The following is a 133,437-nucleotide window of genomic DNA, read 5'->3' on the forward strand; positions in this document are numbered from 1 at the left end:
GAGAAGGGTGGTGGGGAAAGACAGAAGCCGCTCGGTGACCTTGTGACCTCTTGCCGAGGACCCAGGAGCTGGGAGCGTGTGAACTCTGCATCCTTCCCCGGGATGGGACCCGGGGCCGGCCGGGCCCCTGTGCCTTAGACCCGCCCCTGCCGCCACCCAGCCCGGTGCAGGCCGCCATAATCGGGTTAGCTGGGTCGGAATTACATTACCTTCCCCGGCCCGCCCCGGACCCCGGGGTTGGGGGGGCTGGTTCCTGGCGCCTCTGAGCCGGTGAGACTGGGCGCCTGGAGGGGGATGTTCTTACCATCCCTCAGAGGGTGGGCACGATGAGTAGCTTGGCCTGCCTCGGCACGTGGTGGCCAAAGTACCCCACCCCACTGTGCCAGCTCTAGCCCCTCCGCTGCAGCCCACTCTGGTGCTTCCCTACAGGCTGCCAGTTACCCGTGTGAGCCGAAATGCCTTCTAAGTCTAGTAGATGGGTCTCCCTGGGAGCACGGATCTTCCAGTTGATTCTCCAGGATCTCCTGGGGAAAACTCTGCCCCTCCTTTCTCCCTAGCAGATGGGCTGGCAGCCTGGCGCTTAGGGCACGGTAAGGGGTCTTTTCTCTCCAGGGAACCAGGAATGATATTTGGGCATCTGGGCAGGAAGATAAGGAAGAGAAAGAAGGGAGTAGGCTTTCTCGTCACACAAAGCCACCAGCCCCTCAGTGTTCTCAGAAAACCTCAATCTGAAGGGGGTGAATGATGGGGGAGGGAGGCAGTGGGCATCAATAATAGGTGACATCCTCCCCCAGTCTTGTCCACCTCCATCATCCAATTCTCCAGCTATTCCCCCACCCTGCCAACAATCCCTTCTGAAAGGGTTGCTGGGGCTGAGGGCGCGGCGGGGGGGTGGGGGGGGTGGGGCAGGTACTGCTACTGTGGCAGCTGTTTTTGTCTTGGTGAAGGAAACATATCACCACCTCCCCTTAGCCTTCACAGAACTCCAAGCATCTTTTCTCAGCAGTAGAGGGGTTGGGGCTACTAGAGAGCATGAAACCTCTACTGTTCAGGCAAACCCTTGAGAGATAGCAATGGGCTGGATTTCCCTGGATGAGAACAGAGAGCCTAGGGAGACAGTAAAGTAAATAAAGTCTCTCAAGGGGACTGGCCTGCAGGTTAGGAGTTTGTCAGTCCCCTTTCCCACTCCAGGGGTGGGCCTCAGGAGACAGTGAGCACTAGTGTGTCTCCAATCAAGCGGAATAAATCCTTCTTGAATGAATCAATGAGTGAATCAATGCAGGTGAAAAAGGTAGCATTGTGCAGACCTGTATACCTGCTTACTCTACATCCTGCCTTTTTTTTTTTACAACCTGCCTTTTGAGGTCAGCACAGATGGCACGGCCACCCAGAGATTACCCAACTGATCCTTGGAGGAGAATGGTCACAAACCTGGTAGTATATACACATCTTCTGGGGATTAAAAAAAAAAAAATTCTGTCAACCACAGTCCTAGGAATTTCTCGGCTTGCCTCTACCTTGCTAGTTCCCTGATTCTCTAGCAAGATGGTTCCTGCTAGTTTCTGTTCAGGCCTTCAAACCTGCAGCTTCAAAGGGAGAGGCCACATTCCCAGCCCATCCTCCTGAATCTTGTCTTCCGTCCTGCTGTTGGTGCCATGTCCCCACTCCTGTATCATCATTTTTCTTATCAATTTAGTCCTTCCTACCCCCAACTGTCTTAAGTCTCTACTATCTGGACAAAGTCTTCGCCCAACTTCTCAAGAGAAATTATGTGTTTCCTTTTCCCTTTTACTGCCCATACCCATTGCCTCCATTTCCCCATTATTTATTCTTTTAACCCACCGCAAGCTGGCTTCACTACATGGACCCTTTCTCAGAGAGCTCCCGTGTCCAGTGTCTGTTATCCAGGACTCCTCTGACATGTTTTACTTTGCTGACCATCAACTTTTTTTTGAAATGTCCATTCTTTTGGCTTCCATAATATCATATTATTCTACATCTTTGGACATTCACAGTCACTGCTTATGTTTTTCCTCCACCGACTTCTCTTCTTCCACCAAAGACTGTGAGCATTCTTCAGAGCTCAGACTTCAGCTTTACCCATCTCTACCTCTGCTCAGGTTTCATCCATTCCAATAGTTCCATCTATTACAGCTACCCAGAAAACTCTAAGACCTCAGTCCCTGGTTCTGACACTTGCTGTGTTCCACCCCACCATTCTAGTTTTCTAGCAAGCTCCACCTGCTTTCACTCTAGCCACCTTAAGTCCAACAGGCTGGAGGAAATTCTTCCCCTCAAGCTCCTTATTCACTTCCTCCTATTATTCTTTTCTTTGAAATGTTTCATACACAGTCCTTCCTTTCCATTTCCACAGATGAAAGCCTAGTCTAGGCCATCATCACCACCACGAAATATAGTTGTAAATACAACAAAAATTCCTGCCATTGAGCACCTTACATTCTAGTGGGGGAGGCAGGTGAAAAGGAAATATATACAATAAACTTAATAATAACAATGCTAAGAAGAAAACTAAAGCAAGGAAGGAGGAAGAAGAAGTGTAAGAGTGGGGGATTATGATTTATCTAGATTGATCACAGAAGACCTCATGGAGTAAAGACCTGAAGGAAAAAAAGGGCCATTTGGATATCTGAGCATTTCAAGTTGGGGACACGAGTATATCCTGGTGTATCTGTGGAACAAATGGTGAGGGGGTTCAGTGTGTCTTGAGAGACTGAGGGACTGCGAAAGACCATGCAAGGCCTTGAAGGCCATTGTAAGACTTGGACTTTTATTCTAATTGAAAAGAGAAGCTATTGGAAGGTTTTAAACAGAAAAGTAAGAAACCTCATTTTTAAATTTTATTTTAAGCAACTTTCTTAAGGCAAAACTGACATACAATAAAATGTACATATTTAAAGTGTACAATTTGATACACTGACATGTATACACACATGAAACCATCAACACAATCAAGATAATAAACATCCATCAACTCAAAAAAACTTTCCACGTATCCTTCCCCCCCACACACCCGCCCCCGGTACGCAGGCCTCTCACTGCCGTTGCCTCTCCCGTTGCGGAGCACAGCCTCCGGACGCGCAGGCTCAGCGGCCATGGCCCACGGGCCTAGCCGCCCCGCAGCATGTGGGATCCTCCCGGACCAGGGCACGAACCCGTGTCCCCTGCATCGGCAGGCGGACCCTCAACCACCGCGCCACCAGGGAAGCCCCCACGTATCCTTTTTTTATTCATGTTTTACCGGAATCACTGTGAGCTACTATGTTTAGAATAGGCTAAAGAGGGGTAAAGGTACAAGCAAGGAAAGCAGGCAAAAAGCCACTGCAATCATCCAGAGAAGAGATAATGCCGTCTTCGAACAGAGAGGTAAGCAGTGGCTGTAGCGAGAAGTAGTTGATTAAAATATCACCAATCTCATAACTCCTTACCACTAATTCACTCTGAAGATAAATGAACAAATATGTTTCTTTCATAGGATAATTCACCCTCTTCCAAAACGTCTTTTAGCTCCCTATTGCCCTCAGGCTAAAGTCCCAACTCCACAAGGCTCTGCTTCTTCTATCACTACGCTCAGATCTACGCCTGGGCCTCAGTCCAGTCCCTCTCCGTTCACTCCGTTCCCCCCACTTTGCCTTTCTTTTCTATTTCCACCACACTCCTTTCCCCACCCCCACCCCCAATCTCTAAATTGTGCCCACACAAAGACCCAATTCCTCCAGAAAGTCTTTCGGGGTCTCCACTGGTATCTCTCCCTTCTTGAGTCTCCAATTGCACCTGATGTTAATACTCCACAGTAATTTTATCTTTATTTTGTTTTTGTTTTTTTTAATCCCACTTTTTAAAAAGTAACTATGGGGCTTCCCTGGTGGCGCAGTGGTTGAGAGTCTGCCTGCCGATGCAGGGGACGCGGGTTCGTGCCTTGGCCTGGGAAGATCCCACATGCCGCGGAGCGGCTGGGCTCGTGAGCCATGGCCACTGAGCCTGCGCGTCCGGAGGCTGTGCTCCGCAGCGGGAGAGGCCACAACAGTGAGAGGCCCGCGTACCGCAAAAAAAAAAAGAAAAGAAAAAGTAACTATGGACGTCGGTGTACCAGCTCTAGGGCCCCTGCGTCCTCCCCAAGTACGGGACTGGGCCTATGCTACCGCAGGAGTTCGCTGCCCCAGCGTGTCCATGTGTGGTAGTGTCCTAGCCGTCCTCCCCTCCTTCTTGGGCATCTGCTCTGCATTAGTCTGTCCCAGGCCTCCGCAGGCGCCGATGATTGAATCATCATCATTAACCAGGGCCTGCTCCCCCATCCTCGGCGGCAGGGGAGAGTGTGGGGGCGGGGGTACGATCACTACCAAGTCCCTGGGGGTCCCTCCTTCCCCTCCACCCTCTACGAGATTCCGCAAAGCTCCGAGAAATCCCCGCTGTGAAGCCGGGACCAGGCCCACCATCGGGATGAAGCTCCGTAATGCGGACGCGTCAGCCGCGGAGGGCGACACAAATAGAGGGCCCTGGAGGGGCTTCTTTAGCAGGGACATCATCACAGGAGATCGACGACCCTGAGCGGTGGCGGGAGGAGACCGCCGGGCCTTTGGGAGTTGAAGGCGGCCGTCTTTTGCAGGCTCCAAAAGTTAGTCCCGAGGTCATGTCGGGTCTATTATGATGATTACTACAGGAGCTCAAAGAGATAGGACCCCTTCCCAGGCACCCCCCGACTCCCTAATTACAGATTGAGGAGGGGGAGGGGCCAGTGGGGCTCAGGTGAGCACACGGCGAGAAAGGGACATGGGCGGGGCCTTACAGAGGGTCAGCGAATCCGAAAAGACCTAAGCCTTCGTTGCGAGGCGACAAGTCCCGCCCCGCAGGCGGCACCGGAAGTGGCCGGCGGGGATCAGCCTTTAAGATGGCGTCTCCTCAGGGGGGCCAGATTGCGATCGCGATGAGGCTTCGGAACCAGCTCCAGTCAGTGTACAAGATGGACCCGCTACGGAACGAGGTGCAGGGGCGGCAAGGTTACCACTGTGGTCGGCTAGCGGTGCGAACTGCGGCCGGCTACAGGACGGGCGGTGGCTGGCCGGGCGCCAGTGCGCCTGCGCAGAGACAGGGTGCCCAATGCGCCTGCGCGATTGCGGTCGGGTTGCCAAACTCCAGGCTAGGACGCCTGCGCATTGTGCCGCTCACTCTTTGTAGTCTCCCCTGGGAAAGGAAGGTGGGGCGAGTTGGCTTGGAGGGAGACCCCGCTGTGCGCGGAGCCCTCTGCTGGGCGGAGGGGGAGTGTCAATCCCCGGGAGCTAATCGGCTGACGGCGCAGGGTGCGGTGTTGGCCGTGGGGTCTGATGAGAGGCGACTTCCAAGTTGTGAAGGCGCACGGGTTGGGGTTGGGAGAGTGATCGTTGACGGAGGGTGTGTCCGCAGGAGGAGGTCCGAGTAAAGATCAAAGACTTGAATGAGCACATCGTCTGTTGCCTGTGCGCAGGGTACTTCGTGGATGCCACCACCATAACAGAGTGTCTTCATACGTGTGAGTGCCCAGGACCCTGGCTGTTTCTTCCAGGCCCCACTTCCCACTAAGCCGGCTGCCAGCCTCTAGGCTGCTTGCCCCAACCACCCAGGCGACCCACCCAGCCCATGAGCCCGACTTCCAGAGGGCCTGAGAGTTTGCTTTTCTCTTCTTGCAGTCTGCAAGAGTTGTATTGTGAAGTACCTCCAAACCAGCAAGTACTGCCCCATGTGCAACATCAAGATCCACGAGACACAGCCACTGCTCAACCTCAAACTGGACCGGGTCATGCAGGACATCGTGTACAAGCTAGTGCCAGGCTTGCAAGACAGTGAGTAACCAACCTGACTTTGAGGGGCCTCTAGAGGACTGATGCTCGGTGACAGCTTGAGATGACAAGGGCTTTGGTAAAGAGGTTGACAGCTAGAGGGACAAAGAATGAGGGAGGGCTTATATTTTACTTCCTGTACTCCACTCCCTTCTAGGTGAAGAGAAACGGATCCGAGAATTCTACCAGTCCCGAGGCTTGGACCGGGTCACCCAGCCCAGTGGGGAAGGTATGTCTCTTGGTAACAGGAGGGTAAGGTAAAACCCCCAGAGCATTCCTCCTGCCCAGTTTTGCTCCCCGGGGAAAAAGGCATATGGAACATGTGCCACTCTCCTCATTACTCTGTCTTTCTCAGAGCCAGCCCTGAGCAACCTTGGCCTCCCCTTCAGCAGCTTCGACCACTCAAAAGCCCACTACTATCGCTATGATGAGCAGCTGAGCCTATGCCTGGAGCGGCTGAGGTGAAGGACAGGTCATGGGCTATCTGAAGTGACAGTGACAATGACCCAGAGGCAGGGAGGGGCTCAGGGAGAGGGCGAGCAGTAAGGGAGTGTCTGTTCACTTGAAGAGAGTATATCATGGTCTGGGCAAGGGACAGGGGAAAGATAGAGCTCCCTAACCTGTGTCTGTTTCCCACCCCCCCAGTTCTGGCAAAGACAAGAATAAAAGCATCCTGCAGGTGAGAGGGGCTGAGGGGAGGGCCTCTTTAAGGAGACTCACCTCCCCATGGCCCTTCCCTCACACACCTGTTCTCTTCCTTTCCCTCCCCACCCCCAGAACAAATATGTCCGATGTTCTGTTAGAGCTGAAGTTCGCCATCTCCGGAGGGTGCTCTGTCACCGCTTGATGCTAAATCCCCAACATGTGAGTATCCCATAGTAAGTTTTTTGGGGAGGGCGGCTAAGAAAGGAGGAACAGAGTATAGGGTAGACCAGGGTAGTTCTTGACCTGTGCAAGAGGATACTTCTTGAAACTGTGCCCCTGTCTCCCTTCTAGGTGCAGCTCCTTTTTGACAATGAAGTTCTCCCTGATCACATGACCATGAAGCAGATATGGCTCTCCCGCTGGTTCGGCAAGGTGAGCCAGTGCCAAGGCAGTCTCCAGGGCAGGGGCAGACTGAGGGGGCCTCTTGGGTAAGAATGTTCCCACTGACTGCTTCTTCCCTTTATTCTCTCCTTAGCCATCCCCTTTGCTTTTACAATACAGTGTGAAAGAGAAGAGGAGGTAGGGGCCAAGCCCCCACCTATCCCTCTGCCCTTCCCTCCCCAGATATTTATGTGAAATTAACCTTGGCTTTATTTTTTGAAATAAAAATTTTAAAAAAAGCAAATTTTTCCTTTTTTTCCTGCCACACACTCATGCTTTGTCTTGTGTCCTGCTTCCCTCTTGAGTTTCATCAAGAAGGAGGGCCTTTCTATGTTGGTGTCCCCTCAGTGAATTGCCAAAGGAAAGCAGTAGAGGACCCTACATATGTAAAACTCTGAAGGTGACCTAAGTGAAACCAGGTCATTCATACCAGCTCTTTTTGGTGAAGGGAAGGGGAGCTCTCACCGTCCTTGAATGTTGCCACATATAATGAAGGCCTGAGTTGGAGGTATCCTAATTCAATAGTGGTGAGAATGGGGCTAGGGTTTGACAGTGGCCACTGCAGGACTGAAGAAGAGTGATATTTGAAAGAAAATACAAAGAATTGCACTATGGGAGGAGCCTTAAAAAAAGTGGGATGCAAGAACACATGGGGATAGTCACAGCTGGAAACCTCGCTGTCCATATGAGATTCAGTGGGCCTTCAGGGACCTGGGCTAGGTGAAGCCAGGGTGTGGAGAGGGTAGTTGAAAAGAGGGAACTGGTGCTCAGGAGAGGCACTTTTTAGGAACAAGAGGGAAGCAACAAGGCGAGAACTCCACTGAGTAATTCAGCAAGCATTCCTTGTCTGTTTGAGCCAGACAGTAACAGAGGAGGGGACTGGAGGCCAAAGCAAGGAGCTCCTGAAGGAAGCTAATGGGCTGCTGTGGAATCTGGGACAAACTGGATGGCATAGGCAGCATAAATGTTAAACCTTATTTTAAAGCCTAAATCTGGCGCTGGCCAAAGTCTGACTCATGAATTCAAGGGGCTCATTGGGTATAGCTTGTGAGGGCTGAAGGTGCCTGAGCTTCCCCAGATGGAGATTGGGTGGCAGAGGGCTCAGGGGAGGGCCATAGTGAAGGTGGCCTGAACTGGCTAAAAGAGCCAGAGACTCAGGGGCAAAAACCTGAGCTCTCTCCCAGGGCACAGTAGGCGTGGGCTTCCCTCCCCATGGATGAAGCTTGTAGGCCAAGAGAAAGGCACATGTGGAGAGACTGCAGACAGCAAGGCAGAACCCCTGGTGACCTCTGGGCAGGCAGCAGGGACCAGGGTAGGGACACTGCAGGGCCACTGGCCCAGGCCCAGTTCCTTCCTGGCACCATCTCCAAGATTCCCGAGCCTCACATGTTTCAGGCCTCAGGCCTGGAACGCGCCAACCCCCACCCCCCACCCCCACCAGCTGTCCTTGAAAGCCTAAGTGTCACCTCCTACAGAAAACCTTCCCTCAGCCAGAATCAGGGCTTTTTTCAGTGTCTTTGGCCTGCCTCTATACCAGCATGTATCTGGAGGTTTTTGATGAATTATATCTATCCCAGGGTTCCCCATTCTCTTCTCCCTGAATTTAAGCTTGGGTACTCCCAGGCCCACTCAAGCACGCAGCACTTAGACTGTTCTCAAGGCATTTGTGTGTGAAAGGGCATTTCCGGGGGCGGGGCGGGGAGCGGTAGTGGAGGTAAGGAGAATGGAAACGCCCCTACAGAGGAGTCCAGTAGGGGCTTGGCGGCAGCTTGACATCTAGCAGGCCCAGTCAGAAGATAAGGCTGCTGGAGACGGGAGACCTGAGAACCAAGCCTTGGGATGAGGCCTTTGATGACACATGGCTAGCGGCCAAGAAGCAGCAGAAGGCGCTCAGGCCTGGATCTGGGTTGGCGCGGCTCCCCTCCTCGTCCCCAGCTCAGTGGGGCCTTTTTTGTTGTCTGTCAGCCGGGGTGGCAGTGGTGGCGGTAGCTGCCGCTGCCGTGCGTCTCCCGAAGTGGCTGATGCAGACCCGCTGCGGGCAACCGCGCCGTTCTCCCTCCATCTGTGGGTCCATTACTTCCCTCCCCGGCCTGCCCCACGCAGATCCCGACCCTCGGGGTCACTCGGGTCTCGATCTGCGCCACAGGGGGCAAATCAAGCCCACGGTTCTCTTGGGCTTGGTGACCTAGAACGCCGGCGCCGTGCTCAGAGAAGCGGCCGCAGGGCCTTCCCAGCACGCAGCCCGCCCTCAGGCGCCCGGGACCTCGCGGGGCGCCCGGGTGGAGGCGTCGGTCCTCACCTGCAGGGCCAAGCTCGCCGTTGCCCCTCATGCCCTTTCTCACCAAACCCCTTTCGTGGTCCACACTCACCTGAGGGAGGGGGCACCAAGATTTGCTCTGGCCTTTGGCACAGAGGAGGACCCGTCTCTCTCAGCCTGGCCAGTCTCTCCCAGGACTTGGGGGTGGGCGGGGGTGAGGAGGTAGGGAAAAGGGACTTCCCTGGAACAATGGGTCCCAAGGGGTACACCAGTGTAGGGGTGTGGGGGAGTGTCTGAGCATCCCGCCGCTCCCGCACCCCAGCCTGCACACTCCCAGCTTGGTGGCAATTGCACAGAGCTTTTTGTGAGCCAGCGTAAAGGCCTAAAAGAACTCACAGACCTGAGGCCCTAGAAGTGAGAAAACTAAAATTTATGTCTGAATCGGTTATATCTGCATTAACGTTTTCTGAAAGAGAAAACCATCCCAGAAGTGTGTGAGATGTATGGACTCCCCACCCCAGCTCCTCTGCCTGGAGTTTCTTCTCTAAAATGCCCACTTCCCTCTCACTCTGGTTAAGGGATTTCCCCTGGGGGGGGGGAGGACAAGCACATCTCTTGGGACTGTCCTCGGCCGTCCACCAACCCAAGGAGGTTATTCTGGGGATTCCGCCCCCCTTTACACTCACAGAATTCAGAGAAATGCGTGGGGTGGGAAATCCAGGGGACTGAAGGTCATTTGTTGAGCAGATATGGATGCCAAGAAGAGGGGGTACACCTGGGGCAGGCCTGGGTAGAGGAATATGCAAGCTGAGAGGCTGAGGAGGGCAAGGTGGGCCAGAGGTACAGTGTCAGGGAATGTGAAATAAGATGGGGGTGATGAGGAAAGGGAATTCTGAAAGAGGGTGTTGGGGGTGGGTGAGAAGGCACCCTTAAGTGGGAATGGAGGTGCCTTCTGGAGGGAAAGTGAGAAAGAGGGGATCTCTGCTAGAGGAGGGAGCAGAGGACCCCCAAATGTCTGAAGGGACAATGGGGAGAGTCTGTTGCAGAAGGGGGGGTGGCAGGCAGCAATGTATGCTCACGTCTTTGGATGGCTCTGGGGAGGACCCAAGTCAGAGAGGGCTGGACCATGGGGGTGGGAGGTATGGTGGGAAGAGGTGCACTGGAAAGCAGCAGCACTACCAAGCTGGGGTTGGGGGAAGCCTATGAGACAGCTAAGCGCCCTGCTCCTCAGCCCAGGACCCAGGTTTAATCTCTTAATCTCCCTCATTAATCATTCCCTTCCTCCTACCCCCCTCGGAGGATCTGGTTTCTCCCCAGCTCAGGTTCCAGGGGCTTTGCTGGGAAAAGTCCCCTCCTGTGGCCCCACAATTGTCTGGACAAGTCCCTGGCTGCTGAGATGACCTTAGCTGGGCTCTGCTGTAAGTGGCCTCTTGCCTTTACTAGTCTCTCCTTCCCTCTCCTCCCCCAAACCCACATCTGGGGACTGCCCAACCCCATTGTCCAACCCCATTCCTAAGCCCGGTTGCAAGGGGGAAAATGTTGGAGAGACAGAAGGGGAGGAAAGCAAAGGCCCTTCAGGAGAGCCCCACACTGACACACAGGAGTAATTGAGAGCAGAAGAGATGACATAAAAGCTACATAAGAAGATGCATGAGTGAAGGCTGGAGTGTCTGTTTGGTGACAGGCCTGGGACATAGGCTAGGCAGTTCCTGCAGCCTCCTGAGACCTTCTTTAATTGCAGATTAAGGGAAACCCCCAGGATGGTTCAGAGGGCTGAGGCCTCCAGCTAAGAGGATCTCTCCTGGCCCTCCTCCACCTGCCACCATTAATAACCAATTAACAAGGTCCTGGCATCTCAGCTTTCCACCGTCTGCTCTCTGATCCAACAGTGGCCCACTGGGCTGAGTTTATTGCTTAGGCTGCCATGAAGGTACTATGTGAGTGTCTGTGTGAGTCTTAGGGGATGGGGGGTGACTTGGGAGGGAGCCCTTTACCAAGAATACCCTTTGTTGGGTGTGGGCTATGTCACTGCCTCAGGTTACATGAGGTTCCCTGACCCCCATTATCAAAGTGTTTTCCTGTCCTTGTCAAGGAGTCTTTGACCCAGGTGTCTTGGATCTCCCAAGCTCTGTTCAGGGCACCCCAACTGCAGGCTCCACTTGCTCCAGAGAATAGACAGGTGGACTCAGAGTATCACTGCACAAACGGTCGGAGGTACAGAAGTCTACAGAGAAGGTGACATAATGCACAATCCAGGAGGGACTTGTCCACTTCTTCATGGCACTGTTTGAAAAAAACAGAAGAGATCATAGCAGCGAGTTCCTTAGGAGTGGTGAGTTCCTCAGGAGTGGTGGGGCTTCTCTGCCTCTGGGATGTGAGCCGTGAACAAAACCCTTGCCCTGTTGGGCCTCCACTGGTGAGCAGTGCTATCCCAGAGTTGTCTTCTTCCTACAAAGGAGGGCTGTGGTATAAGCCCAGGACTAGCTGTGGGAGAGAAGTGAGAAAGACAGAACCCAGATAAGACAGGAATGAATATCCCAGGTCTTAGAATTTGCCCCTGGGTTGGTAGGGGTTCTGTCCCAGGATCTGGTTGGGTATATGAAGTCTGCCCTTCAAGTCACTCTTCTATAGCGAGTGACCCTGACGCTCCTGGGCAGTGACCAGTGGCCGCCTCCACTGTTGTAGATGCTGGGTGGTTTCTGGGCCTCTCCAGGCTGAAGGACCTCTACTCCAACTACAGGAGCTTAATAAGAAAACAAAGACAGATCGACTGATAGATGGAAAGAGTAACCGGGAAGCCCAGGCTTCACTGGCAAAGACCCCTCCTGGGCAGTAACACTAGCTCTGGTTTGCTGTGTCCTCTCTCCTGAGGCCCAGGTCTCCGGCCCCTTCTCCATGTGTTTTGACTTCCTCAGGGCCTCTGAGCCCTAGCGGGACAGCCTTGGGTCCAGCCAGAGAGCCGGCAGAGTCCACTCACCTGCACTTGCTTCCCCATGGCATCCCCAGTATTCCCGGTTACAATCGCTCTGCCTGGCCAGGTCCTTCCAAGTTGCAAGTCCCCCAGCCCCCAGCACCGCGCTAATAACTTCCAGCCGCCCGACCTCTTTAAGAGCGTTCCGCAGGGATGGGGCGGAACGAGGGGGCCAGGTCAGGAGACAGAGGTCCTTACTAGGTGAGACTGGGTATCCTACCACTGCCAGTTCTGCTCTCCCTTTTCGGAATTTTGCAACTCCCCAGCCGTTGGGGCCAGGGAAAGCAATTTTATTGCCGACGAGTTTATGAGCCAGAGCTGCGGCTAGGCGGGGAGTCTGTGGTATACAGAATCTGGGGGCCGCCCAGGAAGGGTCCAGCCCGAGTGTGCACTGCGCCGCGTCCGGCAGCGCAGAGCAGCCCTGCGGCCCGGCCTGGCGGGTTGTTCCTCCGGTTTCTCTCCACACCTCCCCACCCTGTAGAAATACCGCTGCCGGAACGTCTACCAGCTCCAGACCCACCGCGGACCCGGCCGGGTTGGGGGGTGGGGGCGCAGGAGGAGGGGCACTCGAGGCTCGGGCCCAGCGCGGGGGGCGGGTCCGAGGCTGGGGGCCCAGATCGGGAGCCGCGCTGGGGCCCAGGCAGCTGCGGAGCCGAGCGCGGCGGGCGGCGGGACCGCCACAGCCCGGCTGGCCATGAGCTCGGGATCCGAGCCCCGGACACCCCGGACACCCTTCAGCATCGCAGACATCCTAGGCCCGCACATGGTTCCCCGAGGACCCTCTGCGTCGCAGCTTCCAGAGTCGAACCAAGGTCCCACGTCGCCGCTGTGCGCGCTGGAGGAGCTGACTAGTAAAACTTTCCGCGTACTTGACGGGCACGCTCCGCAGCCCTCTGAAGGTATAGCGCCGGCGAGGTCGCTCACTGTGACTTGGCCTTCTCCCCATTTCTTTCCTCCAGGTTCCCGGTCTCGAACCTTCGTTCACCCTGGCCGCCACCCTAATCCGCACCCTGCCCTCAGCCCACGTGCTGGGGCTTGCCTCTCCCTCTTCTCCCCTCCCCTCCGTTAGTTCCCAGGCTCCGCGCCCGCTCCTGGAGACCGCCAGCGCCGAGGGGAAGGGCCAGTCTGTCGAGAACTGTGCGGGGCAATCGCGACAGAGAAAGGCCAGAGAGGAGACAAAAGGCCTGGCCCGGAGGCTGTAAATGAGTGAGCTAGGGCAAGGGCGGCGCAGAAAGTGCAGGGAGGCGAGGCTCGGGCCTCTCCGGGTGACCGAGCCCCGCTCCAAGCCGCTCTCCTCTCGAGAGGGCGCAAGGAGCAGAAGTTCCTTGGAGCCTCAAGGGCCGCGGGACTCTGGACTCCGCCTTTCCTCGCCCTTTGTACCCCCACTCTCTCCCTTTTGGGCTCGAGGAGGGGGCGCCCGTGTCACCCAAAAAGAATAAGCCGAGAGTGCCCAACACCCACGAGTTTAAAGAAGGGCACGGTGCAGGTTCTCTTGCACTCACCATTCAGCTGAATGCCCCTACTCTGACCATGGTCGGCCCCTGCCTCTGGTGCTGGCCCAGACCTGCAAGCCCGCTCCACCAGGGGCTCCGGAAGGCCTCAAAGGCCCCGCCCTAGACCGCCTGACCGTGCACCAGTTCTCTGGCTTGTCCCGCCCTCCTCCCACTCCCCGGTCCCCGCAAGATACCCTCAGCCTCCTGCCTCCAGTACCCCAGTGGCCGGTTCCACTTTGTGCCCCACTCCCGGGCTGAAATACCACCCTCCCCCCTCGCAAAGTTCGGGAAGGGGCGGCGGTTCTGGCTCCCGTCCATCTTTTCGCTCCGCACCAACGCCCCCCTCGCTGGCTTGACCCCACCCCCGCTTTTCCTCCCGGACCGAAGCCTGATTCCCGCAAGCTAGAAGAAGGCTGACCCCCGCCCTGTCCCCGCAGGCCGCGCGGCCCCAGGCGCGCTGGGCCCTGGCCGGGCCGGCCGCAGACGGCGGAAGTCACGCACGGCGTTCACCGCGCAGCAGGTGCTGGAGCTGGAGCGGCGCTTTGTCTTCCAGAAGTACCTGGCACCGTCCGAGCGAGACGGGCTGGCGGCGAGGCTCGGCTTGGCTAACGCGCAGGTCGTCACGTGGTTCCAGAACCGGCGAGCCAAGCTCAAGCGCGACGTGGAGGAGATGCGCGCCGACCTGGCCTCGCTGCGCTCGCTGTCCCCCGAAATCCAGTGCCGCCTCCCGCTGCCTGACGGCGCCCCAGGCCTCTGCCCGGGCCCCGCCCGGCCTGACTCTGGGCCCCGATTGTCAGACGAGGAGATACAGGTGGAAGATTGAAGGCAAAGCTACCTCTAGGGCTCTGGGGCCCTGGACTCCGCGCCTCCGCGTCCTGTCTGGGTTCCGGGGTAAAGGGAGGGTGTCGACCCGGGCCCCTTCCGGCTCACAGTCCAGACGCCCACCTTTCCCAATTGTTGAGAATAAAGTTGAGACTCCGCCGCAGCACGCCTCAATCCTGACGCTCCCCGCAGTAAGAGCAAAATCTGCTGATTATTGCGAAGATTCCGTGCTTGGCACCGTGCTGAGCGCTTTAAATCCGATGTTTCCTCTAACCCTCAAGCAACCCTATAAGGTAGGTGATATAATTATGCCCATTTTACAAAAGAACAACCCCTAGGTCAGGATGTGGACCCAGGCATCCAACCAGCCTTCAGAGCTGGTGCTGGTCAGCTCTATGCTCTGGAGACTGCGGGATGAGGGGAAGGGCATGGGACTCTGGTAGCTGCGGGCGCGTACTCCTCCTCTACTGGCCGCCTTAGTTCCAGGTCTCCACCCGGCGTTTGATCAGCTGACACCTGGGAGACCTTGCACCTAACTAATAGACTGGCCCCAGAGTGACAGCGTCCTGCCTGACTCTCCTTTTTCCCCACCCTGAGGTCATTTGTTAATAGAGTCCTGACCCTTCTCCTCGCCCCCACAGAGAGAATCCTACACTGAGACACAGGCAAAGTGATGAGCTCTGGGAGAGGGGACATACCCCTGCTTCTGGGACCTCCATCCCACCCCGCACTTGGGCGGAAAATGTCACCACCAGGATGATGGTGGTGGCGGGAGGGTGGGAAGGATTGGTCCTACTTGCTGAGGCAGAGCTTAGAGTAGCTGCTTGCAGGGTAGAGAGCCCAGCCCACCTCCTCCAACAGATATTTCTGAGATTAATTTCTAACGCTGGTAATGAATCATCCTCCTGCATGTGATGGGGAGGGAAAAGGAACACTCCCCGTGATGCAAGTCTTCCCCCATGCCTGGTCATCCCTGTTCATCTTTAGGAGTCCCTCCTCATCAGTCCTTCCTCCCTCCCCAGACCTTCCCATGCTCAGGTGCCACAATCCCACCCTCAGGATGCTCTGGGAATAATCCACCCAGCGCTGGGGGTGGGGGAGGGGTATGTGTCAGCTAGGGCCTCAGCTGCAGGTAGAAGTCCCAGAAAAGGATATTTCAGGGAAGTGAATGAGGCTGGAAGGCAGAAAGGAACCTGGCATTTTCAGACACAGTTCCAAATGCTTTGCATGGATTAATCTTTACAATAAATCCCATGAGATGAGACTTTAATTTCATTGTAAGGATAAGGAGAATGAAATCACAGAAGCCCATGATCATGTTGTGAAGCTTGTAAGTGGGGGCTGGGACTACTAACCGAAAGAAGTGTTCACAGAGCAGAGAGAGGGAAGAGCCAAAGGTAGGAATTTAGGCATTGTACTGTAGACAGAGCAGGTCATGGTTCTTGGAGGTTTTAGGGAGGAGAGGTATAAGAGCAATGTTTAGGGCAGGCGCATCTGGCTGCATGTGCAGGGTGACTGGCGCAGACCTGATGAAGGAGTGTAGCTCTGGCCACTGCAAAAAGTAAGAGCAGAGAGAATTCAGGGCCAGACTTGGAGTCGGGAGGAAGGTTGTTATGAAACAGGAATCAGTGTAATTTCTCCAGTGACCAAAGATTGGAGGAGTCAAAGACAACCTTGAAACCCTGGGCCACTGGAAGGAAAATGACATCATTGACAGGAACAGATAATGACTACTAGTACAGAGCTAAGAATCTGTCACCTATTATATACAAAAAGTATTCTTTGCACCTGTGTTGCCTCTACAGTACACATATACAACACACACATACCTCCCCTGGTTCCTGTTCAGGGCTCCATCTGTATTCCCTTCATCCCCTTCTAAAGACTGCCTCTCTGGAACCTTTAGATTGGGGTGACTAATTCATTCCTGTTTGCCCAGAGCTTTCCCAGTTTTACCACTGAAAGCTCCACAGCCTTGGAAATCCCTCAGTCCCAGGAAAACCAGGATGTTTGGTTATTCTGCTTTCCAGCCTTGGGGACTCAGACCTCAGGCTGCTGGGTCAGAACCCTACCAGTCAGCAGTGTGAGTGTGGGACAAAGTGGAGGCAAGGTGTCAGGAGTCCTATGGCTCTTGGGAAAGATTCGAGTCCAGGACAGTCTAAGAGGTACTGGGGCGGGGACATTTCTTTGAGGGGCTGGAAGAGCAAAGAGCAGCTCAGCCTGAAAGCAAAGATGCCATACAGTAGTGGTGGGTGGCCCTTCTTTGAGGGGCCAGGAGCCCTAGTGGAGTCCCCAAAGCATGTAAGTCCCACCTTCCTAGCCCCAGTCCAGGACAAGAGGGCCACATGAGCAGGCCTGGTATGGAGGCACTGTGATATAATCACCCCTTAAACAAACACAACTACCTCTCCCGAACCCCACCCCCCGGCCAGCCGGGCATAAGCAAAGCACTCCCAGGGCAAATAATTTTAGTCAGGAAGGTAGGGTTCAGTCAAGTTAACTGGCTCTGAGCCATAACCCTCTGCTACTTAGGGCTTCCTAAATTCTAGCCCAGTGCTACCACCTCTTATGATCAAGGCTTGGATAAACAAAACTCAAACCTGTCCCACCAAAATGGCCTCCTGGATGGGTGTCTCCTCTGCTAGGTCCTAGAGCAGAGCTTCCCAAACGTCAGCTGCCTCAGGATCACCGGGAGGGCTTATTGAAACACAAACTGTTGGGCCCACTCTTTCAGCTTCTGATTTAGAAGGTCTAGAGGGGGCCTGAGAATTTGTATTTGTAAAAAATTCCCAGGTGACACTGATGCTGGTGGCCCAGGGACCACACTTTGAGAACCACAGTCCCACAAACTCTGTATTTTGTGAAATAAGCAGCAATTCACTCATACTCCTCTTCCCAGTGTTGGAATCATGAATATGTAGGACAATTGCAGATAAAAATCAGTTTATTTAACACCCATTAGGTACCAGGCTTTCGGTAGGTAGGTTCTCACACTTTCTCTTTCAGCCCTCACAACAGACCTGTGAGGTAGGGATTGCCCACATTTTACAGATGAGGAAACTGAAGCACAGGTGTTAAGAAATCTGCCGAAGGTGACCCAACTGGTAATGGCAGACTTCAATCTGTCATACAGTATTTAAGCGTCCTGAAACCATAAACAATAAAAGAATTTGGGACAGCCTTAAATAAAGAGGTGCTTCAGCATCTCCTATCTCTAGGTGCAAATGGTGTTGAATAAGACCCATAGGGCAGCAAGAGTCATTCATCCTGATAAATGGTTCCTCTAGGAAAGGCATTCTGGAGGCCTAAAAGTCCCCTGCAGATCCATATTTAAATGAGCTGAGAGTCCCAGGCAGAGCTAGGGAGGAACCAGCCAGGAGCAGCTGCCAGGATCTTAGAGGAGAAACCAGAAGGAGGTCATGATTCTTATACAGAAAGTAGAGGATTTTAGCCTTCTTTAGGGGCAGTGACCCTGGGTGGAAAAAAGTATGTAAATTCACATGGGGCAAAGGCTGGTTACAATGCCCAGTGCTGGAGTGGAGAAAGACCATGACCAAAGTAGCAGAAGCCTGGGTTCCTGCTAAGGCCCCACCAGTGGGGGAGCCAGCAGTGCAGGTACGTGGAGATGTATGGGCTCTGCCAGCTCCAGGCAGAAGCTGGTAAGCTGGTAAATACAAACCCTTGGTGAATCTTCTAGCAGTGGGAGGAGGTGAGCATCAGACCACTGGGCAAAGGAGAGGTCAGAATATGCATGGAAGTGTGGACAGGAAACAGGGCATGAGGAGCTCAGGCTTGAGAAAACCGGGCAAGAACTGGGACTAGGAAGAAGTGAGCATCTGTCAATCTGAAGGGCAAGACTTGGGCCTTATTCATTACTGTGACCCCATCCTGAGCAGATATCTGGCCGGTGAGTGAGTCCCCCAGGGCCAAGAAGCAGGGCAAGCCTCAAATGCCCCCACTGCCAGGTCTGTTATAGTCTGAAAACCTGAACTTTTGTACAGATCCCTTCTTGAGCCTTGGGAGATTTTATTTTTCCTTACTGCTCCCAGAAGAAGCCATCTGCTTAAGAACCAAAGAAAGCCTATTTCAGTGGATGTAGGGCTCCTTTCTCTCATCAGAAGGTCTCTGTGGCAAGAGGCATGACTCCCAGGGATGTTCCCAACCGTGGTATTAGAGTACAGGTCTCAAAATGTGCAGTGAACTGCTACCACACAGTGTCCTTCATCCCTGTGGGATGCACACATGGCCTTGCCTTATTAGGGACAGGTCCTCCTTCATCTGGTGTGAGGTAGGTGCTGGGGCCCAAGTCCCAGGATGCCCCAGCCCTTTGAGGAGTCCTGGAAATGGAGAGGACAGGGTCTTCTGCTCTGAGTATGGGGGAGGGACCAGCTGGAGGGGCTCAGGTGATGTGGGGGATAATGCAAGGGTGGAGACAGAAGGCCAGGGGCCCTCGGAGCAGTGCTTCCAGGGCAACTGAGGGAAAGGAGACCTGAAGGCCCCAGCTCAACATGGGGAAATGCATAGGGGAATCCAGTTGACAGAGGAGGCCCAGGGCTTCCTCCTCGCTGGTCCTGCTGAGAGAGAAGAGGGAGGGGCACCTGATACTCCTTCCAGCAGTGCTGCCTGTGCCCCCCTCATCCCATGCATTCCTGCCCATCCCCCTTATTTGCCTGAGGCAGAAAGCAGCAGCATTTGGTGTTGCAATCCCGGCCAGTTCTCTCTGTTTCCCCCTCAGCATGAGAGTGGGTCTGGTCCCTTTACCAGAGCGAGTTGTAGAAGGCAGGAGTGGAGCTCCCAGACTGCGTCAGGCTAGGATCCGCCTCTCAGAGTCTCCTGGAACACAGCAGCTGCCTCTTCGAAACGCTTCGGTCCCAGAGGAACGAGAAAGAGGAAAGTTTAGGCGTCAGTGGGGTAAGGGAACTTAAAACTGCCCCCTTTCCCAAACTGGCTCCAGTTCCGAGTACCACTAACATTGTGACATTGTGGTAGTAGCTTAACTAGAAAATGTCAATGTAGACCTGATCCCCACCCGATCCCACTCAAATTCTTCTTCAGCTTCCAACCTCAGACCCATTACCTGCAGTCCCATCAAGCCTTTGCCCAGGTGAAAGAGGCCCCAGGGCCAGCCAGGCTACAAAGTAAGGGCTACCTGGGCATCAGCCAGGGCCCACACCAGCTGACCCGGCCGTTCATGGCAGAATGAGTGATTTCCAAATAACCTGATAAAGACAAAGTGGCCAAAAGTCCAGGTCCTCCCTCGGCACCCGGCCTTGCCCTGACATCCCAGCATAGAGGCCAACCCCCCCACCTACCGGTGGTCCCAGGGGTTGAGCTTCGAGGCCTGGGTGAAGAGGACCACGGCCTTGTAGTGGAAACCATTTTGGGCAAAGCTGGTACCAAACTCTGGGGAGGAGAGAGGGTAGGAAGGTTCAGATGGGGCTATCGCAGGGAGGGATGGGTGAGGAAGGAGAGAGAAAGAATCTCACTCCTGGCTCTGTTGTAAGGCAGCTGCCAGCAGTTCTAGAGATGCCTAGGAATGGGAAGCAAAGTCAAGCAGGACTCAAGGCCTCAGCCTTCCCAAATCCTTCTCCTTTGTTTAAACAGTTTGTGTCAGGCAACTCATGTAATCCTCGTGACAGGTCTGCAAGATGGCATCAGCCCTACTTTCTTGCAGAGGAAACTACCCTGGGTCAGGGTGACAGTGATGGAGCTGGATCCCAGGTCTCTTAATCCTAGGGCCAGAGAACTCCTTCTACTGATGACTGCCCTCTACCCTTAGATTGCATAACTTCCCAGAGCCCTCTGGCACCCCTTCCACTGGTTCCAGCTGAGGTTCTTCTGCCCTCCTCATCTCTGCCTTATGACTCTGCCTGGAGCTCTCTTCTTTTGCAGTGCTTCCTTCCTCCTAACTCATCTTCTCTTGGGGACCCAAGCTCCTGCCTTGGGGCTCCTGACTCAGTCCCTTTTCTCTGCAGGCACTGGGGGGCCAATCCACAACCTTGCACAAAGCCAGAGACACAAAGGTACTAGATAGATCCAGTGAGTCCTGTGAGCAGAAAGGAAAGTTAAGGAGGGGCAGGGATGAGGTATGTCCTAGAGTAGTGGGAGGAGAGGGTGGGCAGAGACCGTAAAGGGAAGGAAGGGGGCTCTTACCCCTTCCTCGCAACACTGTCCCTGAGCTGGGTTCCCAGAGCTGGACGGGGGGCTCTCATCCCCATCTGCAATGCCTCAGCCTGGAAGGTGAGGCAGGAAGGTGAATAGGTGCAGTGTTGGGATTGCTTGCTTTTCCAGCCCCCCCTCCTGGTACCTGGTGCTCTTGGTACCTGCCTGTAGACATTCACGTTGGACTCCCCGCCATCCTGCTCCAAACGCTCCCTTCGCTTCCGATCCTTTTGTCATGACGCTGTAATGATAATGACGAGGAAGAGGAAGATGTATTTTGAGCACTATACTTAAACACCCGCACACACACACACACACACACACACACACAAGTTGTATCCTGAGACCAGTTCTTCATGTGGACAATATATATGGTACCGTACTAAGAGCTTTGCATACACTATCTCATTTAATCCTTGCAGCTCTATGAGGTAGGTTTTGTTGTCATCCTCATTTTACAGGTGAAAAAGCAGGTAAGACGGTCATCAGGCAGAGGGCTCATAGTAAGGAGGCAGATTCCAGCCCAGACAGCATAGTGTGACTCTAGAACCACGGCACCAAATGGCCTCCAGGAGACCCTCCAGTCCCTGAGCCCCGTGGGGGCCCCTGGCCATCTAGAGTTCTCTCTTCTTCCCTCCCCCAAGTCCCTCTGGGCCCCTACTCCTTCTGCCCTCCAGCTCCCTTCTTTTTGAGTCGTTTCTTCTCTGCTTTCCGTTTCATGCGCTCCTGCTTGGACACCAGCTCCTCAGCCAGGCGGTTGGCTTCCTGGAAGAGGAAGGGCAGGTGGCAGGAAAAGAGAAAGTGAAAGGGAGGTAAGCAGTATGAACGAATCTTGAAAGCTCCAGATTAGGAGAGAATATAGACATGGGAATCTGGAGACTGGGAGAACTAGAGTCTCACCTCTTCAGTCAGCAGGAGCCTCTGCAGCATGGCCACCTGAAGCAGGTTGTCTGAGTCACTGAGGCAGGATGCTGAGGCAGAAGGGCTTTGAGGGCAGGGCTTAGACCCTCGTGGAGGGTATAGGAAGGACTTTTGGAGACCACAGGAGGTGCCCAGTCTCTCAGCCTCCTTGGCCTTGTCATTCTGTCCAGTAGTTTCCCCCTCATAACAGAAATGGTCCGGAGGGAGTCTGTCAGGAGGGAGAAAGAGAAGGGAAAGGAAGAACGTGAGAGAGAGGAGCATCTGAAAGCCAGCCCCCCCCCACCCCCAACCAGGGTACCAGCCTTAATCCCTGGGCCCGGCCCCTGCACTCCCCACCACGGTGCCACAGCTGCAGCCGCCTGCCGCTCCCACCCACACGGATCCGACGCAGGCCCTGGGGATCATTCTCCACAAGCCGTCGAAAAAAATCCACTATGTCTTGGGAGGGGGTGGGGAGGGGACATTAGGTTGGTGTTGTGGGGAACTCTGGGAGACAGCAAGGAGCTTGGCTGGGTTGACTGCTCCACCGCGGCAACCAGTAACCAGCCACCCAGCCTGGAAAACCTTACTGGCCGACCTCTCCCTGCTCAGCACCTCAAAACATGCTGCTCCTGACTTTCACATGTATCACCTGCCTTCCCAAGAGCTGAGGGTGGCATTCAGTCCAGGCTTCTCTGACATCCTGCCATTAGGTCAGCCACACTGATGCCCCTGAAATGGAGCCCTCTTACCTGCTCTTCCAGCGGTGTCCCCTGCTATATCCTTGAATATGAACACCCCCATATAGTCCACCCTGGAGCTACCTCAACGCCTAAATGAGTGCCACAGTTCCTGGCTGGCCTCTCCCCGGCACTTTATCTGTTTCTCCCCCAAACCAAGCTCTCAGCAATTACGCCCCTCCTCAGAATTTTCCAGTAATCTCCCACTGCCAGGGCCACAGGCAGGATTGAGTCTAGCCTGGGATTTGGAGCCTTCCAAAAAGCTCCCTGGTTGACCTTTCCAGTTTTCCCTTGCAATCCTCTCCTACTTAGCCGCTGTCCTCCCTCTGCCACCAGGCTTCTTTCAGCCTTGGGGTCTTCCCCCAGCTGTCCTCAAATCCCTCCTGGCTCTGAGCTTCTTTCTCACAACTTGCCTCACCTTCAAGAGTTCAAATTCCATCTCCCCACAAAGCCTTCCCAGACCCTTTCGTTTCCAGTTATCTCTGCCCTCACTCAACCAAGCTGCATTAACATAGCCTATGTTATATAATTTAAAACCTTATTATTCATTGCTTTTTATTGCTCTCTTAATTAGCCAGGTAGCATAGAACCGGAGAGAACACTGTCCTGGAGCACAGCTGCTTGCATCTTAGTTCTGGCTCTGCCACTACTGGGCTGTTTGATTTTGGACAAGTCATTTAACCTCTCTGGACCTCAGCTTCCTCATTCACAAAATGAGGCAAGACTCTTCAAGGCTTGGCCTGTACATTCTGTGGTTCTAATGAGGATTGTTTCCTTAGTTAGTGTAAGCCATCTTTAAAAACAAACAAAAAGGGCTTCCCTGGTGGCGCAGTGGTTGAGAGTCTGCCTGCCGATGAAGGGCACATGGGTTTGTGCCCCGATCCGGGAAGATCCCACATGCTGCGGAGCGGCTGGGCCCGTGAGCCATGGCCGCTGAGCCTGCGCGTCTGGAGCCTGTGCTCCGCAACGGGAGAGGCCACAACACTGAGAGGACCGCGTACCGCAAAAAAAACAAAACAAAACAAAACAAAAAAAGGACTGCCTTGACCTTCTATCTCTCCCCAAAACACGGTCTATACTACTCTCTTAATTCACTACCTGGCCACACATGATCTGACCACCAAATCTCTTCATGAAATCATCTCCTACCCTCTTGCCCTCCTCCAACTGCAGTGGTCTCCTTTGAAGTTCCTACAATACACCAAGTGTGCTCCCATTTCAGGGCTTTTGTGTTTGTTATTTCATCTGCTTGGAATGCTCTTTCCGCAGTGAATGGCTCACTCCTTCATCCCCTTCAGATCCCTGCTTAAATCTTCTGAGGGAGGACTTCTCTGACCACTCCCTTTAAAAAGCAAAACCTCTCAGTTCCATTCAGTGTTCCCTATCCTCCTTCTTGCTTTACTTTTCTTTGCACTTCTCATATTTGACATACTATATCATTTATTTGTTGAGTGGCTGCCCCCACTAGACACTGCTAATTCACTGACCATAGGAATTTTTGTCTGTTTGGTTTACTGCTTTCTTCCCAGTGCCTAAAACAGTGTTCAGTACATAGTTGGTGCTCAGTAAGGTGTGTGCTGAATGAGCAAAGGCAGACAGATGGGTGAGGAGGCTATTGTAATAGAGATGCAGCCAGGAGCTGTGCCTGAAGAACACTGTGTGATCCAGTGAGTTTGCACTTTGTCCTGTTGGTGGTGGAAGTGGATCTAATCTGGGAAGCGAAATGCTCAAATGAAATTGTACTGGGGAAAGAGATGAGTCTAGGGGTGAAATGTTTAGTTAGCAGGTCATTAGAACTGTTCAGGCCAGAAAGATTGAGTTCTTGAACTAAGGTAGTGGCAGCAGAAGTAGGAATGGAAATAATGGATTTGATAGAAGAGACACTTCAGAAGTAGATTTTGTGACTGACTACACAGGTGAGGTAAAGAAAAGGGGAAGAATATGTAGAATGATTCTCAGATTTCTGAATTAAGCAACTGGATGGAAGTTTGTGTTATTAACCAAGATTAAGATGAGAGAAAACGCAACAAATTTGCAAAGATGATGAATTAACTTCTGGACTTGTTGAGTTTGGTTTTAGAGATAACCAGGTAGCAGTTGGAAGTATAGCTTTCCAGTGCTCCCAAATCTGATCCTCTCCCTCCCTCTATAACCCTACCACCTCCTTCAGGACATCCAAATCCATGTGCCAGACCAGGACGTTCAAACCACTTGCTGCCCTCTTGCTCGCCTCTTCTCTCAAACCCATAACTAAGGTCTCACTTCAGTGACGTACTCTTAACGTTTCCTTGCTTTAGTGTCTTTGCTCACACTGTTCCCTCTGTTCATAATATCTTTCCCCAAGCAACTCCTACCCACTCCCCAATCCTCAACTAAGAGACCCTCGTCTGCCCGATCCTGCCCACTTCAAGCATTTATCACCGTTGAGTCGTCCCCGCCCCCTCCACTTGCGTTGTGTTTCTTGGCAGTAGGGCCCACAGTTACGCCTCTTCCAAAGCCCTGGTGCAGCCCCGCGCGGCGCCGGGCCGGGACGGGCAGGGCTCAACACGGAAGATTGAAAAGAGGCGTGACCGTAAAGGGAACGGGCCGAAGAGCGGCTAAGAGTTATGTTTTTTGTTTTTTTGGCCGCGCCGCGAGGCTTGCGGAATCTTAGTTCCCAGACCAGGTACTGATCCCTACCCTCGGCAGTGAAAGCGCGGAGTCCTAACCCCTGGATCTCCAAGAGACCGAATTCCTTGCAGAGTTTGGGGACAGCAGCGACCCCCCCAGCGGGCAGCCGGGCCGCAGAGGACAGACTATAGGAAAGGAAGGCGGCGGCGCGTCTGGGGGCCTCGGGGTAGGTGAGCTGGAGCCCTCTGCCCATCACGTGAAGCACAAAATCCTACTGAAAACAGATCTAATTGGGGCTGCCCCAGTCTTCCTGGACCCCCTCCGGTCTTGTCTCACCTGCTTACCTAGCTTGACCAGCCCCACAGTCTTCGGAATCGGTGCCATCCCCGTCAACAGTGACCCGAAAGTGAAAGTGTCATTCGACACCGGCCGAAGGGCAGAGTAGGACAGAGTAGGCAGCCATCTTTGTTGGGGGCAGAAGCCTCCGCTTACGGAGCGCGAGAGAGTGCATGACGGTCCCGGCGGCTCCCGGGCCGGAGACGACGGCTCCGGGGATGGGGCGGAGCCCCGGCTACGGCAGGCGTTGGGCAGTACGGGGAGGTGGGAATCGTTAGCTTCGTTCCGGACAAGCTGTCCCATGGCCCAAGCGTCTCGCTCTGGTGGCCTTCTGCCTCCGCTGGCTACCGTGCCGCCGTTACGGGCGCAGGCCGGGGGCGCTGAGGAGGAGCAGTGGCAGAGAAAGCGGGCAGGCGCTCTCCGCCGGGACGTTCGTGGCTGGCTGCGGCTGCCGGTTGCCCGAAGCATCCCCTGCCTGGACCCACGGCCCGGCGGAGCTCCGAGAGGGCAGCCGTGGTGTGCGGTGCCGGCGGACGCAGGAGAGCACCGTGAGGCTGGCGCTGTGGACTGGGGGCGGGAGCCGGCAGCTGGCGGCCCGACCCCTCCAGCGCTGCAGCGTCTCCGGGCGGTGTTGCTTCGGCTGCACCACGAGCGGCAGGAGCTTCTCCACGCACAGGACTGCGCTCGCCACCTACAGGCGACCGTGCGCCTCCTGAGGATCCTGAGTCCCGGCGCTCCATCCCCCAGCCACTTGCCTCAGCTGTGCAGCGACCTGTTGGGGCACTCTTCCGGAGGCGCGGTCGTGCGAAACGGCCTTCAGGAGACACCCGAGCCGCTACTCCTGGCACGATCCGTCGGACTAGCCGCCCAGCGCCTGGATGCTACTATCGAGATGCAGCTTCGGGCTCTGGGCCAGGCGCCCGCCAGCCCGGGCCTATCGTCCCAAATCGCCGACCTGCTGCTGGCACTTCCCGCCTACCACCAGCTGCAGGGAAAAGCCTTGAGCTACGTTCCAGGGGCAGCGCGCCCTTATCCCCCGGCCCGTGTGCTCCGCCTCCTGACGGGGGAGCGGGGTTGCCAGGTGGCAGGTTGGCTGGATGAGGCGCTCAGGGGATCTGACTTGAGGGACCAGCTCCGCAGGCGGTGCCAAGAGGAGCGGGAGCTGCTGCCAGGGCTACTGGGCCTGATGGGGGGCGTGACGGGTTCAGCCAGCAGTGGACTGGGGCTTGGAGGGGCTGGGGCCCTGTGGAGCCAGTACTGGACCATGCTGTGGGCAGCCTGTGCTCAGAGTCTGGACCTAAGTCTAGGACCCTGGAGGGACCCCAGGGCAGCGGCACAACAGCTGAGTCAGGCACTGGGTCAGGGTGAGTGATGGGCCTGGGTGGGTGTTTGGGAAGGCTGGGATCTCTTCTGTATTCACCTCACTCACTTGCCACCTGACTACAAAAACAGGCTCTTTAGAATGAACATACCCCACCCCACCCCACCCCACCCCACCCCCGGGGATTCAGGCTATAGCTTCTGGGCTTTCAAGGCAAAGTCTTGCTTTCCATGCCAGCCTTGAGTCTTGGGGGAAGCCTCCCCTCTTCCCCCATCATTGAGTGGGGGCAGTGTTGGGCAAAGAGGGACCCTGTTTTCAGGCTCCAGTCATTTCTCCCACTAGCATCACTGCCTCAGGAGTGTGAGAAGGAGCTGGCTTCTTTGTGTCACAACCTAATTCATCAGTCTCTTATCTGGAGCTGGGATCAAGGTGAGAAGGAAGGGGCAATGGCAGTGACACAAGCCCCAGACTGCTCCTTCCTTATCAAACCATACCCCCTCATCTTCAGGCTTCTGCCAGGCCTTGGCATCTGCTAGTGGAAATCAGAGCAGCCTTCCCTCATCCTCTCATACCACTGAACTTTTGCAACAGCTCTTCCCTCCTCTCTTGGATGCCCTTCGAGAACCCAGGTCAGGACTGCTCCTCTGCCGGCCTCCAGGTGAGACAAGGTATTGGGGATGGGGGGATAAGAGAACAGCTGGACATCTCCTTATTCCTTAATCTGTTCTGAAGCCTGCCTCCTCCCAAAGGTGTTCTGTGGCCCTTCAGATACTCTGTCCCTCCTCTCCCCAGGTCCTGCCCCCCTTGCCCTGGGGCTCTGTACCCTGCAGACCATCTTGCTCTGGTTTTGGGGCAGAACTCAGCAGCATCTGGCAGCGTGGGCCCCAGGTTCCTTCCTGCTCCTGATCCAGAAGGATTTACCTGTGAGTAGCTAGGGAATGGGGAGGGGAGCATCCCGGGCTGGGCTCGGATCTCACTCCCTGTTTCTGCCAAAGCCTTTATTATATGAGGCAGAAGCTTTGTCTAGCCTGGCCTCAGAGGAAAGCTTGGCCCTGGAGGTGGAGCAGCAGCTGGGCCTGGAGATCCAGAAGCTGACTGCACAGATCCAGGTAAGGAGAGCAGGAGACCTGACAGGGGCCAGCTTTGGGGTTGGTGGGGAGGTTGTGGTGGTGGTAGAACAACTCAGTGCTTGGAATCGCCACTAAGTTTATCTTTTCTTGCTCTTCACTTCTTGTCCTCTCTTTATTATAGAAAATTTCAAAAAAATACAAAAGTAGAGAGAAGAGTATAATGGACCCCCATATTCCTACCACTGAGGCTTTAATACTCGTCAACTCATGGTCAATTTTACTTCACTTATATATCCCACCCCCAGCTCCCATGTCAGGCTCTCATTTTGTGATGTTAACAGCCACTGATGATTGATGATCATTGTCTATATCCGTTATTTCATTAGAGGGTGCAAGGTGGTGACATTCCAATTCTATCATTCCTTCTTCATTATTAGTTGGATTACTCTTATAAAGTGAAACTTGCCCTCATATATTACTTGGTTACTTTGAGGTATAATTTGTAGAGAAACAGCAAGATAAATGATTGACTTTTCCTTTTATTTACTAGTTTTTGATATGTTTCTCCTGTTTTCTAAAAGCGTAATTTGTACTTTTATTAAAACTGAAATAAAGTATTATTTTAGAAGGCTTCTAATGAAAAAACAGCACTTTAATTGCCCCTCCCCAACTTCGATTTCTGATCCTTGTTCCACACTGGTAACTTCCATCCACTCTTGGCTGTTTCTTCTAATATTTTCTTCTAAATTTATGAATTAAACTATTATACGTCTAGCTTTTCCCCATTTTACACAGTATCTGTTCCTACTATGGATGATGTCTCTCTGCTTTTTGTTCTCTTCCTGCCCAAATGTCTACTCGTTGCTCTCAATAGGGGCATGGCTGTAGAGTTCAGTCCCTGTCCCGCTCCTTCTTTTCTCTCTGCATTCCACAGTGCCTTGGTGCTGTAGACCACCCCACCCCCCCGCCCCCAGTTTAGCCCTAATCCACCATCTGCATCTGCCCGTTGGGCATTTATACCTCAATTTACTGCTGCCTCTTTCAACTCAACATGTCCCAGAACAGGCTTTTCATGAGTAGGGTGGACAGTGACGGTTGTGGGAGCTCTGGGAAGGGAAGGCCTTGGTGGACACATGGTAACAGAAGTTCCGTACAGGGTCTATGGCTCAAGCTGGTGGCTGGGCAGCCTCAGAGGAGCAGCAGGGGTTACTGGATGTGGGTAGTTCATAGTTCCTTGGGGGAGTACTGGCGAGATGGTCTGACCAAAGCAGAAGCTCCTGTGTGTGTGTGTGTGTGTGTGTGTGTGTGTGTGTGTGTGTGTGTGTGTGTGTGTGTGTGTGTGTGTGTGTGTACATAAGCATACACTTGCCCTCGCATGTGCATCTCAAGGGTGGGGGTGGAGAATTATGAAGGAGTAGGTTGTCATCAATTTGTGGAGGGCACTGAACACCAGCTCACAGATTTTGGACTGTATCTCATAAGTGATAGGGAGCCATTGTAAGAGCAGGAGGGGAACAGTGAAGACAGTGATAGAGTTTGATCCAGCTATAGTGGTCAGGATAGAAGGGAGGTTGGGAGACATAATATGAGAAGGGTCCAGCTCTTGGTAGTTGCAGTGAGAACAGAGCAAAAGGGGCAGGAACAGTGTGCTCATCATGTGAACCAAACACTGTCCAAAGCAGTTTCATGCCTTGCTTCTCTGCCTGATGACTGCACTATTGGGCATCCGCTCTGGGCATTCTACCACATACAGCACTGGGACGAAAAAGAAGAATCAGATGTGAGTTTTCTCCTCAGCAGGACTGTAATGTCCCACAGAAAAAACTGTCCCATAGTGTGACCTTGTATTTTCTGAGTGTTGAGTGCAGAATTTCCTAACAAATGTCAGTTGACGAAAGGGTAATTTCTTTGTTATATATAAGGAAGAAGGGGGTTCTGGTGTTTGGGATAAGGGAAGAAGAGTTTAGATTTAGACTTGGTGGGAGAGAGCCCATGTATCAGGAGCCACGTGGGCTCTCTCCCACCAAGTCTGGCCCCTGCCAGGTCCTTTCCTCTCTTCAGGTTCTCAGGCATACAGTCACCTTTTCCTTAGACCTGCCACTACACACCCCTCTTATTGAGTTCTTCTCTTAGATGGGCTGTAGAGACCCCTCCTTTTTGCTGTCTTCTCCCCCTCCAAAAACAAAACCTATCAAACCAAAGAAACCAAACCAGCACATGGGCCTTTTCTTGCTTTGTGGGTTACAATGCTCTGGAGAAATGGAAGTGGCTATAAAGAATATTCAGTGTGAGGACATTCCAAAGGTTCCTGAATCTTAGAAAGTTATATTCATTGCTCCTGGTCTACACACAGTTCTTGCCTTCCTTTTATAGATGACAGACAGAAGATCGTATAATTCCCTTTTCTTTCTTCAGCCTCTGCCTGTCTGCAGATCATGAAGACCTCTCTCTAGCATCTGCTTTTGAACACTGGCGGTGGTGAGGGTGTCTCCCTTTTTTTTTCCTATTAACGTTCCTATGGAACAAAATTAACATGGAGGATTTCCATCCTCTGAACCAAGCTGAGGAGAGCAGGGTAATCTTAGGGCAACTGTCCATAATCTTTTCTCAGTCCAGACCTCTTGGAAAATCCAATAAAAGCCATAGTATCTCTCCTCAGAAAATGCCCAAGCCCATACAATTCTGTTCTGGGGCTTTATGGATGCCAGGTTAAACACCTCAGATTTAGAAGAGCATATAACTTGACAAGTCCCTCAGAGATAAGCCCCTTTTACTTTCTCCTTATCCCCACAGCTCCTGCCTGAAGAGTCACTAAATTTCTTTTTTCAAGAATGTCATAAACGAGCCACACAGGACTTCGAACTCCACATGCCACGGGGTCGGTACTGGCGGCATCGCCTCTGTCCTGGTAAGTCCTCATCCCAGCGTTCCCTTCCAGGCTTCTCAGGGGGTAACAGTGTCCTGGCCCCTCCAAATCCTGGCTCCACTCCTCTGTCTCCATCCTGTCCTCACCTTCTGTGTCCCCTCACCCTGAAATCCTACCCTCTTCCCCCAGATGCTCCATTAGGGGCTTGATGGATCTCCCTAGCCTCATATCCTGTCCTTTCTCTTCTCTCACTCCAGAACTTCCCAGCATTCCTAGTGAGTATGCTGGGTTGGTGGTCCGCAGGGTACTGGAGCCTGTGTTGCAAGGACTGCAAGGACTGCCACAGCAAGCCCAGGCCCCTGCCCTCAGCCTGGTGCTGACTGCCATCCTGGGTGCCTGGCTTGACCACATCCTCACCCACGGGATCCGGTTCAGGTGGGGAGAAAAGGAGGCCGTGGCAGGGGGATGAATGGAACTGAAAAAAAGAGAGGGGATGGGTGGGGCAGAGCCGTTCCGAGAGGCAGGAGAGTCAGGGGGCCACACTGTACCTTGGCCTTCAGCCTGCAGGGGGCGCTGCAGCTCAGACAAGACTTTGGAGTGGTCAGGGAGTTGCTGGAGGAGGAGCAGTGGGGCCTGTCCCCAGAACTTCGCCAGACTCTGTTCACGCTCAGCATCTTCCAGCGGCTGGATGGGGCCCTGCTGTGTCTGTTGCAGCAGCCCCTGCCCAAGACTCAAGTCCACAGGGGGCCTCCCTGTTGCTGTGAGTCACTCTCCCTCCCCAACTCCAGGCTCTCTTTGCCCCTAGCTCATAACTTTATGTGCCGCATCCCCCATCCTCATCATTGATCTGGCTTCTGCGTGTGCCCCCCTCCCACACACACACACACACCGCCAGCCACCTGCCTTCCACTCCTGCCTTACCAGGTGCATGTAATGAGGTCCAGACCATGGAATTGCCCAGCAGCAGCCTCAACAGCCTGGAGAGCTTGGAGCCCCCTCTTCGACCTGGAGCACTCCCAGCCCAGACAGCTCAGCTGCTAAGCACACTGTGGGGAGAAGGACCTAGTCCTGAGGCTTACCTGGTAGGAAATCAGCAGGCCTGGCTTGCCCTGAGGCAGCACCAGCATCCCCGCAGGCACTTACCTTTTCTTTCCTGCCTGAGGACCAGTTCTGAATCCTAAGGACCCTAATCAGAGCCCGTTAGAACTCCCTGTCTCTGTCTGAAAAAGCCCAGACATTTAGAAATGCATATTAAAAAAGCCTAATTGGGAGCTTGGAAGAAAGCATACCTGAGAACCACAAGCTACACAGAGCTTGGACTTAGAAACCTGGAGGTCAGCATCCTTGGGAGGCTTGGGCTTAGTCCCCCATCAGTGAAGACATCTCAGAGCTAGACACTAGCAGTAAGGGGCTAGATGCTGGGAGTAAGGCTTTAGGGTTGGATCCCAGGGGAAAGGGAAAGAGGAAAAGCAATAGAAAGCAGGGAGCCTAGATGCCACTTCCTCTTAACTCCCAGGAGCCAGGCTAAACACTAAAAGTTCGGGACACTACTACAAAGTTAATTCATCAGGAACCACAGAGGTGGAATAGGAATTTATACACCTGAATCAGTCCCACAGTGTATACTATATAATAGTACCCTGCACTCCCCTCCCCATCACTATTTTTAGTCATTTAAGAATATTGGGCTGTAGGACCTTCACGTGTAAGCTTCGCTACTCCAGAGTTCCATGTGTTTAATCTTAAACTACCCGAGTGGAGTTTACCCTCTGGTAGGTTTATAATCCCTGCCGTGGTGGTGCCCTCTCCTTGGAAGGGACCAGCACTTAAGATGGTATTAACGTAGATCTGGCACAGCAGGGTACAGAGGAGTAAAGGCTGCAAAAGACGTGTTATCGGAGCCAGGTGCAAACGGCTTTTGCACTATTTATTGTCTTCACCGTGATAAAGGGGGCTATTAATGACAGGTTGTGTTTACTGACCGTGTACTTTGGGCGCCCCATACCCTGTGCCGAAATTATCTGTCTCCCTCCTGGCCTTCCTCCTCTTCTCGGCTGGGGAGCCCAGGGCGGCGGCCTGGGGACCAGCACCACCGACCGTGTCAGAGAAGCCGCACGAGGCGGAGGTCGGGGGACTGCGGAAGCGCGTAGCAGTCCACAGCGTCTCGTACTAGCGACACTTCCGCCCGCACGAGTCCTTCCGGGGTGAGGGTCACCATGGCAGCGGCCTTGGCCCGGCTCGGACTCCGCTCTGTCAAGCAGGTTCGGGTTCAATTCTGCCCTTTCGAGAAGAACGTGGAGTCGACAAGGTACGAGGGGGAAGGAGTGCGGACGCGAGGGGCGCGCCTTCCTCCCGCCGGGGGTCTAGCCTCCTCTGCCGGCCGCTCACGCCGTTTTCTCACCGCAGGACCTTCCTCCAGGCCGTGAGCAGCGAGAAAGTTCGCTGCACCAACCTCAACTGCTCGGTGATAGCGGACGTGAGACACGACGGCTCCGAGCCCTGCGTGGACGTGCTGTTCGGTGGGTCTGGTTGGGAGTCGGGAGGGAGTCGCTAGATCTCGGCGCTGGCCCCGCCGTCCTCCCGGTGCCTTACTCGTTTGTTTCTTCCCCAGGAGACGGGCATCGCCTGATTATGCGCGGCGCGCACCTCACCGCCCAGGAAATGCTCACTGCCTTCGCCTCCCACATCCAGGCCAGGGCTGCGGCGGGAAGCGGGGACAAGCCGGGCGCCAGTACCGGGCGCTGACAGCGTGGAAGAGACCAACAAGCAGGTTTTCACCTAAGACTGCTAAGGACACATCTAAGAGGAGCTTGACTTAATTACTCAAATCACTATCTAGAAGACCACAGAACGCAAAAGAGAAAAGAAAGAGCCCTGTGACTACAAATCCAACCAGTGTTTCTGGGACGAGACAAGATGGGGAGGGGTCTGGACAAATTTGAATTTTATTTCACTTTCTTACCATCACTCACTGCTTAACCCTTTTGAATTTGGCTTCTTCCAACACTACTCAAGGTACGTCTTACTCTTATTAGAAATGCTGTTATCTCAGTCCTCATTTTTCCATTTCAGTAGCACCCGCCACTCTTAATTCCCTCCCTTGTGTAACTTCTTTTCCACTCAGGTCCTTTTTCTTCTTTTAACCATAAAGGCATACTACTCTCCTTTCTCTTCTCTCTTTTATTTTTGGGGCATCTCATATTCTGTCATGACTTGAACTACCCTCTTGGGTTAAATGCTACATTTCTGTTTGGCTCTAATCTCAGATTCTGTGCTATAGTCAGGGTACTTACTACCAATTTTCTCCAAATTCCACCAACACTCTTTGTCTAACCCTAACCCGATAATCTTACATACTCTCTAAAGTTGACCCTTGAACAATGCAGGTTTGAATTGCAGAGGTCCTTTTACATGCCTGTTTTTCAAATAAATACATAGTACAAGTACTACACGATCTGTGGTTGTTTGAATCTGCGGTTGTGGAACTGTGGGTGCTGACTGTAAAGTTATCCCCCCATTCTCAACTCTGTGGAGCGGTTGGGCCCCTAACGCCCATCCCCACCCCCATTGTTTAAGGGTCATCTGTACTTGCCTCCTCCCCTGACTTCCTCATTCCTTTAAAAGGCACTTCATCTGCTCAGCCACTTGAGCTGGAAACCACAGCATTATCTCTGGTTCTGCCCGCTCCCTGAATATCCAGTCAGTAAGTTCATAATATTCTGTCTTAAACAAAAGCTCCTGAAATGTTCTCTACATTTCCATTCACTCTCCTGTATTATTGTTGCATTCTCCCACCTGGTCTCCTTTTTGCTAACCATTTTTGCTGCTGCTTACTTTTATCTTTCCAAAGCATATCATTGGTTTTATTATTACAACTTGTTTCAGAGAACAGTGCCTAAAGTCCTTTTTAGGCACCCTGCCTAAAGTTTTTCATACTAGGTTACCACCCATTAATGTGGATCATGAAGTGAATTTAGGGGGTCAAATCAGCCTTTTAAAAACAAATAGAATAAAAAGTATCAGTAGATGGCACATGGACTGGGAAGTATTCTTTAAGAAACTTGTTTTAAGCGTATCATGAATATAGATATAGGTATTATATAAAGTATGTGTATGTGTATCTATCTGCATGTACTTGGTTGCAGTATAGAATTATTTCTTACTGCAGGTTGTAGGAAAAAATAGCCACTGGTTTAGAGAAAAACTTCAGAATATTCAGCTAGGCAATCAAGAATCTCTGGACACTGGCTGCTGTGTACTTCACCAAATATATTTCCTCCTACCCCATTACTGCTTCTCTCTTAAGATGGTGATATCTTCAAAGGACTGGTTTTCCCCCCTCTCCCTTAAAGGAAAGAAAACTATCAGGAGACAGTATAGTGTAGTAAAAAGCCAGAATGCCTGGGATTGAAATCCTAGGTTTTCCCTTAAGTAGCTATGTAACTTTGGACACATTACTTAGTCTCTCAGTGCCTGTTTCTTCATTCGTAAAATGGGGATAATAGTACCTACCTCATAGAACTGTTGAGAGATTAAATGAATTGATATCTGGGACTTCCCTGGTGGTCCAGTGGTTAAGACTCTGCTCTTCCACTGCAGGGGGCACGGGTTCAATACCTGGTCAGAGAACTAAGATCCCTGCATGCAGCGTGGCCAAAGATCAATCAATCAATCAATAAACTGATATCTGTAAACTGCCTAGAATATTGAGTGAGCACAGCATAGCATCTAAGAGGCTGTGTGTTATAGGCCTCTTCATTGACGAAAGCATACAACCTAGATTTGAGTTCTTCAGGTCCATGGTTAACTGGCTATTATCCTTGGCCAGATTAACTACTCATCTGTAAAAACAGGGATGGTTCAAACACTGCTGTAAACACGGATTGAGTGCTGGCACTGTGCTTATAGATTTTGAACTTGAGGTTGGGGCTGTTTTCTCTGTGTCCCCCGCACCTTGCATAGTGCCTGATACAGAGTGTGCAATAAACTTTTGTTGAATTTACCAGTATTTACCATCAACCTTGTGACTTCAACTGATTAGTACTGAGATACAAAGATGAATGGTGAAACTCAGGTGTGTATACTAAGTGCTACAATATATTGAATAGGTGTGGACCAGGTGCAGTGGTAGCAAGAAAGGACTGACCATTGGGTTTGGTCAGAAGGTGATTGTTAAATGAGTAAAAAGTCTACCAGTGGAGGGTGGGGCCAGAAGTCAGATTATAGTGAAAGAAGAAGTGGGTGTGCAGCATAAAGTAGTAGTTTTGTATAATTAGAGTTTGGATGGGAGGTGTGATTATAGCTAGACTAGCATAAGGGTGTGGAGTAGGGTTTTTTTAGAGGATGATAGAGATTTGTACTTTATGAAAACACCTTTTATGCTGAGCTGTTGGAGAGAAGTAACTATGAATCTAAGTTGCATTTCTTTTTTCTTTTTTTTTTTTTTTTTTTGCTGTACGCGGGCCTCTCACTGTTGTGGCCTCTCCCGTTGCGGAGCACAGGCTCCGGACGTGCAAGCTCAGCAGCCATGGCTCACGGGCCTAGCCGCTCCGCGGCATGTGGGATCTTCCCGGACCGGGGCACGAACTCGTATCCCCTGCATCGGCAGGCGGACTCTCAACCACTGCGCCACCAGGGAAGCCCTAAGTTGTATTTCTGAACCATCATCAAATGTAATCTTGGCTCTTCTAGGACAACATCAGGTGCAGATGCTACCTCTTTCCTACAGCCTTCCCTGACCTGGACATAAGCAATCTTTCCTCTAAGCGCCTTTGCTTCCTGGGTTGTAGAAAAGGAAAAAGAAAAAAAAGTACAGCTACCACCATTATGGTCCTTTTAGGGTTTATCTAGATAAGGAATCCTAGACTGAGTGGAGGTATGACATCTAAAATCACAGGTCCTCTTGGATCCACTCCATTTCACTAGGAAAGAAGGCATAGGTGTGGACAATATGATTCAGATACACCTGGGTTCCAGGGTAGCCGCTTCCTGGCTCTGTAGCCAGGGCCAAGTTACTTTAACTTTCTAGGCCACGGTTTTCAGGCACCTGATTGGGGCGATATGGGGAGCGGTTAAATGTAAAACACTTAGGACAGCGTCTCATGCTCTTAATATACAGTAGTTATTAAAAGAAAAAAAAAAGACAAATGTGATTGGTTTTTCCTACTAGCCTGTCAACTGCGTGAGAACGCCGAATAAACGCCGATCCAGTGGACGCGGCCCAGAGGGCCGATCCCAGGGACCAGCCCTACGCCACGCCGCGCTGTTTTGCTGTGGGGCTTAACCTGACGTGGAGGGGCGGGACTTCCTGCGGAAGCGGAGGGGGAGGGACGGGCCGGTGGGTGCGGCTGACACATCAGTGGTGTTCCAGGCGCTGCGCGCGAGCCCAGGAGGCGAGGAGGGACCCGGGCTTTGTGGCCATCTCTCCGGGTCCCCACGACGCCGATTTCCGTGCAAGGATGGCTCGGGGCGAGCGGCGGCGCCGCGGAGCGCCGGCAGACGGAGCGCGGACCGCTGAGAGGGCGGCTCGGGGCGGCCCCGCGCGACGGGAAGGCCGGGGCGGCAGGCCCCGGGGCGCGGCTGCGGGAGCCGCTCTGGCCGTCGTGGTCCTGTCTCTGGCCCTGGGCCTGTCGGGATGCTGGCTGCTGGCATGGCACCGTGCGCGGCGGGCTGTCACGCTGCACTCTGCGCCCCCGGCGTTGCCTCCCGACTCTTCCAGCCCCGCCGTGGCCCCGGACCTCTTCTGGGGCACCTACCGTCCTCACGTTTACTTCGGCATGAAGACCCGCAGTCCGCAGCCCCTCCTCACCGGTAACCTGGACGCGGGGCGGGCAGGCAGGCGGGCACTTAATCTGAGCGCCCCAGCTTCGCGCCAGATCAAGGGTGGTGAGGAGTGGATCAGGAGAGTTATTAAGAGGGATGACCCTGAAGTTCTCGGCGACCCAGAGGGACAGGTCCCCTGCTCTCTCTTTGACTTACCTGGCCATTCTACCCCCAGGACTGATGTGGGCGCAGCAAGGCACCACCCCGGGGACCCCTAAGCTCAGGCACACGTGTGAGCAGGGGGACGGCGTGGGTCCCTATGGCTGGGAGTTCCACGACGGTCTCTCCTTCGGGCGGCAACACATCCAGGATGGGGCCTTAAGGCTCACCACTGAGTTCGTCAAGAGGCCTGGGGGTCAACACGGAGGGAACTGGAGCTGGAGAGTGACTGTAGAGCCTCAGGTCAGGGCCCTCAGGACACCCTTCCCCTAGCCCAGACTTCCTCCACCCTTCCTTTGCTGCGTGCAAATGCAGGATAAAGTGGGGGTTAATAGCAGGGGCTCTGAGCCTGGCTGCCTGGTTTGAATCTGCTGCCTGCCTTAAACACTTGCCTGTATGACCATCTCTTTTTACTATCTCTAAGCCTTGGTTTTCTTGTCTGTAAAATGGAAATAAAAAAGTACCTAACTCACAGAATTGTAAGAATTAAAGGAAATAATACGTAGAGTTCTTAGCATAGTACATGGGACAAAAGTACTATTATTTCCCAGAGAACCCTGTGCAGAGCTCTTTATCTCATCCCACTGGTGCTTACTTTCAGTGACCCTCAACACTGCTAGATGTATGTTGTTTACTATGTTGCTCTCACCTGGTGTCCCTTTCCCTAAGGCTGATTCTCAGGGGAGAGACTGCTAACCTAATGCTGTGTTTTTATGTCCTCATTGGTCTCCCAGGCCTCAGGTACCTCTGCTCTCCCTTTGGTGTCCTTGTTCTTCTATGTGGTAACAGATGGCAAAGAAGTCCTAGTGCCAGAGGTTGGAGCTAAGGGGCAGTTGAAGTTCATCAGTGGACACACCAGTGAACTTGGTGACTTCCGCTTTACACTTATGCCACCAACCAGCCCAGGAGATACAGCCCCCAAGTATGGCAGGTAACTGGGGGAAGAGAGTGTGGGGTGGTGGTATGGATGCTGACTTAGCCTGATTTCCATCTCCCCCATTCTACCCTCTTTTCACCATGTTCCCTGCATTGCCAAGACTCTCCCATCCTGACTCCTGATCACCTCATGTTTTCGCTTTATAATCCCCACCACTTCCTCCTGAGTAATATTTCCTGTTTATCTTTTTCCTTTCAAGCTACAATGTCTTCTGGTCCTCCAACCCAGGACTTCCCTTGCTGACAGAGGTGGTGAAGAGCCGCCTAAATAACTGGTTTCAGCATCGGCCCCCAGGGGCTTCCCCTGAACGCTACCTCGGCTTGCCAGGATCTCTGAAGTGGGAGGACAGAGGCCCAAGTGGGCAAGGACAGGGACAAGGGCAATTTTTGATACAACAGGTGACACTGAAAGTCCCCTTTTCTGTGGAGTTGGTGTTTGAATCAGGCAGTGCCCAGGCAGGAGGAAGCCAAGCCCTAGAGCAGCTGGCAGGCAGCCTGCTGACCCAGGCCCTGGAAAGCCATGCTGAAGCCTTTAGAGAGCGCTTTGAGAAGACCTTCCGGCTGAAGGAGAAGGGCCTGAGCCCTGAGGAGCAGGCTTTGGGTCAGGTTGCCCTCAGTGGTCTTCTTGGTGGTATTGGCTACTTCTATGGACAGGGTCTGGTGTTGCCAGACATGGAGGTTGAGGGGTCTAAGCAGAAGGTGGACCCAGTCCTCTTTCCACCTGTCCCTCTTTTCACAGCAGTGCCCTCCCGGTCATTCTTCCCGCGAGGTTTCCTGTGGGACGAGGGCTTTCACCAGCTGGTGATCCAACGGTGGGATCCCCGGCTCACCCGGGAGGCCATAGGCCACTGGCTGGGGCTGCTAAATGCTGACGGCTGGATTGGGCGGGAGCAGGTGCTGGGGGATGAGGCCAGAGCCCGGGTGCCCTCAGAGTTCCTGGTGCAACGGACAGCCCACGCCAACCCCCCAACTCTGCTTTTGCCTATAGCCCACATGCTAGAGGGTGGTGACCCTGCCGACTACGCCTTCCTCCACAGGGCCTTCCCCCGCCTGCGTGCCTGGTTCTCCTGGCTTCATCAGAGCCAGGCAGGGCCAGTGCCACTGTCTTACCGCTGGCGGGGCCGGGACCCAGCCTTGCCAACCCTACTGAACCCCAAGACACTGCCTTCAGGGTTGGATGACTATCCCCGGGCTTCACACCCTTCATCCACTGAGCGGCACCTGGACCTGCGGTGCTGGGTGGCACTGGGTGCCCGTGTGCTGATGCGGCTAGCGGAGCGGCTGGGAGAGGCTGAGGCAGCTGCAGAGCTGGGCCCACTGGCTGCCTCCCTGGAAGCAGAGGAGAGCCTGGATGAGCTGCATTGGGCCCCAGAGCTAGGAGTTTTTGCAGACTTTGGGAATCACACAAAAGCAGTGCAGCTGAAGCCTAGACCCCCTCAGGGCCTGGTGCGAGTGGTGGGCCGGCCCAACCCTCGCTTACAGTATGTGGATGCCTTGGGCTATGTCAGTCTTTTCCCCTTCCTGCTGAGGCTACTGGACCCCAACTCATCCCGCCTTGGACCCCTGCTGGATGTTGTAGCTGATAGCCGCCAGCTCTGGAGCCCCTTTGGTTTGCGCTCCCTTGCAGCAACCAGCCCCTTTTACAGCCAGCGCAATTCAGAGCATGATCCTCCCTACTGGCGAGGTGCTGTGTGGCTCAATGTCAACTACCTGGCATTGGGGGCTCTTCACTACTATGGGCATCTGAAGGGTCCCTACCAGGCCCGTGCTGCCAAGCTCCACAGAGAGCTCCGTACCAATCTGGTGAGCAATGTGAGGCGGCAGTACCAGGCCACGGGCTTCCTGTGGGAGCAATACAGTGACCAGGATGGGCGAGGCATGGGCTGCCGCCCTTTCCAGGGCTGGACCAGCCTTGTCCTACTGGCCATGGCTGAAGACTATTGAAGGGGGAACATGGGAGGGGAGCCAGGCCCCTTATGCCACTCTGGAGTCGAGGGACAAGGTCTCTCACTTCTGCCCCTAGCCCTCAAGTACCAGTGCTTCAAACCCTCCTCAGCTCATCTCAGGTGTCTCCTTACTGACATCCCACATAGCCCTGGAGTGAATGTGAATTCAGAGTCTATTTTTATAAATAAATGGGAAAGCCATGTCAAACTCTATTGCTTTTGCCAACTTTGCCTCACCAAGAGGTCTTAGCTCAGTCCAGGCCTTAGGGCTGCCTGCTGTCCTTCAGAGTAGGTGGATTGGAGGTCCCCTCCAATCAAGTGCAATGCAGTAAGTTGAGCACTAGTCCACCCAAATCCACAAGCAGCTGGTTCACATCTCTTTAATGAGATCAAAGGCTCCTGTGTATGTCTTAGGAGATAGAGCTAGCACAGTCCTCCAAACACTGCCCTTCTCCTCAGGACTCCAGCCCTTTCAGACCGATTCTAGGAGGGCAGGGAGAGGCCGAGGAGAACTCAGGGAGTTGGGAGCAGGGCTGTTTCTGGTGGGCAAGTAAACCACCCACCCTCCCCAAATTGCTTATGGGATGTCCCCTTCATTGGAAGCCAGCCCCAAAGGAGACCTGGGGTACAGGATCTAGGGGCCGTGCACAGGGGACTGGTCCTCCACATCTGGTGGGGTGGCACTAGCCCTAGCCTCCTTGACTGGCTCCCCCTCACTGGAGTCAGGACAAGGGCAGAGCTCAATACCTGAGTCCCCAGTCAAGCGGCGATAGCGGCAGAAGGGTGGTGTGGGGGCAGGGCTCACCCCTGCCCCAGGCTCACCCTCCTGATGAGGAGGGTCACTCTGGTGGGAGGAAACATCTTCCACATTTGTTCCCTCTTGGTGGGCAGGGCAGCTAGAAGCAGAGGAGCAGCAGGTGCATTCACTGGAAGCAGTCGAGGGGCAGCCTGAGGCTGCAGTGTAAGGAGGCGGCGGTGTGCCTGGGCGGTGAACCACATCCTCATAGGCTGGGGGTTTGAAGGTGCTGAGGAGGCCTGCAGGAGAGAATGGCATGGTTGGTGGAAGGCAACAAGGCGGGGGGGGGGGGGTGGTCTCTTTCCTGTTAGCAAAAAGTGTGCTTTGAAATGTTTGAAAAAGGAGTGTGGGATGAATCAGGGTCCTGTTTTGGGAGGGACCACTGGTAGTGAGCCCAGAGCCTCAAGTCACTCACGAAGATCAAGCAGTGAACCGGGAGGGACAGGGCCAGCCCCATGGCATGCCCCGTGGTAGGCCAACAAGTTGATCTCACGCTGCCGCTGCTGTTGCTGCAGCCGGAGTTTAGCTCGTCGATGGCGGAAGGCACAACAGCAGCTAAAGAGAATGAGGACAGTCCAGAGCAGCCAGAACCCTGCAGGAAGTGAGGAGGGAGAGTCTTAGATACCTCCCAGGCAGAGAAGGGTCCTTGAAGGCTGAGGTCCAAAGGCGGGTGGGCAGAAGGACCCAAGAAGAGCCCTCTTGAAGACTCACACCAGAGCTCATAGTAGTAGGTGCAGCAGCCAGTCTCCCCGCAGCAGTGACCACTCTCACAGAGGTAAGGCTGGTTGTTCACTCCTGGGCACAGCTCTCGAAGCTGGGAGCAAGGAGGCACTTAGAACCAAGGGAGGTTCCAGCCCAAGGCACTGTCCATCCCCAGCCCCTGCATACACATACACAATCCCACCCTGTGAACCAAGTTTAGCTCATAGAAATCTATGGGGAGAGGGAAGAGTGATGCTGAGAGGAGTGTTCAAATATCTGAAGGGCTGCCAGCATGGAAGAGGATTTGGAATAGCAAGAATCAGTCTAGAGACCAAGATTAAGATGCAAGGTGTGGACATACAAAGAGGCAGATTTCAGCTCTGCATATAAGAGACTTCTCTCATACTCAGGTCTGGCTCCCCAGGGTGTTTTCTGTTAAGGGAGTATTTTGGCAGAAGCCAGAAGACAGTCTGAGCTATCTCAAAGTCTCAGACAATGGGTAAGGAGTTTAAGGTAATTCCTAAAGCTGTTTTCATCATCATTCCCCATGGTCTGCCAATCCCCACTCCCAAGCTGGATCTTTCCACCCCTGGGTCTCAGGCTTCCTAGGGTAGAGGAGGGTCAGTGTGAGACCCAGAGCAGGGCTCCCAACCAGATGGGATTGCTGCGGATGCTAACGGATGGCATCCAAGGCGCGAGTCTGGGTTCCAGCTCTTCTCCAAATTGCTCCCTCAAGAGTAGACGCTGCCAGACTCGGTTGTGACAATAGGCACACAGAGAAACATCACAAATAACAGTTGCAAAACAGAGGGAGCCTCCCTGGGGCCTCGCTATGCCTCTGGTCACTGGAGAGCCACTGCAAGCTTCCACTGCAGCCACGGGATGGGGGTCTATGAAGCTGCAGGCACAAGTCAACTGCATCTACAGTACATTACAAAGTTTAGACAAAGGGTGCAAGGAACATATCTAGGAACTTCGCAGTACCTTTGTCTCCGTGAGTTCCTCCCCCACCCCCCAAAAGGCAGGGACAAGGAAAGGGGAACGAGAAATAAATGGCTGTCGTGATAGGCTTTTGGAGCTGTTGGGATACCTGCTGTTGCGGCACCCGAAGTGCCCCCCAGTCCTCCTCGCTGCCGTTCCCGCCGCTGGCCCGAGCCATGCCTCTGCCTACAGCCCCCTGAAGACCACAGTCTCCTCTACCGCCAGCCACCCCGCCCCTGCCACTTCTGCCGCCACCGCCATGGTCCCTGCCCGGCCCATCTTCGCTGCCTCCACCATCACTTCGCAACCGGACCTTCCATCCAGCCAGAGCTCTGCCAACTAGCACCCAGGTTGTTCCGTCCTACCAATCCACATCACCCTCCGACACATGGGCCAATAGGAAAGATCACAGGCTTCTCCCTGTGACCAATCTACAGCAGCGCCTCCGCCACTCTCCCAGACAACAAGAGCTTGCACAGACAAAGAGTGGGGTAAGGTTCGACCCATGGCCCTGACTGACAGTGACAACAGCCAATATGGACAACAGAACGGGTTTGCGTTATCAACCAATGAACGGCCGTCCAGAACAGCAAAGTTCCCGCTGATTGGCTTGAGTCCTATTTTCCAGATGACGCCAAACGCTTAACCACGCCAGGAAGAGGCAGGGTCACAAATGTCGGCTGGAGTCTGGGCGGGGGCTGGCTACTGTTCTTGGGCCTGGTGGACGTTTCCCAGGCCTCGACGCAAGCTCCGGTGGGGGCAAGATGTGTGTACGCGGAATTGGCCTACCCATACCCCATTACCCCAGTTCTGTACAAGTCAAGGCACTGGATGAAATTTAATAGGGTGGGGAAGACACTGAAAACCGGGGACAGAGGAGAAGGCACAGAGTCCAGATTGGGTGAGGGCCTTAAGAAGCCAGAAGTGGGGATCCGGGGCCCTGAGGCCCACCGAGCCGCATCTGCAGGTTGATGCGGTAGCACTGAAGGCTGCAGAGTGCCTGGCCTGTGCGGGAGCAGGCATAGCGGCGCGGATGTGGACAGCCGGGGACAGAGCACCGAGGCGCAGGGGCAGATGGGGACGGCCGCTGAGACACCGGCGCGGGGGCGGGGACGCCAGGTGGGAAGGAAAGGGTGGAACCTTGTGCCCCGCTGCTGTAGCGCACCATGGGGGCCGGGGCCGCGGCCCGCCCTCCACGCCTCTCGCCCCGCGCGGCCCCTCGGCCTCCCCGCCCGCTGGGCGCCACAGTCTTGGTGAGGCGCTCAATAGTCTGGTTCTTGTGCTCCTCCGCCCGCCGAGCCGCCTGCAGCCGCCTCTTCCGTGCCCGCTCCTCACGCTTCAACAGCATCTCCTCGGTGAGAGCGGGGGCTGGGCACCCCCCGGCCACAGGTAGTGACAGAATCGGGGAAGGCTGACTTCGAGCCTTCTGCAGCAGAGCTCGCTAGGGAGAGACGGAAGAGATGTCAAAACAGAGAAGTGACGTCTGCCTGAACGGGGGAAGGGGAAGATGGGACATGGAAAGCAGGGTCTTGAGGAGAACAGGCCTTGAGAGAAGGTGAAATGAGCACCCTCTCCAGGAGCCCTTAATACTGCCTCCTCTCAGGTCTCCAGACTTCCAGCTTTAGATCCTTGACTCTCAAGGGGAAAAGTATTAGTAATGTTACCTTCCTGCCTTGTGTACCAAAACTCTGTACCAGCTCTCTGGAGGCTTTTTTGTTGTTGTTTTAAATCTTTTAATATCAATGGATAGCATCAATTGGATAACTGCTCAAGCCAAAAACTAACAGTTATCCTTGATTCCTCTCCTTCCCCCAACAAGTGTCTGTTTCCTAAATATATCCAGAATCCATCTGATTTTCTCCATCTCTACCATTCCACCTTGGTTCAAGCCACCACCATCTCTTACCTACTTCAACAGCTTCCTACTTGGTCTTGCTTCTATCCCTTACCACCACTAAGAAACCAAAGAAATCTACTGAAATATAAATCAAATACATTACTTCTCTGTAAACACCCTTTTGTGGTAGTCACACTTATTCTTCTCCTTGACCATGATTAGGCATGTTCCGCTCTCAGGGTCTTTGCCCCTGCTGGTCTCTCTGCCGGGTAAGCTCCTCTGGTATTGTAAATGTTATCTCTTTAGAGAGGTCTTTCCAGACTACCCTATCTAATGTTGTTTCTTTTCTACTTCTTTCTATTTCATCACCCTATTTTTGTTATAAACCTTACAGTTTTTCGAAATTATTTACTGCACAAGAATACCAGCTCCATAAGAACGGAAACCTTGTCTGTCTTTTCTCCACTGCTGATATCCCTGCTGCCTAGCAAAGTTCTTGGGACATGGAAAGTTCTCAATATAAATTTGGCAAGCAAATAAAGAATGAACTAACTTACCTGTCGAGCAGTGAGCAGCCGTTCATTGATCTCCTTCTTGAGATCTCCATTGTCATCCAGCTCCCCCTTCTCCAAGGCATCCAGCCACCTTTGTTCTTCCTCTTCCTCCTGACCCCCTAAGGCCCCGGACAAGTCCCGCAGTGGGGAGGGGGACAGATTACTGTCTTCATCTGGAAAGGAAAGTTGGAGAGCTAAAAGTGGAATTGTTCAGAGGGGGAACCCTAATTTGGCCAAGTTAATACTGGGACACGCAAAATTCTCACCTTCCTCAGAACGAACCCTCTTCCCTTAACCAGGTATAATGAGAAACCCAGTTTCCCCAGCTCCAGACCCTTCTCACCCAGCCAGGCACGGTACTGCTCAAGGGGGACTCCTTCCACAGGTTCCTCTTCATTGTCCACAACCATAAGGGGAGAGGGTGAGCGAGGACCCTCAGGGATCACAGTGAAGGTAGGAACACTGCGGAGAAGCAACCACTCTGTAAGCTGAGCAATTGTCTCCTCCTGCTCAGTACATCCAGCCTTCCCTACACCCTCTTGGGTTCTTGCTGCTTTAACCTGGGCCCTGAAATCACAGCGTCCATTCTCTGTCTTATGAAAAGCGCAGCCAGCTTCTGCTTCTATCTCTACCTGCTCCTGAAGTCCCCCAAGTAAAACCTCGGCTCTCTTGGCCTCACCTTTTGGTGCCCAGGACCTGCCCGCCCAACTTGATTTTGAGTTTGAGCTGGGGCTTGGCAGGAGACGGCTGCGTGGGCCCAGCCTCCTCTTCCTGGTAGTGTTTCTTCTTGTGTTTCTTCTTGTGCTTCTTGTGCTTTTTCTTGTGCACTCCGTGGCCGTGGGCACTCGCCAAACTCAACTCCAGGGCTTCCCCTGCAGAAGGAGAGTCTGTCAACGGTGTACATCAGGAGCAGGTCAGGGAAATCCCAGAAGAACCCAATACCCCTGAGGGGTCCTACTCTTCCCGCGGTATTCGCTGTTACCATAACAACAGCCCCGCCTTTCTCCTTCCCACCTGTGGCGAAGTACCCAAGAAGCTCGGAGGAGCAAGAAAGGGACTCCTTTTCTGCGAAGGCCTAAGTTGCTTTATCGATCCGCGCTTACCCGGCTCAGGGGCCTCCATAGCCCCAGAGGTGCTCCCGCGCCGCCACAGCTTACTCATGGGGTCCTGCCAGGAAAAGAGGCTGAAAATAGTCGAACACAAGCAGACATACCTTTTCCGCCCCACGGAACAACTTATCCCAGCAAATAGCCGGGCACTTCCGGTGCGTAGCAACCATGCTTGTGCGGGGCAAGCTTTGCGGTTTAAAAGAATCCTCCGGGAGAAACAACGCCCCTTCCAACAAGGGTTCCGGGCTCTTTGAGACCGGGAGCGGTCAGAGGGCCACGGCTTTCTGCTGGCTCCGCATCCACGCAATCGAGGTCAGAACTCAGCGCGGGCAATTCAATTATTATTACACTCAAGCGTGATGAACGTATATTGCAGACCAAATTCGGGGCTAGGCTATGAGAATACAAAGATGAATATGAACACTTCTCTCTGCCTTTGAGGAGCTTACAATTTGGTGGAGTACGTAAGAAACTGTATTGCCGGCAAAATGGCAGAAGGGCTTACTTAACAGCACAAGTGCCCTACCAGCAGGGCAAATGACATTTAAGCCTAAATTCTATATCATTAGAGAAATGGATAAATGAATTATGGTGCATCTATCCAATCTGGAACACAAAAGCTAAGAGCTGATAAGTAATTGATAAGATTGACATGGAATTTATATCCAAGTTGGTAGTAGCATTGGAAACAATCTAAGTGTGCCTCTAAAGAAAAACCAAAATAATTTGGTACAGGGATTTGATACATCCATACAGTGGGAAGCTATGCTGCCATTAAAAGAAATGAGGCCCCAGAAGGCTACCCAAGAAACTGGTGACAGCAATTCCAATGGATAGTTGGGAGAACGAGGGTGAAGGGAGACTTATTCTTCATAATATACCCTTTTGTGCCTATTGTACTTTGTCTAAAACATGTATGTTTTACCTAATTAAAAAAAAAGGAACAGGGCTTCCCTGGTGGCGCAGTGGTTGAGAGTCCGCCTGCCGATGCAGGGGACACGGGTTCGTGCCCCGGTCCGGGAAGATCCCACACGCCGCAGAGCGGCTTGGCCCGTGAGCCATGGCCGCTGAGCCTGAGCGTCCGGAGCCTGGGCTCCACAACGGGAGAGGCCACAACAGTGAGAGGCCCGCGTACCGCAAAAAAAAAAAAAAAAAAAAAAGGAACAGGGTAGATCTGTATGTGCTGATATATGAAATAGGAAAGGCAAGTTTCAAGATGAGGTGATCCCATTTATTTTTTAATTTTTTTAAATTAATTAATTGGTTTATTTTTGGCTACACTGGGTCTTCGTCGCTGCCCAAGGGCTTTCCCTAGTTGCGGAGCGTGGACTCTAGGCACGCGGACTTCAGTAGTTGTGGCATGCAGGCTCAGTAATTGTGGCGCCCCGGCTTAGTTGCTCTGCAGCATGTGGGATCTTCTGGGACCAGGAGTCAGACTTGTGACCCCTGCATTAGCAGGCGGATTCTTAACCACTGCGCCACCAAGGAAGTCCTGCGGTGATCCCATTTAAAAAGGCATAATATGCTACTACATTCACAGAGAAAACATTAAGGAATGTATACTACACCATTAACGGTGATTATCTTTGGAAGCTGGGGTTGGGGAAATTTCACTATCTAGATCTGTAGTGAATTTCCTTTCCTTTCCTTTCCTTTCCTTTCCTTTCCTTTCCTTTCCTTTCCTTTCTCTCTCTAAATTCTATAAATTTCCTTCTCTCTCTCTCTCTCTCTCTCTCTCTCTCTCTCTCTCTCTTCACTTAAAAATATTGCTTAGGGCTTCCCTGGTGGTGCAGTGGTTGAGAGTCCGCCTGCCGATGCAGGGGACACGGGTTCGTGCCCCAGTCTGGGAAGATCCCACATGCCGCGGAGCGGCTGGGCCCGTGAGCCATGGCCGCTGAGCCTGCGCGTCCGGAGCCTGTGCTCTGCAGCAGGAGAGGCCACAGCAGTGAGAGGCCTGCGTACCGCAAAAAAATATATATATATATTGCTTAGTATTTTTTGTAATGAATTTTCTTACAGCCTATATATCACATTTATAATTAGAAAAAAGCACTGTATATAATATATATGGGATACATGTCTGAACAAGGTAGCAATAGTGAACATAGTAAGGGAAGAACTGATTCAAGAGACATTTCATTGATGAAATTTAAAGGAACTGATGAACAATTATATATGAGAATTCAGGAAGAAGTCAATGTAGTATAGTGATTAAGATTAAGAGAATGAACTTTGGAGTCGGAGAAGCCTATTATCAAATTACAGTTTACTGGCTATGTAACCTTGGGTTCACAGTTATTTAAGCTCTCTGAACCTCATATTCCAGCTCTGCAAAATAGAATGAAGTAGTGTCTCCTGCATAGGATTCTTTCAAGGAATAAAGCAAATCAAGAATGCAAAGTACCTAGGGTAGTATCTGGCACATAGTAGATGTTCAAAAAGCAAACAGCAGCAATAATAAATGACTTCTAGGGACTTCTTTGGTAGTCCAGCAGGTAAGACTCTGCCCTCCCAATGCAAGGGGCCCAGGTTCGATCCCTGGTCAGGGAACCAGATCCCACATGCAGCAACTAGGAGTTCACATGCCGCAACTAAAGCCCAGTGCAGCCAAATAAATAAGTAAATATTAAAAAAAAAAAAAAAAGAGTCCACATGGCACAACTAAGAAGTCCACATGCCACAACTAAGACCCAGCTCAGCTAAAATAAATAAATAAATAAATAAAAATTTTAAAATGACTTCTGTATTTCTAGCCCAAGTATTAGAGAGAACATAGTGTTTTGTTTTTTAAAAATAAATTTATTTATTTTTGGATGCGTTGGTTCTTCGTTGCTGCTCACGGGCTTTCTCTAGTTGCGGCGAGCGGGGGTCACTCTTTGTTGTGGTGCGCGGGCTCCTCATTGTGGTGGCTTCTCTTGTTGCGGAGCATGGGCTCTAGGTACGCGGGCTTCAGTAGTTGTGGCACACAGGCTCAGTAGTTGTGGCTCGTGCACCATGGCATGGAGGATCTTCCCGGACCAGGGCTCAAACCCGTGTCCCCTGCATTGGCAGGTGGATTCTTAACCACTGCGCCGCCAGGGAAGTCCCCATAGTGTTTTAAATAAAGATTAGAACATAGGAAGAGAAGCAAGTAAGAAGAAAATCATTTAGTGTTATCCAAGGTGAATTTAAAGTGCATGTGGGAAATCAAAACTACAATGAGGTATCACCTCACACCTGTCAGAAAGGCCATCATCAAAAAATCTACAAACAGTAAATGCTGGAAGGGGTGTGGAGAAAAGGGAACCCTCTTTCACAATTAGTGGCAATGTAAATTGGTACAGCCACTAAGGAGAACAATATGGAGGTTCCTTAAAAAACTAAAAATAGAGCTACGATATGATCCAACAATCCTACTCCTGGGCATATATCTGGAGAAAACCAGAATTCGAAAGGATGCATGCACCCTGATACTCATTGCAGCACTATTTACAATAGCCAGGATATGAGAGCAACCTAAATGTCCATCGACAGAGGAATGGATAAAGAAGATGTGGTACATATATACAATGGAATATTACTCAGCCATAAGAAGGAACGAAACAATGCCATTTGCAGAGACGTGGATGGACATAGAGATTATCACACAGAGTGAAGTAAGTCAGAGAGAGAAAAACAAATATCGTATAACATTGCTTATATGTGGAATCTAGAAAAAATAATACAGATGAACTTTTTTGCAAAGCAGAAATAGAGTCACAGATATAGAGAATAAACTTATGGTTACCAAGGGGGAAAGGAGGGGTGGGATAAATTGGGAGATTGGGATTGACATGTATACACTACTATGTGTAAAATAGATGAATAATGAGAACCTACTGTATAGCACAGGGAACTCTATTCAGTGCTCTGTGGTGACCTAAATGGGAAGAAAATCTAAAAAAGAGTGGAGATATATATATATATGTATAACAGATTCACTTTGCTGCACAGCAGCAACTAACCTAACACTGTAAAGCAACTATACTGTAATAAAAGTTAACAAAAATAAAATAAAATAAAGTGCATGTGGGAATGCCCAGATGGAGATGGAATACTGAAGGAGAAGCCAATGCAGAAGGTGTGATTTGGGGCATCGTCATCAGCATAAAAGTGGAGGTCTCCTTCAAGGGATGGCAATAGATGAGACATTCCAGAATGATCAAGCAGATGAAGAGGAAAGGACCAGGAACAAACCCAAGTGGACACCAGTCCTGAACAGGCAGGCAGAGGGGCAGGCAGGGTTGGGAAGAGATCAAAAGAGGCAATAAAGGTACCCAAGGGCAGAGATTATCAGCAGACAAAGGCTATGATGAACCGTGTACAGTTCTGCGAAGGCTAGGTTGAGTTCCAAGCAGAGTATGCATTCTAGCAGGGAGTGAAGGCAATAGTTCTGTATCACTAGGAGTTGAAGTGAGGGATCACCTGCAGTTAGTATTTGTCAAACGTATTAGAGTTTATAACCTGCTTTCATATCCCTTCCCTCCCTTGATCCCCATGGCAGCTCCATGTGGGAGATACTGTTGTTCCCTCATGAGGAAACTGAGGCTTAGAGAGGTTAAATGATTTGGCCAGAGCCACACAGTTAGGGAGTGGCAGAGCCAGCATCAAACAGAGACTTCCTGACACTAGACCCAGTGGTGTTTCCTCAACATCCTGATGCCCAGCAGGGAGGAAGCGGTGACAGTAAGTAAGTAGCCATGGGCTTCATTATTTTGTTTTGTTTTTAGTTTTGCTTTGTTTAGTGTCAGAGAGGTTTGAGCAAGTTTGTAGGCTGAAAGGAAGAATTTTGTCCTTCTGAAAAAGTTCTTAGCATTTTTTTTTTTTTTTTTTTTTTGTGGTACGCGGGCCTCTCACTGTTATGGCCTCTCCCGTTGCGGAGCACAGGCTCCGGACGCGCAGGCTCCGCGGCATGTGGGATCTTCCCGGACCGGGGCATGAACCCGTGTCCCCTGCATCGGCAGGTGGACTCTCAACCACTGCGCCACTTCCAAAGGGAAGCCCTTAGCTTATTTTTTAAATATAATTTTTGAGGAAATAATTTCAAACTTACAGAAAAGTTGCAAGAAGAGTACATAGAACTCTCTTAGCTCCTTAAATCAGATTCTACAATTATTAACATTTACTATTTCCTCCCCTTCCTCTCCATTATCGTTATTCCTATTCTGATCATTCTGAGAGCAAGTTGCAGACATGATGCCACTTCACCCCTAAATAGTTCACTGTGTATTTCCTCAAAAACAAGTACACGGGCTTCGGTGGTGGCGCAGTGGTTGAGAGTCCACCTGCCGATGCAGGGGACGCGGGTTCGTGCCCCGGTCCGGGAAGATCCCACATGCCGCGGAGCGGCTGGGCCCGTGAGCCATGGCCGCTGAGCCTGCGCGTCCGGAGCCTGTGCTCCGCAACGGGAGAGGCCACAACAGTGAGAGGCCCGCGTACCGCAAAAAATAAATAAATAAATAAAATAATAATTGCCAAGTGGTATTCTACTCCCGTTATTCCATTTACATGTGTTAGTTGGCATTCTATGGTGAAGTGGAGCTTTCTTTTCTCCTTACATTCAGTTTCATATGTATTTATTTGTGTCGGTATAGATTCCTGTTTCATTCAATGAGTTGTAATCTATTATTTATTTTGATGCTTAAATTTGTCCCAGATTTGGTCAGTGGGCATTTCTTTAAGATGACTTCTGTGTCCTTCTTACACATCTCCATCATTCCTTTAGCACCTTTTTATTTCCCAACACTACAAAATGTTTCGGGTTCATCTTGTATTCTCCCTGGATAAGGGGTGGGAACCCTTGGGAGGCCAAGCATTAGGGGCATATGGCTGAGGTTATGCTGAGGCCACACCAAAGTCTCACCACAGGAACCTGCTGATGAGGATTTCCCTGCTAGCAGAGCCATCCACTCCTCATGAATTCTCCCTGGGTCTTGTTTTCACTCTTTCAAGATTCAAAGTCCAGTTGGTAGCATTCCAGTTGGTTGGCTTAGGCCAACTGCCTACCCCTGGGCTGTGAAGAAGTGGGAGGGAGGATGAATGTCCTTCTCCAGCTGCCAGAAAGAGGGTAGAGCCTCAGCCTACCAGAGTTGTCCACAGTAGGGGTCTGTGTAGAAATAGAAAGATAATTTGAATACTGGGTGGCTAATAAGCCCTTCCCAAATATCTACTTCATAGCTGGGGAGATGGAGATACAGATGTAAGAAAAGGAAAAATTGGGAAATATTATGCAGTGAACAAGTGGTATGTGGCTAAATATTTAATGAAATCTCCCCAGGGGAAAAAAAATAGCCCTGGTTTACAGTGTTCGCCTACTTCTGTTGTGTAAAACTCCCACCATGGCCAATTTCATTACTGAGCACAGAGTTGGCAAGACATGTAGTAGCACACCGTGACATAGCATTTCAACCATACGGACACTATAGATGTAAACAACCTCAAGGGATAATGGGAAAATGCAGTAAAATAATTAGGAAGTGATGAATTTTGAGTTTTATCACCTTTGCTTTAATATAATTTATTTAGTTGTGAGTTTTTATGATTCAATTATTAATTAAAGCCGTGTTTAACAGCTGGAATGCACAATTCCAGAAAATTCCAAAATTGTCTCTCACGAGCCAGTATAAGGCCTCAGCATGCCATGGCACCAGGCTGTGTCTCAGTGTTTTTCTCTGATGGTGGGGAAAGTGTGCTTTTGTTCATTTATTCCTTACTTTGTATTATTTTTAAGTGGTAGAATAAGGATTGTTTTAAAAAACTGTGTGTTTTCAAATAAGAATTTAATTAAAAAATAATAACTCCACAGAAACTTTGGCCCTTGTTTCTCTACCATTGGTTGAGAACAGTGTAAGCTGGCTTCCCAAACTCCAGTCACAACCTCCTCCAAATGATTCACACAAATGGATGCCAGACTATGATCTCTAAAATATAACTTTGGCTGCGTCACTCCTTTCCCAAAATCTTCAGTCACATCGAGTGCAAATTCTCTGGCAAGATTTGAGCTCTACTTCTTTTCCAAATGCCTTCCATTCCTCCAGCTCTTGTCAGGGATTTTTAAACACTTCCTTAGGTCCCATGTCCCACAGGTGTGTGTGTGTGTGTGTGTGTGTGTGTGTGTCTGCGTGCAGCTGAGGGCCTCTGGAGAGGACAAGATGTGGGGCTCCAGCCCCTGCTTCTATCACAGCAGCTCTGATTATATTTCACATGTTCCAGGTGAGATTTCATTTGGAGAAAAAAGCATTCTACTGCTAAAAGCCAAACATTTGAAATGAACAATTTTAGTCCAACAATATGGCTCATCCCAGTTAAGCACTCTCAAATCTGTATGCTTTCTTTAGGCATCTCATTTGTTCACTTACTTCAAGTGATGGTTTATTGAGTACTTCCTATGTGCCAGGCACTGAGCATAAAGCAGTGGACAAGACAGACTCTCCCTCCCTGGGGGAGCTTACAGTTTAGAGGAGTGACAATAGATATTTGAAGAAACTCAGAAACAATGCCCTCACTCCTCTTTGAGGTTTATCTCAGAGGCCACAGATTTATAAAATCTTTTGATCTTCCTTTCCTACGACAGAAGAACTCCCTTCTCCATGTACACTTTTGTATGTCAAGGATGTTTGTTGTTTTTCCTGTCCAGCATCCATTCCCTCACCTTCTGGTAGTAGTACCTGGAACAGTCTTTCAGAAACCATATCTCCCTCCCCCATCTCTCTCCCAGCTCACTGGGTTCCATTTGGTTTCCAGGAGTGGGAAGTGACCTAGGCCTGGCCAACTGGCAAATAGAATCCTCCTCAGCCACAGTGATTGGTTCAGGTCTGGCCACCCCTCTGCCTACAGTGATTGGTTTGAGATGGATAAATCATCCCAAATGGCCCATAGTGAATTCCAGACATGTGTAGGAGCTTCAGGAAACAGATGTTCCCTTTTCTGCTGAATTTAAGTCTGAAAATATTATAGACCCAGAATTTTTGGCAACAATCTTGCTATGCTGTGGAGAGTGAAGCTAACATGGAGGAAAGCAGAGCCAGATGAAGGAGAGGGATGGAATCCTTGTGATGCTGAATGCCTGGGTCAAGCCACAACTAAAGCCTGACCCCTGGATATTATTGTTCCTTAAGCCATATATTTCCCCTTTTGCCAAAGTAATTTTAAGTCAGGTTTTCTAAAAGAATGTTGAGTAATTTGTCATAGCAGAGCAGTTCTAACCTGGGCTCTCTAAAGCTATAAGCTGGTATTTCTCCGGCTCTGGCTGTGAAGGAGCCCCACTCTCTCTCGAGTTCTCCCCAGTAAGTTCATAAGTCCCCAGAAAACTCCTCACGTGTGGTCAGCAAGCTAATCTTCTGCCATTTCCTTCTGTCCCAGGAGGCTGGGGGTGGCCCCTTTTTCTGCAGAAGCTGTGAATCCTAACCCTGTCTCAGCGACCCAGCAAAACAGCTAAGAGCCCATATGAGGTCATAGATATCCTCACCCTCTTAAGGCACTTAAAGTCTGGGTCCAGGGAGCTGAGGTCACTGGTGCCCCATCCAAGGGCACAAAGGTGCTTTACCTGGTCGTTTTTCTTCATAGCTGCACTTACGGGGTGCTTGTCTTGTGCCAGGAACTATGCTGGGCATTTTACACTCATTCTCATATGTAATCCTCATAGCGACCTGAGGAGTGGAGGTAATTAGTGTATCCCCATTGCACAAGTAAGAAAACTGAAGCTCAGAAAGTTCAGTGAGAGAGCCAAGGATCCACGGTTAGTAAGTAACAGAACAGGGCTACCAGACACGTGAACTGCGGCCACTAGGGACGGAGGGGAGCTTTAGTGGGTAGGGGGACGAAGAAAGGACATTTGGGACTGTAGGAAGTTGAAACAGTCGCCTCGGAAGCTGCTTAGAGGTGAGATTGGGCGCCATCCCAAGGCCGGGCTGTGTGCCTCTCGGCGATCCCTGGGCCCCGGGATTTTCCGCGCGCAGGGAGTCTGGCTAGCCGAGTGGGGGCGGCAGGGGGCGGGGCTTCTCTGGGCTCGCCCCATGCCCAGGTGAGGCGCTGGCTACCCGGGCAGGAAGGGACGACGCCCCGCCTCAGTGCTCGCGAGGTGTAGGGTGCCCCGGCTGTCGGGTCAGGCTTGCTTGGGGACCGGGACTGGCCCGGCGGGCAGGGCCTTTGGCGGGGGCGGGGGTTTGGAGTGGAGGGAGAGCGTGCCGCGCCCTGCCCGGCCCAGGTGTCGTCTCCGGGGGCGGAGTTTGGGAACCGGGCCGTGGGAGATTCCCGGCCGGACTAGCTGGCGGTAGGCGAGGGACAGAAGCCTACGAGACAAGGCAGGGCCGGGCAGCGCGGGGAGTGCAGAGGGCAGGCAAAGGCGGGGGACCGCCAGCATGTTCTCCCGAAACCATCGGAGCCGGGTCACCGTAGCCAGGGGCTCTGCCCTGGAGATGGAGTTCAAACGCGGCCGCTTCCGACTCAGCCTCTTCTGCGACCCACCGGAGGTGAGAGACCCGCGTCCCTGCCTTCCCCTCCCCGGGCTCCCGCAGCCCGGGCCGCCTGGGCCTCCCGCCCCGCCCGCGCGCGCCGAGGGGCGGAGACGCCGCGGGTCTGGTACAAACTAGTAGTTGTTGACTTAAAAAGTCAGGCGCGGACCGTCTGCACGTTAATCGGACCGTGCCACCCCAGACATTACCTGGCCCAGTTGGGATGATTTGCCTCCGCCTGGAAAAACCTCGGGTTGGCTTCAATTTAAGGGGCCCTAGGCTCGATTCCCCAAATGTGCCTTACCCCGGTCCTTCACGGCATCCCGGAGCAAAGGGCGGTGTGCAACCAGGCGGGCTCTAACAGATTCCTGGCCTGGGCGCCCGCTCCTTCCCTGGGCTCCAGCCGCAACCCACAACCTGTCTCAACCGTCTGGGACAGCCTCCATCATCAATCCTGACTTCTCCGCCGGTCTGCCCCCTTCGCTGAAACCCTCCCCAGCTGCTCCTCTGTGGCTGGGAGAATCGGGAGTGAGGGGGTTCCTTATTAAAGATTTGGGATTACTTCCCGCACTCAAACTTTCAGCCTCCTTTCCTGGGGCGTAAGAGGAGTCCAGCCTCTACAGTTGCCTCCTCGGCCCACCACTCTACACGTTGCTCAGGTCTGAGCCTTACCTGTAACTCCCTAAAGAGGCTCAGGAGGGTCTGAAAGATGTGGGGCTGAGCTAGGACTGACAGGGCGAGTAGCTACAGCAGAGGCTATCCCCAAGGTCAGCTCTCCTTTCCTGCTTGGCCTGGAAAGGGTTAAGTGAGAGGGCCTTCCTCACTCCTCCCTGCCGGGATTCCAGGCCTGGCTTCTGCACTTTACCCTACAGCCTGCCCAGAACTGCACTTTACCCTACAGCCTGCCCAGAACAAAGGCTCTTTCACACCGGTGTCCCAGTGTCCCGGGCCTTCGTTGACTTTGAAGCTAGTGGGCCTCGGGGAGAGGACCTCTGTCGGGTCCAGCATAAGCAACGCCGCCTGGGGCCAGTGTGGGGGAGTGAGGGGCAGGCCCAGGGACCCGGAGGAGGGGCCTGTGAGCTGGGGCCGCCCCCGGGATAAGCCCAGCCTTTTGGGGGCCGTAGCGGAGGAGCCGGGGGTAAGCCCGGCCTTTTGGGGGCCGTAGCGGAGGAGCCGGGGCGGAGCCGCTGGGACCCGGCGGAGCGGTATGTGACTCCGTGGGCCTGGGGTGGAGGGGGGTGGCAAAGCTGCAGCTGGCTGGGAATCGGGGCTGGTTTCCTGTCTGGAAGGGAAGGGGCCCGCAGAGGGGAGCGGGGGCAGCAGCAGCTAGGCACACCCCTGCCTTTCTCCCTCCGTCTCCTCCCTTCTGCTGGAAAAGCGAGGTAATTGTGAACCCAGGGTGGGGCGGGCTGGATGGGGGCCCCAAGTTGGAAGAGGTGGCCCTGGGGGTTGAGCCGCATTTACCCCTCTGTCCCACTCCCTGGGCTCACTCAATAAGGTCCTCACCGTTATCCTTCTTCTTCCTCAAACTAAGCCAGAACCCCTTTCAGAAAGCAACCTCCTGACAAACCCCACGACTCTGTAGAACCTGCATGAAGTGTCCCCTCCCTGCCCCCTTCCAGTTGTGCCTGCCCCTCACACCCTACCGCACACAGATTCTCTGTCCACCAGGCCAGGGATGTGGGCGGGGGCTGGGGAGGGGCCAGAGTCGGAATGAAAGAGCCTTTTTCTTCCACAGCTGGGAGAACAGCTGCCACCAAAGCAAGACTGGACACTCTGTGCCCAGAGTCCCCTCTGCAGCTGGCCTCCTCTCCGGGGACCCTGCTCATCCTCACCTCGCTTTCCTTTCCCTCCATGCCTGGCTCCCATCAGGGCCCTGGAACAGCGGTAGGCAAGGAAAGTTTGTCACAGCAGCCAGAGGGGTCTAACGGGAGTGCAAGAGGGACAGGGGCTGCCTCTGCCCTCTGTCCAAGAACTGCCCACCTCTTTCAAGACCAGGGGAGCAGCGGGAGGAATTGTGGGGCACCGTGGTGCTTGCTCGCCCCACCCTTCTGAGGGGTCAACAAGGGAAGGGGCACCTGGGGGGCACAGAGATGCAGGACAGATTGCACATCCTGGAGGACCTGAATATGCTCTACATCCGGCAGATGGCGCTCAGCCTGGAGGTAACGCCCCCACCCCTGGAGTGCACCTCCTCCACAGCATCCCAGCCCATCTCTGCTCTGCCCTTTCCTGCTGGGGCTGAGCAGGGAGAGCAGAGTCTGCTCCAAGTGGGGAGAGGGATAGGCGGTTCTGTAAGCCCTTCGTTGGGTGCTCCGTGTGGACCCAGGTTCAGTTCTGCCAATTAGAGTACTGTGTTGGCAACAGGGTCTTCACACCTATTTCTGGAAGCTCTGTGGTTTGGTGTGGATGTGTGTTCTGGGGCTGAGGGCTCCTTTTAGGTATGGGAAGAAGAGGGGAGTTCAATGTGAGAGGTTTGCAGGAAGGAGATGGTCTTACCAGAGAAAGGGAAGAGGACTCTAGGGCAGGATTCTGTGGCCCTGAAGATGGCAGGGAGCTGTTTATTCTTTTTTTTAAATAGATTTATTTTATTTTTTTAAAATTAGTTAGCTAATTAATTAATTTTTGGCTGCATTGGGTCTTTGTTGCTGCTCACTGGCTTTCTCTAGTTGCGGCGAGCGGGGGGTTACTCATCATTGCAGTGCACAGGCTTTTCTCATTGCTGTGGCTTCTCTTGTTGCGGAGCGTGGGCTCTAGGCACGCAGGCTTCAGTAGCTGTGGCACGCAGGCTCCAGAGCGCAGGCTCAGTAGTTGTGGCATACGGGCTTAGTTGCTCTGCGGCATGTGGGATCTTCCCAGACCAGGGGTTGAACCCGTGTCCCCTGCATTGGCAGGCAGATTCTTAACTACTGCGCCAACTGGGAAGTCCTTTTTTTTTTTTTTTTAGTTTTTGGCCGCACCCCACAGCATGTGCGATCTTAGTTCCCTGACCAGGGATCGAACCCACACCTCCTGCATTGGAAGGCAGAGTCTTAACCACTGGACTGCCGGGGATGTCCCTCATTTATTTATTCTTAATCACATTTATTGAACACCTACTATATGTCAGCTTCTTTCTAGATCTTGGGATACCTCAGTGAACAAAACAGGAAAGGTCCATTCTACTGGGGGAACAGACAAGAAGCATGCAAACTAATAATCTCACATAGTGAAATTATGATGAAAACGGGGGGGTGTAATAAAAATCGGGTAGGGGGGGCAGCATTAGATGTAGGAGTCAGGGAAGGCCTCTGTGAGCTCTTTGAGCTGTGACCAGAAGGATATGAAGCTATGTAAAGGTGGGAGGAAGGGCTTTCCAGACAGAGGGCATAGTAAGGGCAAAAGGCTCTTAAATGAGGATGATGGTGATATGTTTGTGGAAGAAGGAGAGCCAGTGGGGCTGGAACATAATAGCTGGGGTCGAGCTGATGGGTGCGAGCCAGATTATGCAGGGCTTTGTAGTCCGTGACAAGGCATTTAGATTTTACTCTAAGTGTGATGTTGGCTCATGGAAGGGTTTTAAGCAGGGGGACAACTTATCTAATGTTTTAAAATGATGGCTGTTGTGTTTGAAAGGAATAGGCTAGGCAGGGGTGGGGGGTGGGAGGGAGAAGGGTTGGCCAGACGAATAGCAGAAGACCACCAGCTAGGAGGTCGTTATAGCCTTAGGGGAGTGAACCTGGTGGTATGGATTAAACGCTCTTGGTGGAGATAGGGAGAAGGGGGTGGATTTCAGATGATGGTGGTAGATCTGACAGGGCTTGCTGACGTACTGGACATGTGGGTGCGGCCAAGAGAGGGCTCCAGGATGACTCTCTGGTGTGTGGCTAAGCAACTGGGCGATGTGGTCATTTACTGAGATGGGGAAGAGAGAGGAAGCTGAGGAAGTGACTGCCTGAACCAGGCAGGGTGTTGCTGCTAAGGGAGGTCAGAGGCAGGACAGTAGAGAGTCCAGCTCAGAAGGGGAATTTATTGCACATGTGTTTGTACCCTCAACCGGGTCCCCACTCCCTAGATCATGATAGACATTACGAGTCAATCATGGCAGTCTTCACCAACAAATCCACGCATGGCCTCACAATCTTTCTCAGCTCAACCTTGGCATAAATTATGCAGGTTGTGTCCTTCATAAGGGCACTGCATAGTGGCAGGAGTCCTGGTCTGGTTTCAGGTGGTGTGAGGAGGGGACACCTTTATCTAATTTGTTTGCCTGGAGAGGATCATCTTTTTCTAAAATGGAGAAAGGTGCCCAAGGATCCCATTGGGACTCTGACACTACATATTGTCCTCTGTTGGCATATGAAATAAAACCTATTTGCCATCCCTAGTCCTCTGCACTGTCCATGTTACTAGTTACATGTGGCTATTAACTTTAAAATTTAGTTAATTAAAATGAAATAAAATAAAAAATTTAGTTCCTTAATTACTCTAGCCACATTTCATGTGCTAGATGGCTGCTGAACATTGCCATCATTGCAGAAGATCTTATTGGCCATGGCTGGTCTAGGTATTTAAATGTTCGAATTCTGCATGCCTCCCCCTCCATGTAATTTTTCTTCATAGGAGCTCTGCCCAAGTTCTGGGGAAGAGGAGGGGGCTTAGATTTCACTTTGATCATCTCTCATTCAGTCTTGGGTTGGTTGAGGGTGCTGTGTTCTTTCTCCAGGAAGCTCAGCAGTTCCCCAACCCCCATCCCATTGATGTTTCAGGGATTAGCAAGAGAGGTAGTCATGGAAGTGTAAATTCAAGAAGACTTTCTGGAGGAGGCAACTTAAGCTGCAATTAAAGGGAAGGTGGGAGTGCTGGGCCCAGGTAGGGGTTAGACTTTCCCATTTAATCCTCAAACAGTAGGAGGTGGAATTACCACACCCTCCCACCCCCAGTTTACAAACAGAGGCTCCAGAGGTTAAGTTCTCATGGCTAGTCAAGTTCCTAAGCCAGGATTTGAACTTAGCCCTGGTGGAGATTCTAAAGGGAACATAAGGTGATGAGAAGCAGAGAGGGAAGTCAGAGATAGAAGGGAGTGGGAGGAACTGGAAAGGATGTCCAGAGAGGGCCTAATGTGTGCTGGGGCTTCTGCCCATGACTCATCCTCCTTCAGCCCCTTGGGCCCTGAGCGGAGTTCAGCTTAGGGCTCTTTCCCAGGGGAGTCTGGTGAAAGTACTGCCGGCTTGGGAAGAGAGGGTGTGTGGGTGGGGAGGGGGGCGACATGGAGCTATACCTGAGGTACGGAGATGGGGGTGAAGCTCCGGGATCCAGAGCCTGCGTCAGGATTCCCGAGGTGCTCTGCCTAAAGGGTGGGAGATTTCTATGGCACTGTCCACCGAGGGCCGTGGGAGAATGGATTCGGACCCGAGTGCATGGGGGGAGAGTGGTAGCCAGGGTGTCTGCACCCCCAGTCCGACTCATCCAGGCTGGATACAGCGACTTCCCTGCAGCCCCAGTTATTCCGATGTATACACTATCTCCCTCCCGTATGCACCCGGGCCAGGAGTCATCCTGGAGGGCAACTGCAACCCGGAGGGGCCCCCTGGCCTCCGGCAGCTCCGGAGCCTGGAGCCCTTTCTAGAGTGAGGCCGGTGCTCCCGGAGGTACCGTTCCTCCGCGACTAGGTCTCTGTGGTTAGCACCACCTGGAGCCTAACCGGGCCAATCGCACAGAGGGACTGAGGGACCGCCTGCGTCCCGGAGCCCCTCGGCCGCTCTCGCGGCAGTTGGTAGATGATGTCATCGGCTCTCTCTGCGGGCGGGGCGGCTCCCCGGACCAGGGACAATGCCCGCGTTGCGCCGCACGTGCAATGGACGGGGCTAGGGAAGAATTCGTGAGTGCTAGGGCCGGGACCAAAAGGCTAGTCAGGAGGTGCCCTGCGGACGCTGCTCGGCCCCACCCCCCTCACCTGTTTGGGGGTGTTTGTGGTAGAAGCTAGATGCAGAATGGGATAGGGGTTGGCAAGCAGCAAACCGTAGCAGAGGTGGGACCCTGGTGCAGGCAGTCATGGTGGGGGTAGGGGCAGCTGTGTAGTCTGAGAGGGCTTCCTGGTGGAGGCGGCGTAAGTACCCGGTTGGCCTATTTCTGAAGGGTCAGGAAGGGAAATGTGGATAGTGAGGGTGATGAGATGAGGTGAGACGTGATGAAAGTCTGGCCCAGCTCAAGTAGGGAAGGAAGAATCAGCAGGGAGGCTGGACAAGGCAATTCCCGGAAGCAGGAATTTAGGGTGTTGAGGTCTTGGAGACTTGAAGGCTGGAGTCATCAGGAAAGAAGCAAGGGCACATAGTGTGGAAAAGAGCTGGTGTGAGGGGGAAGACAGGTTTTGCTTTTGTGCAGTCACACTCATCCTCCTCTTCCAACCCTGTGACTCCACTTGGCTTGCCTTCTGATTTGTACACTGTAATAGGGTTAGTCTTCCACCTCTTCTCTGAAGCCTTCCCCATCACCTCAGCCAGAAACAAATAGGGTCTGTTTCCCGTGAGTGTGTGTGTGCCAAGACGTGGCACTTACGGAGCAGCCATTAACGTCTGCATCTCTCACCTCCCAGCTGGATCTCAAATATGGAGCTTCGGACAGCACAGGGATGCTCCAGTGTTATTGGGTGAATGCTACTGGGCTGAAGTAGCATCGTTAAAATAAGCACCCCGCCCCATGCATACCATATGCTGTGCATTGGGCATTGTGCTAAGTGCCTACTCACTCCTGACTTGCTTTACCTGTTTTCCCATCCCCATTCCTTGCCTCTGTCCTTACCTCCCAGACTCAGAGGGCCAGCAGATGGCAGGTGCCCAAATTTGGGGTGTGTACTGCATTCTCTGCAGCATGGATGAACACTGTAGGCGGTATGCTCCTTCTCCACTGACCCCTTGCCAACTAAATGTCCTCTCTCATCACTTGAGTCTTTGGGGTAAGCCAGGATGGCCTTTACTATCTGTGGCCATTCCCTTTAGGTGGTAGTTCTCAGCCTGGGCTGCACCTCAGAGTCACTTGGGGAATTTTCCAAAAAATGCACATGCCCCACTCGTAGAGATTCTTATTCTGCTACTCTGAGGTGGGGTCTCGTGATTTATTATTTTTTTTAACTCAGAAGATTTAATTTTTTAAAAGGTAACACAATTTCCAATAGTACAGTAGTAAAGGAGCATATATATAAAGTATCATAAATTGATTTTCCATTCCTGGCTCCCAGCCCCACAGCCACTACTATTTTATGCATGTCTATCGATATGTATATGCATATATATATATATATATATATATCGTGTACAAATGGTAGCATGCTGTTCTTTCTTTTCTCACTTCATATACTTTGAAGATCGCTTCATTTTTGCACATGTCTATCTTACTCTTTAATGTCTGCAATAGTCCATATTTCATGGTATAGATGTGCTATAACTTATTTAACCAATGCCCTATTGAAGGACTTTTAATTTTGGTGTTTTAAAATGATGCTGCAATGAATATGGCTCTGCCCACAAGTGTAACTATATCTGTAGGATAAACTCCTAGATGTTGGATAGCTGGATCAAAGGATATGTGAATTTGTAGGTTTTACAGATTTTTCCAAATTGCGCTCAAAAGAGGCTGAAAAAAATTTATACTCCTAGAGGGAGTATAAATTTTAACAAAGTCTCTCTGGTTATTTGTGGGCTGCTGAGGTTGAGACTCAACCCTTGACCTTTAGTTGCCTGAAGCATAAGTTTCTTGTCAGTTTCTCGTGGACCACAGTCCACCTGGGAATGAAGGGTGCTTCAACCTGTCCCCCAATTGACATTTCCTTCTCATCCTTATCCACACTCCGGCTAGGACACAGAGTTGCAAAGAAAGCTAGACCATGAGATCCGGATGAGGGAAGGGACCTGCAAGCTGCTGGCGGCCTGCTCCCAGCGAGAGCAGGCTCTGGAAGCCACCAAGAGCCTGCTAGTGTGCAACAGCCGCATCCTCAGCTACATGGGCGAGCTGCAGCGGCGCAAGGAGGCGCAGGTGCTGAGGAAGACAGGCCGGCGGTGAGCAGGGGGGAAGCGAGGCTTTATGGGAGTAGTGGCGCAGTGTGTGTGTTTATGGAGTATGGAGTATGGAGCACCCTGAAGATGACTTCCTGGTGAAGACTTACCAGGGTCCTAGAAGACACCTTGGTGTTTTACCACCACAGTGTGCTGCCCAGAGGTGCACTAGTGAGTTGCAAGACACTGGCTCAGGAAAGCCAGTGTATCTGGTGAAAGGCTGGCAGTCTGAGGAGTAGTCATGCAAAAGTGCTAATTTGCTAAGCCCTGCCTGTGATCTGATGAGTCTGGCTGGCTGGCTTCTGGAAAGCTAATTTTCTCATAGCTGGTTCACCAAATGGCCAATTTGCTAAATGACCAATTTACTGTAACTGACCATAGTTCATTGTACCTGGGGTTTGCCTCATTAGTCAGGGATTGGGAAAAGAAATAATAAAAAAAAAAAATTTGAGGGAAAGCCTACCCACTCACATAAATTAGATTGTGCACTAAAAGGACTCCACTCTTCGATGTGAAACACAACCTACACTGGCATTAGACTGCTGATCTGACAAATCTGTAGTGAAATGGTTGAGGCGATGCTCTGGTAAAACTAAAATGTGGGAAAAAGTATTTGGCAAATTGATCGTTCTGAGAACTGACCATTTTTGGTGAACTGGTCATTTGGAAAACTGGCTTCTGGCAAAGTAACCTGCTTGATCCCACAAGGCTGAGTGGGGAGAAGGTCCAGGCCCCTCACCGACATAGTGTCATCCCAGCTCATCCATGAAGGCTGACACAAGGAGAGGTTGCCAGGAGGCCTCCAGAGTGCACCCATGAAGACACCAGGGGAAGGCTGCTCCATAAAGTTAAACGAAGAGCAAGCAGGCATGGGGACACCTTCTACTGTGAGTTTGCTGTCTCTTAAGAGGCGGCCATTGACAGGCTCTGCCCTGCCCAAGTCCCCACACAGCCCATACAGTGTGATCTGAGGTGCACCCCAAGTCCCTGGCAGCTAAACACATTGCCATCAATGCCACATCATTTAGTTTAAGGCTAAGTCACTAATTTCATTATAATGAATTATAAATTAGTATGGATAAGCTGGCCATCACCTTAGGAGAGGGACACAAGCTCGGTGAGTCCTAATGATGGGCGGGGAGGGGAGGAAGGCCGATGTCCCCCCTGCGGGGGGGGACTGGGGAACTTGGGGCACTGGGAAGGTTCGGCCCATCTAGCCAGAAGGGTAGAGGAGAAATCAAAGCTGAGGGGGAGGATGGAGAGAGATTTGCAGTAAATGGAACACAAATGTTCCCTACTTGGGTTCCTGATTTTCTGACTGATCCAGTACCCTCCTTTATTGAAGTGATGAGATGGTGGAGAAAAGCAGCCTCCTTTGTTGTTAAAAACAAAGCCTGCAAACTCCTCCAAGCCTGGGGGTTAATGGAGAAGAGTCCTTAAAAGGGAGTCTCTCTCTGTGGGCACCTGTGTCCTCAAGCCCCACTTCTCCCTGGCAGGAGTCTGGGGAGGTGGTCAGGAAGGGTGCTTGTGCGGAGGGTGGCCTGAGCTTGTACTGTGTGTGTGAGCTAAGAGCCTCTAACATTCCCAAGCCCAGCAACCTCCTGGGTTCAACTGACAACTCTCCCTAACAGTCCTTCAGCCCTGCCATGTCAGCCTGGCTGGGACCTGGCAGCTGGGTCCTGGGCCAGGGGTGTCCTAGAGCCCTTGGGAACCAGAGCCAGGGGGAATAGTGTCAAGAGGCCAGGCTAGGACGTTGTGATTTGCCCACAGGCCTTCTGACAGTGGGCCGCCCGCTGAGCGCTCCCCCTGCCGTGGCCAGGTCTGCATTTCTGGTAAGAAGCACAACTACCCCAGATGTTGGCATTCTTTGCCCAATGATAAGATCTCCTGCCCCATCTCAACATCTATTCCTATCCGTCTGCCCCTTAGATCTCCGGATTCCACTCATGTGGAAGGACACAGAATATTTCAAGAACAAAGGCGGTGAGTTCCACACACGTGGGACAAATTTAAGGGAGTGACCCTGAGATTGGAGGTCCCTGTGGGGCACATCTTTACCAGTTTTGCTCTCTGTCCCCAGACCTGCACCGTTGGGCTGTGTTCTTGCTGCTGCAGATAGGGGAACACATTCAGGACACGGAGATGATCCTGGTGGACAGGACCCTCACAGACATCTCCTTTCAGAACAACGTGCTCTTGTGAGTATGAGTACCTCATCCCTATGGCTCCCACCTTTCTCTACTCTGCTCGAATCCTTGGATGAGGTAGCCACAGGGGAGGGGAGGGAGAGGAGAGGGAGGAAGGGAGATGGGCCTTCCCTGTGGAGCTGTCCTGTACTTGCATGACATCCATCCTCCACCACAGCACTTCCCCAGACCATCCTCCTGTCCTCTCTTCCTCCCATATTCCTATAGTGTCGAGGCAGGGCCAGACTTTGAACTGCGGCTGGAGCTGTATGGGGCCTGCGTGGAAGAGGAGGGGGCCCTGGCTGGAGCCCCCAAGAGGCTTGCCACCAAACTCAGCAGCTCGCTGGGCCGCTCCTCGGGGAGGCGTGTGCGGGCATCTCTGGAGACAGCTGGGGGCTCAGGGAGCAGTCCCATCTTGCTCCCCACCCCGGCTGTTGGGTAAGGCCCTGTATTCCCCCACTGCCCTCAGCTGGCCACAGGTGACCTCTGAGCTGTGTTGAGCATGCAGAACTTATTTTGCACTGCTGCCAGGACATGCAGACAGATATGAATAAGCAGTGGTCACATAGCTGGGAGGCACTCTGGCTTGTACCTCAGGGCTTGTACCCCAAGCCAACTGAGAAGAGCAGTAGGAATGCAGGAAGAGCTAGGCTCTGGGGTCATCACTTTTTGGCAGCAGCAAATACATCTTATGTGGATAGAACAGAGTGCCCCTGGTTGAAGCAGGGTAGCCTGGGTCCTGTGGTGTTGCCTACAGGAACCTGGAGGCACCTAGTGGAACCACTGGGTCTCTGAGCAGCAGTTTGAAAACCTTCCAGGTAATGAAGAGAATGCTTATTTTGGAGACAGATATAGATTCAAATTCCAACTCTAAGCTATATTTATGGGCAGATATCTTAACCTCTTTAAGCCTCAAGCTGCCTCAGGGCTGTTGTGGGAACACAGTGGGATAACATATTTAAAGCACAGGCCCCGGCACTTAGCAGGAGCGCAGTAAATGTTCCAACCCCTGTGGGGGAGACAAGCTAGTTTTCTGTGGGGCAGCCTGAACAATGGGGCAGACCTGCTCAGCTTACAGCTCCTGCCATTCAACATGCCCCTCATTAGGCTCCTGCCCAATTCTCTGTCCTGTAGTGGTCCTCGTTACCACCTCTTGGCTCATACCACACTCACCCTGGCAGCAGTGCAAGATGGGTTCCGCACACATGACCTGACCCTCGCCAGTCATGGTGAGTATGTGTGTATGTGGGGGATGCTGGATGGTGAGAAGAGGGGCCGTTGGATGGTCCCCTTCACATTCCCCACCCTCACCCTGCGCTTCCTCCTACCCCAGAGGAGAACCCCGCCTGGCTGCCCCTTTATGGTAGCGTGTGTTGCCGTCTGGTGGCTCAGCCTTTCTGCATGACTCAGCCTACTGCAAGTGGTACCCTCAGGGTGCAGGTGAGGGGCCCTGAGGAGTGGAAGGGAACAGGGAGAAGGCAGAGGAAAGCCAGGAATCAAAGAACTATTGAAAAAGCAAGATCTGGGTGGAGGAAGGAGGGGCATGGCAAGACGAGAGGAGGGTGGGCAGAAAGGAGCAGTTTCTCTGTGGGGGGCTGGGAAGAAGGGTGTTGGGGGTGTGATTCCCCTAGGAAACCTTGAGTCATTTATGCAGCAAACTGGGGAGCTGCAGGACTGGGTGCGAGTGCATGGAGTCTTGAAAGGCACAAACCTCTTCTGTTACCGGCAACCTGAAGACACAGACACTGGGGAGGAGCCGCTGTTTACTATTGCGATCAACAAGGTGATGAATCCCTGGTGGTGAAGCCACCCAGGTGGCAGGGTTCGGGAGCCTCTCCATCAGGCCCCAGGAGGGTGGGCACAGACCTCAAAGGGATCAAAGCTAGCCTCCTGTTCCAAACAGCACCACACCCAGCTTCAGGGCCAGGGTTGTTGGGACCATATTCTCCCCAACCAGCATCACTGGAAAATGATCGTCCCTTCTACTCACCAACCTTAGACCCTGCCAAGTCTCAGAGAGGGTTCTATAGCCAGTTTAGGACTTTTCATCCTCCTTCCATCTTTCCCCTCAGGTTCAATCTGCATCTCCCTCACCGTTTCCTGGTTTTCTCTCCCAACCCAAGTCCAAGGACCCTCTTTGTTTCCTAGCCCTTTTGCTAGCATTCCTGCCGACTTATGAAAGTACTGAGGGACCTCAGGCCTCGGCATTCCTGTTCCTGCCTGCCTCCTTGCCTTCCCTGCCTCGCTCAACCCCTCCTTCCCTGTCTCCGTCTGCTCCTCTTTTCCTAAGGACGACCTGTCTCGTCCCCTTCCTTTCCTGCTATTTCTTTCCACTCTGGTCAGTAGGAGGCAAATGAGAGGGCTTCTTGAAGGCCCCACAAGCTCCTCCTTCTAAGGCAGGGATGACCAAGCCTGCCTGATGTCACTGCTGACTTCTGTGACCAAGGTGAAGGTGGTGGAAGCAGATCCTGTCTTTCTCCTGCAGGAGACTCGAGTCCGGGCAGGGGAGCTGGACCAGGCAGCGGGCCGGCCCTTCACCCTGAGCATCAGTAACCAGTATGCGGAGGATGAGGTGACACACACCCTTCAGGCAGAGAGTCGGGGAGCCCTGCAGAGCTGGATGGAAGCTCTGTGGCAGCTTTTCTTTGACATGAGTAAGAGGGGGGGGGGCTGGATTGAACCTTCAGGAGGGACTGTGGATCGTTACTTTTACCAGAGGCCTCTGTTTCAAGAATGTGTGGAAAGGAATGTAGCAGGGGAGAGGGTAGCCTGGCCCTCTCACAGTCCTCCCCCTACCCACCCCAATCAATGCCCTCCCTGCAGGCCAGTGGAAGCAGTGCTGCGATGAAATAATGAAAATTGAAACCCCTGCTCCTCGGAAACCACCCCAAGTACTGGCCAAGCAGGGGTCCTTGTACCATGAGATGGGTGAGTGAAAGTGCACTCTGGGATCCTGATGGGAATTTGGGTCGGGGGCTTCAAGGGAACCCAGATAATGGAGACAGAGAGAAAGCACACTTCGGGCTAAGGCAGAGCTCTGGGGACCCAAGTCCCACCCAGCATTCCTTTCCCTTCTCCAACTCTTCTTAAAACCACCTCCACCGAAGTTCACAACAAAAACCCACAGAACCAGATGCATTTCATGGATTTTTTTCCCGTAATTTCTTCTTTTCTGTCTCCCTTTCTGCATGTGGATTCCTGTCTCCTCCTCTGACCCTTCACTTGCCTGGCACTGCTTTCATTTTCCTCCTCTTTCTTGGCTTCTTCACCTACTTCTGCCCACCCTCCTCTCCCTGTCTACCCTGTCACCCCATATCCCAGTCTTATCAGAACCTGTGACTCCAGGGGGCCCAAGTGAGGGCTGCTCCTGCAGGATAATGCAATCTCAGCTGAGATCCAGGCTTGGCTTTCCTCCTACAGTGACAGGTGGTGCTCAGGGCTGAGTAGGTCTGGGGCCTAAGCTCTGACTAGCCCCCTCCCCTCAATCCCTTCCCGGTGCCACAGCTATTGAGCCGATGGATGACATCGCAGCGGTGACAGACATCCTGGCCCAGCGGGAGGGCACGAGGCTGGAGACGCCCCCACCCTGGCTAGCAGTGTTTACAGACCAGCCTGCCCTGTCTGGCCCCTGCTCGCCTGCTTCAGTGGCCCCAACCCCAGCCCAGACCCATTCCCTGCCCTGCGGGAGACCCCGAACGTTATCCCTGGATGCTGTCCCCCCAGACCACTCCCCTGGGGCTTCTCACTCGGTTGCCCCTCTACCCCCGAAGCGGTCCCCACAGTCCAGAGGCCTCTGCAGCAAAGGCCCACCCGACACTTGGCTCCAGTCCCCAGTGTGAGATGGTGCACTGGCAACAGGATCTGGTCAGAAGAGGAGATGAGCTGTGTGCAGTTGGGCTCTGGATTCGGCGCTCTTTGTAGCAGCTTGGCCAGCTTGGCCTCCCCTTCCTCTGCTGGACTGGGGATAGGCTGGGGAGGGGGAGCAGAAGCCCCTTTTAAGCTGTGGTTGCCATGGTGCTGAGGGACTCATTCCCAGGGCTGGCTGGGACCCCCTAAGCCCTTCCTGGGAGAAAACTGGAACCAACCCTGCCCTACCTCCCTGCACTAACCAGCTTTGAGGATGGCACTGAAGAGCCCTGGGAGGGAACGCACCTCCCTTGTGACTCCCACATTGACCATTAAAGTTATTTAACATCAGCCTTCACCTGGTTCTTGAGGACAGGTTGCTTCTTGGCTTGGTCTGGACCTGTCACATCCCGTCATCCCTGGAGCTTAGTTCACTAGTTGTGAAGTATGACTATGATACTGAGTAACCAGACAAGGGCTGGGTGGAGGCGGGTGCTTTATAAATACCACAGGGGAAACGGAGGGCTGCTTTTCTCTCACATGCTGCTGAATCTCAGGATCTCGGCGAGGTCATAGCCAGTCACAGCAAAGGAGCTGCCTGCAGGATCACAGAATCGGGCACCACACACCTGGGTGTCGGGTACACACTCTCCATGACAGTGCTCCACCTGGGAGAGAGGAGAGCTGCTCAGGGCCTGCTGCCTCATGCTTGGGTCCTCATTCCACTCCCCTTCCCATTCCACAAGACACACCTCAATGTAGCCACCCTCTGGGCTTCTGCTTAGCTTCCAGATGTGTACAAAGGTGTCCTCAGCCGCAGAGAGTAGCTATAAAAAAAAAGGCAGGGAGGACCAGTGGGAGTCAGAACGTGCTGACAGGGGACTGGTGTAGGCTGTAGAGCCCAGTCCAGGTGCCTGAGGAGGGGCCGACACTGAGTGGCAGAGATAAGCCTGTGGAGTTCCTCTCAACATCCCAGCACCAGGAACAAGGGTATGTAGGGACAGAGGAGGAGACTGACCTTGCCCACCTCAGGAGCCAGATCCAGGGCACAGATGGCCCGGGCGTGGGCGTCGATCTGGACATGTAGAGTTCCTGTACTGGCTTCATACAGACGCACTTGCCCGTTTCCATAGCCTGCTGCTATGGTCCCCTGCCACAGCTGCACAGAAGGGCACGGGACCCTGCAAGAGTGATACCCTACTTTGATTTCCCAGACCCAAGCCTACTCCCCACCCGGAAGCTACCTCAGGAAGGCCTCAGCCCCCTTCCGCCTCACCTACCCGAATCCTGGAATTCGGGTCAATAATTTGAATTCAGGCCCTGACTGCCAGACACACAGCAAGCCTGAGTCATCTGCTGTCACCATGTCAGCCACGCAGTCCTGAGGGGAAAGGCAGGATCAGCCCTTCCCTTTCTCCCCTGCTGGGTCCTGTATACAGGGGAGCAGGGGAAGGGAAGCAGTATTTGCATCTTTGCCTCTCAAGGGAAAGGGCAAGATGTGAAGCCATCACTGGCTGGAGGGGTCCCCTGGAGGCATAAAATGCTTTCCTTGTATTCTTTATAGTCTCACTCCCTACCCTGACCCCAACACACACACCATGTGTTTGGGTATATAATTGTCCTCATTGGATGGATGATGAAACTGAGGCCATAGTGTTAGGACCTTCTGGAGGTCTTGCAGTGAGCCAGCCACAGTCATGACTAGACTCTGGGCCTCTTGACAACCCCTAAACCCAGGCAGCCAACATAGTCCATGGGCCCAGCTCTGTGCCAGGTACGGTGTAACATAGGAATTAGATGATACATACCCTGTTTTCAAGAGGTTTACAATCCAACTGGGGAGACAAGAGTTGTCTGAGGGCAGTATCAATTCAGGGTTCAGCTAAGGGAGATCAGCGGGAGCTGGAATAGGGGGAAGGCTTCCTGGAGAGGATAGCACTGGAGGTGGGCCTGAACTTACCGAAGTTCAGAGAAGGAAGCCACACATGTCAGAGCTGGAAAGTATCTCAGAAACCATCTGTCCCAACTCTTCCATTCACACCAGTATTGTAAAGTGTGAGTGAACTATTAAATGCCACGTAAATGTAAAGTATCTCAGGCTTCATCACTGGAACTGAGGTTGCTAAAGCCTAGGAAAGTGCGGCAATTTGCCCAAAGTCATCCAGCTGCTTCGTGGCAGAGCCACGGCTGGAACCCAGGTCCCGTGCCTCCCAAGGTGGGGAGGCCCCCAGATTCACTGGAACAGTAGGGGGAATCCACTCACCTGTCCCTGGGCAGGCTCGGTGGCAATGTCTGTGACTGGTGTCTGGTGCCCAGCCAGCTCTTCACTCAGTACAATGTTGGGACCCTTGGCTGGGATGTCAAAAACCAGTACCCGGCCTGACCACATTCCTGCAGAACCAGTGCTCCACTGATGGCTTCCTGATCCTCCCAGGTCTCCAGCCACCACACTCAGCACTCCCTCCATCCCAGAAACCTTAGTAACAAACCCACCTCTCACTGCTCCAACAGCCCCACCCCTACCTTCACTACCCTTTTCCTATCCCACCCTGCCCCTATGAACCCCACCATGGCTTTTTGGAGTCTCTCAGATCCCCCTTCACTCCCACCTTTCCCTCTAACACTGCACAATTTCCTCAGACCTTTGGCATCCTCCTGGCCAAAGGCTATACCCCTATACCTCAGCACCCCCCAACGCCCTGCCCTTGGCCCCCTCACCCACACAGATGAAGTGGCCACTGGCAGCAATTCCTCGGGCAAACACAGCCTGCACTGAGAGGGGAAAATGATTAGAAATAGCGTCTCCCCTAACCCCAGCAAACCCTCCCTACCCCCACCCAACCCACTCAGTCCTGCAGGTACCTAGAGAGGCATCTCCAGCATCCAGTGCATGCCAATAGACCATGACGGAGCCATCAGACTCATACATCTGGAAGACCAAGGCAAGGATGGGGTCATGACGCAGCTGACCTTTGCTGAGCTCTGTGCTGATTACTCCACATACTCATGTTAGCCTTAGCCCATCTAATCCTCAAAACCACCCTGGGAGGTAGGCACTACTTCTATCTCCATTTAACAGAGGAGGACACTGGGGCTCTGAGAAGTTAACTGAATTGCCCAAGGTCATACAACTTATAAAAAGGCAGATACTGGAGATGGCACTTGAGAACTGGAAAACAAGGAAGGCATGAAGATGAGAAATAAGGAAGAGGGGGCTAAGCATTTGAAGAGCTTGGAAATGTTTAGAAATAAATGGGGTAAGGTCTAGGGGCCTTGGAGAGAAGTAGAGAAGACCCTAGTGGGGGAGGGCAGGAAGGTCCTCTTCTTACTTGTATTCCTCGATGTGAGGTGAGTACCAGCAATACTCGGAAAGGGAGGACACACCAGTGGACCTAGAGGGAGATGAATCAGAGTAGGAAGAAGTGGTCAGAGCAGGCGAATGAGGACTCAAAAGTGTGGAAATTCAGATGGTTAGGGAAGGCCTGTTCCTTGAGGTTTGGAGAGGAAGAACTGGTTTAGGGTTGGGTTCAGTAACACCACTCCTAACTCCACGCCTCACCTGGGTGATAAGTGGGGGGCTTACTCCAGCGCCCTCCTTAGCTTGGAGTTGGCGCTGGGCCAAGGGCACACCCTCAGGAGCAGCGCTGAGAAGCTGGGCGCTGGGTCCATGGACTACTCCAAAATGTGTGAGGTTGCGGCCAGGCAGCTGCAGCACACTGAGGTTGTTGCACAGGGCGGCGGCTGAGCCTCGAAGGGGGATGGAGCGCTCCCGGCGGAACATCCTTGGGGAGAGACGCCCGAATCACAGGCGCGCGGAAGACAGACGACAGCGGAGATTCCTGTGGGGGCTGGGAGGTGGGAGTGGGTGCTGTCACGAGGCACTGGGAGAGACCCCTGAGATTGGGTAGTGATGTGAATGAGGGCCTCGAGGATGGTGATGGGGGATCACATGGCGTGGGAAGGGTATTGTGGAGCAGGCAAGGGGAACCCTAGGGCTGAGTCATGAGGCGACAGGGGTTCCCAGAGGAGGAATTGCGGTGGCCCAGGACTCAGTGGCCCCAAGAGCCCAAGCCAAGGCGGGATGAAGCAGGGTAGCCCCCAGGCCCTTCCTCCCTCGCCCTGGCTCCCCGAAGCCCCCGGACCAGGTCAGAGTTCACACCAGCAGCTTGCCGGACACGAGAAGCGTCCCGTCCCTCCGAATCCGCCGCCACCATAGAGACGACGCACGTACGCACGGCCGTTGGGTGGGGCGAGCAACCCAAACGTGCAGCGCGCAGCGCTGCTGCCAGGTCAGCTGTAGGCGGGGCGAGCCCGCCAGCGGCGTGGTTGCCGAGGCGACCGATAGGCGGCAGCAGCAGCGGCGGCGGGACAGGAAAGCAGCTGGATGCCCGGGGCTGGAGCTACAGCTGCGGCGATGACGCACGAAGGCCCGGTGAGCTTTAGCTCAGCTGAGGGTGCCCCAGAGCGGGGATAGACCGTTAAGATCGGTGTCCTGAACCGTGGGCCAGCTCTGTGCCACCCGGCGCCCGCCCTCCATGCGGGCATTCAAGATGACCAAGGAAGCCATGTCGGTGCACTAGGGCAGAAAATCTACACCTGCACCACGCCCACTCACAAGCATTTTCACACTTGGAACCTGAGGGAAAGGGGTTAAATGGGTGGTGCAGAGCTCAAGAACAAGAAGTGACTTTGGAAACAGTTAATGCATGTATAATGTTTCTTATACTGAGGTGTACCCATTTGAATGGATAAACCAGAATTAGGCATTGGGGAGAGGTGTTGCTAGATATGATACATTTCGAGAATTTCAGGAGGAAGAAATGGATTAAACAACAATTCTGAGGCTGTACTTGAAAGTCAATTGTTTAAAGCCGTTATCACGGGTGTCACATGAGACGCTGGGTGGGGAAGTCTAAGGAACCAACTCTCCCTACCTGCTCTGCTTTGGCCAAGCCTGGACTGGGCCATGGGCCATTCCCTGGGCTTGCCAAGTGGACTGTTCTCTCTAGCAGAGAGAGGAAATGAGGCTTAAGGGATTTTGAGTTCAGCATGAGGTTTAGGAAACACCAGAGTTGGGGGAGAATGAAGTTTGGGGAACACCATGTATGAGGCAATAAGGGTGGGGATGGGGAGGCAAAGGTTTGGGAAGATTACGTTGGGAGGTAAATTTTAGAAGGAATCAGGTTCAGGGAGACTGTTGTGGGGAAATGAGAAAGCTCCCAAGAATCTGCTACTAAATTCCTATGTCCTTAATATGGATTTTGGGGGGACTAGATTTTTCTTTTTCAGTGGATTTTTCTTGATTATAAAAGGATACAAAGTCACTGTAGAGAACTTATAAAATGGAGAAGAGTGTAGGAAAGAAACATATCCAGTATTACAATTTTTGTGCTTTCCTTTTCTTCAACACATCTGTTTACATATCTGAGATCATACTTGATATGTAATTTTGTATCCTGCTTCTTTCAGTTAACATTACATCGTAAGTATTTACCTATGCTATTGTAAATTCTTCCTAAAGACTGCCTTTAATCATTGCATAATAGTCCATCATATAGGTAGCACACAATTAGCCACCTATTCTCTTTTTGTTAGATGTATGTTTTCAATATTCTGCTATTATAAATGACATCACAGGGACTATTTTAGAGAATATATATTTTCATTTCAGAATATGCCTTTGTGTGTGTTCATAAAACTGGAATTGGTACTTTTGAAGGTTGGACAGCTTTTCAAAAGTTTATTAGTCATCAACAGTTCCACTTTTGTGAAATATTATGTCCTTTGCTTATTATCCTTGGAGGTCTTATGATTTTAAAAAATTTTATGCATTTTTAATGTATTGGGGGATATTTATCCTTTTTTAAAATTTGTTGCTCATATTTTTTGTTTAGGAAGCAGGATAAAGTCAAACTCTGGAGTCAGACAGACTGGCATATGAAATATGACCCCACTACTTCCTTGCTCTGTTGTCCTGGGCAAATTCTGTAAAATGGGGATAAAAATAGTATGTAGTCTAAAAAATGTAGGAATTGAATCCATGTATGTGACTGATATACTTTAAGTGCCAGTAAATGAAAACTACTATTATCACCTTCTAATTAGGAATGTTTTTTTTAAATAAGCAGAGGAAAATTTGACATATATATATATATATACTTATCTATCCATTTCTTTATTATTTCTTACATTACTTTTATGCTTAGGCAGCTGTTTCTCACCCAGAGATTATATGACAATTTAAACTATTTTCCCCTACATTTTAAAATAACTTTATTTATTTTTGGCTGCGTTGGGTCTTCACTGCTGCGTGCGGGCTTTTCTCCAGTTGCAGCGAGCAGGGGCTACTCTTCGTTGTGGTGCGTGGGCTTCTCATTGCGGTGGCTTCTCTTGTTGCAGAGCATGGGCTCTAGGCGTATGGGCCTCAGTAGTTGCAGCACATGGGCTCAGTAGTTGCAGCACGTGGGCTCTAGTTGTGGCTTGTGGGATTAGTTGCTCCTCAGCATGTGGGATATTCCCAGACCAGGGATGGAACCCATGTCCCCTGTATTGGCAGGTGGATTCTTAACCACTGCACCACCAGGGAAGTCCTATTGACTTTTCTTTCTCAAGTTCTTGAACTTGCAAGAGTTTTGAACACTTTGAACTAGTGCAAATAGCAAGGACTGTGCAGTTAGAGCTATATATAGCCTGGGTTCACTGTGTAATCCCAAGCAAGTGGAGGTAAACTGCTGTCAGGTTTCAGTTTCTTTGTCTGTAAAATGGGCTAGTGAGCTGTTATGAAAATTAAATTAGCTAGGTCACACACCTGAAAAGCATCTGTCACATGGTAGTCTCTTAGTAAATTATCCCTCTCTAAAGGCTTTCTTTCCGACTAGACCACTTGAGGAAGCTTCCTCCTAGCCCATAACTGCTCCTCCACTCCTTAGTTTCCCACCCTGATTGCCTTGTTCCTTTCCCACAGAGGCAGGTCCGAGACCGCGGGGTGACCCGATCCAAGGCGGAAAAGGCGCGGCCGCCTACGGCTCCGGTGGTGCCGCAGGTGGACATAGTGCCTGGGCGGCTCACTGAGGCTGAGTGGATGGCGCTCACGGCTCTCGAAGAGGGCGAGGAAGTGGTGGGGGACATCTTGGCTGATCTGCTGGCCCGAGTCATGGACTCTGCCTTTCAAGTCTACCTGACTCAACAGGTGGGCCTGGATCCTTGTTCTCCAGACCCATCTCCCCTCTCCCTGACCCCTCCCTGCTGGGCTGAGACCCTTTCTCGCCTCTGCAGTGCATTCCATTCACCATCAGCCAGGCCCGGGAAGCCATGCTGCAGATCACCGAGTGGCGCTTCCTGGCCAGGGACGAGGGAGAATCTGCAGTGGCAGAGGACCCCACATGGGGCGAGGACGAGGAACCCTTGTCTTGCACGACGGATGCCTGGGCTCAGGGATCCGTGCCCGTGCTACACGCGCTGACCTCGGTGGGGCTGGAGGAGACCTTCCAAGGCGAAGTAAGCTCAGCCCCCAGCTACCTCCCAGCTGTCACCGCTGCCCCCGCCGCGTCTTCGATCTCCTCAGGGCCTCACTGGACTGCTCCAACCTCCTCTCTACCCTTTCTGACGTCTCACCACTCACCCCTCACCTCCACCCTGGTGCATTTCCCCAGGACCAAGAGAACGTGGACCAGATCCCTTTAGGAAGATCGTGGATGGATACAGGCTCTCAGGAGCGGATGGAATCTTGGGAGCGTCCTCCTGAACTGAGAGTCACCCCGGGCCCCCTACCCACCCCGGTCCTGTTTCAGGAGACAGGGCCCAGGGGTCCTTTAGAGAAACTGGACGACCAGGCGAGGGGCCACCTGTTTGCAGTCGGATCCTTGAACGCGAGCAGCCAACCGTCGAAAGAGATGGCGCCCGCCGGCAGTCCCCACCTTTCTCTGGAGCTGTCCTTGGTAGCCAGCCCTCAGGCCTCTGTCGAGAGGGCACAGCCCCTCAGCTCTCAGTTCTCGCTCGAGGACCTCTACTATTCCCAGCCGCAGCCGTACGCGGTTGGAGACCGGCCGGAGCTCAAGGAGGAGAAGGTGCCCCGCATCCCCTCGGTCGTGTCGGTGTCCGGCCCCTCTGCGGGCGGCCCCACCACGCTCAGCGCCTCCGGGGGGTTCCAGCCGCAGCACCCCGGGCGCGCCGATGCGCGGCCCAGCGCGCTGCACTACAGAATGGGCCGCAAGGCGGCGATGGCGCGCCTGGACCCAGCGCGGCTGTCGCGCCACTGGGTGCGCCCGCTGGCGGAGGTTCTGGTCCCAGACTCCGAGACGTCCCCCCTGGAAGCCTACCGCGGGCGCCAGCGGGGCGAGAAGATCGAGGCCCCAGCCGGACCGCAAGCCTCCGCCCCCAGCGTCCGCGTCTCCCCGTCAGTGTTCTTCCCTATCGCACCTGGCGTTCCTTTCCGAGCCTTGGGCCCCGGCCCCAGCCTCCAATTCCCTACTTTAAGTTTAGGCCTACCGTCGCCAGGTTTTGGTTCAAAGCTGCCCTTCGCTAGTCCCGGGCTCCGTTTTCTTGCCACACACCCGGCGCGCCCCGACGTGGCCCGCAGCCCCAGCCCCAGACTATGGCCGGGTGCCAAGTGGCCCAGAGGCTGGGAGGGGGAGGGCGAGTTGCTGGGAGAGCTGTGGGCTGGCCGCACCCGCGTACCTCTGCAGGGCCTGGACCCTGGGGACGGGGAGAGCCAGGATCCTCACAAGTGGCTTCATCCCGTGCCCCGAGTTCTCGAGGCCAAGTGCCAGGTGATGCGGAAGCCCGTGTTGCTGCCGGAAGCACTGGAGCTGGCTCCTGGTGTGAGCATGTGGAACCCAGCCACCCAGGTGCTGCTCAGCTCTGCTGAACCTCAAAAGGAGGACAAAGAAGGTGGCACCTCTCCTCCACCCACATAGGTGCCCCAAAGCCCCAGGTGACCGTGGCACAGTTAATGAAGAGCTCAACCCCCAAAATGTGGTCACTCCCCTCCAAGCGCCTGCCCCATTCTGAGCCCTGAACCTCAGGCAGTGTGAAACCTACCTTCCTTCTGTCTGCTTGCCAGAAATAAACACCTGAGTTGCCTTAAGTATTGGCCTGATGTCTGTCAGTTTCTTCCAAGTGTGTGCTCTCGTGAACTGGAGTGGTCTAGAAGAATATAGAACACTGACTCCAGGGAATAATTCCATTACACCCTTAGGAGACCCTGCTTTAGGGCCAAGGTGGCTCCCCAGCAGAGGCATTCTGGAGAACCATCCCCATCCCCACAAAGGAGCAGACATAAGGGTTCCAAGTGGGGTCTGCCTCAGTTTGGAGAATTTATAAGAGTCTCCTTCCAGTAGGGGAAGAAGGGGATGACCCCACTTAAGCACAGAGTGATTCGAGACATGAGGAAGTTAATTTCCAGTCCCTGGAGCTCTGTCAGTTCATCTTAGAGTGCAAACCCAAGTTTCACTTGGAGACACATTTGAGCCTATGCAGGGTTTAGGGAAACCTGGACTCTCTTGATCTTTGACTTGGACCAGCAATGGAGTGAGGCAATCAGATAGCTAGGGAAAACAATTTAAGGAGGAATTCACTCTCAGTTTCAAACGGGATGCTCAAGCACACCCATGAGTGAGTGCCTCCTTAAATTTTGTGCCTTATGCTCCACACCAACCTCTTGCCTAGTCCTACTCAGCTTTGACTAGTCCCTCCCCACCCTCCCATGGGCAGCACTTCCAGTGGCAGACCAGACTTCGCTGCTATGTCACTGTGGTCTCTACTCAACACCCCAGTCTGGGGTCCTGGCTCTGTCCTCCTCATTCTGGTCCTCCTGCTTAGACTAAGTGTGCAGGTCTGGCATAAGTTGTATCTTTGGGACCTCCAATGCTGCTCTACGGATTTGACTGGGAAGATAGCAGTGGTGACTGGGGCCAACAGTGGTGAGTGCTCCTCCTGCCCTGTCACTTCACTAAGGGCCTCAGCCTCCAACAGCCCCAACAGGGAGGGCAGGGAGGAGGACCAGCACCCACCGTCAGAACATTTGTCTCCCCCCGCACCCCCCCCCACCACGTTGCCCTTTAGTCACTCCCCAGACTAGCATACTCTGAAGCTGCCCTCCCACAGGCATCGGGAAGGCTGTATCCCAGGAGCTGGCCCGCCGCGGGGCACGTGTGATCCTGGCCTGCCGTAGCCGGGTGCGTGGACAGCGAGCCCTGGCCGAGATACAAGCGGCGTCAAAGAGCAACCGTCTCCTGCTTGGTGAGGTGGACCTGAGCTCTATGAACTCCGTCCGAAGCTTCGCTCAGCGGCTTCTGCAGGAGTATCATGAGATACATCTCCTGGTTAACAATGCTGCAGTCTGTGGTATGTGCCTTGACTGCTTCCCCTAAGCACATTTCAGGAACCTCCTTTCTAGCTCAGGGGCCCCAAAACAGGCATCCTCCAAGCCTAACCTGTACAGACCATGGAAACACTGTAATTCAGACACTATCCTAAAATGCCTACCTTAAGTTATAGCCTCAAACTTCATCGCCCCCATCTCAACACATCCATGCTCCTGTGGCATTTCTACTGAACCCAATATGTCCTCCCCAGACTTTGTCTCCCTCAGGGTCCTCACTCCATCACCCACCACCTATGTTTTCATCTTCTCCCAGGATTCCCCACTACACTTACCCCAGAGGGCCTTGATCTCACCTTTGCCACCAACTACACTGGACCCTTTCTGCTCACAAATCTGCTCCAAGGTAAGGAAGGAGGGGTGCTTACCTTCTGTGCCACCCCCACTTTTCCATTCCCCCGGCATTTTTGTGCTTACTGTCTCCCGTGGTCATCTCCTTTCCCTTGGCACCCAGATGCTTGCTGAGCAATGACCCAGCATATTTTTGCTGTACACAGCAGGGAACCCACCTGGCAACAGTCAGGATTAGGAGGCTGGTAATGGAATCAGTCAGCCCCAGATACAACCAGCAAGAGGATGTAAGATCTACATCCCACCTCTCTTTCCCCCAGCTCTGAGTTCTAGCCAGACTAGTAGAGTCAGTCATCTCAACAAAAGCTTCTTGAGGGTGGTATTAGGCTACTAGAATTAAGGAGGTTTGTATTCTTCCTAGGGAGGGGAGGGATTGGGTGACAGGCACATTCTCCCTAGCATTTTCTTTGGCTTGTCTAATAGCCTCTTTAAAAGAAAATTAATTTTTTGGTCAGGTATGCCATGTCCAAAGTACAAAAGGGTATGCAGTAGAAAAAAAAAAGACAGAAAGAAAGAAAGAAAAAGTCTCCTCCTCTCTTGGAAAATCAGCTACCCGTTCCCCTCCTGGGAGGCAACTACTATTGCTAGGTCTCATGTACCCTTTAGTGGGTGATTAAATTAGCCCCAACTGGAAAGTGAACAAAGAGCAAGGCCAAACCCTATGCATTTGGTAGGCCAAACCCTACCCATATGCCAGGTCTCATGTACCCTTTAGTGGGTGATTAAATTAGCCCCAACTGGAAAGTGAACAAAGAGCAAGGCCAAACCCTATGCATTTGTAAGTATAAATATTCCCCCCCCTTTCCAAAAATTATAACATGCTACAATACCCTGTCTGTACCTTGCTTAGTAATAGTTTCTTAAACTGCCTTCTCTCCCATCTTCCCTTCTCTAATCTATTCTCCCTTCTGCCACTTCTAAGAAATCACCTTTCATCATATCACTTTCTTGCTTCAAATCCTTTGAAGGAACTCTGTACTTTATATAATAAACTAAACTGCTTCTCTCTCCTTAAAAGACCCTCTGCAGGCTGAGAGTCTCACCTTTGCCTTTCCCAAACCCACACCCTTGTCTCCAGCCAGACAATCTGTATCTCTTGGGCCACATTCTGTTTTTTAATTCTGGCTGTGCTTTTGCACATGTATTTCCCTCTATCTGGAATACGCTTTCCCATCTCTTTAGCCTGTCTAACTTAATTCAGCTGCCAACACTCAGCACAGATATCACTCGTGCTGTGGATCCTGCCCTGACACCTCTGCCTCCCCCAGCCGTCCCCATTTACAGGACTCCCTTAGTCCCTGTACACATCTCTGTTCCTGCACTGCATGAAGATCAGTCTCCAACTAGGCTGTGAGCCCCTTTGGTCTTCATGTCACTATGTCTGCAAGTTTGGAGTTCACTGTCCTCTTTAAGAATAATCTTGTCTCCAACAAATTTTGGCTAAATACCTCCTGCTCTAGTTTTCATTTGTGATTCTTCATTTAAATGGGGGGCTCAAAATAGTTTTAGCATTTTGAAACAATAAGTAAACTCATATGTGACAACTACAATTTTTTTTTCAATAATTTTATTTATTTATTTATTTTGGCTGCTTTGGTCTTCGTTGCTATGCACAGGCCTTCTCTAGTTGTGGTGAGAGGGGGCTACTCTTCGTTGCAATGCATGGTCTTCTCAGTGCGGTGGCTTCTCTTTGTTGCGGAGCACTGGCTCTAGGTGCGCGGGCTTCAGTAGTTGTGGCACATAGGCTCAGTAGTTGTGGCTTGCGGGCTCTAGGGCATAGGCTCAGTAGTTGTGGCGCATGGGCTTAGTTGCTCTGCAGCATGTGGGCTCTTCCTGGACCAGGGCTCAAATCCATGTCCTCTGCATTGGCAGGTGGATTCTTAACCACTTCACCACCAGGGAAGTCCTACAACTTTTGATACTTTATATAATCCAGACTTTTTTCTGTATAGTTAGGAACTCTTTTTTTTTTAAATTTACTTGTACCTGTTCTATTGATAGTAATTTTACTTTCACTCTTTTGGAAGATAGTTAAAATTTTAAAAAACCCACACCTTCCCAAGTATTTCTGCACACATTTCTTTTCCCCCTAAACCTAGCACCCATATGTCCTTAGCACCTAGCGTGGTATCTGCCATAATACAGGGTCCTAGTGAATAACTGTGGAATGAATAAGTAAAAGAATGAATGTATGAATGTGTGAAAGACAGTTTTCACAGCATTTCGAGCCTCTCCTTCCCCTTCTTAGCCATCAGCAAGATAAAAATATAAACAAGGATTAATTAAATTAGCTCCAGCTGGCAAGTGAAAGAAAAGGCAAAACTCCATTTTTACTTTAGGCAAAAAAAAAACAAAAACCCACTATAATAAAACAAGAGGAAGAGCATTAGGAAAACAGCTAATAAAAATGAAGTCTCAGTTCACATTATGCTGTGCCTCTCCTGGGCGCCTGCCTGGGGACCCACTGACTCTCTCCTGAAAGCCTGGGATGGTCCCTGTCCTCCTGGAGTCTCATGGAGAAGCAGGTTGGGGAGTGGGCATGGGAATTTACTCTAGTACTTGGATTGGTGTGTGGTCCTCTCTCTACCCAGGGGCCCTTCAGCGGGCAGGGTCAGCCCGGGTAGTGAATGTGTCTTCCTTCCGGCAAGCACATGGGTACATTGATGAGGAACATCTGATAGGGGCTGGTAGACCTTTGACCTTCAACCAGAACTATGACTGCAGCAAACTTCTTTTGGCCTCATTCACTGGGAAGCTTGCCCAGAGACTGCAAGGGACAGGTAACTGCCTCTGACACCCCCTACTCCTCCACTCCCAACACTACCTCCCAACACTTCCCATCTCATTCCAATATATTCTGGCCATATAATACTCCCAATATCCCCCAAGCCAGCTGTTAATATCCTCCATTTATCATCTGTGCACCCTATGTTTCTCTCAACCCCATCTTCATATCTCCCTTCGTCCTTTTCCAACTCTCTCATCACCTACAACTTCCCTCTCCTCCAACATCATCCATCATGTTCCCCCTCAAGATCACCCATCACTTTCAAATACTTATGTCTCCTTACTGGCTCAGATATCACCGTTCATGTAAGTTACTAAACACTGACTTCCCTGGCACCACCCCCAGGTCTCTTGTCACCTCTACCCGACAGATCTGAAAGGATCCTCCTCCCCTCATTGCACATTGCAGAACCACACTTAACCCTTTCTTCCCAACATCCTCCTCTCACTTCACTTTGTACTACATGTGTCTCACCCTCTCAGGTGTGACTGTGAACTCTGTGGACCCAGGTGTTGTATACACGAAGATCATGAGGCATTTCTCTTGGCCATATCACTTCCTCTTCTGGCTCCTCAGCTTCTTCTTTAAGGTGGGTAGTGGAGGGTGGGGCAGGGCTCTGCTGCTGAGTGTCCTTTACTCCTCTTCTTCCCCCGTGTCTCTACAGGATAGCAAACAAGGTGCAATCCCAGTCCTCTACCTGTGCTTGGCAAAGGAGCTGGATGGCATTTCTGGAAAACATTTTAACAGTTCCTGTGTGATAACTCTTCCCCCTGAAGCTGCTCGGGATTGTCACGTGGCCCAAAGCCTCTGGAATACCTCAGTCCGACTAACAAACCTAGACAAGGTGGACTGATCTTCTGTGACCCCTGCCCTAACTAGCCACCCTCTCCTTGACTCCCAGCCCTTACTCTGATTATGCCTTCTGTTTGCTGGCTCCAAGGATCAATCTCTTTGTCCAGTATAGTGACCACTTCCTCTTCCTGTTGGTTCAGGGGCGTGAGAGCTTAGATCAGCCAGGGGACAGTTTCAGCCTCTACTTTACTGCTAGTACTTTGATAGAAGTGTTCATGTCTTGGGCACTAGGATCTCCAAACCTACCGAGTCCCATGTTGTGGTAATGGGGAGTAAGACTCCTTCTGGCGGGTATTAGATGTACCAGTAAGAGGGGAAACTTCTACCTGTGCCTCTTGTTTCCTGGCCTTGGGGGAGACGGTACCACATAGTGTCCTCTGGATTAAGGCATATGCCACATCCTGTAGGACAGCATCCCAACTTCATAGGGTGTTGTCTCCCAGCTGGTACTGTAACTGAGCCTACAGGTAACCATTCCACCTTTCTATCAACCAGCTGCTCCTGGGTGCTGAGTCATGCAATAAGGTCAGTGAATTCTCAGAGTGAGAGTGCGTTGCTTCTTTTAAATCTACATAAAGTTTGGAATCAGCTTTTCAACTTTCACATACACAAAACTTGTTGGGATTGCACTACATCTACTTGGGAGGATTGAAGTCTTCACGATAATGAGTTCTAAACATGAGCAAAGTGTACTTTTGTCTATTTAAATCTTCTTAATATCTTTATAAAATTTTGAATAATTTTACCCATAAAGATCTTGCACAAGTTTTATTATATTTAATCCCAGATACCTTACTTTTTATGCTATTGCAAATGGTATTTTAAAATTTGTATATTAATCATACATCAAGCAACTTTATTAAGTTATCTAATTCTGACAAGTTATCTGTAGACTTTTGGTTTCTCCACATAGAAAATCACACCATCTGGGAATAATATTTATTTCTTCTCTTTCAACTATTATAAATTTTATTTCTTTTCCTAGACCTTAATTGATTTTCTAGTATTAAACCAAACTTGCATTTAAACCAACTTTGTCAGAGTGTTAATTTTGTATACATGGCTAAATTTAGTATACTCATGTTTTTGCTTGGAACTGTTTATTCATAAATGAGATTGGCCTGTACTGTACTTTTCCTTACTTATATTGCTATTGTCTGGTTTTGCTGTCATGGATAGATTCATTTTATAAAACAAATTGGGAATTTGTGTTAGTCTAGGGACATTATGTGAGAAACAGATGCCAATTAATTGAGGATTAAAGGTACAAGAAACTTGCTAGGGCAAATGGCTGTGAGAGAAAGTGGGGAAGAAGCAGGGAGATCCACCAGACTGTGATACAAGTCTGACCCTGAATAAAGGAGAGAAGGTTGGTTGGGAGCATCTTAGAGTGCAGTGGGATGATTTTTCCTTGTTTTTGGCTGCGCTGTGCACAGGATCTTACTTCTCCAACCAGGAATCAAACCTGCAGCCCCTACAGTGGAAGCATGGAGTCTTAACCACTGGACACAGGGAAGTCCCGATTTTTCCTTTTTTTTTTCGATTTTTCCATTTTTAAACTCCCTCTCTAATATACAATCTACTTCTGTTCTAAAAATTTTAACCTGCATTTTTTTTTTTTGGCTGTGTGGGGTTTTTGTTGCAGCACATGGGCTTCTCTAGTTGTAGAGCACAGACTCTGTGGTTGCAGCGTGCGGGCTTAGTTGCCCTGTGGCATGTGGGATCTTAGTTCCCCAACCAGGGATCGAACCTGTGTCTCCTGCATTGGAAAGTGGATTCTTAACCACTGGACTACCAGGGAAGTCCCTTAACCTGCATATTTATTTATTTTATTTTATTTTATTGGCCGTGCCACATGTGGGAGGGAGCCTGGGGTCTTAACAACTGGACCACCAGGGTAGTCCCTGCATATTTATTTAACAGCTTTAATCCATATCTTTATTCTTCTTTCAAACAATACATAGAGCTTAGAGTTCTTTAACATTAATCATTCTCTTTGAATTCATATGCTTTTGTAACCCAATATTTTAATTATATTGTTATTTCATTAATTTCACAAATCAGATATTTTGTTATTTTAAATAGTTGATATTTGTATGGATTTACCCATACGTTTAGTATTTTCTTTGCTCACTCTTCCTTCTTGTGTCTCAGATCTTCCATCTGGGATTATTTTCCTTCTACCCTGAAGTACATCCTTTAGAAGTTCCTTTCATGAGGATTTGCGGTAGACAGAATTCTAAGATGGCTCCCAAGATCCCTACCCACTTGTGTACACATTCTCTATAATCTCTTCCCCCTGGGTGTGAGCAGATCTCATGACCATGATAGAATTTTACTTCTGTGATTATGTTATATATTGGGTTAATGGGATTTGCTGATGTAATTAAAGTCTATAACCATTTGGCTTTGTGTGCATGTGACTGAACAATATTTATTCGTCTACCATACTTTTCTTCACACCTTTCTACATTTGAGTTCCTCAAAGCTTTCCATGGTCTGTGTCATTCATTAAATGATCTTAAATTTAATGAACTTAATTTATTAAATGAATAAATTAATGGAGTATCAACTGATCCAGGCATTGTTCTACAGTAATGAGTAGAACAGATAAACATCCATGAATTCAAGAAGTGTATATTCTAGTGGAGTAAGGGAGATAATAAAAATATATGGTAAAATTACATAGCACTCATATGATGCTATGGACACAAGTGAAGCAAGAAAGGAAAGAAGGAGTGCCATGACGAGGGGCCCAGTTTGAAATTTTAGATAGGTTGGTGAGTTAAAGACTCAAGTAACCAATTGGCTTTGAGATAATCAAAGGGGAGGTTATTTGGGGTGGATCTGGCCTAATCAGGCGAGCCCTTTAAGAGGGTTCAGATAGAAGTCAGAGAGATTCTCCTGTTTATCATGAAGAAGCAAACTGCCACATTGTGGAGAAGGCCACATGGACTCTAGTAGTTGAGTCTTCGGTTCTACGGTTGCAAGGAGCTGAATTTTGCCAATAACCAGTGAGCTTAGAAGAGGACCTGGAGCTCAGATGAGATTGCAGCCCTGGATGACACCTTGATTTCGGCCTGGTGAGATCCTGATCAGAGGACCCAGCTAACCTGTAACCAGACTCATTAGAAACTGTGAGATAATACATGTTTTCTTTTAAGCCAATGAGTTTGTAATAATTTGTTATGCAGCAGTAGACTACTAATACAGGATTTAGTGATAGCAAACTTCTTCAGTGTTGTTTGAAATGTCTTTATTGTACCTTCATTGTTTTTAAACTTCAATAGAAGTACAGTTGATTTAAAATGTTTCAGGTGTATGGGCTTCCCTGGTGGCGCAGTGGTTAAGAATCCTCCTGCCAATGCAGGGGACAGAGGTTCGAGCCCTGGTCCGGGAGGATCCCACATGCTGCGGAGCAACTAATCCCGTGCGCCACAACTACTCAGCCTGTGCTCTAGAGCCCGCGAGCCACAACTACTGAGCCCATGCGCTGCAACTACTGAAGCCCACACGCCTAGAGCCTGTGCTCCGCAACAAGAGAAGCCACCGCAATGAGAAGCCCGCGCACCGCAACAAAGTGTAGCCCCCACCCACCGCAACTAGAGAAAGCCCGCGCACAGCAACGAAGACTCAACCCAGCCATTAATAAATAAATAAATAAATAAAGTGAACTGGGACATACCTTCGATGTTGGTACATTTCAAATTCCATTTTCCCCTCACCTTTCCCCAAATAACCAGTTGAGGAATTTAGCGTCTTTCCTATGTATGGGAAGATGCAAGAGTCTGGGCTCACTGAAATCATTTCTTTGATATGCACCACACCTATCTTAGCCTGTATCCTGTATTTTCACATCCTGAGTGTCCTCAGGGCTCACCATAGGGAGTGGCTGCAGTCTGATGGCTGCTAGATGGCAGGTATTCTTCTTCCTGAGTTTCCTCAGGGTTCACTAGCTCAAGTTGGAGGGCTGCAATCGCCGATGACTGATCCTCTCCTCTTGGTCGGGAATCTGACCAATATTTGGGAGACATTTCATGATCAAATTTTGTCCCACGGTGCTGGGAGTCTCATCCCAGGTCTGGCAAAGATTCTTGATATGCCACTCCAGGTGCTAATTTTTGGATTAGGCCCTATTGACAATTAAAGATTCTCTAGATCCTCTAATTATGATCCAGGAGACATTTTCCCTTGTTGCTTCTTCCCATACCTAGAATCATATTATTACAATTATTTTATGTTATAAAAGTGATTTATTTTCTTAAGATGTTTAGCCATAGAAGTTTTGTTTTGAGGCCTGGTTACACACTGGGTACTGCAAGAGACAACAATCTTATAAAATAGGATATAAGTAATGCAGCTAGTAGCAATGACAAAGACATAGTGCTGCAGGGAGACACAAAGCACAAACAATTTGGAAATAAAGAACAAATTCAAACAATGATTAACATAATATCAAGTCCACAGGACAGCCTGCTGGAGACAAAAAATTCTGGCAGGATCAGGTAGAGAGAAAAAGATAAATGTTTCATCTTTGTTTACAAAGGCATACTTTATCAACCTGTTGTAGGTCATCGCATAAGAGAAAAGGTTTTTCTGAAAAACAAAGATTAAAGTCAGTATATTTCCCAAAGTCATAAATCATATCTGCCATGTTTTCAGTCTCATGTAATTAATTCCCATTGATCTGGATGAAATAATCAGGTTTCCCATTAGTTTTGTCATATGTTACCCAGTCCAGTGATATTATCTAAAGGCTATCAGAAACTTATATTTCTTAAAAAGTTCCTTTTTATCAGTCTTCTTGAAGATCTTCATTTTGTAAAAGCATCAGGACAAAACTTAAAATAGCATGGTTAAAGATTTGAGTACAATGTAATTAGCAGGAAACTTGGATATAACATCTTAGAATAACTAGTATTATGATTGATAACATATCAGGACATAGCAGATATTAGGGATTCCATATAAATTTTGGAATATCTATAAAAATGACATTTATGCATACACCATAACCTAAGGTTCATCTCCAATCACTTGACAATGTTTTTGAAGTAATTTAACATACCAAATAAAATTAGTTTGACATCTCTCTCTCAGATGTCTCAGAGATGTTCTTTTGAAGTATCTCAGAGTCAGCTGGAGGCTAAAAAGCTTTATTCAGATTTTGATATTTAGGAAGTTTGTTAAAAATATCAAAAAGGGGGCTTCCCTGGTGGTGCAGTGGTTGAGAGTCCGCCTGCCGATGCAGGGGTTCGTGCCCCGGTCCGCGGAGATCCCACATGCCGCGGAGCAGCTGGGCCCGTGAGCCATGGCCGCTGAGCCTGCGCTCCGCAACAGGAGAGGCCACAACAGTGAGAGGCCCGCGTACCGCAAAAAAAAAAAAAAAAAAGATACCCAAAAATATCAGAAAGGTTTTAAAACACAACAGGATCATAGGTCACTGAGAAACAGTACTTATTCATTTAACCAAAGTCACAAAACGATTAAAAGAAAACAAATACGGATCACCTAAGGGCACAGAAACTTATATAATCTGTTATCAAAAGGAGCACTTCTAACAGAGAGAGAGAGAGATCAAATTCCAGTCTTGTATTAGCTTACTTAACAAAATCCACTTACTTAGGTAACTTCAATCGAAATTTAGTTAATCCTGGCCATGTATAAAACTTTCTCAGTAAAATGTAATTCCATTCCTCATACCTTCTTAACTGAAAACACACATTCTACCATTTTGAAATGTTTTATTATTTTCAGTAGCTTTAATTATATATTTAAATTAGAGTCCCCGACTCTTAAAAACCTTAATTTCCAATGACAACCAAGAGGCAAGTAATAGTTACCAAAATCTGGAGAAACTATTTTAGATGATTTTTAAGACATAATTATTCTTATAGCTTACCTAAAAGATCTTATTTCATTTATATTTAATTTCATCATATCAAGTTATTTTTCTTGCTGACAAATTTGCAACAGATGTAACAAGATTTCATTTAACTTTTATTAAACCTAGGTGCAGTGAAAGTACTATATATAATGCTGATGGCTCTAAAGACATGTCTGTATTAATTAGATCAACAAACTTAAACATTAATACCAGGTATTAATTTCATACTAAATATTTCCCAGTTCACGTGAACCTGAAACTCATTTAGCTTAATTTCTCTTGTATTCAGAATTGTTTGGTTTGTAAGCACTTACTTTTCTTTAAGCCAATTAAATAGGGCTCATTTACAGATTAACCTCAGCAATGTTATCCAAAGACAAAAACACATACAAACACACAAACAAACAGAGAGACATCATAGTTCTCATTTCAAAAGTTCAGCCCTGAGTCAGGTACAGCAATGTAAAACCCATCGGTTTACAAAAGAGGTTGCATTAAAGTTGGGTTTCTGGCAGGTGGAACGAATCAAGCTCACTTGTCTAGCTGGCTAAACCCTTTCTACTAATATTTATGGAAAACAAGTCAAGTTCTAAATTACTGTACCCTCTTTTTCAAAATTTGCATTTTAAAAAGATGGCAGAGATAAGGGTTTTTGAGAAAACCAGATAGGACATTTGTATATAGGCAAGATACAGGCAAGTTTCTCCTAGGATGACTTTGTTTCCCCTTTGTTTAATATTTACAAGCCTCTTAAGATCACCCATATTTATTAAAAAATCTATCAACTTGTTCCCCACTGTCAATGTTACCTGGGGCTCCTGTGGGGAAATCAGAATTGCAAGCCTCAAGTCCAAGGGAGTGTCCTGGCCTCTTACAAGATATTGGGACAAGGGAAATTGCCCTGCTGCAGAAGTGGCTCCCAGTCCAAATTGGGTGCCCTGTCGGGTCTTAGATGGTGATACTAAACCAGGTTCCTGTGTCCCGGGTGTTACCATAGAAACTTCTGTTTGATCCCCTTGGGTAGGGGAAACAGGAGGCAGTGAATATGTTGGTGGCATGGTGGGGGGGCAGTTGGAACAACTGCTGGTTCATCCTCCTTGGCCACTGAGGGAGCTGGATAGGCTGGATGGGGGTTTAAGTTTTGAAATAACATGTCCCCACTCTCATTTTTTTCTCTTCCCTTGTAGAACAGGTTTTCCCTTGGGTTTTCTTTCAGACTGCTGCACCATAAGGTGGCAGCCCTCTGACTCCTTTTCCTCCTGATGCAATAGCATAAATGCTCCTACATATGGAATCTCATCTCTTTTCCCTGTTCTTTTGCAGAACATTTCTAACTGCGAGATTGTATAATAATTGAGTGAGCCATTCAGGGGCCATCGTTCTTCTGATCCTAACATATACTGGGTCCACACCCTATTACAATAGTACATCATGTCTTTCTTAGTCATAGGCTCACGGCTATGTTTTGCCCATTTATATAATATATTCCCCAAAGGGCTCTCCTTTAGGATAGATGGAGTATTTTCCACTTTTAAAAGTTTGATGACACCAAGACACAGAAGACGCCAACAAATTCCAACACAAAAGGCACAAATTCTAGCATCGATGCACACAAAACCAAGACAAAACCAACGAACTAGTTCCCAGATCGGGTAGACTTACCCTACAAAACCAATGAACTAGTTCCCAGGGAACCAGTTCCCAGAATCGGGCAGAGTCTAAAAACAATTCCCCCCTCCAGCAGGGTACCTCAACCAGATTGGCTTGTCCTGTAAAGGAAAAGCCCAGATTGAGGGGGGAATATGTTCCTGGCGCGCACGCCGGAGCGACTTACCTTCCAAATCGAATCGAGTCCATTGACTCGTAGCACCATATTGAAGTTTGTCGGTTCCTTGCTTCAATTGCCAAGTGCTGGGATAACCAGGGCCGCTTCAGGGAATTTTGAAGGGAAGATCCTCAGGACAAATGGTCCTGGCAGCTGCTAGGGCCTTGCCTCAATATTCCCTGACCGGGGCTGGCTAGACACGAGCAAGGCTCCTGGTTGACTCGCTAAATTTGTTGCCGAGTCCAAGCTCACTCTGCTCTCCGCACGACAGGCCAATGAATCGAAGACGAGGTGTTGAGGTAAGGAATACGACTTTATTCGGAAAGCCGGCAGACCGGGAAGATGGCAGACTAGTGTCTCCGATAAACCATCTTATCTGGGTCTGGATGCCAGTTTCTTTTATAGAATCAGAGAGGGAGAGGCGGTGAGGAAGTAAAGTAAAAGGGCCATTAGTCTTGCAAAACATCTCCTGGAATGACCAGCCTCTGTGAGGTGATGTGTTAGTTTCTTTTTTCTTGCAGCCATTCACAGGTGGGCAGGGTTTCCTGAGGCAGGTCATTATGCATGATTATAATAACAAAAGCAACGAAAATCAAAGGTTAAAGTCAAAGAAACAGATCCAATGTGGAGTCCGATTTAGCTCTTCCCTGTCACACACTTAAAAAATGAGATGAAGTGGGATTCCCTCCTTTTTAAAAATGTTTTTAGAGCTACTAAAAAACTTGCATTTACACAATAGTTGGTAAAAATATTCCTCTGGATTGTACAAGAAGGGAGACAGGGACCACTGATAGGACCGGGTGTTTGATATTAATCAGACTTGGCTTCTTTCTTTCCTGCTTCATCAGAGGCTGGCCTCTCCTCATTTTTATTTTCTCCGTTTTCTGCAGGTAAGTCTTCTTTAGTCTCTTGGTGAGCCACTTCAGCCTGTTTTCCCTTTGCTCCCTTTTCCCCTTTGTTTGCACATTTTTGCCTGAAGATTTATCCTTTCCTTCCACCTTTTTGGCTTCATTTCCACTTTTGCAGAAGCTGTTTTAGCCAACAGCATCGCTGGTCTCCTCTTGGGCTCCTCCTTCTCCGCCACTCGGCAGAGCTGACCTTCCTCTTGGACAGACACCATGGCAGCGGGGCGGGCGCGTGCTGGGTGCCTGCGGGCCACAGCATGCCGCGAATCTTCACGAAGCTGGGTTGCCTGGCTGTGATGCCAAAATCTTGGCTTTCTGTGCACCAATGCCGAAAAGAAATACGGAGACGGAGTTTTGAAGGAGAAAAAGTAGCTTTATTCTTTGCTAGGCAAAAGGGGGAACACAGCAGGCTAGAGTCTCAAGAACTGTGCCCCCGCCCCGCCACTGGGAAAGGTTTTTATAGCTTGGGGCTCGTGGTCTGGGATAGGTGATAAGGCTCAAAGTAATTAAGGTCTTGCATTTCTTCTGCAAATTTATGGCCAAAGCATCAGGCAGCTGAGCAACCGGATCTGGTGTCCCTGAAGTTATCAGCTGTGACCTTCGTTCGGAAATGAAGAGTGCTGCAAGGGTGTGTAGGAGAAGAAATGCCAGGTGCAAAGGGTAATTCATATGGGGGTCAGAGAGTAATTGGCTTTGCTAAGGACAAGTCTAGCTACACGTGTTTATGAGTAGTAACAGCTAAAGAATAACCAAGATTGCTTAACACTTTCAGGCCTGGTTATGCTGTTTCCCCAATCTGTTCATTGTTTACTTATTTTCCTTGTTTATCCAAAAAGAAAAGTCTCATTTCTATTTTTACTGCAACAAATACCCCACTGCTAGTTCATTCCCTCCACATCAATGAAGGAAGGGAAATGGGCCTTGCATTCTTGTCTGGCTGAGGATAAACTTCAGTTTTGCTCCATTTGACAAGCACCAGCTATCCAGCCCAGGGGCCCATCTATCTCCTACTTCAGCCGCTGCCACTTCTGCCACCCATGTTTTCTTTTTTTTAATTAAAAAATGCCAAAGTCCATTACGTAAATTTGCATAAGGGCATGAGAATGCCTGAATCCCCATATGATGGATAATACTGAATAGCAGCAAATTTTTATTTTTTCCTTAAGCTACCTGACGAAGGATGGTTTACTAGTATTGTTTTAATTAACAGCTTAGCATTCAGAAGCGTAGCCACCCTCTGGGGGAGCCCTTTGCTTAACGCAAAGGAATCCTCAGGCTCCTCTCTGGGCTGTCTACCCTCTGCCTGCAGAGGTCGCTGGCCACCGCTCGCCTCTCTCCTGTGGTCCTAATCGGCTTCCCGTGTACAGTGCGCACGCGCTTATTTCGCTCCAGGTGTCCAGCTTTGTGCCTGATCGAAGTCTTCTCGGCCGCGCTCAGCGCGCAGTATTTAACCCGGGCTGGTCTTCGGGGAAGAGTAGCGTGTTCCCCCGACCCAGAGCGCCTCTGGGCCTCAGCGGCTAGAGGGCCTGGGACGGGCCTACAGGGGTCGGGCGGCACGGCGGGCAGCCCATGCGGGCGGGGCGGGCCCCCGCTAGGGCTTGGGCGTCGGTCTTCGGTGGGGCCCGGAGCCGGGCGCGGAGCCCCTGACAGGACAGGTACGGAGGCGGCGACCCTGGAAACTGCCTCCTCCCCCACCGTGTTCGCGAGGCTCCTGGCTGTGCTCTGGGGACTCGGCGCTCGCCTAGGGCGCGGCCGGGAGCCGGGTGTGCGGGGCGGGGGTCGGCAGGGGTGGGCCGCGGCGGGGGTGGGCGCCCCCTGCGTCTGGGCTGGTCCGACCCACCTGAGCTCTTCAGCCTGCCGGTGTGGTGTGCTCCCGGGGTCGAGTGATTGCGTCTCCGAATTCCTCCGGAACTGCAAGTGTTCCACTCCTTTCCTGGGAGCATCCAAGGCACCGCTGAACCCACTCCAAGCTACAGGTTTCCTGTGGGGCACACGGTTGAGAAGTTGTGTCAAACAGAAAAACAAGCAAACAAACAAAAAACAAAGCGGACTCAAGGTGGGGGGCCTGGATATGCGTTTGGTGTGTCAGTCTCCAATTCCTGGCGTCCGCCTTAACTGGCAGGCTCACCCTTGAGCAGTCATCTTAGCGCGCATCCCGACAGCTAAATCACACAGGTGACGAACTCCGGTATTTTTTAAGAGGCGGTGAAAAAAAGAAAAAAAAAAAGAGGCGGTGATTTAGAAACTTACTCTCACTTATTACAGTGTGGAGAGCAGCAAGCCCGTCTTGACCACTTACTAATCCAGTATGCTTAATGTACTGAGAGTCAAGGAGCTATGAGGTGGAGATTGAAGTTCTTTAGCTAATGTATGGGCGAAGCCCAAGGCCCGGGGATGTTAGCGATAGTAGTTAAGGATAACTTTTTTTTCAGAGACAGTTTGTACTCAAATATGTTCAGAAACTTCATGGTTAAAGTTTTCTCTACTACAGAATATTTTGGAACTTTCAGTATGCTACTGATATTTTTATCACGAATTTCCTACTGGAAGTATAGTATCGAGAGTTCCCCAGATTTGAACGGAAAATACTGTTTTTCTTGGGTGTTACCTCTGTTTAACATACAAAACAGTTTGGGAAATGGAGTTCCAGAATTAGAAACTCAAGGTTTGGAAGGGGCAGTGTAGGTCAGTGCTTTTTGAACTTTAATGCTACATACACAAAATCTGTTCAAGTACAGATTTTGGTTAGTTCTGTATTTTTAACAAGTTCCCGGGTGATGGTGATGCTGCCAGTCCATGGACCACACACACTTCGAGTAGCAAGGGCTTTCACTGGATTGAAAGAGACCATGTTCTGTTCCCTGCTCTCCAGAGCAAACTGTGCTGCCTTGAATGATCACTTCCCCTGTCCAGACCTATAAAATAGGAGACTGGACTAGAAGATCTCTCAGGTTTCCTTCAGACCTAAAATGTTGTGATTCTAGTCCAGTTACCCTTGTGATAATTGAATTACATCTAAAATATCCTTGCCCTGTGGCCAGTTTGGGCTTGAACATTTCTAGTAATGGGGAATTTACTGCGTGTAAGGCATCCCATTTCATCGTGGGATAGCTCAATAAGGAAGTTTTTCATATTGCTAAAATACATCTCTATAACTTCCATCCTGTTAGTCCTAGGTTATCTCTTAGAATCAAACAGAAAAAAAAGTATAATCCCTCTTTAAAAGATGACTCTTGGAAATTCCCTGGCAGTCCAGTGGTTAGGACTTGGTGCTTTCACTGCCAGGCCCTGGGTTCAATCCCGGGTCAGGGAACTAAGATCCCACAAGCTGCGTGGCATGGTGGAAGAAAAAAAAAAAAAAAAGACTCTTAAAGTGTGAGATGACAGTGTTTCTACCAAGTTTTCCCCAAACTGAATTATCCTTTATTCTTCCATGACATTGTTTCAAATTTCTGTCTCATAAATTTAGTCCTTCTGTGTGGAGTGTAGTGGGGCTGTAGCTGGACTTTGAAGGATGGGTGGGGCTTGCAAAACTAGGGAAAGCATCCTAAGCAGCTGACAGTGGTCCAGAGATGACACTGCGTACGTCAGATCCAGAATTTTTTGATTCAAGTAAGAAATGGTGTGTCAGTGAAAGATTTTGGGCAAAGCAATGTTTTAGAGTGTGTAGTTGTCTTACTGTGGTGTATAATGTGGTTGGAAATGGAGAAGGAGAGAGGCAGGGAGCCAGATATGCTTCACATATCAGTAAAGAGGGCTTAGGTTGATAATAGTAATGCCTTCTATTTATGTATAACATTTTACAGATTACAGAACCTTTCACAGACAACCTTTCCTGTGAGGTAGGCAGAGCAGCTGTTACCCAGTTTATAGATGAGGCACCAAAGAGAGTAAATGATTTGCCTTAATTCTCAAAGCTGTTACATGGCAGACCAAAGTGATGACAGTGGTAATGAAAGAGAAAGGAAGAATGCAGGAGGCAATACTGAGGAAGAATTGATAAGTTGGGCCTGAATGCACATGAGGTTACAAAGGAAAAGAAGTTGTTAGGGAGGAGTCAAAATAGTTGGGAAAATCATAATACATGATCGACAACTGCCATAGGTTGTACTTGCTCGGATCTATCATTGTTATTGGCTGTTTGGAGTTATAGGTCGGGAGGGATTGTGGTAGAGGATTCCTAGGTTGTTTAGCCTGTCTATTGGTACTGGGTGGTGTGTGGGCCTTGGGTTAGCTGTCCCATACCAAGGGAATTGAGAACTGGATCCTCAGTGTCCTCTGAGAAGGTAAATGTTGAGCAATTGACTGATTCAAATCTATCTTAGGGTCCTTGCCATCCTGGAGTCTCTGAATTTTGTTTTATATAATTTTTGTTTTGAAGTTCCAGCTAATATTAGTTGTACTTGGCTGATGGACAAATTGGCTATCCAGTCTGACCTCCCCAAGCTCCCACATATCCACTGAGGGTTTCACTGAAGCAGAGACTGGACCCTTGCCACTCTGAAGCCATGCTAAAGCTATTTTCCCAAAAGATCTGCACTTCCCCTAGAGCCTAGAGGTGTCCACCCCACCCTGCCTCTCTTCTCTCTCTCTCTCTCTCTCTCTCTCTCTCTCTCTCTCTCTCTCATCCTTTTACCCTGGAAGCATATGAGGTTGTGATTTTTTGTCACTATCAAATTCCATAGGACCTGGAGCTGTCCCTGCACTTTTAGTTTCTTAGGCTCCTATCTGGTGAGTAAAGAGCTACATCTCTTGGGGTGTATGTGCGCCTGACTGTTGTACTTCCCCCATGGTGTCTCTGGGAAACCTGTCAGAACCAATTTATATCCCTAGAGCCTGGTGTTGGTATAGGCTTCTATTCAACATTGAGTGTCTTCTGTGTTCAGTGCTTAGGATACTGAGATGAATAAAAATTCTGTGCCCTGGAGGAATTCACGATGGGATAAGGGAGACGATATTGTAAGTAAAATGGGATCTTGTAATAGAGATATTTCCAAAGTGTTGGGCAGAGGAGGGAATGACTAGCTCCACATGGAGACATCAGGGGAATATTCAGGAAAGAGGTGATAAGTAAGTTGAGTCTTGAAGATGAAGAGAGAGACTTGGTGACGTTTGCAACATTTGCAGAGGCATAAGATAGATAGATCCAAGTGGCTGGAATCTAAGAGAACTTTGGGATCAAAGGAGAGGTGATTGATGAGATTAGATTCATAATGAGGCCAGGTTTTTAATGGCCTGTAGTTTTGTTCTAAGGTTCAATTTTGTGGGAGGAAAGCCATTGGAGGGAGGTGATGTGGTTATATTTTGGAAAGCTAATTGTGGAAATAGACTGAAAGGGGAGAATGTGGATCCAGGACATCAGGAGACTCTTGTAGTAACCTGGGCTTGGCTTCAAGCTGAATTAAGTATTAGTGGGGATGGGAAGGAGGGGATATATTGGAGGTTGTTGAGACAGAGTTCACCTGACGTAATGACTAATTAATTGGTTGTTGAGAACAAGAGAGAGGGAGTTGTTGAGGATGACTCAGTTTTCTATTTTGGATTGATGGTGGTACCAGTAGTAAAGGGGGAGTATAGACGAGGAACATTTGCTGGGGGAAGCTTCCGTGTGTTTTGGGTCGTGTTGAATTTGGGCGTCTGTGGCGCTTAGATAGGTGGAAATGTGGGTCTGGAGTTCAGAAGAGAGTGTGTGTCTAGGGGTGGTAGATGTAAGTGGTAGTTGATGCAGTTGGAATGGATGAGCCTAGCCATGCTTATAGAAGACTGAAGATAACAGAGGAGACGACAGGGATTGGTGGGCAAGGTGAGAGAGAATGTTGTCCAGGGAGCTACAGAGGAAAAAGTTGCAGGAAGAGAATCAGCAGCCTCTGTTGCTACAGCGAGGTCAAGTAGGATGAGCTTGGAAAATGTACTTTGAGATTGGGCAGTTAGGAGATTGTGGTCACCAGGGCTCTTTTATTTTTTTAGTGTGAGCAGCTGGATGGGAGCCAGGTGGATTGAAGAGTGGATGCGAAGTGAGGATAGGGAGGATGTACTCACTTTGAGTAGTTTGGGAAGGAAGGAAGGAAGGAAGATGGTGGCAGCTTGTGGAGGAGTAGCAGAGACTAGAGACAGATTTTCCTAGAATAGAAGTCTTGAGCATGGGTTATCCGATGATGTGTAAGAGCCAGTATAGAGAGGTTGCATTTGAAGGCACAAAGGAAATGAAGATTGCAGAGGAGGGTGGAGGGTTGTCTCAGGAGACATCATTTCTTTTGAAGAGGAATGACAGAAGAAAGGAAAAGAATGTAGGAAGAAAGAGGCAATGATGGATACACCTAAATTTGCAAAGGAATTCTTATCTAATAGGTTCAATTTCCTTTCTCAGCAAGGTTATCTGCTGAGGGGTGGGGGTCCTGGTGTGGGCTCGGATAGGAACAGGGACTTGATAGTGGTAAGGGAAACTTGAAACTGTCCAGAGAGGAAAGGGAAAGAGAGCAGAGTTGAGATATGCTCCAAGAACATTGAGTACCCTCCGAACTTGAATCCTGCACTGTAGGCCTCTCTTTCCTCTTCTTCATAATAATTATGGCTGACTTTTATTGAGTGCTTCATACCAGACACTCTTCTTAGTGCTTTTCAGGCATTCTCACGTGATTCTGACAACAACTCTGTTAGAAAGGTATTGTTAGTATTTATGTTTTACAGAAGGAGAAATTGAGGCATGGAGTGTTACTTACACTTAGTAGAACTTATGTCTGATGACTCTCTTACCTCTGCAGAAATGGCATTCCTTCCTTGAGGCATCAGAGAAAGGCAGAAATTTCATCCCAACTCCCAGTTTCTGGTCCTTGAGGGGCTGGCGTTTAGGGCTGCTAAGGAGGGCCAGTCTGTGGGTATGGTAGTGGCTTGGGTGAGCAGGGTGGTAGAGTCAGTGTTGCTGCTGTATTTTTACAACTACATACAGAATTCTGAAATCCTTGTGTGATTTCCCAGCAACCTGACTAGAAAGACAAGTGACTGATGATGATTTGTTAGGTACTGCAGGCTGAGACCATGTCAATTGAGATGGTGAATAAGAAAAGAGATCTTATCTCAGTCAGCCAGAAAAAGAATTTTTGCTGCCAGTTATGGGACTAGGCAGACCTATGACCTTACCTAATAGCATAGATTATTAACACTCACCTTTGTTTTCCCCATTGGTGGGATAGATAGAATTTGTAGGTAAGGTGCACACCTGACTTGAGTGAAAGGGGAGAATGATGAGATGGCATGGGTGGAAGAGAAATGGACTTACCTTTTCCTGCTGCAGCCACTGGAGCATCATTTCTGTGTCCTTCCTCTTGATGTTGCCATGGATACGCCTTTGCGTGGTGACTTGAGATTGATTCCCATTATGATCAGATGATGACGTGGATTTAAAAAGAGAAAGGACAGAATGCTCTGCTTCTGGGGAGTGGCCGGTGAGCTGCCCAAATGGCAGAGCCCAGCACAGCCGAGGTGGCTGTGGCTTTGTTGGCTGCTTTGGCTTTTGCTGAAGTTGTGAAATGGTGCATCTCTCTCTTTAGAGCGCAGGCTCAGGGTTCCCTGTCTGCAGGGTCCTAGTGCCAGGGACTTGCTGGTTGATCATGGGGAGAAAGCAGCAGGAACTTCGAGTAGGCTATTAAGTAGGACTGCTGCTAGCTCTGGGAGGGTTGCAGTTCTTTTTCTTTTCAAAGAACATTTATTTATTTATTTATTTATTTATTGGCTGCTTTGGGTCTTTGTTGCTGCCCGTGGGCTTTCTCTAGTTGCAGCGAGTGGGGGCTCCTGTTCCGTTGTGCGGGCTTCTCATTGCGGTGGCTTCTCTTGTTGAGGAGCACAGGCTCTAGGCGTGCAGGCTTCAGTCATTGTGGCAACGGGCTTAGTTGCTCCACAGCATGTGGGATCTTCCCAGACCAGGGATCAAACCCGTGTCCCCTGCGTTGGCAGGTGGATTCTTAACCACTGCGCCACCAGGGAAGTCCTGGCTTGCAATTCTTGAGTACCAGGCTGCTCTCAAGTGCTTGTTGCCTTCCTGCAGAAGTGCCTTCATTGAGGATAAGTGAGGTATATTGTGTAGCTTTCCTTCCTGGCTCTTGGAGGTCTGGGCCCTTTGGAGGTGGGCCTGGTAGTCACTGGGTATTCCTAGGGAAGGAGGATATCCTGGGAGGGGGTAGACCTGTATTCAGTTTGAGAGTGGGCTACAGAAATTTCTGGGGATAATGAAGAGCTGGAGAGGTAAAAAAAAAAGTCTATTTAGGGTCTAGGTCCTATCTGTGTGAGATCTGCAAGGCAGATACTGGAGTAGGACCTAGGAATAAAAAGCTCTGTTTATCTTCTTTCGGGGTTCCTGTGCATATCTGGAATCTGGCCTTCCAAGCTTCCAGTACCTGAGCTTCTATTCCCCTCTCCTTTCCTGACTCCTGAGGGACTTATATCCACACATATCCCACTCCTACTAGTGCTTTTAGAGATGTACAACTTCACCCTAGTTATAAGAAAATCTGTATCTTGCTGATTACCTTTATGTTTCATTTTATCTCTTTGCAACCAAATCAAAATACCCCGTGCCTAATGCAGTTCAGTTCAAGTGTGTGGACCCTGCTGTCAGACTGCCTGGATTTCAGACCTCTACAGGTGGGATCAGAGAAAGCAAACAGTTGGGTTAGCCCAGGATCAAGGTTTGGTAAGGTGAGACAAGAGGAGGTCAGGGGCATAAAGGATGCTGGGGTACCAGTAAAAGCAAGGTAGAAATGGTGCAGGCTGGGTGCCAAAGAGGCTTTTCCTCCTTACTGGTTCCTCCTTAATTCCTAATAATCCACTTCTTTTCCTGTCATTTCTGAAATGTTCTCCAAGACCACTGGTAATCTATCAGAAACAGATTTCTTTCCCTCCTCTATTTCCATTTTCCTAGAGTTTTTATTAGTATTTAATATCATTGGGGAGGAAAATGGATTAGAAATCCAGGGAGTATCTGTCTTCTGGCTGAGGTAGCATGTAACTCAGAGTTGTCCTGTGTGACATGGGGTGGGGCCCAATGGTGCTGTTGAAGGATCACCTTCCTGTACAGCTAGTCAAATGTGCCCCCCTTCCTACTCACATGTGCCCTGCTGGCTATGAGACTTAGGTGAGTTGTTTGACTTCTGAGACTCAATTCTGTCACCTGTAGAATGGAAATAGTGGAATCCGTGTTGTCTGCATCACAGGTTCGTTTTGGAAGGAGATCGTGAAATACACGTGTTAGTGGTCCCAGTTAAATTTGCCTCTGAGAAGGCCCTATGACTTATTTTCTCTCTCTTAACATGTTCAGTTTCCTGTCCCAATTCTATTGTTATCAATCATCACTCTCCCATTATTCCTGCTTGAAAACTCCCAAGTTTATTCATTCCTTTACTTATCCATGCATTCATTCATCCATCCATTTATTCATGCAAGGTTTGAGTTCCTGCCGTGTGCAGTTGTCATTGATGTACCCTCTCGGTAACGATGAAGACAATATCTACAATTTGTTGAACACGCATTCTGTGCTCAGCACTGTACTAAATGCTCTACTTCAGTCTTATTTAATCCTCACAACATCCCTGTGAGGTAGGTATTATTTCCCCCTTTTTTCAGTTGAGGTAACCAGGGCTCTGAAAATATCTTACCCAGAGTCATACACATGAGGAAATAAGAGAACCAAAGCTGTACCCAGGTCTGTCCATCTCCACAGCCCATACAGGCCTGCTGCTTCTTTCCCCATGTCTGATCTATCATAGGGCCTTCTCGGGGCTTTTTTGTACTGTCTGAATCGGTCCATTTCCTCTTCCCTCTCTTTTTCTCTCATGAGCCTGGTCAGACCTCCTCACCCCTTGCTCATTACTGCCATAGCCTCCTTGCTGTTTTCCCTGTCTTTATCAAGTTGCTCTTGCCTCCACTCCATTCTGCTCTCTGCCACCTGTCTGATCTTCCTAAAATAGTTTTCATTATGCCAGTCTCCTGCTTAGGAAGAGACTGGCTTCCTGTTGTTATCGGATCCAATTCATCTATCTCTACGTGATGTTAAATTCCCTGACTATCCATATTTACTTTCTAATACATCTCAATATCAGTGTTAATTCATTCAATAAATATTTGACTTCATGAGCTAAGAGTGATGGGATCATAAAGAGGAAAAATTGAGGAGTCTGCTGTAAAAGGCTTATAGTTTGATAGGAGAACTCATCAGAATTCACTGATTCAGCCAAGCTAGTCATCTTTAACTTTCCCCAGTCAAGCAAAATTATTTCTGTGTCTACTCATACTGTACTCACAGATTACAATGTTTGCAGGCTTTTCCTCTCCACATATCTAAACAAAAACCTCATGATTCAAGGGATAATCAAGTATCCCTTTTCTTTTTAGCTTACCTTTTTCCTCTCTGTAATTCCTTATAATATTTATCATCTAGACATTTTATTTTAATACCTATACAGCTTCTGCATTTTTTTACAGAGCACTTTTATGTGCTTTATCTTATTTGAGCAGTAATGTAGATATGGCAGGTGATAGTCCCATTTTATAGAAGAAACAGCATCTAAGAAGTTAGGTGACTATATACACTTGTGTGGCTAGTGAGCTGTGATGTTCTTGGATGTGCGCTCTTTTGAATCTTTGAAGGTAGTGTGGTCCAGAGGAAGAGCACAGCTTTGGAAGCCTAGAAATATGTGTGGTATCAATGAGGAGAGTAAAAAGTGCAGAGGGTTCTGGTTCAGGCTTTGGTTCCAGTTATGGCTCCACTCCTTGTCTTCTGTGTGACTTCAGGGAAGTTGCTCAGTTCTCTAAGCCCTGTTTTCTTGTCAGCATTGTTCCTGGCTTGCCTCTTATGGGGTTATTTTGATGTCCAAATATTATGATAACTAAGTTATTAGCTAACTTTGTTGAGTGCTTACTAAATACCAGGCAATGTCCTAAGTGTTTTACATGGATTATCTCAGCTAATCCTCACAACAGCTCTCAGAGATGTTCTTTGTTCCCAATTGATAGATGAGGAAGTTGAGGCACAGAGATGTTAAGTAACGGGACCAAGTTTACGTAGCTACCAAGTGGTGAAGCCAGGGATTGAATGTAAGCAGCCTGAGTCTAGAACCGGTATTCTTAACCATGGTACTATACAATTGTTTTTTAAGGTGTTCTGTAGACTGTAAAGTGTTCTGAACATGCAGAAGTCCAGGCTGCAAGGAGCTGCATGGCCCTGCCCACCTGTTTAATGGTGAATAGGGAAAGGAGGGGGCAACATGGAGATTTTGCAGAGGAGGAGAGAAGTGGTTTCCTAGGGGGTCTGGCCAGGATTGGAGATGTGGAGAGATGTTTGGGGGCCATATATCTGGCTGTTGGCTATCATTCTCCTATTAGGCTATCTGGCCTGCCTTAGAAAGAGGGTGGAATGGAGGAAGACCCTGTTCAGCCAGTGAAGCCCAGTGCCGACAAGACAGGTATCCCTCGGCCCAGGGAATCTACATGCACACTGTAGCTGGTAGAGCCATAGATCATACCCCAGGGCAACCTTGTTAGCTACTTAGGGGCGGGGACTGTTGGTTTCTAGCCCATTAGATGGATAAATGAATGAAGTGGTTACATAGCCCTCGAGACCTCTCACTAGAATGTATAATCTTATTAAATGTTTTAAATTATAAAAGTAATATGGTTATTAAAGAAATTTTGTGAAAAATAGAAAACAAACCATCTCATTGTTTCTCTTAAGGAGATGCCTAGGAGGCAAGGCCAAGAGTACAGGGGACAGGTGGCTGAGGTGGACTGGGCACTGCCCCCACTTGTAGGGGGCAAGTGGGACTCTCTGTTTCTGACCACCACCCTTACTATCTGTTTGAACCTGATACTCTTAGGGTTCAGAGCTTGGCCCTTTATAACGACTAGAAGGGAGGAAGAATGACCGTGGCAACCTTTGCCAGTGTTGAGGGAGCTGGGGTACTTGACTTGCTTTGCTTTGCTTTGCTTTGCTTTGCTTTGCTTTGCTTTGCTTTGCTTTGCTTTGCTGTGTGTGTGTGTGTGTGTGTGTGTGTGTGTGTGTGTGTGTGTGTCTGTGTGTGTGTGTCTGTGTGTGTGTGTCTGTGTGTGTGTGTGTGTGAAGTTGCCTCCATTGCTGCCCTTCCTTTGCTGTGTATTGGGCAGGGGGCCTGGCTGCTCCGGCCCAGGGTGAGATTGAAATTCAGACCCTAATCACGTGGGTTTGGACGTGACTCCAGAGTTTAGAAAGGGGAGAGAGGAGGAAGAGCACCAGAAAGGGGGGCGAGAGACCCTAATTTTGGCTGTGTGAATGTGTGACTTGATGCTTGTGGGTCTGCTGAGGCCTCACATCCTGGGGGTGGGAAGGGTGGCAGTGACAGTGAGGGGGTGCAGATTAGGAGGATCAGCAGGGCTGTGCTCCCAGCCGTAGGACAGTGTACTTAGAGGTGAGTGTTGAGGGTCTTTGGCGTGGGCCTACTCCCTTATACTCTGTCCCTCTTAACTGGCCCAGGTGAAGCAAGGGGGCACTAGGACCCAGAGGCTAGCTCGATTCCTGACAAGTCTAGAGCAGCACTAGCGCAGAGTGAGACTCATCAGCTGGCAAGCAGGATTCGGTGTCTCTGGGTTCAGGAATCCTCCAGCAGCAGAGGGGACTTGCTCCTCAGCCCCCATCTCTGTCCCTACCCCTACCCCAGTAGGCCACCCAGGGAGGTCCATGGACTAGGGAGGGCCAGGCTGGCTGGCTTCTGTGTTTGTCCATGAGGGCCTGGAGCCCTGACCCTCCTGCCTAGGTTTCTGCCTTTTCTTTCTGTCTTTGGCCAGCTGGGGGAGGGGGTAGAGGCCGGGTGAGCAACATGGCCCAGAGCAAGAGGCACGTGTACAGTCGGGTAAGTGGTCCTGATCTGGGATGGCCACGGGAGGGCTTCTGGAGAAGGCCTTGGGTGGCTGTGGACATTGCTGTGGGGGGTGGGGAGACAGGCGGTAGCTAGGCTGGGGCCACTCGCGGCCCTGACCGTGTGGGACTGCACAGGCTTCCCTTCCCAGAGTTGGGCCCGCTCTGGGTACTGGTGAGGCCTGACCTTTGACTCCAAGTGGACCTCAGGCCAGAGGTTCCTGAGGGGGCCAGACTATCTTGGGGATTACAAATGGGGTTGGTGGGTTGGAATGGTCTTTCAGTGAAGTCTTTCTTTAGAGCTGCTTTGTTGTTTGTCACTCGCTTTCTTGCTCTTCTGACTGAGATTGAATCTGTAGCCACTCTTGTGTCCACCTGATTCTGAGAGGCTTATTAGGGTTAGGAGGTTGGAGAGCGTCTCTGAGTTTGGGGCCAGCCCTGATGTTACTGTCAGTTCCTTTTATTGTCAGGTCCGTGAGAGCCACTCGGCTGTCCCAGGTATGATTTGGCCTCTCGGAGCCCCAGGGAACGGTATCCTCACCTTCTTGGATGAGCTCTTTGGGGAAGAGTTAGGGAGTCACTGGCTCTGGCAGAGCTCTCTTATGAAGCCAAGAGGGGGCATCAGAAGGGGGCCCTGTGGAGTCTTCAAGGCCATGCTGTCACTTCTTCATGCTTCCTTCTCTGTTTGTTGCAAGGCCCCTGGTTCATAGAGCTGCTATTGCTAAAAATGGCTTAGGTGTGATTTTCTTCTAAGCCGTGGGCCTATTTGGAACCTCATTTCATGTTGTCCTGTCATCATGGTTATGTCAGAAGATGAGAGCTTCCCAAGGACAATGTTTAGTCTATTCCCTTGCCTTGTCCATTATCACCATGGATAGGGTGATAAGCCATCCATTTGAACCACTGGGCAGAGTCTGGGGGACAGATGCAGGACAGATCTGAGGTACCCGATTTACCTGGCCTTTCTTTTTCTTTTTATAGTGACATCGCATGAGTGAAGGATCTCCAGAACTTGTGGGTAGAGAGTTGATAGAACAGGGCTCAGGCCAGGAAGAAGGGAGTAAATTGTTGGACGGGCTTGGTGAGGCATCTAGGAGTGTGCTGGTGGGGGCGGGGAAGTCAGGTCAGGAAGGAGTGGTAGTGACTTAAGGGCTGGAAGGAGGCACAGTTGTGTGCCCTCAGGGAGGACAGGCAGCAGTAGGGAGGGAACAGGGTTAGTGGGGTCGCTCACTGACTCACCTGCCTTCCCAGCTCAGGCTTTTGAGTCAGGCCCTGGGTTGTGGGGAGCCTGGTCTAAACTGAGTTATTTGTTTGAGCTTCATTCCCCTCCTAGGGGGCAGTGCTCCTTGAGAAAGCAGCCGTGTGGGGTGACATTCACAGATCTAGCAATGAATTCTGATTTATTAAATTTAAATATAATCTCTTACAAATTCTGGCAGATTCCAGAGGCGTTTTGAGAAGTTTTAGAACACAGCACTGACATATTTTCAAAAGGGAATTTGGTGGTGGTGGTGGGGACACTTTACCTTGAGAATGGGGTTCAGGGAAGTGACTTTTGATCCCTTTTCAGGCCAGGATCCTGATTGGGGCCTTTCTTATATATTAGGATGACACCGTTGACCTGAGGCTTTTAACTGTGTATGTTTGCATGTGTCTTTCAGACTCCCAGCGGCAGCAGAATGAGTGCGGAGGCAAGTGCCCGGCCTCTGCGAGTGGGCTCCCGCGTGGAGGTGATTGGAAAAGGCTACCGTGGCACTGTGGCCTATGTTGGAGCCACACTATTTGCCACTGGCAAATGGGTAGGTGTGATCCTGGATGAAGCAAAAGGCAAGAATGATGGAACTGTCCAAGGCAGGAAGTACTTCACTTGTGACGAAGGGCATGGCATCTTTGTGCGCCAATCCCAGGTACTCACCTCCTGTGTGTGTGTGTGTGTGTGTGTGTGTGTGTGTGTACGTGTGTACGTGTACATGCTCTGTTGCATGTGCGGCTGGTGTGTTGGTGCTCCCTTTTCCTGGGCATGAGCATAAGTCTCTGGTTGGTAGAGTGGGAGGTAATGGGGGAGGGAAGATTAAGAGCTATCCTTAAGGAAGCTGCCCTGTACCCCAGGTTTGCTTAAGGCCTGCGGAAGGGCCCATATTACATCCAGCCTTGATCTAGCTATATAGAGTCTATTCTGTGTCCTCAGATCCAGGTATTTGAAGATGGAGCAGATACTACTTCCCCAGAGACACCTGATTCTTCTGCCTCAAAGGTCCTCAGAAGAGGTAACAGCCACCCACTTAAGTTGCCTCCTCACATCCAGGAGTCCCCAGGACTTCTCCCCAGAACACGGGGCCACAGTGGATCCTGAGAGTTTCCATCACCACCATATTCCCTTGTTATATCTTGCCTAACCTGCCATGACGTTCTCTGCCTCTACCCCTCTACACAAACACACACTTTGTTTCTGTTTGCATTCTACAGAGGGAACTGACTCAAATGCAAAGACCAGCAAACTGGTAAGTGGTTACGGGTGGGGGTGGGAGTAGTAGAGGGAAAGGAGAAAGAGAGGAGGGAGACTCAATACCAGGCAGGTAGAAGCAATAGATGAGTAAATTGAGTTAGCCTTCCAGTCTCCATCCTCTCTGAGAAGGAAGCTTTCTGGGTATGAGTTGCTGCTTTAGGTGTAAGGGTGGTATCAGGGAAAAAGCTATTAAGGCCCAGAAGTTCTGGATCAATTGGAACAGAGGCTGGGGGTGAAAGGGAGGACAGGTCTGACCCCAGTAGTGTTGTTGCCAACTTCCTACCTTTTGGTATCCAAGGCTGCCAGCATCTGATGGGTGTAGGGTAGGGGTAAGGTAAGAACTGGAGAAAGAAGGTGCTTTCTTTTTCACAAGTGAATGGAGAGGAGGTGGACCCTCTGCCACCTGTTTCAGGCTGTATGCAGAGGGCCTGCTGGAGCCTCCCTCCGCTGCTCTGTGCAGGATGTGTGAGGTGGGGCTCCAGACTCTCCAGCTCCTCTGGGTCAGGGTGTGGACCTCCTGGAAGCTGATCCTTAAGGGAGCCCTCACCTCACTTACCCTGGATTTGACAGTGACCTGGCTCCCCCCATACCTGGCTATGCCTGAGTTGGTCTTAATACCTACACCCAAGATATCTGGCCAGCTAGCACAGTGTGATGTTTAAGCCTATTCTCTAACTCTGCCCTTTCCTACTCCTCATGCAGCGGGGCCTGAAGCCTAAGAAGGTGGTGTGTTTACTATTTGTGCCTGGGTGGGTGAGGGCCATGAGCCCCCTCCCCAGCTGTCCTGCATGTCCTTGGGCTGCATGCATGTGTGTGTGACCTTGGGGCTGGGATGGCCAGAGGAAATGGCAGCCTTGGCTTTCAGAGTTCCTTTGAGGGGTGCAAGGACATCAGGCTCAGGTAGTACTCATTAGGGATGATCCTCACCCCTTCCCACATTCCTGCCCATCGCCTAAGGACGTCTAGTCAGAGACTCCAAGCATTTGACTGTAAACAGTAGCAGCATGGAATAGAGCATTTACTGGGTTACAGTGGATTCTCACTTAGCCTCAGCTTGGGGGCAGTGGGAGGAGAGACTGGGGGTCTGGAGGTGAGGAAAGTACCAAGTGAGGTGGTTAGGTAAGAAGGTGGGAGGTCAGGGAACAGAGCACAGGAAGAACAGTCCTGAGTTGAAAAGCCTGTGTTGTTCTTGTCTCTGGGTGGGTGCTGCCATGAATGCCCACCCTCACTGTGCTCTGTCAGTCTTTCACTGCCTCTTCCTTCCTCTGGTGGTGTGCCTGAGGCCCACCTCCCACAACTCCCACACCCCTGAAACTCCTCTAGTCTTAAGTTGCTGCCATGACCACTTCCTCACACCAGCCCAATGCCTTGGGGCTATGCCCAAGCTGTCTCCGACCTGCATGTGCCTGTCAGACCTGTATGTGCTGTGCTGTATGTATGATTCTGTGATTTCCTTGTCACCAGCCTGTTTCAGGCCCTTCTGACCTTGCATGGAGGGCTACTAGATTGGGGCAGTGGAGGGGAGAGTAAAACATCTTTTTTTTTGACTTCTGGTTGGTGGTGGGTCCTCACTTTGGAGTTTTGCCTTGGAAGAGACAACATGATGGTACTTGCTTTGGGGTCCTGGCTTGGGAGGGAATGGGGATATAAAAAGGAAAATAATTCTCAAAAGGATACTGGACCCATTCCAGACACTGGGCTTCTTCCCTTGATTATTGGCTCCAGGTTGGGGTTCCCATCTCACACCAGACCCCTGAATAGAGAAGAGGATGGACCTGCAGTCTGATATCTATGGAGGAGTTCTGGCCGCAGTCTGACTTGATCCTGAGAAGGGACCTGAGCTGTGCCCAAGTCTTGGGGTTTTGGCGGCTGCCTAGAGAAATGTGGCAAAGCCTAGCCTCGGCTGCCTGTGCTGGGATATAGCACCTTCTTGGCTCGTGATGCAGAATGTCAGTCAAGTAGTCAAGTCCTCCCCTGGGTCTTCCTCTTCAGTGCTTCTGTCACAGCACATCACTTAACCCAGGGAACAGGGAGGTAGCACCAGAACAAAAGAAGGAACTTTGAGGAGGAGGGTGGAAGAGAGAACCCAGATGTCTCTGCAAGGTGCCCAGTCCTTTCTGGAAGCCCTTTAGAGACAGGTTTTAACCTGACTACAACAAGGGTAGAGTTGAGAGAGGAGCCAAACACTGTCATTAGAGCTGCTGCAGCCCAGATGGAATGTTCCCCAGGTTTCTTAGTGTGCCCTGCTGAGCTGATGCAGCAGGAGTGCTGTGGGTACATGTGCCTGATGAGCCACCATAAGGGTATTATTGTCCATGTGTATGAGACAGAAGTAGAGTTGATGGGGTTGTGGACAGAGGGGAGTGTGAGTATGAGAGAGGCCTGATGAAGCAGTGAGGCCCTGTGTCCCTGTGCAGTGATACCCCGGTCCCAGAGAGGTCATCCCAGAGATGAGATGGCCCTTAGCCCAATTTCTTGGAGCAAATTCTTGGGGCTGGGGGAGAGGGAAGGAGAGGGAGGAGCCAGAACCTGTTCTTTGGAGGAGGAAGCAGGGCGGGTTCAGTAGAGGACTTTGTCCAATCATGAGGAGGAGGAGGAGCCATCAGAGCCTGGTGGTTGCTAGGCGACTGAGGAGCAGTGTCTCCACCCCTAGTGGAGCAGAGGAGGGTGGGTGCATGACGTCAGGTGGAGCTGCTGCTGCGGCCACTGAGGCTGCCATCAGCCTCAGCTGGCGAACTAGGCCGGCTACCTCTCCGGTGCCTGCCGGAGCCTGGCTGTCCCCACTGCGCACCGTGGGGGCTTCTGCATCTGAGCTGCAGCCATTTGCCAGCTGGGAAGCTGCTGGTCTGGGAAGCTGAGGCTGCATTGTTGGGATTTGATGCACTAATCTCCTGTCTCCGCCGCCTTTCCCTCTGTTCGGTCTCTTCCCCCCCCCCTCCGTCTGTCCTTCCTCTGTGTTTGTCCATCTTCCTCTGTCCTTCCTTCTCTCCTATCCTGGCTTTCTTTGGTTTTCTGCAATGATGAGACAGGCACCGACAGCCCGAAAGGTACTCTTGCTTGCTCTGGTCCTGCTGCTGGGTTGCCAGCGTGATGGTGGCAGCAGGCTGCTGGGGTGGGGGTGGGGGCTGATTGACTTCCTCTGTCTACCTGGTTGGGGGAAGAGGATGGTGATGAAGGTGGGGGGCAGGGAGAGGTGTGTGTCACTGCCATGCCCCACACCCTGGGCATTTGCTCCCTGGCCTGCCTGCTTTTGGCTTTGAATCTGTGTTCTGGGCCTTGTACCCAGTGGCCTCTCAGGCTTGGGCTTCAGGCAGCTTTTGCTGCAAACTGGCTCCGGATGCATTTCCTATGAGAGAATCTTGGGAAGCAGGTCCAGATGTCTTTGTGCCTCTAGCAGGCCTACCTCACCCAACCTTTGCTAGAATGACTCTTGGTTGAATACCAGCATCCCCGCCCCACTGGGGTTTGTGTCAGGGGTCTTTCCCTAGAATAGTTTTTGATACACAGCTATGGAGGCTTAGCCCAGGGTAGTAGAGGTGGGCGTTGGTCTCCTTGGGAGACCTAGAAGCAGGGCCCAGGCCAAATCTTGCCTTTGCCAGAAGTATGAGACACTGGGTATCAGGAACATTATTTGGGAGTTGGAGTTAATCATCTGTATCACCTTGCAGTAACCTGAGGGGTTTCTGGATTTGGTTTAGGGCAGTAGTTTCCCTATGTTGCTGCCCACCCTCCCCCTCTTTTCTTGCAGCTGGGTGGGGTTACTTTGCTGAGCTCTGGGCTTCAGGCTCATGCAGTATTCATGGTCCTGACACCTGAGCCCTCTGCCCTGGGGAAGGGAATTGCTGCTGGAACTGGTCCTGGGGAAGGGGGTGGGGGTGGGGTATACAGTAGGGCTGTTCTGCCTTGGGGACCTGATCTCCCTCTGCTGGGTTCATATCGCGCACTTCGGGCTCATATCATCATTCTTGTCACATGGTATTTCTAGGGAGTCCTCTGTGGAGTCTAGCACTTGAAGGAAGGGGCTGACCTGGGAAAGTCCTTGGGAGTGGTGGGTGGGCGGGGCTCTGGGATAGAGTGGGAGACGTTGTTGCAGAAGGACTGGTCTTCTCTACCAGCTGCTGTGTTTGGTCTCCTGTGGTTCAGCCTAGGAGACAGGGACTTCCAGGATTTCCAGGGTGTCTGAAGGGGTGAGGTCTGCAAGGGCAGGACAAAAGTGGGAGAAGGAACTAACGGGAAATAGGAGTTCTGAGTTCCTGGAATGGGAACGAGGTGATTCACTGGATGAAGGGGATGGGCTGGGGATGGGGGAGGAGTGGTGGGACCGCTAAGCGTAGCCTCATTTCTGTTGCTTCTGCTCTCATTGCTGTCCCTTTTGCTGTCTTTCTGCCATTATCCTTTCTTTCCTGACTACTACTCCTCTGGCTCCTGTTGCCTGTCCAGACTACAACCCGGCGGCCCAAGGTGAGGAAAAACAGGCCTCTGTACAAGCTACTGCTGAGTGGACACACACTCATTTTAGGCGTGTGCATGTGTGTGGGCATGTGTATGAGCAAGTATAAGTTGGTCACAGTGTACCCTGGGTTCTCTTAAGGGGAGTGAGGGGACTGAGGCTAATGACAGGCCCCTCCGGGGAAAGTGACTTCTGGCTCTAAGGAGGGTGTCTGAGCCGGTAGCTTGAGCGCAGAAGAGAAACGAGAGTGGTTGTAGTTAATCAAGGTAGGCTTTCTTGAAGAAGGGGATTTAGACGGGGTGGGGTGGGGTGGGGTGTGTGTGTGTGTGTGTGTGTGTGTGTGTGTGTGTGTGTGTGTGTGTGTGTGTGTGTGTGTGTGTGTGTGTGTGTGTGTGTGTGTGTGTGTGTGTGTGTAGGGCATTTAGACCAGCTGTGTGTGTGTGTGTGTGTGTGTGTGTGTGTGTGTGTGTGTGTGTGTGTGTGTGTGTGTGTGTGTGTGTGTGTGTGTGTGTAGGGCATTTAGACCAGCTGTGTGTGTGTGTGGGATTCGAAGAAAGGTGAAAAAACTTGGCAGTGTAAATGTCAGGAGATAAGGAGGTGGGTGTATCTGTGAAAGGCTTTGGGCATGTAGCCTCTGAGTGTCAGCCCATCGGGAGAGCTTCAGGGCTCAGCCCTGCAGGGAGGAGCACTGGGCAGGCCTGTCTGCTCCAGGGCCTCAGCTCCACAGGGGCCTGGGTCGTGTCATCTGATTAGAGCCCCTCTGTCTTGGAGGGAGGGAGGTGACAGATGGGTTGGCTGTACTGACCTTGTTTCAGAGGGGAGCCAAGGATTACAACTTTCACCCTGGCTCTTTCACCTGCAGGGTCCCCTGAAGTAGATCAAGGGGAGGAGAATCAGCTTGATTTAAAGAGCTGGGGGGCCTAGTACCCCCACTTTTAGCCCAGCCTTCTCTGGGAACATGAAAATTAGAGATCAATCTGTTCTTTTTCTCTGGGAATGACACTGAGGCACTTTTTCACTCTGGGGGAGGAGGGCACAGGCCCAGAGCAACAATGGGATTGGGAGTATTAAGAAATTGCTAGAATGATCACAAGTGGGTCACAGAAGGAATGGTCTGGGGAGTATGGGATTCTGCTCTAAGGGGTTACTGCCAGAGCTTGGAGGAATGTGGGGTCAGTGCCAAGGGAGGAGCATTGTAATCTTATGTCTTTTTCCATCCCTTCCTCTCCTGCCATCCTCTCACCCCCACCCTGCCCCGGTCCTTTGTCGCTATCTCTGACTGTGTCATTTTCATTCTGCTCATCACTGTTTCTCTGTTCTCTTTGTGCTTTGATACTCTCTGCCTTTTTCCTTTTCTGTCACTTCCCTCACCATATTCTCATATTCTGTCTTACTCTGTTTCACCACCCCTGTCCCCTACACTTCTGGTCTGCCCCTACCCTGTCTGAATAGCCCACCCGCCCAGCCAGCACTGGGGTAGCTGGGGCCAGTAGTTCCCTGGGCCCCTCTGGCTCAGCATCAGCAGGTGAGCTGAGCAGCAGTGAGCCCAGCACCCCAGCTCAGACTCCGCTGGCGGCACCCATCATCCCCACGCCAGCCCTCACCTCTCCTGGAGCAGCCCCACCGCTTCCTTCCCCGTCTAAGGTAAGGTCTGGGGTTGGAGTGAAGAAGATCCAAGACACAAAAGGGCCTATGACCCCTGGCAGGGTCTTCGAAGTTTCCCAGGGTTGGGGGAGACCCGGAACTTGGATTAGAAGAGTGGGGGACACAGCATATAGGTACCCCATCACTGACTAAGCTCTTATACTCTCTGCCCTTCCACACTTTCCCCTTATGTATCAGGCTCTTCTCAGATGTTTGTATGCCACTTGCTTTGGCCCTGGGCCTGGAATGATGTCTGCACACATTCCTGTCCTTTCCACTCCAGCTCAGTCTTGATGGGGAAAACGGGGGAGGCTGTGCATAGACTGAAGGGTCTCTCCTTTGCAGGAGGAGGAGGGGCTGAGGGCCCAAGTGCGGGACCTGGAGGAGAAACTGGAGACCCTGCGACTGAAACGTGCAGAAGACAAGGCAAAGCTAAAAGAGCTGGAGAAACACAAGATTCAGCTGGAGCAGGTGCAAGAATGGAAAAGCAAAATGCAGGAGCAGCAGGCAGACCTGCAGCGGCGCCTCAAGGAGGCTCGGAAGGTGGGACTTGGGATGAAGAGGGTGTTTGGGGAGGCACGGGGCCCAAGGAAGTGTACTGGAAGCTGAAACTGGAGCCTGGAGTGTCCTATGAGAAAGGGTGCATGAGGCAGCTCTGTGCTTGTAACCCAACCAACCTCCACTCCTCTTCAGGAAGCCAAGGAGGCCCTAGAGGCAAAGGAACGCTACATGGAGGAGATGGCTGACACTGCTGATGCCATCGAGATGGCCACTCTGGATAAGGAGATGGCCGAAGAGCGGGCTGAGTCCCTACAGCAAGAGGTGGAGGCGCTGAAGGAGCGTGTGGACGAGCTCACCACTGACTTGGAGATCCTCAAGGCTGAGATTGAAGAGAAGGGTAAGGGGCCAGGAGCTGCTGGGGGCCAAATGGTGGGGTTGGAACTTTGTCTGAAAGTATTAATGGTTTTCCCCAGGCTCAGATGGCGCTGCGTCCAGTTATCAGCTCAAGCAGCTTGAGGAGCAGAACGCCCGCCTAAAGGATGCCCTAGTGAGGTAGGGTCCTCTCGTTGTGCGGCTCACTCTGCTGTCTCCAAATGTGTTAGAGCGCCCACCACCCGGTGACTCCGACACGCGCTCTCCTCTCTCTTCACTTTCCCACAGAATGCGGGATCTTTCTTCCTCCGAGAAGCAGGAGCACGTGAAACTCCAGAAGCTCATGGAAAAGAAGAACCAAGAGCTGGAAGTTGTGAGGCAACAGCGGGAGCGTCTGCAGGAGGAGCTGAGCCAGGCAGAGAGCACCATTGATGAGCTCAAGGAGCAGGTCTGGGGAGCCATCGCCTTGCCCAGAGCACCCCCACTGACTCGCTTCTGTTATAGGCACCTTCTGTTTCTAGGTGCCTTTCAGCCCTTCTCCTTGTTCCCTCTCTGTAACACAGGTGGATGCTGCCCTGGGTGCTGAGGAGATGGTGGAGATGCTGACAGACCGGAACCTGAATCTGGAAGAGAAAGTGCGGGAATTGAGAGAAACCGTGGGGGACTTGGTAAGAGAAGAGCAGACTCTGACTCATGACCCTGATGGAGGGTAGTTGGAAGTGACTTGCTGAGAGAAGGGCTGACATGTGACCCCTGACCTTTGAGTAGGAGGCATGGTGAGTGAACCCACCCTGGCCTGCTACCCTGACTCTGACTTTCCTTTGCCTCAACTCCCCTGTGGCCTCCCAGGAAGCAATGAATGAAATGAACGATGAGCTGCAGGAGAACGCACGTGAGACAGAACTGGAGCTGCGGGAGCAGCTGGATATGGCGGGTGCACGGGTGCGAGAGGCCCAGAAGCGTGTGGAGGCGGCCCAGGAGACAGTTGCAGACTATCAGCAAACCATCAAGAAGTATCGCCAGCTGACCGCCCACCTGCAGGTGCCTGCCTACCCGCTATTCTCTGCCCACCATCTCCTCAGGGCTCCCTGAGGACCCAGCTGTGCCTCATTGTCTGTCCCTGTTCCCAGGATGTGAACCGGGAACTGACAAACCAGCAGGAAGCATCTGTGGAGAGGCAGCAGCAGCCACCCCCAGAGACTTTTGACTTCAAAATCAAGTTTGCTGAGACTAAGGCCCATGCCAAGGTCAGGAAAGTGGGTGGGTCGCAGAGGGCTGAGTGTTGGGGACCCCAGCCTCGGTGTGGCGGTGGGCTGATCTGGTGTGGGGTTCTGGGCTTCACTTCCTGGATGGGGGCGTGCTTTGTGTGGTGGTTTGGAAGACTCCTGGCCTGGGCCTAGAAGCGGGGAACGTGGTGGAGCACGGCATGGTGGTTATGAGGCTCTCTGCAGCCTGGCTGAGAGCCCACCTCCCTGTCCACCTCACAGGCAATTGAGATGGAGTTGAGGCAGATGGAGGTGGCACAGGCCAACCGGCACATGTCCCTGCTGACAGCCTTCATGCCTGACAGCTTCCTTCGGCCAGGTGGGGACCATGACTGCGTCCTGGTGCTGCTGCTCATGCCTCGTCTCATTTGCAAGGTATGGTCTATCAATCACGTGCCCAACAGGACTCTGTTGAACTTGCTGTGAACCAGGCATTGAGGATGCCAAGTAAAGATAACAGTCATTCTCCCTGCTCACAGAGTTTATGATGTAGTGGAGGAGCACAGTCAACAAAGTCACAGATGGATGTATATTACAGATGGCATGTTGTGAAGGGGAGATGGCATGTTGTGAAGTGGAGGTAGCGTTTTTGAGAGAGCACGGTCGGAGAGCCGATTTAGATAGAGGGTTGTCACTGAAGGAATGACATTTGAGGCCAGACTTAGAAGATGACTAGGAGTTAGTGGGGAGGTCGTTGTCAGGATAGCATTCTAGGTAGAAAGGTAGCAGGAGCGGCAGCTTTAAGGCGGGAAAGAGCTTGGTCCCACTGGTCCTGCCACCCTTTCATCCCCACATCCCAAATCTTCATAACCACCAGTAATCGCATCATTACCCTTTCCCCATGTGATAGTCCCTGCCCATCTAAGAGCTGTTTCTGCTTTCTCCCCCATGTATCCATGCCCCCTACATAGTTGCTCAGCTCTCTCTATTCCTGAGTCTGTGTTCTCCATCCCCTGCTCTGAGCCCCAGGTCTCTGGTGCTTCTTCCCACAGGCAGAGCTAATCCGGAAGCAGGCCCAGGAGAAATTTGAACTAAGTGAGAACTGTTCAGAGCGTCCAGGACTTCGAGGAGCTGTGGGGGAGCAGCTCAGCTTTGCTGCTGGGCTGGTGTATTCGCTGAGTTTGCTGCAGGCCACACTCCACCGTTATGAGCAGTAAGTAACCCCTGACCTCTACTCCAGGGCCACGGGTCCGAGATTGGCTGGAACTGAGATTGCCTGGTAGACGCTGGCCTCACAGGGCCCTTCTCTGGTCTCTAGTGCCCTCTCTCAGTGCAGTGTGGACATGTATAAGAAGGTGGGCAGCCTCTACCCTGAGATGAGTGCCCACGAACGCTCCTTGGATTTTCTCATTGAGCTGCTGCACAAGGACCAGCTGGACGAGACTGTCAACGTAGAGCCTCTCACCAAAGCCATCAAGTACTACCAGGTCTGGGGCGAGAATTCAGCCTTGGCACAGGAGGGAGGGAGGGTTTCTTCTGCTGGAGGCTGTTGCCAGTGTAGCCAAGGTTGTATGTCCCAGGCTGATGGCTTGAGGCTCGTAGATGGACTCACCTTAGGATGCAGCTCCTTGAGGGTTTTGGATGCTCTCATACCTCTGGAGTCCTGTGATGACAGGGTCAAATTGCAGTTCGGGAAGAATTCTCCATTCTTCCAAGGCCTAAAGACTGTCTGTTTCTTTGCCATCCCTCCTCAGCATCTGTACAGCATCCACCTCTCTGAACAACCAGAGGACAGTACCATACAGCTGGCTGACCACATTAAGGTGAGATGTCTGGGCCAGTGGTTGAGCCCCTTATAGAGATCAGAAATGGGAGACATCAGTTCACACCCTCAAGGGGTGTCGCATAAGACTGGAACAGGGTCACTAAGGCCAGATCAGGGAAGCCAGAGGACCCACTTATGGATGGGGGCCAGCCGAGGGCGGAGACTTCTTAGAGATGGTGATGGGGCAGAAGGGCTCCTGTTGGGGGCTGACAACGACCTGCTTCTGTCCTCACAGTTCACCCAGAGTGCCCTGGACTGCATGAGTGTGGAGGTGGGACGGCTGCGGGCCTTCTTGCAGGTGAGAGCACAACTAGATCTGTTTGAGCTCCTCTTCCTTTTAGTCCCCACCTCCTCGCCCCAGCCCTAATGCTGACTTGGCTCTCCATCTGTTTCCTATTCCCTGAGTAGGGTGGGCAGGAGGCTTCAGATATTGCACTCCTGCTCCGGGACCTGGAAACTTCGTGCAGTGATATCCGCCAGTTCTGCAAGAAGATCCGGAGGCGAATGCCAGGGACAGATGCTCCTGGGATCCCAGCTGCACTGGCCTTTGGACCACAGGTTTGGGCTGTGAAGGGGGATGGGAAGGAAGCCAAGTAGAACCAGGAGGGGCCCAGCGTGTCAAGATCTGGATATGGTCAGGGGACAAGAATGGTTTTGAGGTAGCTGGGAGCTGTGGTGCGGGGCCCAGAGTGGGCTCCTGACTCTGGCCTGTTGCACAGGTATCCGACACACTCCTAGACTGCAGGAAACACCTGACGTGGGTGGTGGCTGTGCTGCAGGAGGTGGCTGCTGCTGCCGCCCAGCTCATTGCCCCGCTGGCAGAGAATGAAGGCCTGCCTGTGGCTGCCCTGGAGGAGCTGGCTTTCAAAGCAGGCGAGCAGGTGGGCTGGGAAGGCTGGGCAGAAGGTGGTAATGGGGCAGTCAGGTGGCCAGTGTGGGGTTTTCACTACTGCCCTTGACACCTGCAGATCTACGGAGCCCCCTCCGGCAGCCCCTATGAGTGTCTGCGCCAGTCATGCAGCATCTTGATCAGTACCATGAACAAGTTGGCCACCGCCATGCAGGAGGGAGAGTATGATGCAGAGCGGCCCCCTAGCAAGGTGGGTGGGGTCGCTCCTTGGAGGGGCTCCAGGGGCCTGGAGGAGCAGGACTTGGAGAGCTGCTGGTAATTGTGGGAGGGAGGGCTGGGCGGCAGCAGGAAGGAATCTGGGGAGCACCATCCTGCTTAGGAGGCAAGGAGAAGATTTTCCCTTTGACTGGATCTCTGAAAGGAGTGCCTTGATGACCTCCTCTCCCTATCCCTGCCCTCTGTCTCCTGTCCCTACCCTTAGCCTCCCCCAGTTGAGCTGCGGGCTGCAGCCCTTCGTGCAGAGATCACAGATGCTGAAGGCCTGGGCTTGAAGCTTGAAGATCGAGAGACAGTTATTAAGGAGTTGAAGAAGTCACTCAAGATCAAGGTGAGGATAGGGAAGGCTCTGGATCTGGGGGGCCAGGAGATAGCATGGGGCACAGGGAAGCAGTGAGTGTTGGTGATCATAACTCAGGGGGGCTGGGGGTTGAGTGGGGAGAAGTGGCACCTGTGATCAGTGGGAGTTCTCGTGGGCCCTCAGGAAGCTTTCTATCTCGTGGTCTATTCCAGGTCTCTGGGGGGCCATGGGAGGGTGTAAGGGAACTAGACGCTCTCTGCCCTCGTCCAGGGGGAAGAGCTCAGTGAGGCCAATGTGCGGCTGAGCCTCCTGGAGAAGAAGCTGGACAGTGCAGCCAAGGATGCAGATGAGCGCATCGAGAAAGTCCAGACTCGGCTGGAGGAGACCCAGGCGCTGCTGCGGAAGAAGGAGAAGTCAGGCACCTTCCCAGGCCCCTGCTCACTCCACCCCTCCCTCCTTCCAGCAGCTCCCTGCCGCCTAGCCCAGGGCCTCTTGTAGTGAGACTCCCCAGGGGGACAGACGCCATCTTCCTTCCCAGCTGACATCCCCATCATCTCATCCCAGTCTGAGCCTCTTCTGCCTCTGGCTCCTCACCAGTAGGGCTACTCCAAGGACTCAGTTAGGACTGAGAAGGGGGGGTGGGGCCATGGGGAAGGGACACTGTCCAAGCCCAGATTCTTTCACAGAGAGTTCGAGGAGACGATGGATGCACTTCAGGCTGACATCGACCAGCTGGAGGCAGAGAAAGCAGAGTTAAAGCAGCGATTGAACAGCCAGTCCAAGCGCACAATCGAGGGGCTCCGGGGTCCCCCTCCCTCGGGTATTGCTACCCTGGTGTCTGGCATTGCTGGTGGTGAGTGCAGTGGAACAGGCAGCACTAGCCCAGAGGAGATTGGATGGCCCCCCTCCTGCCCTTGGCTTCAGTTTGACTTCTGCCCCCCTCTTTTACCCCTGGATATTCAACCAGGAATATGCTTGCCCAGTTTCACTCTGTGGCAACTTTTTTTTTTTTTTAATGAATTTATTTTTGGCTGCACTGGGTCTTCCTTGCTGCACGTGGGCTTCTCATTGCGGTGGCTTCTCTTGTGGAGCATGGGCTCTAGGCGTGCGGGCTTCAGTAGTTGTGGCTCGTGGGCTCTAGAGCACAGGCTCAGTAGTTGTGGCGCGTGGGCTTAGTTGTTCCGTGGCATGTGGGATCCTCCTGGACCAGGGCTCAAACCTGTGTCCCCTGCATTGGCAGGTGGATTCTTAACCACTGCGCCACCAGGGAAGCTCTCTGGCAACTTTCACCAAGTTTTTACTTCTCCTTGAAGATATGTGCAGAGTTCTGACCAAGGTGGGGCAGTGGGGCCTTACCAAGTTGTTGGTGAAGCTCAGAATTACAGTGACAGTCGGACTCCAGTAGATGTCCCTTCTGGGTCTACCGTCTGGCTTTCCTGTCCCAGCCCTGTATTCCAGAGGGTCACCAGCCTGCAGCAGGCTGGGCTGAGTGCTGTGGTATCCACAGCAGTGCATGGTCCTTGCTCTTGATCCCTCCTCTGCTTGGGCACTGCATTTTCTCTTCCCCACTGAGTTCACGTGGCTTCACCCTATAGAGTAGTTGTCTCTTCCATTGCTGAATTCTCCCAGCTTCACTTGGGGCTTGTGTTCTGACCTTTGCCTGGTCTCTTAGTGTGGTCAGGGCTCCTTACCTGGAGTTTTTCTGGCTTCCAGGCCTAGTCTCCTTAGTTTCCTGACCAAGGAGGCGGCCACCGCCATGTTAGTTCTCATCTACCGTGTAGTTCGGTTTTTGTTCTCTCTTCAGTTTCTTACTTACCCTTCTCACCTCCAGAAGGCAAACTCCTTGTAATGGAATTAAACCCTCAGGATCTCTAGATCTCCCCTGCTGTGCTTGCCTTGTCAGCTGGCCTCACCTAGGGTCTTGTCCTCATCAAAGCCCCCGTCACTGGTGCCGCTTGACCCTGAAAGTGACCAAGCGTCTTCTTGACTTTAGACTCTTGTGGTGCAGACGGCTCCATGTTCCTTGGGAGGGGAGTCTCCAGAATTACCGCATTGAGTTGCTTTAGCATAGGCTCTTTAAACAAATATCGGTTCTTAGTCTATGAAACTTCACACCCAAAAAAGGGTGACTTTTGTCTCAGAGCACTGGGGAACCTGAGGAACATGGGAATGTGTCTACATCCTCCACTTCAGTTTTGCTGCTAGGGAGCACTGAGGGTGCAGACATATCAGGGTGTCAGGAGCGTTCCGGCTGCCCTTCTGGAAGCTGGAGTCTGAGGCAGGGAGGCAAGAATGGCCTCAAGTGCTTCTCCTCCTGCGCACACTCCCGCTGCCACTCTTCCTCACGTGTTGCACCCTGTATCGTGGCCTGGCTCCCCTTTTCTGTCTTTCACACATATTTGCTCTTTCCCCAAAAGTAGAGGCAGGGTCTTGTTAGAGAAGGTATGGTGATTAGGAAAAAAGTCTTCCTGTGTGCCCAGGATTCCTCTGGTATGTCCCCCTCACTCCCAAATCATCTAATTCCTCTCTCCTCTTTTCCTGCTCTCCAATGGGCTATCCTGAGCACAGAAGAACAGCAGCGAGGTAGAGACCCATCCTGGTGGGGGGTTAACAGGGCTGGTGGGAATTGGGGCTGGGGGAGCAGGGTGAGACTACCCCCTTGGGAGCAATCAAGACTGGAGGTAGGAGGGGATAAGGAAAGGGGATGAGTAGGGATGGTGCCCATCTTCAGCCTTCTGCACCTGGGGCTTATGACATTTGTTATGGTACCCGTAGGAGGTGCCTCTGGGCAGGCTCCGGGATCTGTGCCAGGCCCAGGGCTGGTGAAGGACTCACCACTGCTGCTTCAGCAGATCTCTGCCATGAGGCTGCACATCTCCCAGCTCCAGCATGAGAACAGCATCCTCAAGGTGAGGAGGTCACAGGGAGGATGGGTAGAGGTGGAGTGTAACTGCCTCGTTGATGATAGATGGCAGGGCCTTCTATCACTTATTACCGCTACCCTTCTTCCCCCTTCCCCCACAGGGAGCCCAGATGAAGGCATCCTTAGCAGCCCTGCCCCCTTTGCACGTGGCAAAGCTCTCTCTCCTACCCCGTGAGGGCCCTGGCAGTGATCTAGCTGCTGGAGTGCTGTATCGTAAGACTAACCAGCTGCTGGAGACATTGAATCAGTTGAGCGCACACACCCATGTCGTGGACATCACCCGCACCAGCCCTGGTATGGACCAGCCAAATCCTGAGATGGAAAACACACCCCTTCCCCTTGCCCCAGGCAGTTCCCACGCCAGAGAGGCTCTTCCTAGCACTGCCCTTTGGTCTCAGTGTTTAATTTGCTTGATTCACCTACCCTCTTACATGTCTACTCCATGAGCGGGTCCAGTATCTGCACTAATGACCCTTAATCCAGTACAGCTGCCTGCCTGGGCCTTGGTGGGCCTCACTAGCCTTCTATCCCCACAGCTGCCAAGAGCCCGTCGGCCCAGCTCCTGGAGCAAGTGGCTCAGCTCAAGTCCCTAAGCGACACCATCGAGAAGCTCAAGGTTAGTTTAGACCCTGCCCTTTCTCACCCGACAGTGCCCACTTCAGAACATTCCGTGGTGGAGCCCCTAGCATGTTCATTTCCACAAGAACTCCCAGGGTTCCTGGGGGCCCATCCCTGTGCTAGATGACACACTGGGGAGGAGATGGAAGGGGAGGCAGGATTCCTGCCTTGGGAACCTGCCCTCACTCCCAAACAGATTCTCATCAACAGAAAACAGATTCTTATCAACAAAGTGGGTTGAGCTAGGATCATCTTTAGAGTGTGTGGTTTCAGGCACAACTTCTGTCAGAGCTGATATCACTGCAGAGTAGAATGGTTGGAAATGGCTTCCCAGAAGCTATAGAATCTGAGTTGAGCCTTAAAAGGGTAAGTATCTGTAAAGTAAGGATGTTGGGTAGGGATGGGATTGGAGTTGAGAGCAAAAGTATTATGATAAAGAGGATTGGTCCCTGCTTCTTTGGTATTAGTGTTCCTTCCTGTGAAACCAGGGAGGTACTGGGCTAGCCTGTGGGGGTCCCCTAAATGAATCCTTTTCCCCTCTGCCAGGATGAGGTCCTTAAGGAGACTGTATCTCAGCGCCCTGGAGCCACGGTCCCCACTGACTTTGCTACCTTCCCTTCATCAGCCTTCCTCAGGGTAAGAGGGAGCGGGGGAGGGGGATGGGCAGTATGGAGGGCTCAGGTGGGTCCTTCCCCTCTCCTCCAGAATTTGAAGAGGCTTCTAGGGTCTCAGGTCCAACAACTGAACATCCTGAGAAATCTGGCCAAGTCTTACTTGCAAGTATCTTAAGAGTGCTTGCATTGCTTCCTGAAATTCCAATATTTTAGCAGTTAAACATCTTCTATGACTTTTGACATCAGAAGGGGCTCAAAACTCCCTTGTCAGGCTGTGCACCTCAATTCTGATTTGGAAAATGTGGTCATTATAGTCTAGCAGCCTCAAAGCCTCAGTCACCCAGGGTCTCAGTGCTCAGGGACCCTGTCAGTGGCACACAGCTCAAGTGAGCCCCTGACCTGGAGGCCTCTTCCCCTTCCCAACTCCCAGGCCAAGGAAGAGCAGCAGGACGACACTGTATACATGGGCAAAGTGACCTTCTCATGTGCTGCTGGCCTTGGACAGCGACACCGGCTGGTGCTCACCCAGGAGCAGCTGCACCAGCTTCATGGTCGCCTCATCTCCTAAATGCTCCTTCCCTCGCTGTCCTCTTCTACGCTCAGCCCTCCTGGTGCCGCTCTGCCTGATGCATAGCCACTGGGTAGCCCCCAGGTAGAACCGCCTGTGTGAAGCTGTTCCTGCCCCTTTCAGCTTCACTCCCACCTGTCAGTGCCCTGCCCCTGCACCTTGACCTGGTTCCCCTAGTTCCGTTCCCCGACCTCTGCTGGAACTTGCTGTTCAATTGCTCCCTCCTTCCTGAGGAGACTCAGGGGCCGTGGTGGGTAGGTAGGCTGAGACCCCACCACCAAAGGTCAAGTGAGATCTCCCTGATTGAGGACTTCACCCCTTGATTAAAGTCACTTCTGCTTCAGTGTTCTCTGTGTGGTGTTGGGAGTGGGACTTGGGCCGTTTGGCTCAGAGCAGGAGTGGAGGAGAAGGGATGCTGAGGAGGCTTTGGCTGGGTCACATATGAAGGTCTCCCTCTAGTGACCAGTAGAATGCCGTGTTCCTCAAATTTGTGTGCAGTAAGTTTCTCGGAGCAAGGGGAAAAGGGCTAGACCACGGGCTTAGCTCCTGAGTTCGTTTATGGAGTTAGGAGGCCAGGAGTATGTCGTCTCTGCCAGCAGGCCTGCCTCTGCTTTCTGGATCTTCCACTGCTCTTCAAGCCAGTGTTTGGAGCTGGGCTAATGGTATGATCATCGCCCCAGACAACTTTCTGATGCACTGGCACAGTCTCCCCATAAGATCTGGGGTCTCTCAGAGGGAACATTTACTAAGCAAGGGAAGACCAAAGCAACAGACCGGTAAGAAAGGATAGAAGTTGCAAAAGCTGCTCCCAAGTCCCACTACAAATTAGTATCACCTGGGGAGCTCCTTTGAAAAAAAATTTGCACATTTCTGGGCCTTGGCCCAGACCTACTGAAATCACTTCTAGATTTGGGGCCCGTTAGGCCAATGAACAGTGCCCCGGCATTTTAGAACGTAACCCCAGTTTAGTTCAGTTGGCTGACTCCTTGATTCTCTCTCTGTCTCTCTCTCTCTCTGTCTCTCTCTCTTTTTTTTGTCTGCGTCGTTTACCCGCGTCCCCCTGCAGTGGAAGTGTGGCGTCCTAACCACTGGACTGCCAGGGAATTCCCTTGATACTCTCTTTTATTCCCTCCTTGGGGAAATCCTACGCAGGCTGCCAGAGGTCTCTGATCCAATTGGAGGGAGAGACCCCTAGTGCTTAGGAGCAGCTCCAGCTAGGTCAGGTCCTCTGCTTGTGGGAAAGGAGCAAACAGGACAAGGAGGTTCCAGGTTGGGAGCCCAGGGCACACGTTAGTGCTGGGCGGATTCCCAATTGATGTACCCTTTGGGAAGGCCAGTGGATTATGGTGTTTTGATACCTGCTCTGCACCTTAGCCTTTTTCAACTGGGGTTCCAAGAGAAAATGATTTGTGTGACTTTCCTCAGTACTCTCAAGGATTACACATAGCTGATACCATTCTAGATGCATATACCTAAGGGATACCTTAGGGTATTAGGGCTTAATTCTTCCAGAATTGGTTGAGGAGGGTGGCTGTGTCTTGATATCAGAGAGTCTTTACCTCACCTCTCCAAATTGGCCTCCTCTAGTGCTGAGGAAATTGCAGACCACACTGTTCTTTCCCTGGGATTGGATTGTGTTCCTGTCCTTTCTACCTAAGCTGCTGACCTCCCTTCCCATTGGTGTTTAAGATACCAAGGGCCAAGACTGGGCAACTCCCAGGGGTACGAGAAGAGGATAGGGCTTTCTTGTTCTGTCCGTTTGCCTTGGTAGTGGTTTCTCACCATTACTGCTTTCCGAATACCATACTTATTTATTCAATTGCCTGCTGGTATCTATCTCAAAGTCAGCATGTCTAAAATGGAAAGCATCTTTTCCATGTCCTGTATGTAACAAGCCACAAACCAGGGTATCTGATGGCTTCTCCACTCTCCTTAGCTAATTTAGTTACCCAGTCTTGTTCAGTTTTTCCTTCATTACTGTCTCTCACATCTGTTCACTTTTTTCCACTCCCTCCACTGCTAACTTTGTGTATAATTTCTTGCTCTGGGTATTTCAGCAGTCTTTGAAATGGTCATCCTACCTCTGTTGCCTCTCTCACCCAATTCTCATGGATGCCCGAGAGACCTTTCCAAAATGCACACTGGGCTGTGTCATTCTCTGTTTAAATTCTGAAATGGTTCTTTCAAGTAGAATTTAAAAGTTAAACAAAATCCTGAAATGGTTCCTCCAAGTGTCTAGAATTTAAAATTTAAATTCACTAGGATGGTGCACGAGGCCATCCATGATTTGGATCCTGCCCACCTGTCCAGCCTCTCTTGTGCCTTATGGTCTAGGCTTAGTGAACCCCTGCAGTTTCTTTGCCACCATGTGATTGCTCAGGCCTCTTCCCACTGCCAAGAATGCCAGTTACCTCCTTCCTTCCTTTCTATCTCTCTGCCCCCACCCCACCCCATCTTAGCTGACAGCCTGTTCATTTATTAAGACAGTTCCGGCACTGCTACCTTAGGAAATCTCCAATCCCTGTAACCTCTTAGGTGCTCCTCTTCTGGAGCAGCAAAGAATACGAACCTTTTTTTTTCAGGTGTGCTTGGATTTAGTTGCTTTGTGACCTTGGCGAGGTTTCTAATTTCTGGTCTGCTTTCTCAACAGCAAAATAGGAATAACGATACCTTCCAGGGCTGTGGTGAAGGCTAAATGAGAGAACGCATGCAAGCCTAGCCCAAAGCAGCCTTTCTTCTCTTCTTCAGTACATGCCCCTATGGCATTGCTTTATACCAGTATGTGTCTCTTTCCATTGTAATTGTGAGTTCACCCATCTGTCTCCTTCTTTAGCCAGACTGAGAGTTCCTTTAAGGTGTCTTTCATCTCTGACTCCCCCAAAACACAGGAGAAGGGCACACGGTAGGGGAGCAGCACTATGAGTTTCATTTTAGAAATGAGTTTGAGGTGCCTGTGAGAATGTCCAAGTGGAGATGTCCACTGGCAGTTGGATCCAACTGGGTATAGAGCTCAGCAGAGAAGTCTGGATTGGAGGTAAACTTTGGGGAATGGGTTGGGAGTGTGTCAGTGGTGGTTGAAGACATGATTGGGATGAGGTGTATTGTCTTAATTCAGGTTACTTAGAAAACTGAACCTGAGGCAAAGCTGCAGTGCTAGTTTTGAGATACAATCCCCAAGCAGTGAGGGTGAGGAAAGCTAGGCAGGAAAAGAGCAGAAAACACAAGGTTTGTTTTAATGAGTGGGCCACTGCTTCACAAATAACTGGCCACTTGTCCAAGTGTGATGTCTCTGGATAGACTATTCAGAAATGCTACGTTTGGGGTGATGGAGGGATGGAGAGAGCAAACTCACCTCCTCTCTCTTCTGTCTGCTGTCCTTCGTTGCTCCAAGTTGCCCTGTTTGGTGTTCGCTCCCCTTCACTTGTTGAGATTGTGTTAGTTGACCACCCGAAAAGCCAGATCCCACGCCCTGCAGCATGGCATATCATACAAGTCCTGAAGTGTGAGGTGAACAGACGGGCACTGGCCTATAGGACTTGGTCAAGACAGAGTAAGCAGCTAGAGGCCTGGGAATCAGGTGAGGCTGCAGATCACCTGAGGAGAGAGTATAGGGCAGGAGGAGGGCGGAGCCCTGGGCAGTTCTGAGAGTTAAAGAACCCACAGCAGAGCCCCAGGGATCATCACTGGAGCAGAGGCCCCCAGAGGAAGTGTCACAGGGCCAAGGAAGAGGGAGATTTGGGGGAGGTAGTTGATAGTTTCTTGTATTGCTCAGTGGTCAAATGGGCCTGAGTTCAGAGAGAAAGTGGCATCTGATTCTGAGATGCCCGGTGAGCTGGTCAGAGCTCCCTCTATTGGTGGAATAGAGGGAAAAGAAACTGGGTTGTGGTGACGAGAAAGGGGAGAGAGGAGCACGTGTGCACTACTGTTTCCCGTTATTCAGTGGTGGAAGTTGGGTGGCCAGGGGATGGCAGATAGCTGACGCAAGCATCATTGCCTGTAGATGATAATGGGAGCTGCTTATGGAGCCCAGGAGATTTCTGGAAACGGATAGGATGTGGTGGTGGGGAGGGAGGCCTAGTGAGGCACTATGTGTACCAAGGATGGTGCGTAGCATGGGAACAGTCTCCTTTGATCCATCTACACCCAGAACTGCCAGTTGTGATACAAGAACACAGTCTCAATTTTGTCTCCTATGAGCCCCTCTCTTTTTGGGGTTCTTCGGCGGATTTCCAGGGTCAACATCACCTTCCCCAACCTGGAGACAACTTTGTGAAGTAAGTATAAGGCTTATATCCCAGCTCTTACACTTATAAGCTGTATGAACTTAAGGGAAGTTGCTTAACTTCTCAACCTCAGTTTCTGTATCTATAATATGAGGCTAATAGCACCTTCCTCAAGTGGTATTTTTTCCTTGTAATCTTCAGGGAAAGGTTAAATGAGAAAGCGTGTTTGACACAGGTACTCAATAAGAAATGATACTGGGGAGGATGATATTGAACAAATGAAAAGGAAATAAAATGCAAGCAGCCACGTTCCCAAGACATACACTTGTGACACAAATCATCATATTTTGGGCTCCAAAGGACAGGCAATCCTCAGTGCCCCAGTTTTTGGCTTGTTCTCATGGGTGGTTACCATCCTATTTTCTACCATCTAGGCACTGTTTCCTCCTACTGTTAGCAGGCCAAGGCTGGGGAAGAGTCAAATGTTCATGGCACTCCTACCTCACCCCAGTTTGAATATACCTTCGTGGTTCCCATTTTCTGTGCTGTCGCGGAGTGGGAAGCAGGAGTGGGTGCAATACAGAGACCCTAGCCTCTGCTAGCTAATCCTAGGAAATGTGCAAGGCCCCAGAGTCAATTCTGCCCTACTCAGCCTTGGAGCTGAAAGTGAGCCAGGAGCCTGTGTGCTCTACAGCCCCACGTGCCCAGCTGGGGAAGCTTCATAGCACTGAATACCTTGAACCCTGTCAGGTAGGCCCAGAACACCTAGAGAACATGGAATCTGAGGGTGAGCAACCTCTCCTGCCTCCCTGTGGATGTTAAACTCCATGTAGCCCTCTCCTCCTCTATGTATATTGAGAAGCATGTCCATTCACCCAGGCTTCCTTCATCTCTACCACATGTGACAACGGAAACAGGCAGTGCTGCTCCCAGGGACAGCCAGCCTCTGTTGCTGAGGTACTCGGGGGGGTAGCCTGGGATGTTCGGCCTCCATTTCTCTCCAGAAGGCTGGGGAGTTTGGGGGTGAGACCTGGACTCATCTCGCTCAAATAACTGGTGTCAGAGTAAATATATGTCTGCCACCCTGTGTTTTGTTACTTTTTATTGTGGGAAATTTTAACATACAAATGAAGAGAGTAGAGTGTAATGAATCTCCCTGTGCCCATATTCATTGTCTCATGACCCATCTTGTTTCCTCTGTGTAGCTCTTCTTCACTCTCCTCTACCCCCAGGTTATGTTGAAGCAAATCCCAGACATCATTTCATCCCAAAGTATTTTAGTATCCCTAAAAGAGCACTTAAGAAAACTACAATACCATTATTGCACCTAAAAAAAAAATTCATCAAATATCCCGTGTTCAAATTTCCCTGATTGTCTTATAAATGTTTTGTATTATAGTATGTGTATTTGGGTAAGGTTCAAGAAAAAGATATATACTACAAATAGTTGTCTTTTGAGTTCCATATTCTAAATTACCATTAGTGTACCAATACAACATATACTTTATACGCATATATCTTAAACTTCATTTTCAGTGTGTCAGCAATTCAAATATAGCTTATGTTATCCTGAGAATACAAAGAACACAACGTGGAGGAAGATTGAGAACAGCGGTTCCCAGTACGTAGTCACTAGTGATTGTAGAGATTTTCCTTTTAGTGTTTTCTATGTAAAACATGGATTTAAAGATGTCCTGCCATGGCTCTGCAAGAATAGATTTGCCAGAGGGGGAGTACAATGAAAGAAAAAAATGGACCCAGAGTCGTTAGGAGATAAAAGATGGAAGTCAAGGAGAGAGAATATATTTTGAAACGAAATATAAGGATTTCCTTCATTCAGAGTGTAAGCATCTGTCTTAGCTTGGGCTGCTATAACAAAATACCATAAACTGGGTCACTTATCAACAACCAAAATTGATTTCTCAGTTCTGGAGGCTGGAAGTCTGAGATCAGGGTGTCGGCATGGTCAGGTTCTGGATGGAGAGAGTGCTCTTTTGGTTGCAGGCAGCTGACTTCTTCATATCCTCACATGGCAGAAAGAGAATAAGCTAGTTCTCTGGCCTTTTATGAGGATATTAACCCCATTCGTGAGGGCTCCACCTTTCTGACCTAATTACCTCCCAAAGCTTTTACTTGGAAAAATACATCACATTGGGGATTAGATTTCAACATATGAATTTTGGGGGACACAGACATTCAGTCCATAACAGCGTCCAAATTGGTGTTGAGGAAAGAAATTATATCCTCTTGCTTTTGCCTCAGATTACCCATTAATATACCAAATATATAGTGCCCATCACCTGAGAAGGAGTACTCTCCTCCCAGCATTGTATATGGAAAGGCTGGGCAGTGGGAAAGGAAAGTGATGGGAGAGCAACTTGCTTTTGAGATACTCTAGGTAATGGGTATCAAACCCTTCACTTTGGGAAGTCTGTCAAATAGCTGAAGCAGTGACTCTCCAACTTTACAAATGATGGTAGATGTAGCAAATTTATACTGAAGATTTTTTTTTTAAACTGTGTGTGTTTGCGTGTGTGTGTGCCTGAGTGTGTGTGATGATGCTTATTTATTTATTTATTTATTTATTTTGCGGTACGCGGGACTCTCACTGCTGTGTCCTCCCCCATTGCGGAGCACAGGCTCCGGACGCGCAGACTCAGCGGCCATGGCTCACGGGCCCAGCCACTCCGCGGCATGCGGGATCCTTCCGGACCGGGGCACGAACCCGCGTCCCCTGCATCGGCAGGCAGACTCCCAACCACTGCGCCACCAGGGAAGCCCTATACTGAAGATTTGAAAGGATTGAAAAAATGTTTATGGAAAGGGGTCAGATAGATACCCAGGCAGTAAGGGAATGTGGGTATTAAACAAGAGTTACGTGCTTTCAACCTCTGCTTCACAGGTCAGGTTCAAAATTCTAAACCCTTTGACTTTAAATATGGGGCAAATACCAAGTAAAGCTTTTCTTCAAATGCAGCAACTGGATAGAGCTATAAGAAAATAAACACTTCCATAGAATGTAATTTAGAACAGCCCTTTGAACTTCCTTCATTCAAGCCACACCAAACTGGCCAAAGATGTTGCACTTTTCAACAAACAGAATAGTGGAGGTGCCACAGACAACCCTTTTATCATAGGAAGAGACATGTAAACGTGCAAGAGAGTGATGGAGCTGCAGTCAGCACTTGATGCAGTGAGGAAGAGTATAGAACAGTGACCAGAAAAGATGACTTTCTCCATCCCTATCCCTGTCAAAATTCTGGATTTATAAACACTGAGGCCAGTCTATCCATTTTCAGAGAATTGGCTTAGTGGAGAAGGAAGTGGCAAGATTTTTTTGTCCCCTGAAATTGCTAAATAGGACTTTACAAAGAGACACATGAGGGTCATGAGATGACTCTGAAATAAGTTGAGGAACTTGAAAGGTGAATTTTACAGACGTTAGAGGTCATTTCTCCCTGGCTTGCTGAGCCCTTCAGAGTCAGCCATGAGTGTGGTATGACCCACTATTCCCATCTTGTTAATCTTGGCTGCACAACAACAAAGGGAATGGCATAAACCAGCTTCCCCATGAAATGGGGAAGCTAAGAAAAAGATTGCCCAGTAATTTTAGTTCTGGGGGAGGGAGGTATTTCACTTCTCAAAGATTTGTGCCCCCAGGGTAATTTGTTTTCCGTTTAATTTTTCATATTTTATTCCTGGTATTAATAGGTTAAGAAAGTAGAACTTTCCCAAGTACTGATTGATAGATAATGTTTATAAGCAGCACACAAAATGTTCAGTTTCACAAATAATAGCATTCATTGATCCCTTTAAATGCAATTTCAAAATCTGTGTATCCTGAACGGCAGTAAGTTGAGCAAGTGATTTCTATAGCTATATTTGATTTTAGTCAAGGACACTTTTCCACGATGAACAAGTACTAACAAATATTAATAAAGTACTATACCAAATGCTTATTGGGCTGTCAACTTTTTTTTTTTTTTTTTTTTTTTTTGTGGTACGCGGGACTCTCACTGTTGTGGCCTCTCCCGTTGCGGATCACAGGCTCTGGACGCGCAGGTTCAGCAGCCATGGCTCACGGGCCCAGCCACTCTGCGGCACGTGGGATACTCGCGGATCGGGGAACGAACCCATGTCCCCTGCATCGGCAGGCGGACTCTCAACCACTGCACCACCAGGGAAGCTCCTGGGCTGTCAGCTTTTTAAGCAATGCCATTCCAGCTACTACTGAAAGCATTTATTTTAGAAGCTTTAATCTGATCTGGGAAAATGGGTTCTTCTCCAACTTGACAAATAGTATGTATAAGCCCCAAAGCTTTTAAATAAAAAAAAGCCTTCCAACTCTGAAGCATTCATGTGAAACTTAGTTTCTCAAAAAAAAAAATCACTCGGTATCTGAAGAAAATATTAAAACAAGTTATCTTTTGAGACAGGTAAACATTCTTACAAAAGAGAAACACAGATTAATTCACTATCCTTAATAATCTGTTAGATTACTGTTGTCTAGAAATGAGAATACATGAAACACATTTTCACTTATCATAGGGTCCAAGGTGACATTTATATTTCACATATTAAACAGTTATAGTATAGCCTACAATGGCACAAAGACACGTAATACTTAATTCAGATAGTCAAAAGTCAGAAGGAGCTACATGGTTTGCAAGATACTTTAGCTTTTGTGTGGTCATTAAAACCCAATAAGTAATTTGAGTATGGTATTATAAAGGCAGGCAATTAAAATCTCAAATATCACTCAAAAATCAAAGACATGAAAATCTTGTGTTTCTTTATCTTTTATTTACATGGTTAGGTATCAGGACCTTACTGTAGAAAACATTGTTACTATTTAT

At 50.8% G+C, this 133,437-nt stretch overlaps 14 protein-coding genes across 33 annotated transcripts in view; 10 read left to right on the forward strand and 4 right to left on the reverse strand.

Annotated features, from left to right (window-relative positions):
• Positions 1–4,868: 4,868 nt before the first annotated feature.
• PCGF1 (polycomb group ring finger 1) lies at positions 4,869–7,150 on the forward strand. 2 transcript variants are annotated; one of them, XM_060168847.1, is made up of 9 exons: positions 4,869–4,999; positions 5,419–5,524; positions 5,682–5,834; positions 5,989–6,060; positions 6,187–6,292; positions 6,477–6,510; positions 6,609–6,695; positions 6,828–6,908; positions 7,012–7,150. In XM_060168847.1, the coding sequence occupies exons 1-9, from the start codon at positions 4,907–4,909 to the stop codon at positions 7,057–7,059; spliced, it is 780 nt and encodes a 259-aa protein (XP_060024830.1). In that variant the 5' UTR covers positions 4,869–4,906; the 3' UTR covers positions 7,060–7,150. The 2 variants fall into 2 exon arrangements, with proteins under 2 accessions (XP_060024830.1, XP_060024829.1); XM_060168846.1 differs by lacking the exon at positions 7,012–7,150 and having other exon boundaries at positions 6,828–6,968.
• Positions 7,151–12,806: 5,656 nt separating this feature from the next.
• On the forward strand, positions 12,807–14,620 carry LBX2 (ladybird homeobox 2). Its single transcript, XM_060169375.1, has 2 exons — positions 12,807–13,044; positions 14,076–14,620. The coding sequence occupies exons 1-2, from the start codon at positions 12,840–12,842 to the stop codon at positions 14,459–14,461; spliced, it is 591 nt and encodes a 196-aa protein (XP_060025358.1). The 5' UTR covers positions 12,807–12,839; the 3' UTR covers positions 14,462–14,620.
• A 2,766-nt stretch (positions 14,621–17,386) lies between these two features.
• Positions 17,387–21,744, reverse strand: TTC31 (tetratricopeptide repeat domain 31). Its single transcript, XM_060169580.1, is given in 10 exon segments — positions 17,387–19,031; positions 19,222–19,323; positions 19,538–19,679; positions 19,773–19,866; positions 19,942–19,990; positions 20,318–20,506; positions 20,614–20,687; positions 20,768–20,857; positions 21,303–21,387; positions 21,523–21,744. Coding segments are annotated over 10 exon segments (1,152 nt in total). The 5' UTR covers positions 21,553–21,744; the 3' UTR covers positions 17,387–18,734.
• Positions 21,745–24,883: 3,139 nt separating this feature from the next.
• CCDC142 (coiled-coil domain containing 142) lies at positions 24,884–31,657 on the forward strand. Of its 5 annotated transcripts, none has more exons than XM_060169574.1 (9): positions 24,884–26,572; positions 26,872–26,958; positions 27,038–27,187; positions 27,322–27,452; positions 27,525–27,638; positions 30,393–30,507; positions 30,723–30,900; positions 31,033–31,225; positions 31,390–31,655. In XM_060169574.1, the coding sequence occupies exons 1-9, from the start codon at positions 25,510–25,512 to the stop codon at positions 31,504–31,506; spliced, it is 2,148 nt and encodes a 715-aa protein (XP_060025557.1). In that variant the 5' UTR covers positions 24,884–25,509; the 3' UTR covers positions 31,507–31,655. The 5 variants fall into 5 exon arrangements, with proteins under 5 accessions (XP_060025557.1, XP_060025559.1, XP_060025555.1 ...); XM_060169572.1 differs by having other exon boundaries at positions 24,886–26,572; positions 31,026–31,225; positions 31,390–31,657; XM_060169576.1 differs by lacking the exon at positions 31,033–31,225 and having other exon boundaries at positions 31,390–31,513.
• Positions 31,658–31,751: 94 nt separating this feature from the next.
• On the forward strand, positions 31,752–35,467 carry MRPL53 (mitochondrial ribosomal protein L53). The gene is made up of 3 exons (XM_060169579.1): positions 31,752–32,773; positions 32,872–32,984; positions 33,077–35,467. The coding sequence occupies exons 1-3, from the start codon at positions 32,682–32,684 to the stop codon at positions 33,208–33,210; spliced, it is 339 nt and encodes a 112-aa protein (XP_060025562.1). The 5' UTR covers positions 31,752–32,681; the 3' UTR covers positions 33,211–35,467.
• Positions 35,468–36,758: 1,291 nt separating this feature from the next.
• Positions 36,759–40,541, forward strand: MOGS (mannosyl-oligosaccharide glucosidase). The gene is made up of 4 exons (XM_060169571.1): positions 36,759–37,275; positions 37,463–37,689; positions 38,181–38,377; positions 38,583–40,541. Exons 1-4 carry the CDS (start codon positions 36,924–36,926, stop codon positions 40,324–40,326), a joined length of 2,520 nt encoding a protein of 839 aa, XP_060025554.1. The 5' UTR covers positions 36,759–36,923; the 3' UTR covers positions 40,327–40,541.
• A 150-nt stretch (positions 40,542–40,691) lies between these two features.
• WBP1 (WW domain binding protein 1) lies at positions 40,692–43,361 on the reverse strand. Its single transcript, XM_060169578.1, has 4 exons — positions 42,917–43,361; positions 41,836–41,938; positions 41,540–41,716; positions 40,692–41,363 (listed from the first exon to the last, which is right to left on the reverse strand). The coding sequence occupies exons 1-4, from the start codon at positions 42,983–42,985 to the stop codon at positions 40,963–40,965; spliced, it is 750 nt and encodes a 249-aa protein (XP_060025561.1). The 5' UTR covers positions 42,986–43,361; the 3' UTR covers positions 40,692–40,962.
• A 265-nt stretch (positions 43,362–43,626) lies between these two features.
• INO80B (INO80 complex subunit B) lies at positions 43,627–46,445 on the reverse strand. Its single transcript, XM_060169577.1, has 5 exons — positions 46,302–46,445; positions 45,878–46,070; positions 45,542–45,660; positions 45,202–45,371; positions 43,627–44,248 (listed from the first exon to the last, which is right to left on the reverse strand). Exons 1-5 carry the CDS (start codon positions 46,357–46,359, stop codon positions 43,718–43,720), a joined length of 1,071 nt encoding a protein of 356 aa, XP_060025560.1. The 5' UTR covers positions 46,360–46,445; the 3' UTR covers positions 43,627–43,717.
• An 8,964-nt stretch (positions 46,446–55,409) lies between these two features.
• Positions 55,410–70,190, forward strand: RTKN (rhotekin). Of its 5 annotated transcripts, none has more exons than XM_060168566.1 (13): positions 56,442–56,982; positions 57,516–57,942; positions 63,611–63,810; positions 65,578–65,639; positions 65,737–65,790; positions 65,888–66,005; positions 66,222–66,431; positions 67,128–67,222; positions 67,327–67,433; positions 67,648–67,776; positions 68,479–68,647; positions 68,817–68,921; positions 69,498–69,980. In XM_060168566.1, exons 2-13 carry the CDS (start codon positions 57,871–57,873, stop codon positions 69,830–69,832), a joined length of 1,656 nt encoding a protein of 551 aa, XP_060024549.1. In that variant the 5' UTR covers positions 56,442–56,982; positions 57,516–57,870; the 3' UTR covers positions 69,833–69,980. The 5 variants fall into 5 exon arrangements, with proteins under 5 accessions (XP_060024551.1, XP_060024548.1, XP_060024549.1 ...); XM_060168567.1 differs by lacking the exon at positions 56,442–56,982 and adding an exon at positions 57,075–57,159; XM_060168568.1 differs by lacking the exons at positions 56,442–56,982; positions 57,516–57,942 and adding an exon at positions 55,410–55,795 and having other exon boundaries at positions 69,764–70,190.
• A 128-nt stretch (positions 70,191–70,318) lies between these two features.
• Positions 70,319–74,081, reverse strand: WDR54 (WD repeat domain 54). Of its 3 annotated transcripts, XM_060168570.1 has the most exons (11): positions 73,999–74,081; positions 73,399–73,687; positions 73,169–73,231; positions 72,702–72,768; positions 72,558–72,611; positions 72,103–72,230; positions 71,648–71,674; positions 71,120–71,220; positions 70,858–71,020; positions 70,592–70,666; positions 70,319–70,507 (listed from the first exon to the last, which is right to left on the reverse strand). In XM_060168570.1, exons 2-11 carry the CDS (start codon positions 73,618–73,620, stop codon positions 70,376–70,378), a joined length of 1,032 nt encoding a protein of 343 aa, XP_060024553.1. In that variant the 5' UTR covers positions 73,621–73,687; positions 73,999–74,081; the 3' UTR covers positions 70,319–70,375. The 3 variants fall into 3 exon arrangements, with proteins under 3 accessions (XP_060024553.1, XP_060024555.1, XP_060024554.1); XM_060168572.1 differs by lacking the exon at positions 71,648–71,674 and having other exon boundaries at positions 70,867–71,020; XM_060168571.1 differs by lacking the exon at positions 71,648–71,674.
• Positions 74,082–74,209: 128 nt separating this feature from the next.
• C13H2orf81 (chromosome 13 C2orf81 homolog) lies at positions 74,210–78,872 on the forward strand. Its single transcript, XM_060168947.1, has 4 exons — positions 74,210–74,271; positions 76,804–77,028; positions 77,115–77,336; positions 77,492–78,872. Exons 1-4 carry the CDS (start codon positions 74,224–74,226, stop codon positions 78,752–78,754), a joined length of 1,758 nt encoding a protein of 585 aa, XP_060024930.1. The 5' UTR covers positions 74,210–74,223; the 3' UTR covers positions 78,755–78,872.
• Positions 78,873–79,581: 709 nt separating this feature from the next.
• LOC132531046 (retinol dehydrogenase 12-like) lies at positions 79,582–84,212 on the forward strand. Its single transcript, XM_060168560.1, has 6 exons — positions 79,582–79,759; positions 79,944–80,183; positions 80,477–80,566; positions 83,163–83,351; positions 83,842–83,948; positions 84,024–84,212. Exons 1-6 carry the CDS (start codon positions 79,582–79,584, stop codon positions 84,210–84,212), a joined length of 993 nt encoding a protein of 330 aa, XP_060024543.1.
• Positions 84,213–94,369: 10,157 nt separating this feature from the next.
• Positions 94,370–124,701, forward strand: DCTN1 (dynactin subunit 1). 9 transcript variants are annotated; one of them, XM_060170175.1, is made up of 32 exons: positions 94,370–94,483; positions 107,367–107,612; positions 107,894–107,972; positions 108,172–108,206; positions 108,914–108,934; positions 111,241–111,258; positions 112,652–112,672; positions 114,114–114,305; positions 114,651–114,848; positions 114,999–115,203; positions 115,280–115,358; positions 115,467–115,626; positions 115,742–115,846; positions 116,028–116,219; positions 116,309–116,425; positions 116,666–116,818; positions 117,436–117,596; positions 117,702–117,870; positions 118,138–118,206; positions 118,444–118,506; positions 118,617–118,766; positions 118,928–119,089; positions 119,177–119,308; positions 119,540–119,665; positions 119,906–120,048; positions 120,322–120,488; positions 122,204–122,218; positions 122,411–122,544; positions 122,660–122,852; positions 123,095–123,174; positions 123,723–123,812; positions 124,221–124,701. In XM_060170175.1, exons 2-32 carry the CDS (start codon positions 107,385–107,387, stop codon positions 124,356–124,358), a joined length of 3,795 nt encoding a protein of 1,264 aa, XP_060026158.1. In that variant the 5' UTR covers positions 94,370–94,483; positions 107,367–107,384; the 3' UTR covers positions 124,359–124,701. The 9 variants fall into 9 exon arrangements, with proteins under 9 accessions (XP_060026158.1, XP_060026159.1, XP_060026164.1 ...); XM_060170176.1 differs by lacking the exon at positions 122,204–122,218; XM_060170181.1 differs by lacking the exon at positions 122,204–122,218 and having other exon boundaries at positions 120,322–120,455.
• Positions 124,702–127,028: 2,327 nt separating this feature from the next.
• Positions 127,029–133,437, forward strand: part of SLC4A5 (solute carrier family 4 member 5) — a 144,941-nt gene continuing 138,532 nt past the window's right edge. The window contains exon 1 of the mRNA XM_060169556.1: positions 127,029–128,632. The gene's annotated coding sequence lies outside the window, so the exon portion shown is untranslated. The remainder of the gene's footprint in view (positions 128,633–133,437) is intronic.

Source organism: Lagenorhynchus albirostris, chromosome 13 (assembly GCF_949774975.1).
Source record: "Lagenorhynchus albirostris chromosome 13, mLagAlb1.1, whole genome shotgun sequence".
Taxonomy (NCBI): Eukaryota; Metazoa; Chordata; class Mammalia; order Artiodactyla; family Delphinidae; genus Lagenorhynchus; species Lagenorhynchus albirostris.

What these genes read in the sequence shown, in the direction of transcription:
- PCGF1 (XM_060168846.1), top strand. Translation starts at nt 4,907, where the DNA reads ATGGCGTCTCCTCAGGGGGGCCAGATTGCGATCGCGATGAGGCTTCGG. An exon ending in TGGACCCGCTACGGAACGAG is followed by an intron (nt 5,000 to 5,418) that starts GTGCAGGGGCGG and finishes GTGTGTCCGCAG; the next exon opens with GAGGAGGTCCGAGTAAAGAT. An exon ending in AACAGAGTGTCTTCATACGT is followed by an intron (nt 5,525 to 5,681) that starts GTGAGTGCCCAG and finishes CTCTTCTTGCAG; the next exon opens with TCTGCAAGAGTTGTATTGTG.
- C13H2orf81 (XM_060168947.1), top strand. Translation starts at nt 74,224, where the DNA reads ATGCCCGGGGCTGGAGCTACAGCTGCGGCGATGACGCACGAAGGCCCG. An exon ending in CGATGACGCACGAAGGCCCG is followed by an intron (nt 74,272 to 76,803) that starts GTGAGCTTTAGC and finishes CCTTTCCCACAG; the next exon opens with AGGCAGGTCCGAGACCGCGG. An exon ending in AGGAGACCTTCCAAGGCGAA is followed by an intron (nt 77,337 to 77,491) that starts GTAAGCTCAGCC and finishes GCATTTCCCCAG; the next exon opens with GACCAAGAGAACGTGGACCA.
- WDR54 (XM_060168570.1), bottom strand. Translation starts at nt 73,620, where the DNA reads ATGTTCCGCCGGGAGCGCTCCATCCCCCTTCGAGGCTCAGCCGCCGCC. An exon ending in CCTCACATCGAGGAATACAA is followed by an intron (nt 72,769 to 73,168) that starts GTAAGAAGAGGA and finishes TTGGTCTTCCAG; the next exon opens with ATGTATGAGTCTGATGGCTC. An exon ending in CAGAGGGTGGCTACATTGAG is followed by an intron (nt 70,508 to 70,591) that starts GTGTGTCTTGTG and finishes CCTCTCTCCCAG; the next exon opens with GTGGAGCACTGTCATGGAGA.
- WBP1 (XM_060169578.1), bottom strand. Translation starts at nt 42,985, where the DNA reads ATGGCTCGGGCCAGCGGCGGGAACGGCAGCGAGGAGGACTGGGGGGCA. An exon ending in TTCGGGTGCCGCAACAGCAG is followed by an intron (nt 41,939 to 42,916) that starts GTATCCCAACAG and finishes CCTTGCTCCCAG; the next exon opens with CTTCGAGAGCTGTGCCCAGG. An exon ending in CGGTTCACTGCTTGATCTTC is followed by an intron (nt 41,364 to 41,539) that starts GTGAGTGACTTG and finishes TCTCTCCTGCAG; the next exon opens with GCCTCCTCAGCACCTTCAAA.
- DCTN1 (XM_060170175.1), top strand. Translation starts at nt 107,385, where the DNA reads ATGAGTGCGGAGGCAAGTGCCCGGCCTCTGCGAGTGGGCTCCCGCGTG. An exon ending in GGCTGCGGGCCTTCTTGCAG is followed by an intron (nt 118,507 to 118,616) that starts GTGAGAGCACAA and finishes TTCCCTGAGTAG; the next exon opens with GGTGGGCAGGAGGCTTCAGA. An exon ending in CACTGGCCTTTGGACCACAG is followed by an intron (nt 118,767 to 118,927) that starts GTTTGGGCTGTG and finishes CCTGTTGCACAG; the next exon opens with GTATCCGACACACTCCTAGA.
- INO80B (XM_060169577.1), bottom strand. Translation starts at nt 46,359, where the DNA reads ATGAGTAAGCTGTGGCGGCGCGGGAGCACCTCTGGGGCTATGGAGGCC. An exon ending in TATGGAGGCCCCTGAGCCGG is followed by an intron (nt 46,071 to 46,301) that starts GTAAGCGCGGAT and finishes CTCCTTCTGCAG; the next exon opens with GGGAAGCCCTGGAGTTGAGT. An exon ending in GCAGTACCGTGCCTGGCTGG is followed by an intron (nt 45,372 to 45,541) that starts GTGAGAAGGGTC and finishes TTTCCTTTCCAG; the next exon opens with ATGAAGACAGTAATCTGTCC.
- MOGS (XM_060169571.1), top strand. Translation starts at nt 36,924, where the DNA reads ATGGCTCGGGGCGAGCGGCGGCGCCGCGGAGCGCCGGCAGACGGAGCG. An exon ending in TCCGCAGCCCCTCCTCACCG is followed by an intron (nt 37,276 to 37,462) that starts GTAACCTGGACG and finishes TTCTACCCCCAG; the next exon opens with GACTGATGTGGGCGCAGCAA. An exon ending in GAGTGACTGTAGAGCCTCAG is followed by an intron (nt 37,690 to 38,180) that starts GTCAGGGCCCTC and finishes TTGGTCTCCCAG; the next exon opens with GCCTCAGGTACCTCTGCTCT.
- LBX2 (XM_060169375.1), top strand. Translation starts at nt 12,840, where the DNA reads ATGAGCTCGGGATCCGAGCCCCGGACACCCCGGACACCCTTCAGCATC. An exon ending in CGCTCCGCAGCCCTCTGAAG is followed by an intron (nt 13,045 to 14,075) that starts GTATAGCGCCGG and finishes CTGTCCCCGCAG; the next exon opens with GCCGCGCGGCCCCAGGCGCG.
- MRPL53 (XM_060169579.1), top strand. Translation starts at nt 32,682, where the DNA reads ATGGCAGCGGCCTTGGCCCGGCTCGGACTCCGCTCTGTCAAGCAGGTT. An exon ending in AAGAACGTGGAGTCGACAAG is followed by an intron (nt 32,774 to 32,871) that starts GTACGAGGGGGA and finishes TTCTCACCGCAG; the next exon opens with GACCTTCCTCCAGGCCGTGA. An exon ending in CTGCGTGGACGTGCTGTTCG is followed by an intron (nt 32,985 to 33,076) that starts GTGGGTCTGGTT and finishes TTTCTTCCCCAG; the next exon opens with GAGACGGGCATCGCCTGATT.
- CCDC142 (XM_060169572.1), top strand. Translation starts at nt 25,510, where the DNA reads ATGGCCCAAGCGTCTCGCTCTGGTGGCCTTCTGCCTCCGCTGGCTACC. An exon ending in GCTCCTCTGCCGGCCTCCAG is followed by an intron (nt 27,188 to 27,321) that starts GTGAGACAAGGT and finishes TCCTCTCCCCAG; the next exon opens with GTCCTGCCCCCCTTGCCCTG. An exon ending in CAGGGGGCCTCCCTGTTGCT is followed by an intron (nt 31,226 to 31,389) that starts GTGAGTCACTCT and finishes CTGCCTTACCAG; the next exon opens with GTGCATGTAATGAGGTCCAG.
- RTKN (XM_060168565.1), top strand. Translation starts at nt 55,685, where the DNA reads ATGTTCTCCCGAAACCATCGGAGCCGGGTCACCGTAGCCAGGGGCTCT. An exon ending in ATATTTCAAGAACAAAGGCG is followed by an intron (nt 65,791 to 65,887) that starts GTGAGTTCCACA and finishes CTCTGTCCCCAG; the next exon opens with ACCTGCACCGTTGGGCTGTG. An exon ending in TTTCAGAACAACGTGCTCTT is followed by an intron (nt 66,006 to 66,221) that starts GTGAGTATGAGT and finishes ATATTCCTATAG; the next exon opens with TGTCGAGGCAGGGCCAGACT.
- LOC132531046 (XM_060168560.1), top strand. Translation starts at nt 79,582, where the DNA reads ATGTCACTGTGGTCTCTACTCAACACCCCAGTCTGGGGTCCTGGCTCT. An exon ending in GGTGACTGGGGCCAACAGTG is followed by an intron (nt 79,760 to 79,943) that starts GTGAGTGCTCCT and finishes GCCCTCCCACAG; the next exon opens with GCATCGGGAAGGCTGTATCC. An exon ending in GCTCACAAATCTGCTCCAAG is followed by an intron (nt 80,567 to 83,162) that starts GTAAGGAAGGAG and finishes CTCTCTACCCAG; the next exon opens with GGGCCCTTCAGCGGGCAGGG.